At 46.5% G+C, this 102388-nt stretch overlaps 12 protein-coding genes, 3 non-coding genes and 1 pseudogene across 16 annotated transcripts in view; 4 read left to right on the top strand and 12 right to left on the bottom strand.

Annotated features, from left to right (window-relative positions):
- Window positions 1-419: 419 nt before the first annotated feature.
- On the bottom strand, window positions 420-3741 carry LOC139306313 (uncharacterized; annotated as a pseudogene).
- A 403-nt stretch (window positions 3742-4144) lies between these two features.
- Window positions 4145-10901, bottom strand: trappc14 (trafficking protein particle complex subunit 14). The gene is made up of 12 exons (XM_070930251.1): window positions 10476-10901; window positions 9264-9347; window positions 8775-8904; window positions 8500-8586; window positions 7968-8088; window positions 7605-7752; window positions 6867-6928; window positions 6181-6353; window positions 5760-5899; window positions 5115-5332; window positions 4485-4638; window positions 4145-4318 (listed from the first exon to the last, which is right to left on the bottom strand). Exons 1-12 carry the CDS (start codon window positions 10899-10901, stop codon window positions 4145-4147), a joined length of 1917 nt encoding a protein of 638 aa, XP_070786352.1.
- Window positions 10902-16453: 5552 nt separating this feature from the next.
- On the bottom strand, window positions 16454-23278 carry gal3st4 (galactose-3-O-sulfotransferase 4). Its single transcript, XM_070930145.1, has 4 exons — window positions 23256-23278; window positions 20660-20776; window positions 18114-18414; window positions 16454-17551 (listed from the first exon to the last, which is right to left on the bottom strand). Exons 1-4 carry the CDS (start codon window positions 23276-23278, stop codon window positions 16454-16456), a joined length of 1539 nt encoding a protein of 512 aa, XP_070786246.1.
- A 4417-nt stretch (window positions 23279-27695) lies between these two features.
- mpdu1b (mannose-P-dolichol utilization defect 1b) lies at window positions 27696-31352 on the bottom strand. Its single transcript, XM_070929859.1, has 7 exons — window positions 31226-31352; window positions 30900-30965; window positions 30464-30596; window positions 30228-30313; window positions 29992-30110; window positions 29642-29752; window positions 27696-29005 (listed from the first exon to the last, which is right to left on the bottom strand). The coding sequence occupies exons 1-7, from the start codon at window positions 31350-31352 to the stop codon at window positions 28871-28873; spliced, it is 777 nt and encodes a 258-aa protein (XP_070785960.1). The 3' UTR covers window positions 27696-28870.
- A 774-nt stretch (window positions 31353-32126) lies between these two features.
- Window positions 32127-37147, top strand: mblac1 (metallo-beta-lactamase domain containing 1). Of its 2 annotated transcripts, XR_011599397.1 has the most exons (3): window positions 32127-32569; window positions 34789-35130; window positions 36962-37147. XR_011599397.1 is itself a non-coding variant. In XM_070930056.1 (2 exons), exons 1-2 carry the CDS (start codon window positions 32144-32146, stop codon window positions 35026-35028), a joined length of 666 nt encoding a protein of 221 aa, XP_070786157.1. In that variant the 5' UTR covers window positions 32127-32143; the 3' UTR covers window positions 35029-35320. The 2 variants fall into 2 exon arrangements, 1 of the variants encoding a protein (XP_070786157.1); XM_070930056.1 differs by lacking the exon at window positions 36962-37147 and having other exon boundaries at window positions 34789-35320.
- A 1626-nt stretch (window positions 37148-38773) lies between these two features.
- tm4sf21b (transmembrane 4 L six family member 21b) lies at window positions 38774-48350 on the top strand. Its single transcript, XM_070930250.1, has 7 exons — window positions 38774-38965; window positions 39648-39713; window positions 39920-40071; window positions 40187-40434; window positions 42064-42188; window positions 42333-42479; window positions 48291-48350. Exons 1-7 carry the CDS (start codon window positions 38774-38776, stop codon window positions 48348-48350), a joined length of 990 nt encoding a protein of 329 aa, XP_070786351.1.
- On the bottom strand, window positions 41371-41442 carry trnaw-cca (transfer RNA tryptophan (anticodon CCA)). Its single transcript has one exon. It is a non-coding gene; the product is annotated as a tRNA-Trp (tRNA).
- Window positions 48351-49058: 708 nt separating the features above from the next.
- On the bottom strand, window positions 49059-52139 carry sox19b (SRY-box transcription factor 19b). The gene is made up of 2 exons (XM_070929663.1): window positions 51475-52139; window positions 49059-49320 (listed from the first exon to the last, which is right to left on the bottom strand). The coding sequence occupies exons 1-2, from the start codon at window positions 52137-52139 to the stop codon at window positions 49059-49061; spliced, it is 927 nt and encodes a 308-aa protein (XP_070785764.1).
- A 7390-nt stretch (window positions 52140-59529) lies between these two features.
- Window positions 59530-67546, bottom strand: LOC139305631 (eukaryotic initiation factor 4A-I). Its single transcript, XM_070929544.1, has 11 exons — window positions 67512-67546; window positions 66052-66094; window positions 65759-65891; window positions 65060-65199; window positions 64062-64230; window positions 63319-63428; window positions 62991-63134; window positions 62661-62798; window positions 61928-62017; window positions 61182-61261; window positions 59530-60570 (listed from the first exon to the last, which is right to left on the bottom strand). The coding sequence occupies exons 1-11, from the start codon at window positions 67532-67534 to the stop codon at window positions 60426-60428; spliced, it is 1215 nt and encodes a 404-aa protein (XP_070785645.1). The 5' UTR covers window positions 67535-67546; the 3' UTR covers window positions 59530-60425.
- LOC139306368 (small nucleolar RNA SNORD10) lies at window positions 63723-63861 on the bottom strand. The gene has a single exon (XR_011599453.1). It is a non-coding gene; the product is annotated as a small nucleolar RNA SNORD10 (small nucleolar RNA).
- Window positions 64385-64524, bottom strand: LOC139306367 (small nucleolar RNA SNORD10). The gene has a single exon (XR_011599452.1). It is a non-coding gene; the product is annotated as a small nucleolar RNA SNORD10 (small nucleolar RNA).
- Window positions 67547-72594: 5048 nt separating the features above from the next.
- Window positions 72595-80853, bottom strand: senp3b (SUMO specific peptidase 3b). The gene is made up of 11 exons (XM_070929862.1): window positions 80766-80853; window positions 78667-79383; window positions 78005-78118; window positions 77305-77416; window positions 76323-76470; window positions 75759-75806; window positions 75134-75211; window positions 74743-74880; window positions 74199-74282; window positions 73914-73964; window positions 72595-73156 (listed from the first exon to the last, which is right to left on the bottom strand). The coding sequence occupies exons 1-11, from the start codon at window positions 80851-80853 to the stop codon at window positions 73046-73048; spliced, it is 1689 nt and encodes a 562-aa protein (XP_070785963.1). The 3' UTR covers window positions 72595-73045.
- A 3390-nt stretch (window positions 80854-84243) lies between these two features.
- On the top strand, window positions 84244-87950 carry grpel1 (GrpE-like 1, mitochondrial). Its single transcript, XM_070929870.1, has 4 exons — window positions 84244-84350; window positions 85741-85888; window positions 86269-86350; window positions 86833-87950. Exons 1-4 carry the CDS (start codon window positions 84283-84285, stop codon window positions 87177-87179), a joined length of 645 nt encoding a protein of 214 aa, XP_070785971.1. The 5' UTR covers window positions 84244-84282; the 3' UTR covers window positions 87180-87950.
- Window positions 87951-91131: 3181 nt separating this feature from the next.
- tada2b (transcriptional adaptor 2B) lies at window positions 91132-93186 on the bottom strand. The gene is made up of 4 exons (XM_070930120.1): window positions 92917-93186; window positions 91865-92328; window positions 91491-91759; window positions 91132-91400 (listed from the first exon to the last, which is right to left on the bottom strand). Exons 1-4 carry the CDS (start codon window positions 93184-93186, stop codon window positions 91132-91134), a joined length of 1272 nt encoding a protein of 423 aa, XP_070786221.1.
- A 258-nt stretch (window positions 93187-93444) lies between these two features.
- cfap184 (cilia and flagella associated protein 184) lies at window positions 93445-95748 on the top strand. Its single transcript, XM_070930249.1, has 3 exons — window positions 93445-94122; window positions 94955-95302; window positions 95407-95748. Exons 1-3 carry the CDS (start codon window positions 93445-93447, stop codon window positions 95746-95748), a joined length of 1368 nt encoding a protein of 455 aa, XP_070786350.1.
- A 1862-nt stretch (window positions 95749-97610) lies between these two features.
- Window positions 97611-102388, bottom strand: part of tbc1d14 (TBC1 domain family, member 14) — an 18271-nt gene continuing 13493 nt past the window's right edge. The window contains exons 8-14 of the mRNA XM_070929557.1: window positions 101582-101662; window positions 101400-101488; window positions 101186-101257; window positions 100733-100861; window positions 100057-100166; window positions 99635-99893; window positions 97611-99521 (exon numbers count right to left, since the gene is read on the bottom strand). Coding sequence (XP_070785658.1) covers window positions 99462-99521; window positions 99635-99893; window positions 100057-100166; window positions 100733-100861; window positions 101186-101257; window positions 101400-101488; window positions 101582-101662 — 800 coding nt within the window. The 3' untranslated portion in view covers window positions 97611-99461. The remainder of the gene's footprint in view (window positions 99522-99634; window positions 99894-100056; window positions 100167-100732; window positions 100862-101185; window positions 101258-101399; window positions 101489-101581; window positions 101663-102388) is intronic.

Genomic DNA, 102388 nt, shown 5'->3' with positions numbered 1-102388 from the left:
ATTTATTAAAAATAAAAACACTCAAATATCACATGTACATAAGTATTCCCACCCTTTACTCAATACTTTGTTGAAGCACCTTTGGCAGCGATAACAGCCTCCAGTCTTCTTGGGTATGATGTTACAAGCTTGGTACATTTTCTTTGTACATCCTCTCAAGCTCAATGGAGGTTGGATGGGGAGCGTCGGTGCACGGCTATGTTCAGGTCTTTCGAGGGATGTTCAATCAGGTTCAAGTCCGGGCTCTGGCTGGGCCACTCAAGGACATTCAGAGACTTGTCCCGAAGACACTCCTTCGTCATCTTGGCTGTGTGCTTAGGGTCGTCGTCCTGTTGGAAGGTGAACCTTCGCCCCAGTCTGAGGTCCAGAGCGCTCTGGAGCAGGTTTTTCGTCAAGGATCTCTCTGTACTTCGCTGCATTCATCTTTCCCCTCGATCCTGACTGGTCTCCCAGTTCCTGCCGCTGAAAGACATCCCCACAGCATGATGCTGCCACCGCCATTGCTTCACTGTAGGGATGGTGTTGGCCAGGTGATGAGCGGTGCCTGGTTCCCTCCAGACATGACGCTTGGCATTCAGGCCAAAGAGTTCAGTCTTGGTTTCATCAGACCAGAGAGATTTTGTTTCTCATGGTCTGAGAGTCCTTTAGGTGCCTATTGGCAAACTCCAAGCGGGCTGTCATGTGCTTTGTACTGAGGAGTGGCTTCCGTCTGGCCACTCTACCATAAAGGCCTTCTGGAAGGTTCTCCCATCTCCACAGAGGAACGCTGGAGCTCTGTCAGAGTGATTATCAGGTTCTTGGTCACCTTCCTGACCAAGGCACTCCCCCCCCCCCCCCGATTGCTCATTTTGGCCGGGCGGCCAGCTCTAGGAACCCTGGTGGTTCGAAACTTCTTCCATTTACGAATGATGGAGACCACTGTGCTCTTTGGGACCTTCAGTGCTGCAGAAATGTTTCTGTACCCTTCCTTACCCAGATCTGTGCCTCAACACAATCCTGTCTCGGAGGTCTACAGACAATTCCTTTGACTTCATGGCTTGGTTCGTGCTCTGACATGCACTGTCAACTGTTGGACCTTATATCGACAGGTGTGTGCCTTTCCAAATCATGTCCAATCAATTGAATGTACCACAGGTGGACTCCAATCAAGTTGTACCAACATTTCAAGGATGATCAGTGGAAACAGGATGCACCTGAGCTCAATTTTGAGTTTCATAGCAAAGGCTGTGAATACTTAATATTTGAGTGTTTTATTTCTAATACATTTGCAAAATTGCCTTAAAAACATTTTTCACTTTGTCATTATGGGGTATTGTGTGTAGAAGTTTGAGAATAAAAAAAAAGAATTGAATCCATTTTGGAATAAGGCTGTAACATAACAAAATGTGGAAAAAGTGAAGCGGTATGAATACTTTCCGGATGCACCGTACACTGGACAAATTAACCTTGAGTTGTAAAGCGCTGGACATGTTTTCAAATCTAAATGATCATCTCTAGAATCGGATTTCTGATCAGTATCTTGGACATGATTATACTTGGTCTTGCTAAATCATAAGTACAACATTTGCCACTGCATTTTTTTTTTTTTTTTTTTTTTTTTGGCAAATGCCACAAATGGCAATAAGGTTAGGGGTGAGGTCCGTGATTAAATCACCGTGAGGATCTTTGCTAGCGGCTTTTTTTTGTCCAGGGAAAATGTGTTGAGCCAATGTAGTCATCTGCACCCTCCTGTCTCGGGGGCTTGTACACAGTACCAGGTAATGACTGCTCAAACTGACGGTACGGCTGGGTTTACCTTGATGAAACTCATTATAATCAAATGATACTGATCAGTGGAGAACAGGCTTTCATCTTCAGGAATCAGGAGGTCCTCCGATAAATGTGATAAATAAAATCCAGATTTTCAATAGACTAACAGATGAGCGAATATCAAACACAGACCAACACGTTACCAAGCAATACTTTATTTGTCAACAGGAGACCCCAAAACATACGTTACCACTGGGAAATCCAACAATAATCTTCCTCACACAGTGACTGCGACTTCTAACGTTCAGATACAGTTTGAACAGAGGCCCAACCAGACTCAATTCAAAAAACATCATATAAAGATCACATTTTGCCCAAATTGTAAGGCCTGTGTCCTGACAGTCATCATACATGTGAGTATGAGAGATGTCATGGGTCCATGATGTGTAGCTGCTTCAACACTGGGGGGGGGGGGGGGGGGGGGGGGGGTACAATGATGCAAACATACTGTATCTCAACAACCGTCTGGCTTTCCATTACGTTCCGTTTCATTCTCACCGCTCACACATGTCGCTACATTCAGGAACTTTTATAAAATACATTTCAAGTCTTGTGATTGGTTCGCTCGCTCCACGTGATTCACACAGTCATACGTCAAAATGCGTCCATTGAAATGTGAGGACCAAAGTAGGACCACTGAACCTTTGCCACCTCGGACGGCACCGATGCGTGAAATGTCACAAACAAATAAACTCCACCTGTGTCACTACAAGGCTAATAACCTGGAGAATATTTGAAACTGGCCGTGCTGGAGTGGGTGTGGATGAGGGGCCCGATTTGGAAAATCTAGTCCCCCCCCTGTCCATAATTCCTAACGGCTGGCCTGCCCTGTTTCCACTTCACACACACACACACACACAAGGTAATCTTCTGGACAATGAAATGAGGAGACCACACTGCTGCGCCGTGAGACCATTGAGTGTACGCGAGGGGGTCAAACAAAAGACAAAAAGACATCAGTTTGAAACACACGGAACTAGAAATGAACAACCCGACCATTAACAATAAATATACAGCATTAAGACAATTAGATTTAAATAAATCAGTAAAGAGTGTGGGGCTGGATCACACTCTTTTTCTTTCCAGTGGATGTCAGTCTGAGAGCGCAAACCACTTCCCACCGGGAAAGGTGCAAGACGGCAGCCCTTCAAGCGGCTGTCATCAAGTGTAAACCTACGTTTGTAGTCCAGTTTAAAAAAAAAAAAAAAATACACACATTAACAATTTACATTTTCCATTTTTGGAACCTTAAATCTATCTATCATTAGTAGAAGTAGAGACCGAGCTGTTTCAGATGCTGGGCGGTGAGACCCGAGCTGGTACATGTTAAAGGAGCAGCCTGACATTTTGGGAAATCCCTCTGTTTTCAGTCTTACCCAGAGTCAGATTTAGTAGCTCAATACATTTTACATCAAAAAAAAAAGAAAAAGAAAAAAAAGATCTGTGTGTTCAGCACAGAAACAGCTTAAGAACATGTTCAGCTTAGCTTAGCACGAACACTGAAAGCAAGGGGGGAAACTGCGAACCCAGCTCTGTCGAGGGAGAAGAAAAAAATACAGCCCTCCAATAACCCCAAAGCTGTCTGACTTATTGAACAGAGGGGTTTTTACTACGAAGCAAGTTCCACACAGCCAGCCTTCCATTGCGTGCATAGCTATAGCAGATATAACGGGTATCACATTACCAAAACCCGGCTGACTTTTTTTTTTTTTTTTTTTAAGAGGATACGGCCAAAAGCGTGCGCACAGCCAAACATTCCACGCATCCTTCGCCGCTCCCGGATTCAGACTTTTCCGCCAGATGTTGGAACCCGGCTGCAGGGATTTGCTCCCACTCAGACACAAGAGCATTAGCGAGGTGATTAAGGCCCGGCTCACATTCGGCGTTCCAGCTCATCCCGAAGGTGTCGGGCGGGGGTTGAAGACAGTCCATACAGCGTACAAGGTGGAAATCTCTCTATTTTCTCTTATCTGACTGTGGGGGTTTTTTTCGACTGCAAGCAAGCGCATTTCACAAAATGTGGGACCATTACTTCATGACAAGAAATACAAACTACTGGATCCATCCAGCTCCCAGGCCTGACACAAACAGGCAACCTGGGGTTCCCTGATGCCCTGAGCTGCCGTAAAAAAAAAAGAAAAAGAAAGTACAGTCAAGGAAGATCCCCCCCGCTCGTGAAATGTAACTTAGTAATAAGAAGGCAAATGGGATCAACCCGTCGAGTTAAACGAAATGAAGGCTTGAAGAAAAAAGATAAAAGTGGAATGATAAAAAACGTTGTTAATTTGAAGGAGCAGGGGTATCTCTCACCCAGAGGAATGATAAACCAGTGAAATCACGCTAACTGCTGTGGCTCTGCGTCACCCTCCTTCCGTCGCTCCGCCCCGGGCCCCGTTGACCGCAGCGCACCGCCTCTCTCCTCCGAGGACGGAGGCTCTGGCCGGACGGGCAGAGGGGGTCGAACGCTGATGTCTGAGTCTCCAGTAAGACCCTCCTCTCTCCAGGTCACCTGGACGGATGAGAAGGGAAACGGAGGGAAGATTGGCTTAACATGCTTGGCCCCCTGCACCCCTGACCCCACCTATACGTCACATTCACCTATACATATTCAATCACTGGGAGAGCTCGCAATACACTTTAAAAGTGTCGACGCTGTCCTCTCACCTGCCGTGTGCCTCTTGGATTGGTGCCAGCACTAACACCTTGCACTCTCTCTTGGCTATTTTGTCCAATGAAATGAGGGAGTGGTCAGGGGGCAGGTAGAGGGCTCTGCCCATTGAAGACTCTGCAGGAGGGGTGACGGCCTGACACTCCATCACACTGCCCGACCTGGAGCCAGAAGAGACACAGCGTCATGAGCATGATGTAATATTTGTGTCTCACATCATCTGCAATGTGGTTCACCTCGACTAAAAGCCAATGGGATTTTTCCGTCATGAAGACGTTAACGTCCGCGACAACCTCTGTAGTCTCATTTAGCCGCTTGTTAGCAACCGCCTTTTTTAAAGACGCATAAAAGCTTCAAAACTCACGAACCACAGACCTTATTTCAGGCATCGAACCAAAAACCCATTCAAGGAACCCATTGACTTCCAGACGAGGGAACCAGAAGTGTAAAAAATGGTGACTAATCTACCCTAGAAGAATTTCACGAATGTGGCTTTCAAAACAGAGATTTAGTGTCTCATCTCGGAGACTTATTTAATGAAGAAAGGATATCTGAGATGTCGACAGTGAACATTGGCCCTTCTTATACACTTTCCAGCCTTAACAGAGAGATATTGGAAGCAGCTGATCTTCCGTACCTGACGTGGTGTGACCTGGACGGGTGCCGGTGGGAAAAGCTCTGAGATCGGCCCGGTCTGTGTCTCCCCAACAGCTCTCTGGCTGCAGGGCTGGACAACGACGCCGACGATGCCGACGATGATGATGACTGGGAGTTCCTCAGAGGTGACCGAGGCTCCACGGGAGGAGTGGACACCGAGGCGGTAAACTGGAGCTTCAGCTTCATGTGCTGGCTCAACTACGGCGTGATCGCGGAGCAGGATAGGGATGGAGAGGGTGAAAGAGCACTTTGAGTATTACTGCATGCAGCAGTGTTCACTTTGACAACAATGGATAATGTGAAATCCAATTTGGGATGAATGGAAAAATGGGCTAATTACTATTTTAAGGCATCTGCATTATATCAGTGTAAGACATGTATATTCAAGATGTGCAGTATGTATGGAATTCATCACAAGTACTATACCAAATGTCATCTGCCTCTAAAAATCATTCGACCAAAGGAAAATATTACCTTAGATAACTTATAAGTAGATAAGTATGACATTCAGACCTTTTAGCATTTTGTTTAAAAAGGTATAATATGTAACATTTCCGCATTAAAAACTAGACCTGCTCTGGCTTTGTATGTGCTTCTCTAGACCAATCGCAATTGTCTTCGGTACCTCGAAAAGTCCAGTCTTAAGGATCTGGAAGGCCACTGTGAAGGAGAGAGTGGAGCCCTTCCTACACTGCCCCAGGTGGTTGAGGGGGGACTGGCACACCACTGCCCCAACCCTGGGGTCTTTCTGACCTCCACTATGAGCTGGGGAACAGATGGATGGATGGATGGATGAATGAACGGAGGTAGGGACCAGGAGGTAACAAGCACATGTAAGGAGAAAGAACGTGAAAGTTGATTAAGGTAGAAAACTGGATGGTTTGACTGAAGACATCGTACAGAGTGGCAGCTGAATGAGGCTTCCGTTCTTGTGCCTTTGGGCAAATCACCAATCACTCAGCGGGACGAAACGTAATGAACCGAATTGCCTTTGCGGAGTAATAAAGCAGGAAGTAGAAAGTGTGGTGGTGAAGCCCGCTACTCACCCTCAGAATTCCAGATCAGGCGGACAGCCAGGAAGTCCTGCAAGTTGTTCAGCAGGGTGTACTTTACCCAGAAGTGCTCCAGAGGCCTGATGGCCCGGGGACAGGAAGCCGTCATCACCAGCCGAGGACGATCCAAGCAGATGCTGGGCAACGAGTAACAACTGGAGATGTATCTGAGAGAAAGCATACTCGTATCTTATCTTGCTGACCTTTTTCAGACATTTGAACTTGTCGTAGCAGGAAAAGCGCTGGTGAAAGGATGGCTCAGTTCCCAGTAACTGTCCCAGTAAGCCATGACCACGAGCCAGCATGCGCGATACCAGGACTCTGGAACTAGCTTGCCTAAATGGAATGCGGCCGTTTTTAATGCCATCACTTAGACCTGCGCCTTTCCTGCTATGATATGTTCAGAATCATAAAAGCCACCGAGGGGGGGGGGCGCGATCGAGGCGTTCACCTTGACTTTCGGGGGAGCTGTCATGTCGTCCAAAGAACGCTGACCTCATGACAGACCATTATAACAGTTTAAAATGAGTCTATTTCCACTCCCCATATTCCATTACGTTCATGTATAATTCATCAAAATAAAAGTTACTGTCAAAATCAGAATTTTGGACACTGCGCAACAATAACCAGGTCTGCGAAATGGCTACATTCCAAATGTCGAACAGAGGAGGGACAGTTACCTTGTGAAAGGCAGTGTTGGAGTGTACCACTGTAACACAGCCACCAACGAGACCTCCAAACCCTACAGAAATAAACACAGGGAACTTATCAGGGCACGCGATTTCGTACAGAAGGGAGTGAGTTACAGACATACAATTGCGAATCCCCCACACGCCGAGAGTCAGCATTCACACTGAGGACACGCCACCTCAAATGCACAGGCATGTGTCCAAATGCTTGTTGGGGGTTTCCTTGTTGCATTGAGTTCATGTTTCATGAAGCCCCGTCCGTGCGTACAAATGCAAACGCGTCTTTGAATTGAGGCAACTACAGCAACTTCGAAGGCTGAGCACAAGAAATTGTGTTTTCGTTATTCGGCCTACTAACAGTTGCCTTCTTTAATATTTACTTAAGTGATTAGATAAGGTCCATGCATGCTGCAATGCCACTACTGCAAATATGTTTTGCATTTAAGCAGCAAAACTGAACACTCCCTATAATAATCCACTTGGCATGCCTGGAAAAAAATATATATGTATTGAGATTTTCCCAGAGGAAACGATACTGGGCCTTTTGGCTGGAAATGTATAAAAAAAATGTATTGACAGCTCCGATGCTGCTGCTGGAGTACGGCTCACTGTATAAACCCGCTCACCTGCTTGCTCACCACATCGGAAGATTTTAATAATGGATGAAGTTACCGCCGTTTTGTGCCACGCGTGTGAAGCGATAATATCGCCTTCATCGCGTCTTCTCACCTCACTGGAGTCTTCCTCCGCCTTGTCTTGCAGCTGCAGCTGGAACAGGAAGTTCTGTTCCTCCAGGGCGCTGAGCACGCTGGGTAAACGCGATGACTTGCTGTCTATGCGATAGAACGACGCCGTGGTGACCTCGGCTGACTGGTGGCTTTAGTGGAAAAGAAAAAAGTGAAGGAGGAGGCTGAAGAAGAGTGAAGAACACAAAGCATAGCTCCTGATCTGACCATGAATCAGCTGGGGGTCAGCGGAATGAGCTTCGTCCCAAAACCAAAGTCCAAATGGGAAGTCTATTTTCTTAATTTCTCCAATACCGATAGCAGAAGCGATTAGCGACACCACAGTCTTCGGTAGTCGTGTACTCACCAGACATTGTCGACAACGAGGACCGAGCCATCTGGCATCATTGGGAGGTAGGACGAGTTGTAGTTGGGAAGGATCCTCACATCTCTAACGCACACCTCCTCCTGAGAGCTGCAGTTCAACACTGAGGAGCGGAGGGGGGTGGGGGTTGATGAAGCATTAATGAGGCAGCATTTGTCACCCTCTCCTGGCAATGGGCTATAGGGAGATATTTTGACATGTGACAGCAGGAAAGCGCCGGGGTAAATAATAAAACGAACGGCGTTTGAATTCCATTTAGCTGCTTCAGTTTCAGGGTCCTGGTGTTGTACATGCTGGCCGGTGTGAGACAGACAGAACGGTCCGGTTTAGGGTCTGAGCGGACAACCTCCTTTCAAAGTACACCCACCGTATGTATATCTGAACATGGATTCTAGTCTGTAGCTAGCTTGGAGGGGATCTGGGGTTTTGGGGGGCCACTATAACAAATCAAGGAGTTGTTTCTGGATCTGTGTGTGTGTGTGTGTGTGTGTGTGTGTGTGAGCTGCTGGTCTACCTTTGAGGACAGTCAGGTGCTTTCCAGAGACGGTCATCTGCTGACACTGGACACTGGGAGGTGGAAGAACATTCAGAATGGTGCTAACTGGGAATGGAAACAAGACACAGACACGGCAATTAAGACCAGGCACTTTACGTCACGATAATCCATTGGGACTGGTTTTGTACGCCATTCCCCCGCAGCTCGGTGGTCCAAAAACCTCCAGGACTTTCAGGTCACAGGTTAAACTAAAGAGCTCAGGTCTGGCCTTGAGAGAAATGACGCGTGTGTACCCTGTGCCTTGAAGGTGCTCAGGTCCTGTCTGAAGGTGTGTGTCGGACTCCTGAGCATCAGAAGAGTCAGGTAGTCCTGTTCCCGCACCTCCACCTTCTCCTCCTCCTGCTTCCACACGGTCACTATGACCTGACGTCACAGAGGAGCAGACAAACGCACGACAGGGTCAAGTTCATGCATCTTTATTATCCCTGAGGGGCAACTTGTTGTTGTTTGCCAGCAGTAATCAGATAACCAGTTATTTAAGAGGCCAATTGCAGCAGGTCAGATCCCAGATTTCAGCCACTAACTTGGTGGGAACAGTGTTTTCCGTGACAATAAGACCCACGTTGTAATGAACCGGAATCAAGCTTTAAGGTAACCCCGTAGTACATTGAGTTAACCTACAGCTTGGCTACAGTTCCGCTGAATCAAAGGAACAGTGACCACAGTAGAAACAGAATGGTCGACAGATATATACTGTCATATTCAACCCAGGGGTTTCTGACCTTGGCTTTGAGCGTGTTGACTGGCAGCTTGTCCATAGAGACCGTGAGACAGAAGATAACCTGGTCATCCAACACCAGAGCAGACTGCAGGAGGACAAGCGGAGGACAAAATGTTAGAGATTAAAAAGGCAGAGGCAGTGAAATAAATGAGCATACAGATCATCAACAAGCAAGCCTACACTGGGGCTGCAATTCACAGTGACTGTCATTATTGGTTAATTAACCAGCTAACTTAAATTAAACGTTTAGTCCACAAAATGAAAAAACGCCCATCCATGTTTGCGAGAGCCCAAGGTGACGACAAATAATGCAGGGTAAACGTCCCCATTAAGTCCACCGAATCCGCTTTTCAGATACGTTTTATATATATATATATATATATATATATATATACACACACCGCTCCAATTTAAGTAAGAACACTTTAGTTAAAATGAAAGTCTAAGGTGTGTTTTTATTGTTTCATTTGTCAAAACATGTCAAAAGTCTGTCATGGGCTTACTGGGTACCCAACGTACCCTACAAGTTAAATAAAATACAGGCAGACCTCTCAACAGGTAGCGTGTGCTTCCGACTGCTAAAAAGATGGCGACGATTGACTGGTCGGAAGTGACCCATACATAGGTCACGGGTGATGCCTTCAAAAAGTGCAACCAGAGAGCGTTTGGCATTATTTGCCGGATAAACGACTGGATGATGTCAGCAGTGGAGCCGGTTTAAAGCCCCTGCAGATATGACTGCACCGTCAAGTCGGGACACGTCTCGAGCACAAGGCAGGCAGAGCAAACACTGCAGACGTTTGCAGAAGAATAAAGAGCACGGGTCAGCTAAATGTCCTCTAATACCTCTAATTTTGAATGTCCAAAAAAACAGTGCTTTCTGTTTACCCCCCTTTTTGTTCTGCCATGCCATGTATACACCATTAGTGGGGGGGGGGGGGGGTTGACTTACCAGAAGATAAAGGAAGTTTATCAGTGCTACTCAGTTCATGTTGATTTGACACACTGTACTTCATCATGCAGTCTGGCCCACATATTCTGGACCTGGATCAGGCATTCCTTCTCATGCTCCAAGTTTCATCTGCCAGCCAATGTGTTCAGTTGGTTTTATTCTGGCATGCACGTCATGTTGTGTTTAATCTGAGGTGGGACCACGTCATGCAACTGCTCAGTTAGGGGTGCTGGCACCCTTTTTTGGTCCAACCCTTCTTACCTTCACGGGCTCCCTCCCATACTGTCGCGCATCACTGGCCGACTGGTGGATGAGAAGCGGGCTGCACTCTCTGAAAGTCCGGTTGCTGTCCGGTCTCGCTCCCCGGTTGTCTGTGTTTCCGGACTCCTCTTCCTCGCCGCCGCTCTGGAGGTCTGGCTGGTCCCCGTCGGGTCTCTGCTGCGGGCTCTCGGCGACGCACACACTCGCCAGGGCGGACAGAGAACCCGCCAGGTCCCTCCAGGGTAAAACAGCCGCGCTGTCACGCCTCCCCGCCGCGTTCCGGGACCGCATGACCAGCAGGAACTGGACGGTCTCCCCGAAGTAGACGTGGTTTCGCCGCGGAAGAGTTGTGTACTCCGCCGGGTCTGACAGACTCGATATCGGAGCGGCAGGAAAATACATAAAATAGTCGCATTGTGATTCCATCATTTCAGCCGTAACGTAACTAGCATACCCAGCAGCAGTGTAAACAAACCGAGGCTAAAGCGCCACAGTCTTTGCGAGTAGGCTCCGATAAATAAAGGACCGTATGTCAAGAGACAAGCTAACTAAAACAGCCGAACATTTTCATTGTCGAGAACTGTGTAATTAAAGTCACGTTCTAGCGACTTCTGTCCATCTTCGCAACTTCACTTCACTTCCGCCGTCCGTTTGTTTGTATTGCTGCTGGCGAGCGACACAAACAACAGGACGGCGAGTCGATGCCCGACCACAGACCACGCGAATCGATCACCGCGCAGCAGAACAACAGAGCTCGTCTCCCGCATGTGTACAACGCATCGACAAATGCATGCGGTACAATGAGCTGCTTACGTAACTGAAACGACACAGTTCGAAAATAAAAGTTGAACACAAATACTGTGAACTCAGTGGAATTATGGTACTTTAGTAAAAGTAGTAATACTGCAACGTAAAAAATACTCTAGAAGTATTAATAATAACAAGTAAAAAGTATAGTCAGCTGAATGTACTTAAAATATTCATTGTCATTGTGAGCAATGGGCTGTTTTAAATATTATATATACTATGCATATTATAGCAGTAGATTATTATTATTATTATTATGTCTAGGTAGATTTTAATGTTGCAGCTGATCGGGGTGCAGCCATTTTTGCTTTTTTTATTTGGACAGTAGAGAGAGAGGCTGACACGTAGCAAAGGTGTGTGATCCCGGGCAACGTCACTCCCTGGCGCGGAAACAGCCCCCGAACAGGACCAGGCCCCCGGGAAAAGAGTGGTTTGTTCAGCTGAACACACAATAGGCGGCGCTCTACCCGGCCTAAAGGATGTTTCCACGAGGTGCTGCAAGACTGAGGCTCGGCTAATAATATGGCTCAATCATTAAGGATCCCATCCACCTTTTCTCCCAGTCGGGAAGAAGGCACCGGATACCACCAGACCAGCACTGGGAGTATCAGGCCACTGGGGTCCTAAATGGGGTCACCGTCTGTACCAAACTAAATGTGTTCCTATTCTATTTAACCCCTTTTTAATGCACAGATTGAAGGAAGCGGTGGGATTGCATTTTCCTGTGATAATACTTTACATGGTTACATGTGACAAATAAACTTGATTGATGTCATGTTGTTGATGCCATCAGCCAGCTGCTGAAAACTGAATGTCGATACCTCGCTGTACTTACTGCCACCTGACTCTCGAGGTCTGCCTCGCAAGAGCCGGCCACGACTCCCTGTTGACACTGGTGACCCTCAAGGGCCCCAGACTTGAAACTCTGCAGGATGATGATCCTAGGGACCAGCGGAGTACACAGGCAGGGTGTTCACCACCACCAGTTCTTATCCTTCCCGGCTGGCTGGCCAAGAGACACGCTGCACCCACGAATCACACCGGACTCAGGATGGAGATAGTTTAAGAAAATTGAGGTTTTATTCTGAAAGAATCAAGAAAAGGGACAGCTGGCCTTCAGTGGCTTCACTAATGTTCCGGATGTTACTGCCGACTGAAGAACGCAGCACAAGCCAACAGTTTATGTACCCACAGTTGCTCTCGTGCCTTTGACTCATATCGGGGGGGGGGGGGTACCTGTAAAGATACAAAATAAAGTACATATACAGTGTATAAAATAACACATAAGTACAAGTGAGTGGGCAAATGCACATAAACACCTTATATTCCACACACACACACACAAGTCACTGTCATGACGGATTCAGTAAGTGAAGCAAATTTCAAGTGTTTCAGATTGTAGTGAGATGTTTGCCCAGAAGGAGAATAAACACAGGCGTGTTCCTTCAGTTTTAAACCTTAGTTCATTCTTCATCACCCTTTCGACTCAACAATATCCTTTTTACCAGAGGAAACGGTGCAGGTAGCCATTCACGACAACAGTGGAGTACATCCAAGAAGGCAACCGCTGCAAAATGACACCATTCACACTGCACAGGGTTGAGAATGCTCTTTGTTCGGGACTATTAGCATCGATCGGTCTAATGTTAAATTAGGACGTTTTTAAAGGGCTCCGGCACACTACCAGCTGAACTACAACACTCTGTGGCTCCCCCCAAACTGTAACATCTGTCACCGTAAAGAGCGAACAGTGCCAAAATACAGAATAAACAATGCTGAATATTGGGATCAGCCATAGTGTAAGCAGGGTAATTCACTCTGAGCTGTATGTGTGTGTGTGTGTTATGAAAAAATGATACCCTCTTATTTTGGCTCATTTACAAGACTGTCACCCGTCCCAACTAGACCCCCCCTCGTTGTAAAATATGTATCTCTTCTCGAAAGACTCGACGGCACGGCTGTAAAAAATAAAAATAAAAAATGAGACCAGGGGGTGATTCATGCTTCATTGTCACAGGAAGTACTGTGCTGTGTTGTATTGACTGGCAGGAGTGAGCGAAAACCACAGCAGACGGATGTCTCACTTTGAAGCGCTCTGACTGTTCACACGCAGACCCGCTTTGCCCACAGCAGCTAGCGTGGGTTTCCTGTAGGGGGGGCGCAAGGCGCATGCGACGTCCTCGGTTTCGGTATGGCCCACACAATTCACGTCAAAATAGTCCACAGAGGGGATGCAACTCAGTGTGACTCGACGCTGCAATTCACCCGCCCCACGTTCATATCACATTTGCTTCTCAGCAAGTCATGTGTTCACAACCGTAACTTTATTCAATGGAATTACACTCAGTCTTGAACCTCGTGTTGCCACCGAGAAACAGAAACACAAACAGGGTCAGAGAGCTGTATAAGATAAGATAACGAAACAGGCACAGGGGCAACAAATCCACTCATAAATCTCCTTTTATGTGTCCCTGCATTGTTAGGCCCGTCATTCTGTTCATTCATTTGGGTATCACCAGTGAATGTGGTCGGACAACAAGTGATGCTGGTGCACCATTGGCTTCTATGAAAATGAATCTTTACTAAAAAAAAAAAAAAATCCCTTTAAAAAGCAGCTTTAAGCAAAGTGACTCCTGCAGTTAATCAGTTAAGTCGTAGTGTTCAAATGACAATGTGTCATTTCAAATGAAATGCCATATGTTATTGCTCCGTTGGTCTTTCGACAGTCAGCATATTTTCTTTTGCAATGCACAAACTTTTGTTTTGTCGTATACCTGATCACGTGTCACACTGACAATTACGTCAACAGATTATAGTGATAATAGCCGGCTAACTGTCAATAAGTTAGACCTTTGCTGGTCTGGGCTTAAGGACGTGTTAATTTTTTTTTTTGTCAATTTTAAACCACCAAAAACGTTCCATTTTTTTTTTTTTTTTTTTTTTGTGCCTTCATTTTTCAAAATAAATGACAAAAATGAACGTACCGTACCGTGACACTAAAACGAAGGTGCATACCGAACCGTGAACTTTGCCTGGTTCCCTGTGTGTGTGCTTTTTGGGCTCTCCTCCCACACCACATGGCAACGAGGCGGCAAACACAGACACTGGAGAAGGGATGCTCCCACTGCTCCCCACACACACTCCGGATGGGTCGCATTCACACCTCAAACCTCAACATGTTCTGTTCTGTAGTTTGTCGACAACAGCGTCTTTCGCTTTGCTTCGGGAACCACGTCCGGCCGATCTGCTCCCACACACGGGCTTTTTCCGTCTCTCTGTCTCCGTCTCTCCGGGCGCCTTTCTACGGCTCTGTGGACACAGGCCCTAATCCCGCATTCCAGAGATGGATCATTTATGTGAAACTGGCCTCCATTTGGGCGAACATTATGGACTACTGAGATACTGATACCCCAACATTTCAACCATGGTCTCACTTGTTACAGCAAGATATCACAGGCCATGACAATCATACATATATATATATATATACATATATATATATATATATATATATATATATGTGGCTATTTCTCAGCAATTCAGTTTTGTTGGTCGTCTGATTGGCTTTTATTTTTTAGTTGACACATTTTTATTTCTATTGTCATTGAAGGAATGGAATATGTGTTATTAGTGTTAGAACTGGAGTGAACTGGAGTGTATCTTTGTGCAGTCTGACTTGTCACGGTGCGCGGTCAACCAAACTAGTCTCCCCCCTGGGCACGAATAATCCAATCTGATATAATATCATTTAAACTGAAATGGGGTCAAATTTTCCGAGACACACCCAACAGCACCCCAAGTACCCGCCGACTCGAGAGTATCCCTCTATCCTGGGAGGAATTCTGGGAGTCGGGTACTATTGGAGCACTGCAAATGCAGGGGATGAATCTTTCAGATGCAGCTGCTTTGAAATGGATCTCCACGGGGATGTCTCTGCGTGTGTCAGACAGATGGATACATTCCATTTACTTCAGCAGATAGCGAAAGGAAGGATCGTGCCCAAATACTGACATTAACCAGCCTCCTGCAGCACGGGGCTCCGATTATTTTTTCCCCTCTTGCATTATTAAGAGCTCTTTACGAAGCTGCTCGGGTTAGTGGTTCCAGTTTACCTTAATTGTTTTGGGGCCATTGACAAGTGCCAGCCCGTACTGACTTCACCAACCATATCAGCAATGGGAAATTAGTGTCGTATCCATCCTCTGACCCCAGTTTGTGCTGCTCATGCACCAGCAACGCTTTAGAGCCACGGAGCTAAATGCGTGTTTTTCGGAAAAATAGCCGGCAACCTTTGAAAAAAAAACCTTGACAACATTTAGACTCTTCTAACCATCTGAATGGAAATCCGTCCACTGCACGACAGAATTTGTTTTTGTTTTTGTTTTTTCTCCACCAGTTTTCCAAGTTGCAGCTCTATTTCCCGAATCAAGTGGAAAGAAATGACATGCCCTGGCTCGTTTTGTACATTATATACAATGTGAGTGCATTATTGTGTGTGAAAAATATACAATAATTGAAAGGAACATCAATATGGACTAGTATGACTGACTGAAGTGTTTGTAAAAACGTGTTTGAAGAGTCTTTGAGGATTCTGGAAATACATACTTCTTACAAAACTGGGGGGGGGGGGGACTGTTTCTAAATGGCCAGTGGTTTCCAAAGATCACCAGGTACTTTATCTTTTAGAAAAACACATTCTTAGCTCAGTGACTCAATGCAATGGTAGCGCCTGAGAGGAAAAAAACTGGGGCGCTGTGTACCTTTATGTTGAGACCAAGGTCAACATCTAAGCTCTTAACAGTATGACTATAGCAGGGAATGAAACAGGCTTCTGTGTGTGCAGCCAAATGGCCTGCCAACACGTTCAGAGTGCTCCTCCTCATAAATAACTAAGTGCTCCTTTCACTTTCTATTGCAGCCAAACACACAACCCTCCCGCAAAACTCCCTCCTGCGGCCGCGAAAGCAGCCCAGGCGCCCACCAGGGTCAAGGGTCGAGTCCACGAGAAATGACACTAACTAAGAGAAAGGTTTTTAAGAAAACAAGCAAACGACCAAAAAAGTGGAAGTGCAAAGCTGGAGCTTTTTGTTTTCTCAAGTGTAAACCACACTCGGCTCAGTTTTCAGTTTCATCAGTCCGTCTATTCAAAGACCAAAGGTGGACTCATCTCACTATCTCAACCTTCCTTTTTCTTGCCCTTGTATCAAAGTCTGGTTGCTCTTCATTAAACGGCTTCCATCCCAGTCTCTCTCCCCCTCCTCCACCGTCCTCCCCCCAGCCCCACCCACCCCCAGCCTCTCTCCTGTCCTCTCTTGTCTTAAAAAAGAGCCACCGGCCGCTACCATCAGGCCCGGGCTCTGTTGCCCCGGCTGGGCTTTGACCGCGGGAGGCCGTGGGAACTGTTTAGCATCCAGCACATCTTTATACTGGATCTCGGGCCTGATCATCCTCAGACAGGCCGTCCTGGTGCTGTTGTCCAGCCCCGGCTGGATCTCGTAGCCAAGAATCTTCACTAATCCACTCTGGAACGGCCGGATGTTTTTGTCTCGGATCCGGTGCGCCTCCACAGGCTTCCCGCCGTCTCTGAGACAAACCCGGGCCAAATCTTCCCGCCGCATCCTCAGAAGAGATACTTCCTGCTCCATCTGAGCGTGACCAAACCTGTCTATTTTCTCCCAGAAGGTCCGGTTCAAGGCTTTGTATAAGTACCAGTCTAAGGCATTCCACTGCCGCAGTTTCTCCCGCTGTTCTTCCGTTAGCGACAGATTGGGCGGCGCCTTGGCTTGCGAACGTCCCCCTCTACCACCGACACCAGCCGCCGCCACGGCCTTGCCCACCCAGCTTCCACTTATCCCCCCGAGGCCGCTGGGCTTCTGCTGGCGAGCATTGAGGCTGAATGAGACCACGGCGTCCAGCGGCCAGCAGAGGGCGTGCCTCAGCAGGATCATGGACTGGTCGAAGTACTCAGATACCAGAATCAGCTTGAAGGCCCGGCGGATCAGGGCCTCGTAGCGCTGAGCCAGTGCCAGAGAGAAATTCGCATTGTGGTCCATGCCAAAGTCGAACCACAGCAGGTTGCGGGCGTAGTGGTTGTTGCGGAGTCGAGGGTCGTAGTATTTCCTAGGGTCGTCAGCAAAGTCGCCTAAGCCCTTGGCTTTCCGAAAGGCGGGCGCTACCTCTTTGTAGTAGGCGAAGGAGGACTCAGCCAGAGCGACCGGGTCCCTGATGATAGAGAAGTAGAACGTGTCTGCAGGCATCACCTTCTCTACCTACGACACAGAAGAGGAGAACTTGTAGTTACAATAATGCGCAGATAATGCGATGCAATTCAACTACAACAGTAGTATATTGTATTTTAATTGGTCCTTCCCCTGGAACATTCGGTTATAACAGTAATTCAAATCATGGGAAGTGCAAGATGTTATGATTGTTCTAATCATTATGAGTATACTTTCATCCATGCAAAAATCTACAAACTACTGAATACTCTGTTTTTCCAACAATTGTATTCTTAAACTCACTCAGTTAAAGAGTGACTTAACAAACCCTGAAAATCGCTGACCTCCGGTGGTTTCACTTCCCACTTTGCTGTGGTGATGCACAGGTGTACTCCAGGACCCTGTGACATCACTGCCACGACCACACCCAACCAAAGCCAGCCGTGTCAGCCTGCCTTTAATGCGCCGTACCATAACTGAATCCTAGGGATGCTACACAACCTTTTTTCTTGATTATTTCTTACAATGTATCCACATCCCTACAGAATATCTCATCATCATCATCATCCCCTATGTCATTCCACTTCCCCCTTTCCCCCTTTGAACAACTCACCTCCGGTTTATTAAATCTCATGTGATTGCCCATGATGTGGAACTCCACGGCCCTGGGACCCCGGTAACCTTTCACCCTGTGAGCATTGAAGGGCAGCGGGTAGCCCAGCTGGTAGCCCAACGGCAGGGCGAAGCGGAGGTCGCGCTCCTCTCCGAAGCGGTACAGCATGTTGAGCACGGTGCTGCTGGCCGTCTTGTGGGTCTTGAGAAACATGATGTGGGTGTGGGGCTGACAGGAGCCCAGAGAGGGGCCCTGAGCATCAGGGGACGAGAAGATGGAGCGAGTAGCTGGCTGGACGCTGCTGGAGGAAGGGAGCATTTTAACTTTAGATCACGTCGCAAACACCAGATCGCCAAACAGCAGACAGACACAGTTAGCAACTAGCTGGTGAACACAGTGGAGCATTTAGCAGCTGAAGAGCCAGACATGTCCCTCAGGAGTTGGTGGGGACCAAATTAGAGCTCAAAGAGAGTGATAATATGACCTTTGCAGCCCAAAAAAGGTCAACGAATGGAGCTTTAACTGAGAGAGAGTTTTTTTTCCGTTATGTTGACTTGCAGTGGCATTTTAAACTAACCCAAAAAGTGCTCTGGTTTTAGAGGCAGCTGCTTTAACCAACAACCCGAGAAAACAGAGGAAGTGCGACCTGAACAGGCCTTTGGACTGTGTCTTAGTCTGACTGCAGTAAGTCAGTACAAATGCCAAAAATGTTTTGTTCATACCGTACCTTGGGGGTGGGGGGGGGGGGGTGTTTACCATTAAAATTAAAATCCCAAACGTATTAAATGTGTCAGTGTTATATGTTATCTTAACAAAACGCAGCTAGAAGAAATCCAGGAACCGAATATGTCAACAAGACATTGAACCTGACCAAACATTTGAGGCCCACTTTCGATCCTTGACAGTTTTTCATACTTACTTTCCGTCTGTGTGTGTGTGTGTGTGTGTGAGAGATAAAGTGAGAGCGCACTTGAAGGGAGGCAGCAAGAAATGTGTGAATCAATAACAAGAAGTTGCGTCAGCAGCCTGACAACTTTTCCCTCACAGCTATGGAGACACTGAGAGCAGAGCACACTGAACCTGCAGAGGCTCGCCACTGCATACCTGAAAACAAGACTAACAATCTTGTTATACTGCTGATCGAGTTAGCCATTAAAACGAAGCCATCCAGTTTCTCTCCGCTCACTCAGGGCCGGGTTGCGGTATAGCAGCAGGCCCGGGCAAGGTAGCTCCTCCAGGGGGATCCCGAGGCGTTCCCAAGCCAGATAAGATGTTTAATCTCTCCGGCCGGTTCTGGGTCCCTCAGGATCTTCACTGTTCATCGTCTCTTTCAGTTGCTGAAGTATGACATTATGCTTTTGATGACAGCATTCGAGCTTCCCACCCTGAGCGTGGCGTGAGAGGGAAATGGCCGCCGTGTGAATGCGGCATATGCACGGCAATCTGAGCTAACGAGCTACCAGGACCCAGACCTTTCCAGGGTGCCTCTGGAATATTTGGACTTAAAAGGTTTTCAACAAGTCTCAAGCTACTTCACTGCCCCCCCCACACACACACACAGACCCTGTGACTGTGCCATTAACCTTCTTCCGGGGACATCGTCGCCTAAAGGGCGTGTGTAGTCACTCTCAGCACCCGAGACTGAGGCCACGACCTGGCCCACTGGCAGCTGGCATCATCCATCCCTCTGCCTGAGCTCCGGTCAGCCATAGAGACCGCCGAAATAGTTTTGAGTCAGGTGTTTTGTCTCCACGTTTTTTTCCCGGGGACGTTTCTGATCGGGGGGGAGGGGGCAAAGTTCACTTCTCGGTTCTGGAGGGAGTTCTGCTTGCTTATCAGTTCCTCCGTCAGCCTCTCCTCGGGTTTCCATCTCCAGGCCAATAGCCGGACTGAGCGCTTCGATTAGGAGATGGAAACAAGCCTCGCCTCCTCCTGGAGCAAGCAGCTGCTGTGGGTAGAGTATGCCCACAATTCCCTTTCCAGTTCCACCTCAGGTCTGATCCCCTTTTTAGTGTGCCCACAGGTATCAACCACCGTGTTCCCTGATCTTAAGAAAGAGGCCAGTGACCCATCTGTCCAGGCTTTCATCCGCCACTACCTGAAGGCCCACTCCGTCCTGTTTCGCACCCCTGCCAGCTATCAGAGGACCGCTAACTAGCAGCCCACCTCTGTTAAGCCATTGCTGCTTGTTTTCCTGCTTTTCCGGTCATTTCGGATACCTGCCATCCCCCACGTGCTCTGCAGTTGCCCTCAGTGTAGCTGCATTCCCAGTCGCCCAATTTCGCACCCCTTCTTGAGTCCACATCTCCACAGCAGTGTGCAGAACTGCTACAGAGGGTTTGCAAAACCGAACTCGACGCGATGGATTTGCGCAGATTTACCATTGTCCCCGAGAGAGGCAATTCCATAGATATGAATTGATTGAGCCACAAGAGTCGATGTGGCCAGGCTGCAGGGCTAACAACTGCAATGCAAAGGGTGAGAGTGAAGCTACAACTAAAGCTGAAATCAAATAAAAATGCAAGGAGTACGATGAGATCAGATACCTCTTGTTGAAGATGACCCCCAGCAGCTGGCCAGCAAACGCAATGGCCACGAAGAGCAGCAGCGCTTTCCACATCCAAACTGGACCCAACCGACCACACACCAGCCATCGCAACATCCTGGGAGGGAGGGAGGGAGGGAGGGAGGGAGGCAGATGCAGGGAGCAAAGAAGGGGATAGAGACCAGATACAAAGACAACGGTGGGTCAGAGAAAAGGTTAGAGAAGGGAGTGGAGAGAGGGACAGTAGAATGGGTGAGGTGAGAGGAGAATGAAGAAAGAGGGAGGGAGGGGGGGAGGGTGCGCGAAACAGAGTGGAATGGGGAGATGTATGGATGGCCAAACAAGATGTCACGTGATGAGAGAGGAGATAAAGACATGGGCAGAGCGTGGGAGAGAAAACGGTGGGGGGGGGGGGTGGTAGAGAGGCGGAAAGAGGAATAGAGAGAGAGGGAGAGATTTGGATGAGTCATAAAACAAACATGACTAAGGCATCATCATCATCATCATCATCATCACCACCACAGAGAGGAGAGCAGCCTGAAAACATCCAGCGACAAAAGGACCTGCCGCATTTCTCCGATAACGTATGTCAACGCTGATCCGCTAATAGCCGGGGGGGGGGGGGTCATTTCTTTAGTTTTGTTCAGGCTTAGCAATAAACCAATAAATCAGCAATAAATCAAAGGAGGGGGCGGCGTCTCGGAGGGCGACGTCACCCAGTGTAGTCATCCGGTGTAGTATAGCGGCAAAGGAGAATATAACTGACCAATCAGAGCCGAGTAAACATGCCCGCTAGCTTCAGACTTAAGATAGGCAAGGAAGAGACGGCCTGTGTGTGAACGGGGGTGTGTGTGGGGGGGGGGGTTAGGTCATTGTGGCCAATGCTGTAAATTCACAGGATCTTTTCGTATCAACATCATCGATTTATCAGGTATTTCATTCGCTGGAGTGTTGCGTAATAATTAGTGAAACACTGTTTGCGTCCGAAGTCGGAGACCCAGAGACGGGCAGGAAATTCAAATGCCTGATTCTTGCGAACAGTAACAGTGAGCAACGGCTCTCAGTGGCCCAGAAGAGGCAAGACAGCCGCGGCCACAGTTTTTTTTTGTTTTTGTTTTTGTTGTACATTTGCATACCACGGCGTCAACGTACAGTCCATGCAAATGCCGCCAGCGTGGTCACGCTCCGGCCCTGTTACACAATGAGAACAGCTACGCACGCATGGATGCAGCTGAAATGACCGAGCTCACCTCGCTCAACCGCAAACCTGCTCGACTTTGCATGGGAATCCATAGCACAGGCTGCTGCGGCACTAAAGCCATTTGTCAGTCATGAGGTTGATCAATAAAGTATTTCTGATTCTGCCTTCAGTTTCATGCTGCTGTGCGAATGCGAGCCCTGTTTGTTTTTATTGTTGGTCAGGCCAAGTCATTTTTGTTTTTTTCTCTTTCTTTTCTCGCATTTTATACCGAATCATCTAGAATAGTTACAAATAATAACAGCTGTCATTCCCAACAACGATTAATCGTATATAGTAATATATATAGTTAGTATAATCGATACATCGCTTCTGTCTGTTTTTGCACAAAAGAAGCAATTTGAAGGCGTCGCTTTGGGCTCTGTGACATTTTCTAGATTTAACGATGAATCGATTAATCGTGACAGGAATTGGCCTGTGCTGCTTAAACAGCAACAACAATACATAACAACAATATATTTCTCGACATGGGAGGGGGGGGGGGGGGGCATTCTCTGGTGTTGCTTTTAGTTAAAAAAAAAAAAAAATAATAATGATAATGGTAGTCTACTGATGCCCTAATTAGGTTCAACTATATACAGTACTACCCGGTGTTATGTAATAACGGGTGCAGTTACCGAGCAAATACAGACAATAAGTTTTGTGGGGGGGGGGGGGGGGGGGGGCAAACCAGAAGGGAACACGGGGTGACGTGTGATGTGATGTGATGTGACGGGGGGGGGGGGTGGAGATGACTCAAGGCGGCCGCAACACAACCGAACAGCGCCGGAGGGAGGCTGCCTGTGGATGCGTGCGTCCCACTGTGGCCCGTCAACCGCGACAGCCTCCCTCTGACCGGCACCGGCCGACGTTAAGCGCGCAGACGTATGGAAAGCAGAGGTGAAATTTACGTTACGTAACGATCGCAGGGTCCACAGTCGGTAGGTGGGGTGCTCTGTGTGCGTGTGTGTGTGTGTGTGTGTGTTTGTGTGTGTGAGAGAGAGAGAGAGAGAGCGGCCGATACGCACGGAGCACTCGGCGGCGGCCACCACCCCGCGGCCCCCGCCGCCGCAACACAAAGAAGCCCTCAGTTTACAGCGCAGCCTTCGCACGGACCCTGAAGGACAGGGCTGGGTCTCGCAGATTTAACAAATGCTGAAAGCCCCCACCCCTCTCTCTCTCTCTCTCCCCCTCTCTCCAGCCCTCCACCCACACCTTCTCCTCTTTCTCTGCAGGATAACAGCCCAGCGCCACCTTTTTTTGTCCACCCCAATCACTGCATCCCAGTCCCTGTAAAAAAAAAAAAAAAACCCCCTCCTCCTCCCACGCCGGCTCGGACGGCTAGCTAAGCTAACGTTACCTGGCTCTCCGTCTGAAAAGCATAGCTGAGTCCCCGGGCCGGTATCGGTGACGGTGTTATAGTGCTGCGGCTGCTGCGGCTGCTGCTGCTGCTGCTGCTGCTGCAGAGAGCCCGGAGCATCTCGAAGGCTTCGGCTTCTGCAGTCGGTCCGCCGGTCTGGGTACAGATCAGGCCATGGACCCGGAGCAGCGAGCCTGGATCTCAGTCGATAACTCCTTTGGTCCCGAACGAGTCTTTAACGGGAAAAAAAAAAAAATCCCCTTTCCGCGCACCGACAGCTCCGCCGCTCAGTCCGCAGACTGCCAAGACAGACAACGGGCTGAGACGGAGAGACACAGCACTACCGGAGGCTTTCAAAATAAAAGCCCCCTTTACGGACAGGCAGCAGGACAGTCCACCAAGAAGCAGCAGCCAGGGTTTTACAAACAGCCTACTGAGGACGGGAGTCCTCTCATAGAGCTCTCTGCAGTCTCTCTGTTTGTTAACTTGGATCTACATCTATTCACTTTCTGTAAATGTTGCCCCCCCCCCCCCCCCCCCCCCAGCATGAAGGCCTTCTTCATATGCTGCCAGAAAACAGATCACAGCAATCCAATGATGTCATATTTCACTCCAGAGAGCACATGTTGCTGTTGCTGCACCTCAGTAGGATTTTGAAGGCGGGACTTTTACTTGTTTTGGAATATTTCGACATTGCACTGGTACTTTTACTGCAGTAAAGGACATTCTGCCACCACTGGCTACGGGTCACTTTAAACCAGCCGCCACTGTGCCTGGCGCGCAGACATTTCATGGCCCTGGCGGAGTGTGGTGGGACAATAAAAACACAGCTAAATTAACCAGTCACATTTTTGCTTTGCAGACCAATACGGAAGTGAGACAACTTCCCACAGTCACACTAGATGCTCTGTCAGCTTTGTGGGTTGAATGTTCAGACAGTTAAAAAAGGGCTTCAGCTGTGAAACCACCAACAACTCACTGCTGCTCACAGAGCAGGGGCCCCTGCGAGCGCTATTCACTAAACACTCGCTGTTGAACGGTGTGAAGTGGTCAGTTCTGTTTACTCTACGTTGGGGCGTCTGCATTTGGCGTGATGTATTCCCACATGTGCAATCCAGATGATGGAATTTACGTCACCGGACCCTCACGGCTATGTGGACACAGTAAGTGTAATTGCAGTGTACATACATATATTTTATTTTTTCCAATACATTTACTTACTTCCTACATTGTTCTCAAAAATAAGCCCTCCAACACTGCTCCTTAAACCCCTTGTCCAGCCCGGTTGACCATTAACTGATTCAACAGCTTAAAGAGTGTGGGAGAATGTGCTGAAAGGCAGCAAGGCCTTCAAGGTCGAGTGGCTACATGCTGCACCGCCGGGGAAAAGGAGCACCAGAGTTTGCCTGGAATCATAGCCCCATGTGATTAAAAATGTTCTTTGGCCCGACCTTGACTTAAATTAGTAAGTCTCTAAATGTCCTTGAGTTGAGCATATATACGACGCCTGGACATGCCCAAAGTGGTTCTAAAAGTAAGGGCTCAGCTGGATATGTCCATGCGTTTCATGTGAAACATTTCACACAAATCGTTACTCATCAAGTGTTAGGATTAATGTCAAAAAGTTTGCGGAACAACGAGACGCGGAACGGGGATATATTCGGGATATTCTCCGCAGGTTCTTCACCCGCCACCTTCGTGCTCGCTTACTCCGGGATCTGAAGGATCAGATCTCCCGAAGGCGGTAAGGGAGACGATGGGCCGGGCTTCAGCTTCATTTAAAGCTGACATTTGTTTTGGCATCAATGGACATGAGAATAATCTGAGCAGGTCTTAGCCCCTCAGAGACACCTGACGGAAATCCCTCTCTGGAAGGCCTGAGTGGGCCCAGGCTGGCCTACTTCTTATACACCAATTAGTGAATTACAAGCTAGTATCCTCTTGAATGGAATTACAAGCAGCCCTCCCGGGAACAGGTCCTGGAGCTAAATGTAGGGTTCAGTTAGCTCTGGGACCTGGAAAACTATTTAATAAGTGACGGTGTTAAGGGAGGCAGACTTTTATAGGCCAGTTGCTGCTGTCCAGTTGGAGCCTTCAAGATAAGGACTAGATATCAAACTGCAATACTTGTTGAGTAAAGGCTGAACTGTCCTCCCACTGAGGCTGAGTGTTTCCCTGTGATGTCTCTTTTTATTCCCATCTCCTGGTATTATTCTCTCGTATTCACCAGATTATGTGGTAATAGTACAACAACAATAACGGAAGTACGCCATCTTTGAGTTGTAAATGTTTTCGGCATGTCCTCTTTATCACCTCGAACATATCCGACTGGCCATAAAGGAGCATTCGACCTAAACTTACAAAAAGGGGTCACCTTCTAGTATCTGAAGGTAAAATTGGGAGTGTGCTCCATCGCTATTACAGAGTTAAAAATCAACCAATGCAAAGTTAAATTAGCCCAACGTCTTAAGACACGGAAACCTAACCAGTAATGATGCATAGTCACTCTGTGTGCAGCAGGAGGCAGCTCTGGTTCTAAATTTAGAGATAAAGCCTCTAATTGGTTAACCGGTGCCTTTGTTAAGGAGCGCAGCACCAGCTGCTCCTTGCCAGCCTACCCTAGGTTTACGGTGAGGTGATGGACTATGAACCAGGAAGTCCAGTTTGAAGCCTTATCAGGTGTAGAGACACTTTTCAACTGGACCAAACGGTCATTTGAACCAAAGCAAACAGGAAGTGAAAAGCGGCCTCCTAATGTCTTGAATACCCACCAGCCGTGCGGCCACTTGCCTTCAAGGTCCACACAACACCTGTAAGTCTCATTAACGGTCACATTTGAAATGTCAACACACACAATATGTCCTGGTCCCTGGTTTGTAGAGTTCAAGTATGTGCTTAACTTGTGCGTTTCACTTTGATTGTACCTTATATGATTACACGTGACAAACAAACTTGACGGATTGACTCAAACAAGGTTCTTCCGAGCGACAAACCCAAGCAGGCTGATCCACCCTGGTACTCTCCTCCGGTAACCCGGTGCACTAGGTTTAACCTGGCCCAGTCAGGCCGGGTTAATGCTGCAAGGATCAGTCAAACAAGATTAACCAAATGCATGGGCAATAAGCCGACAAAGTGCCCGGTGCACTTGAGAACATATCTCTGGGTCTGCAGCAAAGACGGGCAGTGGCAATTAGGCATGAAGTGTTTAGAGAGAGAGACGACACATTCATTTCTAGGAATGCCTGAGTATTAACCGGGTGCCGATGAGGTTTTACAATTTACAGAGTAACAAGAGGACGTGGCACGCAAACAGCTGTGATACACCAGTCCCAGCCACAACTCTTATTTTGGCCTACACGGCGTGTCACTGCGACGGGCTAAATGGGTCGCTGTTGGCAGTCCGCAGCGAATGCGAGCCTGGCTGATGGATGAGGAGATGAAAATGAGGTTGGCATCTAATCCATTTTCCACAACAACACAATTGTGAGCTGTTTTCTTTACACTGAGCACTGGCCCCTGCAATAAGACGCCACTTCATGACAAAGACGTTTGAATTTCCTCACTCATTAGATTAATGCTTTATTGCTATTTATATATAAATAATATGTATTATTCATTAATATTTTTTGTATATATTTTACTTTTTTTTTTTTTATCATTTTCCTGTTAGATTCTCAATGTTTAGAGGACCTATATTTAATGTTGGACTCAGATTTATTCTTTTTAAAATGCCACAAACCCACTGTGTTCTATCTGAATTAAGCTTTTTGGATTTCAAAGTGCTCTTAAAAGGCCCTAGTTTTGCTTTTATGTTGAAGGGGCGCGGACAGAACGTCCGGTGTCTTTCGTGCGAGCGCCGCCGTGACGCGCGCGCGGACCGACCCCGGTTCCCTGCGTGGAACGGTTACCGTTTAAAAGTTGAAAACGTTTACGCGGACTCACCTCCCGTTTCAAATGCCGTCGACCGTGAGCCGCACGACGTCGTCAAAACAAACGAAGAGGAAAAGCAGGGGCAGCGGAGAGACTCCCGGAGCAGACGGCGGTTCAAGTGTCGAAACTCTCCCCCCCGGCTTGAGGTGCAACTCCCGGACTCAAAACCAAAACATCACGCCGACGTCCACGCAGGCGGAAAAAAAACACGACTTGTCCCCCGGCCCGTCTCTCAGCCTAGCGCGGGACCGGAGCGATCATCTTAAAACCTCCACGGTGGTTTCATCTATCCCTCCCCCCCCCCCCCCCCCCACCCCACCCCACCCCCTCTCCTCCAGGCTGGCTGCGCCTCCCTCTGTAAGCCTGCTGAGAGACGTTTGCCTCAGTCACATTCAAACAACTGAGAGCCTGTTGAGCTGTAACAGAGATGGGCTGGTGTGATGGAGGTCTGTCACATTATAATGGGAAGAGATACTTATATAAACACATAATATACAGCATTACCGCCGTGTTGGTTTAATGTGTATTATCGTATACATTTAAATATTTGACTCCATTCTCATTTCATGTTGAATTTAACTGACGAAAAAGGGGAAAAACGGCATTTCTTCATTTTAAAATATCCAAACCATATGAAATATATATATATATATATATGTTTACGACAAGCGAGCGTTGTTGAGAGTCACAGCGGGTTTAAGAGCCCATCAGGTAGTTCTAAAAAAGAAAAAAAAAGAAGCTGTCTTTGGGAACTCTCTCTAGGATAATTCACTGTGTCATGCGTTGCCTATGAATAAGATGTATTTCAGGGGCCCATCCACACAGACATAACTGATGAATTAATAAACCTATGCAGTATAATTGTATTTGCATTTAAATGATACAACACGCCTCCATTCACGTCTCCAATAGTAAAAGGTGACATGGAGACACTTCCCAGAGAGAGTACCAGGACTTTACAAGTAGGGGGACGCTCATCCACCCGCACAGTCCGTCTGAGTTATTGGACTCTTCAGGTTTTTGGAGGTTGTTCAGTTTGTCTAAAAACAAACTGCGAATGACGATGATGCAAAGCTACTCTAGCGGAGTCCCTGAATAAAAAAAAAAACAAAAAAACGTAGAGCTGGAAATGAGCAACATGTGGGACCTTTAAAGCTTTTGTTGATAAGAAAGATGTGTCAGCGCTACGTCATTCATTTCACTGCTCTGATTGGTTGTAGCTCTATCCAATTGCGTCCAGAGCCAGCGTGGAATTATGTTTATGTGAAATGATCAAACAACATACATCCAAGGTCAAAACTGTTTAAAAAAAAAAAAAAATTAAAAAAAAAGAAGTGTGAACACAGCTGACAATAACGAGGGAAAGTTGATCAAGAGGAATGTAATAACAGTGTACCGCACAGCGGGAGTCTGCACCCAGCAGACCTGCTCAGAGCCGGACACCACCAACAAAACCAGCTACCTGTCAATCATAAAGCCAGTGGGGGCCTACTTGGAGGGTCGCGTCAAAGTCAGTGTGTTTGTCCAGCAGATTGCGCGTCCCCCGCGCTTCCCAGCGGCTCTGCGCATGCATTTCCAAATGTGTTCTTTCAAGCTTTGACGACGCCTCATTGAGAGAGCGTCTGAAAGTTGGGACATGGAAGGAAACGTGGTTGCTCTACGACTGACGTTTAGCGACTGTCCTTTTACTCGCTCTTCTTTTTCTTCTTCTTCTTGCGCTCCGGGGAGCTGTTCCAGTAGTAAAGGACCTGCAGGGCGATGACGCCGTTGCACGTTGAGGAGATGACGTAGGTGAGGGCCATCAGTGAGTCTCCGGTTTCCTGTGAGAAGACGATACGGCTCAAACCAATGTACTCGTGTGACATGAACAAATATTATTATTTATACTGGCAAGAAATTAGGGAAAGAGTTTGAGTTCATAGTCTGGTAAATAAATGTCTAGAGCAACGACTTAAAGCTGCAGTATTACTGAATTATAATCTTGGTTGAAATAACTCTTTTTGACCATTGCATGTCGCCAACAATATCTAATTGAAGGGCTCCTTTAAAAAAGTGCGCCCCCTTTGTGTTTAGCCTTTAAAAAAAAACAAAAAAAAAACTGGACCAGGTCTGACTCAAACAACCAATCAGGGTTAGCTAGCACGCAACTGGCCAATCACATCCACTCTGCACAAACGAGGGCTTGAAATGGTCAAAATGAGTTATTTCAACCGAAATCATAATTCAGACAACTGGGGGGGGGGGGGGGGGGGGGGGGCGTGCAGGTTTTAAAAGCCAGTTATAAGAGCCAGATCTGTTCCCTGGTTGTTTGTTGATATTCTTCTTATATTGATTCTCTGCTCTGTGGTACAGTGGGAGGGTTCCTTTATTTATTATATATGTATATGTATACAGTAGCACTGAATCATATTATAGACAGACACACACACACACACACAGTCCTCTTATCCTCTTACCTGTAGTGAGGTGAAGATGCGGGCGAGGGATCCAAGAAACAGCAGGAAGACAGAGACAGCAGACAGCTGGCCAGTGTGCCCATTACGGAAGTTAGCGGCTGCCTGGATCAGCTGAGACAATCACACACACACACACACACACGGTCAGTCTCTAGTATGTTGTGTGCGTTTGCGCATGTGCATTAATAACTTTTGTTAGACCGGTTTTGAACTTCATTAAACTCTAATCTGACGCCAATGACACAGAAACAAAAATAAAGGTCTCAACAGTGATAAACGCAAGAAGACGCTAAATGCAAGCATTTGTATTATTGAGTACGTATTTAAAGACTTGTGTTGCCTCCGCCTACCCTGCCGATGATGACGGCTGGCATGTTGGAGGCCTGCATGGAGGTGACCACCGACATGGGAGTGACCGGAGACAGCAGGAGGACCAGCAGGCCAAAATACACCACCAGGAACAGGAGACCTGGGAGGGAACGTCAGACCAACAACGGATCTCTTTTAGACTCCACCACATCGGTCTCCATTTTTGTTTCCATCTGCTTTGATCACAAGTGATTGCCGATTGCGCACGCTTTCGTACCTCTGCTGCTTCTTCCTCCGTAGTGCTGAATGAGGAAGCCAATGGTGACCGTCTGCAGCATAAGGAACAGAGCCTCGCCCCAGGCACTGGGGTAACATTCAACACACGTTACACAATAGGTTACTCAATATGAAATAAAAAAGGCGAAGAACTTCATCAAAATCAACATACAGCGCGCTTAAGCAGTGCTCCAAGTACATTTTGACTTCCTAGAGTTGATTTGAATATGGCCCAACCTGAACGGGAACTTGTTGGCGATACTGTAGGCCATTGTTCCTGAGATGGCCAGCAGTTCCAGCAGCACAGACTTGAAGCTCAGCCCCTCAGCGCTCTTTGCTCCCATTAGCTTTAAGATCTGAGGCAGCTTCACTGCGAAGCAGGAGGAAGGAGAGTCAAAGCAAACAATGCGTGCATTTAAAAAGTGTACATTTCATACATACATACATACATAGCAGAGCTGTTTTATGTTGAATACGTTTTACATACGAATGCCAATACGACACCTGAGTATATCCTACTTTGAGAAATAGCAACATATTTTTAACACTTCCTGTCTTTGGTTTTTCGTTGACTAAACCTAGACTAAAACAATAATGACTAAAATTGGATTAAAACTAAATCAGGTGTCCAAATGAAGACAGCTATAAAAAGGGAAGCGGAGGTGAGCTTTACCCAGTACTGATCCCAGGATGATGCCGATCCCCAGGCCTTTGCTCAGCACAATCTTCAGACATGGTACTGGAACAAAATAACGTATATATATATATATATATATAAAACTCAGATTGGCTGGTTGTCATAGATCACATCTAAGTACACACACACACACACACACACACACACACACACACACACACACACCATCAGTCATCCTCTCTTTAAACCTAGACTCTGCATTAAACAAATGCAAACAAGGGCTTATTATCAACATGACGTTCCACGTTGAATGACACATATTTCTAAATACATAATTATTCTGATAAAAATGAGCGGCTTACCGTCCAAAAAGTTCATATTGAGAAAGAACTCGTCGTAACATGATTCGGGCATAAAATATGTCAACAAAAGCCCTTTCAGGGGGTCCATGAAAGATGCCCCTTTACCCGAGACGGCTCCTTCCGCCATTGTAGAGTTTAGAAGTGACGTTGCCGTTGAACGTGTAACACATAAAGAGCCCCGCCGGGTCACATGACATTACAAAGGTTCCTTCTCCTCCTCCTCCTCCTTCTTCTTCTTCTTCTTCTTCTTCTTCATCTTCTTCTTCTTCTCAACACTCTTATACACTTTAACGTGGTTACTTTTCGTAACTGCGTCATCATGTCCTGTCCTTCATGTACGCATTTCCTGCGTGGACATAGTGGAAGATGAGATGTTATAAACATAGACCATTTTAACGTATGCAAGGTGTATTTGAGTACCCTGAAAAGGGTTCTATAAATAAAATTTGTAAATAATAATAATAATAATAATAATAATAATAATACAATATAATATATATTATTCTGCCATTCCGCATAATGAGTACGTTGAGCAAATGGCAAATGGACAAGTCAAACTCTTTATTAAATTAGCAGAGCTAACTGCAGGGAATGCTTTGTTACTGTAGGCTGGTTATCACATCTTTGAAGACATAAATGATCATTTGCATAGATGGTCGGACTTAAACACCCCTCACCCCTGAGATGTGATGGATGACTGTTGGAAATATACAAATTTCAACTGTAAAACGGATGAAATGTAGGGATGTGGAAAGAAAGGACGTGTAGAAATGCAAATGAGTAGATGTGTTTTGTTTTTTTCTGTCTGTCATACACACTCCGATACAGTAGGTGGCAGTATGCACCTATTACGATGGTTTGAACTGAAGCAATGTTGTTGTCCAGCTCCCTTTGCTTTCCCCTGGGGACTGTGCCGACATGACGGGGACAGGCAGTGAAGTGATACTCGGCCGGTTTCAGACGGTCCCTCTGTCAGAGTCTCAGCTGGACCTCTCCGGTCAGCCGTACTCCGTGTCCGTCCTCAAAGTCGGATACTGTTTCCCTCAGACCGACGGGACGTTTAGAGCCGACGGGACCATCACCCTCGTAACGGGACCCAGGACTATTCTGGTGGACACCGGTGGCCCGTGGGATCGGGACTTCCTCCTAATGACGCTTAAAAAGAGGGGTCTGGAGCCGGGAGACATCAGCCTGGTCGTGGGGACTCACGGGCATTCAGACCACATAGGAAACCTGAGTCTTTTCCCTACAGCGGCGATGATTGTAGGATATGACATCAGTGAAGGGGACACGTACCGTCCCAACAAGCTGGCGGAGGGACATGCTTACCGTATTGATGAGCATGTGAGTGTCTGTAAATCCATTATTTGCCACATCCTCACAGCAAACGCTGAGGCTTTAAAGGCGGAAGTGCGCCGCCTTCAAAATAAGAGTCCCCCACTTGGTCCCTTTGCCAGCAGGTTGACAGCCTCATCTAATTGTGAAAGATTTATCAATCTCCGAATAAAATGATGAAGTTGAGTTGCCGTAAAGCATCTATTCTGTCTATTTTCAGGCTCCTCATTTACCGCTGTGGACAGTGTAAAGAGACAGTGGAGTGGCAATAGACATACAGTGCATCCGGAAAGTATTCACAGCGCTTCACTTTTTCCACATTTTGTTATGTTGCAGCCTTATACCAAAATGGATTAAATTCATTTTTTTCCTCAAAATCCTACACACAACACCCCATAATGACAACGTGAAAAAAGTTTATTTGAGATTTTTGCAAATTTATTAAAAATAAAAAACCTGAGAAATCACATGTACATAAGTATTCACAGCCTTTGCTCAATACTTTGTTGATGCACCTTTGGCAGCAATTACAGCCTCAAGTCTTTTTGAATATGATGCCACAAGCTTGGCACACCTATCTTTGGGCAGTTTCACCCATTCCTCTTTGCAGCACCTCTCAAGCTCCATCAGGTTGGATGGGAAGCGTCGGTGCACAGCCATTTTCAGATCTCTCCAGAGATGTTCAATCGGATTCAAGTCTGGGCTCTGGCTGGGCCACTCAAGGACATTCACAGAGTTGTCCTGAAGCCACTCCTTTGATATCTTGGCTGTGTGCTTAGGGTCGTTGTCCTGCTGAAAGATAAACCGTCGCCCCAGTCTGAGGTCAAGAGCGCTCTGGAGCAGGTTATCATCCAGGATGTCTCTGTACTTTGCTGCATTCATCTTTCCCTCTATCCTGACTAGTCTCCCAGTTCCTGCCGCTGAAAAACATCCCCACAGCATGATGCTGCCACCACCATGCTTCACTGTAGGGATGGTATTGGCCTGGTGATGAGCGGTGCCTGGTTTCCTCCAAACGTGACGCCTGGCATTCACACCAAAGAGTTCAATCTTTGTCTCATCAGACCAGAGAATTTTGTTTCTCATGGTCTGAGATTCCTTCAGGTGCCTTTTGGCAAACTCCAGGCGGGCTGCTATGTGCCTTTTACTAAGGAGTGGCTTCCGTCTGGCCACTCTACCATACAGGCCTGATTGGTGGATTGCTGCAGAGATGGTTGTCCTTCTGGAAGGTTCTCCTCTCTCCACAGAGGAACTCTGGAGCTCTGACAGAGTGACCATCGGGTTCTTGGTCACCTCCCTGACTAAGGCCCTTCTCCCCCGATTACTCAGTTTAGATGGCCGGCCAGCTCTAGGAAGAGTCCTGGTGGTACCGAACTTCTTCCACTTACGGATGATGGAGGCCACTGTGCTCATTGGGACCTTCAAAGCAGCAGAAATTTTTCTGTAACCTTCCCCAGATTTGTGCCTCGAGACAATCCTGTCTCGGAGGTCTACAGACAATTCCTTTGACTTCATGCTTGGTTTGTGCTCTGACATGCACTGTCAACTGTGGGACCTTATATAGACAGGTGTGTGCCTTTCCAAATCATGTCCAATCAACTGAATTTACCACAGGTGGACTCCAATTAAGCTGCAGAAACATCTCAAGGATGATCAGTGGAAACAGGATGCACCTGAGCTCAATTTTGAGCTTCATGGCAAAGGCTGTGAATACTTATGTACATGTGATGTCTTAGTTTTTTATTTTTAATAAATTTGCAAAAATTTCAAAAAAACTTTTTTCACATTGTCATTATGGGGTGTTGTGTGTAGAATTTTGAGGAAAAAAATTAATTTAATCCATTTTGGAATAAGGGTGTAACATAACAAAATGTGGAAAAAGTGAAGCGCCGTGAATACTTTCCGGATGCACTGTACATACCATCAAAAAAAAACTATACTTACAAAAACTGACCAGCAGGGGTCGTAGAAGTGCAATAATTATTTTACATTTTTCCAACAATTATCATCCACCTTTGGGGGGCCCCATCCAGCTTTAACTGGTGTTCCAGTGGTTGTATTTCTGCTTTCTAGGTCTGCAGTTTCCAGTTCCAGTTGTACAACAAGAATGATTTGGGGACTTGGATTATCTGAAAACAGCTGACAAAATGAGCACTACATAGAGGAGTCAGACTGTGTTTTTCCCTCAGGCTCCGGCAGCCGATAAAAATTCTTCTCTCTTCCCACAGGTGTCTGTGATTCCCAGCCCGGGCCACTCAGGACAAGACGTCAGCGTCCAGGTGAGGGGGACCTCGGCCGGCACGGTGCTCGTTGCAGGGGACTTATTCGAGCGCTGCTCGGATGAGGACAGCTGGCGGGATCTGAGCGTGAACGCCGCAGTCCAGGAGGTCAGTCGCCAGGAGGCGCTACGCACCGCTGACGTCATCATACCGGGACATGGACTCCCATTCAGAGTCCTCAGGAACTGAAGAGCCCTGGAGACGCTGATACCGGACGTGGCCCCCTCATGTGACAGACAAAAACAAGTTATACATTGTACTGAACCTACCTGTATTCAGGTCTATAACAAGGTGCGAAGCTCTTTGACTGTAGGTCAACACAATGCGCCATCATGAAAGTCTACAGGTTGTGTCTGCGTGTGTTTTGACAACGTGAGTGTATTCGCACTTTGCCACCAAAAATTCAAGAATGGATTGTCTCCCGCTCTCATTCTTTTTATTCTTTAGAAAGAATAGTAAATCAGGGGGGGTCATGCTATAAAAGTGGTCTAATAAACTCTGAACGGTGTTAGCTGAGGTCAGCTAACTGCATTAGCTCCATAACATCTCACAAATCCCCTTCAGCAGTAAAACCATGTAAAGACAGTTTGTCCATCAGACACTGCCCACAGAGTAACTGCACCTTTGAACTGCTGCTGTTTTTAGTGGTTTGAGTCATCCAGGACAGGAGTGTTGTCTCTCACGCTACACTTTCCATGGGCGTCGACACACACACACACACACACACACACACCTTAATGAGTCGATCGATCACGACCCAAAAAAAAAAAAACGATGGGGAAAAACCAGCAGGATTAGACCCAAACATCCAATCAGCAAAGGTCCTGTGAAAAGACGGCTGTCTTGCAGAGAGCTTGGCCCTCAGCCCTTCTGAGAGGTGGTTTGGAAACTGCTACTCGTCCTCTGAGACCACCACAGGACAGCCGTCTTTTGACTTATTGGAGTCTGGCGTTCTGTATTTAGCACATTCCGCACCGTCTGGCCAAGACTTGAAGCTGAGAAAGCCCCTCTTTGCTCAGAATAACAATCTGACTTCTGACACTTTGGCTGAGTTCGGGTTGCCGTGTTTCCCACCATCACAATGCTACTTAGCAAGCGACGATCTGCTGGGAACTTGAGGCACAGCCGTGGTTGTAACAGGTGAACACTGGCTGCAGTTCCTTTAGTTACTTGAACGAGCCTCCGACGAGCAGATCGAATCCACCTTAGTGTCACCTGAACGCACGCTTCGATGGGAGGGACACAACTCAAAGAAATCTGACCTTTTCATATAAAGGAGTTACGTTGGCCAGTGCCACAAATGTGCTTGAGTGTGATTGCTGACCAAAAAATAGTGCAGAATCCAAACATTTCTTCCTGGTTTTACATGTCATTTGTCAGTCCTTGTGTTTTTAAACGTTTCTGAATCCTCGAGCTTTCTGGTTATTTCCAGGTTCCAGGTTGCCCCTCCCCCCCTCCTTCTGTGCCAATGGTAATAAGGTGCTGCTGTATCACCTTGATATGATGCTGTCGTCATACAGTGGGGTGTGTCTCGTGTGTGTGTCAGAGTGGTAGTACCAGGCTCTAACGACCAGAGGAATGTTATGGACCTCATAAACTTGTCGCACTGTTATGTAATCCATCGCCGGCTGTCGTTCGGGGGGGAAACACTGAGTCTGGTCGAACGTCTATAAAAGGAACTTTGATTGGGACAGAAATAGATCATATCACAGGAAGGAAGCGGGTGTTCCCGTGTGTTTTAAATATTACCTTTGCAGGACGGAGGTTCAAGATGCAGGATGGTTCCAAGGAAAAGCTGGGTGTATATATATATATATATATATATATAGAGAGAGAGAGAGAATATTTGTAATAGATGCGTGATTAGTTTTATGCTACAGTGAAGATTGCACCTTCAATAAGTTAATAAACGACACTGAGGTTGTTGCATGTTAAAGTCTAAACTCCAGAGTCTGTTGATTATTAATTCATTTAATCTTTCATTGTGTGTAGAAGGTCGTTCACGACCTTGGAAATAGCAGTGTGACAAAAGTGATCTTGACTCAAGGCCCCGTTTTACGGAGCTTTCAGCTGCACGTGACGAAAAAAAAAAAAACACGTAACTGCGGGTTTTCGTTTGCAGGTTGGGCGCATGTGAGAGACGACGGCCTCTGGAGGCCAGATGCGGGTGCCCCCCCCTTGATCCGTCCGCGGCGTGTGACCTCTGACCTCTTCCGAGTCAGCGCTGCGAGCACAGCTTTGGCTGGGTAGGAGATGGGAATGTGGTTTAGTGCTCAGGATCACTGTGGACTCACGTCTATTGCCTGGATGTATATTGTAAACCCAAAGATAAAGGCAGGACTTCTAAACTGTACGCCTACGCTCTCCTCTCCTTATCCGTCTTGTCTGTGCTCATCATTATTAATCGTACTGCTCAGGGAATTTTGGTTCAACCTCACCTCTACAAAGATAAGACCGGGCAGCAGTGGAAACCATGACTCGGTGTGACCTGCTGATGCTGAGGGCTTGTTGGACTGGAGTTAGATTGATCCTTCAAACTTTATGGCTGTATTCATGTATATTACACACACACACACACACACACACACCGTATCCCTGATAGATGTTAGTTAGAGTCCATTTCCACACTCTCTACACATTTGAATAGTGCCATAATTCCCTGATAACATAATCAAATCATAAACACACACACACACACACACACACACACACACACACACACACACAGAGGTGTGTCTACAAACAGCAACTTTATCAGTGTTCTGTGGCTGTGCTCCGATAAAGGATGCTTCATGTTGAGGTTAAAGGCAAATAATTAATCTCCTGTAGGCCGCAGTAGAAGGAACATGGAGTCACGGAGGCCGAGGGTGCAGCTCCGACAGAGGGGGGGGTCTGCGGTGACGGCATATATACGGAGTGGCCATTAACGTAGTACAATAAAGTGACTATGTTGCTATCATTGCAGCGGGCACCCCTCACCCCCCTCCCTCTACTGTTAGGGTTAGGGTTACCACATCCACACACATCCACACACAAAGAGGAGGCCAGAGTATGGATTATTGATCATTAGCATCTCAAAGTGAATGATAGTGATGACTAATTAATGTTAAAACAAGTAACACGGTTTTTAAAAAATCCGACATATTCATAATCGCCCTGTTTTTCATCGGATCTTTGCAAAAAAAGTCATTTCGGCTTCACTTTATTTACCCACATTTGACCACCGGACGTGTTTTCTAGGTTTGCACTTACTGTACAGATGTCAGCTGTACCCTGCAGGTGCCAGAGCGGGAGCCTCGGGACTATTTTCTACGGAGAAACGTGCAGATCGCAGCACAAACGTGGGAAAACGGTGTTTAAAGAATCTTAAAAAAAAAATGTACTTTTCTATGTATATAGAGTATGGCCGATATTTCACTTTAAATGGGGCACATTTCTCTTCCGTTTTTTTAAAAAGAGACAACCAGAGGTCAGAGGTCACCAGAGGAATGTTTTTCTTTCTTTTTGGGTCGCGTTGGAGGGAATTCTCCTTGATTGTACGCTGCAAACAAGTGGCTTTTATGGCTTTCATGGAAACACACACACACACCCATGACATAAAGTCCTGGGTCGTAAGTGGGGAGATAATCAGCCTGGATGGGATGTCCTTATCTCCTGTAGCTCCACCTTTGTACCCTCCACCCTCTAAAAGCTCTAATATATATTTCTACCGTTGCCTCTTCTCTGACTTCTGCTGCGTGAAGCGTGACAGCTGACGATCCCACCCCACCCCCCCCGACCCCCTCAAGCGCTGTGAGGAGAGAAGCTTCGACTGGCAGCACCTGTAACCAGAGTCTGAATATCCTGGTTGGAGGAGGAGGAGTACTCGGGACCTTCTGACATCTCTCGTTTTGAACTTTCTGAACAGCGGCTTTCGCCTCCATCCGCGGGCGTCATGTGCACGGGAGCGTGTTCTAAGTTCGTTGCCATCCCCCTCTACGTCCTGGCCGTGGTGTCGGCCGTCTGCAACGTCATGCTCTTCTTCCCCGACTTCGACACCAAGTACGCCGTCTCAGACCAGGGAGGAGAGGAGCAGATCACTCAGGAGGTCAAATACATGGGGGGCCTGATAGGAGGAGGGATCATGGTGAGTACGGCTGATGAGATCACAGCTGGTTGGGATGAAGGTCCCCCGGGCCGGAATGGAATCGGGGACTCTGTATCACCAAGACGCTCCAAACATATATACACGGCATGTAACCGATGCTGGGCAGTCTCACACCAACGGGGGTTTAGATTAAAGGGGCACTGGCTTTGGAGAAGCCTCGTCACTTCTTGTGAAGATAACCCCCCCGCTGTAACATGAAGCGGTGCCTTCAGGGTCGTCTCAGCTTGGATTTGGAGACTACAAATTGAGGGCTGGATTTATGGGAATTGGAGGACCCGGTGTTTTTGGAGCATGACCCTTACTAGGGACTAAAAGTCAGGATATCTCAGCCCCTGCAGCACTGATTTTTGCCTCTGGCTAGCGGCCCGACTTTATGGGAAATGCAATGCTAAATTGCTGGAACACCTTTTTCAAAAACCAGTCCAGTCCACTCCAGTCCGGTCCGGTGCCATCACTAGCTCATATGAATCTTTGCAAGTAGCTGAGGACTGTGTCCGCGTGGTTTTGTCTAACTGAGCAAAGTAGGTGTTTGTCATGATTAAACCAATAGGACGGCAGGTAACAAGAACGATGTTAGCTTTACCCCGTTTCTGTTTCCCTCCCTACATTAAAAAGAAAAATCTCTCTCTCTCTCTGTGTGTGTGTGTGTGTCTGCTTTCAGGTCCTCATTCCCGCCATCCACATTCACCTGACCAGCGCGAACAACTGCTGCGCCAACCGCTGCGGGGTACGTGCAAATGTTTGGCCGCCCGTTTTGACGGCCCTAGTGGTTGATACATAAGTTTCACAGTGCCTGCGTTGACTTTCTCACTGCAGTGAAATACATGGAAGCCGGTGGCTCCTGCATGTTTTAAGTTAAAGTGTCGAAGACTTACAGCACTGACTCCGCTGTGTGTGTGTGTGTGTGTGTGTGTGTGTGTGTGTGTGCTCCAGATGTTTCTGTCCATTGGTTTTGCAGCAGCTGGTGTGGTGGGGGCCGTGTACAGTCTGAGCGTTGCCGCCCTGGGCCTCGCTAGGGGGCCAACGTGCCTCTGGAGCAACGCAAACAGCCCCATTCCACAATGGGGGACGCCCTTCGCCAACAGGTACAGGCCGTCTTCATGGACAGACGTCAGACATTTAGTATCTATATTTGTAGACAACTGTTTTTGGTTTTTTTTTGGTTTTTTTGCCTGCACTGCTCATTTTCATCCTTTCCAGTAACGCGAGCTACCTGGCTGACAAGGAAATGTGGAAGTGGTGTAAAGTTCCGGAGAACGTGGTCGAATTCAATGTGGGACTGTTCTCCACTCTGATGGTGGCAGCGTGCCTGGAGCTCGTCCTCTGTCTCATCCAGATGGTTAATGGGCTGTTCGGATGCATCTGCGGGAGCTGCTCCGACAAGAAGGTGAGGCCAGAGCAATACACTGAAAGGGGCCAGGCTCCGGGAGGCCGGGAGACGGCTGCGGGTGCGACTTTACATAATGGCGCCGACATAAACCACCCATGTGGGGCCTGACCGCGATCACAGGTATTCTCAGTGCGCGTAGATTAACCCCCGCCTCTCTGTCTTCCCTCAACAGTAAGCTGAACTACATGACATCACCGTGAAGACAGAACGGAGACCACCATCAGCTCTGTCATCCGTCATTGCTCATATCATCACCGTTATCATAATCTGCTGAGCCTCGAGGGTGAGGGGGCAACTGGGGTCCTAATTAATGCAGATTATCCACTGCTCAGCTCTGGTTTTCCTTTTGTGCCCCAAATCATCACCATCCTCATCATCATCATGCATTCTTCAATAGGAAAGACTGGGATTGCTATGGATGATGATTATTATGGATGGATATTACTTTCTTAACTATTTCACTGTCCTCAGATTACACCGATCTTAGGCCGTAGAGACTGACGTATGCTGCGTATCTTGTGTCTGTAAATTTTTTGTCGAAAAATATTTTGTAATAAAGCTTCAGCTCTGGTGCTGCAGAGCAAAAGATGCCAAAGATGTGCTAACAGCGGGTTTTAGGAAGAAGCTAATCCTGGATTAATGGAATCTAGTTGTCTTCTTGGGGTCCAGGCCATTGTCGTCATCATGCAGTCTATTTTTGAGGTTTAATGATTATAACGGATTCTTTAACAGCCTATTAAATGACCATTGAACAAACTATGTTGCATTGTTACAGATTGAACTGCTCAGCATTAGATTAAGTGGGTGAAATTTGCTCTGCCTCCACCGGCGACAACATTAAAATCATAAAACAAACCTGTGAGATAATATATATGATTTATATTTGATTCTGTCACTGTGTTATTGGGCATATATATATATATACTACATACTACATTTCTCCTTTATAATTTGAGTACTTCCTCCACCACTGGAAACATGAAAGAGAAAAGATTGACCCCGACGTGATTTGAACACGCAACCTTCTGATCTGGAGTCAGACGCGCTACCGTTGCGCCACGAGGTCGGCTGAAACTACACTGAAAACAATTACTTATATAAATGTGAGTACATGTCCGTTATTACCACGAACAGGTGCCTTACCTTTTCTGAATAATGTATATACCCTCTCGGCATTACATCACGGTAACATTGACGACCGCGTCACCTGTCATCACGGTAGACAATGTTGTAAACGTATTATCCGCTAGAGGGCGCTCTCTAACAAGCTATAATGTAAATATCAAACCACGGGCTGTAAGTCAGTCACATCGGTGTCATCGACGTTAAAAACGTATACAGTGAATCACACACACACACACGTGTAAGTCCACGTCCTTAATCAGTCAAACTAGCTGACTAACTTTTACTCAATGGGAGACGCCAGAGCGTGCACCACCTCCGCACCACCCTGTGTCACCTGCACATGAGATTGCTGCTCGCTGACTTCAGTTCAGCGTTTATCCTTGACTTCCTGACGGGGGTCAGGGTGGGCAGACACACCCCTCTTCCACCCCTCATCCCTAACACCCCGGGGCAGCGTTTTATAACCCCCTGGCTTGTACCCCCTGTGTACACACACACACACACACACACAACAGCATCATCAAGTTTGCTGACGACACAGCCGTGGTGGGCCTGATCACAGATGACAGTGACCAGGCCCACCTGAAGGAGGTAGGGGACCCGACCCGCCGGTGTCAGGACAGCAACCTCCTCCCTGAACGTCAGCAAGGCCAAGGAGCTAAGAAGCAAGACTGCAAGCAAGAAGACGTACGACTGGCCCCAATAAACATGGCTGATCGTGCAGCGGCCTTACTTGCAATACATTAAAAACTAGTAAAACTATTTGGTAGACAACGTGGACGCAGGGGGGGTTGCGTTACTTTCTGTTTAACAACCCCTCTCTTCGTTCAGAGTTCAGCTCAGTTCCCGAAGGAGGGACTGAGGAGGTGGCGGCTGCCTGAGGCCGACAGCGTCACCCCGCGTAACAAGAAAAGGAAGGTTGAAACCGCTTTCGGTGAGAGAGACGAGACGAAGGACAACGTGGACAGAAACCGCCCTGCAACAAGCTGCTGCTTGCATCCAGCAACGACACCAGCACGGCCTTTAGTGGGACTGCAGCAAATCTTCTCCGCGGTGTCTGTTTCTGAAAGACGTCCCCCCCCCGTTGTTCAAACTAAAATACAAAACATCCCAAATAAAGTCTCAACCTGCGTGGTGGATGAGCGGATCCGCTCTTGTCCTGAAACGACGCAACTTTTTTTTAAAAAGTACTCAAACTAAGAGTTCCTGTTGTTTGGCTGTTGAGGGACTTAATCGCACCTGCAATCTTGTTCTGTGTGTGGGCTGCTCATATCAGAGGCATCAATGAGTCAAAGGGGTGGGGGTGGGGTGGGGTTGGGGGGGGGGGCTCCTTTCATCTGCTCACGAGGCTACGTCACTGTGTGCGCTGTTCACACGAATTGGGATACCTTGCATTGAAGCTAGCAGCACAGAGGTGGATACAACTGACCTCACGCTACTAGCCTGACCGCTAGCAACTCCAATTTGGGACCACACTTCCCGTAAACCCCCGTTGCCGCGAAGCCCTCAATGGTCAGGAGCCATCGCATCTTAAAGGGGCACTGCGCTCCCGAGAATGCAGGGTTTGCTGTGGGCCCTGGAGTCTCCCCCACCCTCTGCACACGCACACAGTGCATCCAACCTCCTCGCCTCATTGGAGTTGCCCGTCAGTCAGTCAGCAGACACTTCCCTCTAGTATCTAGTCATCCCAAGGTGTGTTATCTCTCCCGCTGACTACTTGAGCAACTTCTCTAATGGAGGAGGACGTGACTCCTGTTGATAATTATCCTCCCTTATCGCCGACATAGCTCCCCCTTTTTCAGCGGCACCCTGGCGTTGCGTGCCAACAGCTGCACGGCGCGACGCTGTGACTCACAAACGCGGTAGATCTCGTGACATTCGTTACAACTGAAGCGGCGGGCTGCCAAAAAAACACAAAACAAAACAAAAAAAAGCAGCCACACCCACCTATTCACCTGCGTGCCAGCAACAGGAGGAGGAGGAGGAGGAGGAGGAGGAGGGTGTGCACGCTCGCCTAACTAGCCGTCTGCAACATCACCTGTTCCAACAGCCAATTCATGCGGCCTCTAGTTTGGCGCACTGTTGGATTACTGAGACGTTTCAAATTGACTTACAGTTGTTTTTATTATTTCATATTACTTTGATTTTTTTTTTTACTAATGCACCAATGACAATGTGGATGAAGACCGAAGTGGATGCGGCTATCGCTCGGCATTATGGTATCGCACAGAAAGGGGTGGAGGGCCCGTAGCATCAATAAGTCCCTCGTGGCGGGAGTTTATGTGAGGACATGGAAGGATAAAGAGGATAAAATGCAGATTTGGGAGAGTTAGCGGCGATTCGATTGGGTCCTCTGAGCTTAATTTTGACTTTTTTTTGTTTTTTTTACGATTCTGACCTCCTCTGCCTCTGCTGTTCACGTGTATACATGTGTGAATGTGTGTGTGTGTGTGTGTGTGTGTGTGGATGCAGATAAGAGTTTTGTCCGGGCTCCTGGAGGAATGCGGCAGGTGCTATACATTAAAAATCCAGGCAGCGTTTCCATGACTGCTTTTGAAGTAGGAGGTTTCCTGCCGAACTCATTCCTGTCTTTTTTTTTTGTGTTGATGTAATTCCTAATTCCTCCTCTTACTTGTTGGAATGCTCATTGAAGAAAGAGACAACGGCGGCCCGTGAATGAGAGCCTTGACCTGCCAGTGAGCGAGCATAAATTAACTGCGCAGGAGAAGGAGCTGGGATTGGAATCCCGGTCGTGGCCAAAAAAAAAAAATAAATAAATAAATACAAATTGAAGGGAGGTTTGTGACCAAATTGCGTGTCGCGCAAAGTAAAATGCCAATTCGGGAGGTGGAAACCCCTGTTGGTTATACCACCACCTGATTCTCACGCATACGCTCACACTCACAGAGGCTGACCACAGCTCTTTTGTAGGGACTTTTAAGTCACTCTCGGTAGAGCCATGGCAACCACTTGTTGAAGCCTCACTGCTTGTTGCTAAGTGATGGGATGTATTGGACCAGAAAATCCTTTCACTGACACTCCCTCCACCCCCATTTCCACCCACTCCTCTCCCTAACCCCATCCCTACCCACCACACGCCGCAGCCAAAACAGCCCACATACAGTATATAACTTCTGCTAGTTACACGGCAAGAAATGTCCCATTGGTACTTTTTAATTTGACCGATACACCCCCAACGCAGGTTCAAATGTGCTGTTATGACTTTTTTATCATTTAATAAAGCTACCCCCGTGCTTCCGTACTTTCTCAGAATGCTTTACGGCAGCAGTATTATATATGAACGTACCCGTGGGTCTTCCTTTCTTTCGACCAGAGAGAGAGTTTCTGAAGTTAGACTTGTGTTCCATCGATAAATAAACTTTTTTTGAAGAGCCCTGCTTTGTGTCTACGTGGTTCCACGAGTGCTCGGGAGAGTTCCGAAAGGTTCCTAATGAAGTTCCAGGGATCCCTGAGGAGGGCTCAGGAAGTTCCCGAGGGGGGGTTTCCTGTAGACCTGTAGTCTTTTACTGTGGTTAACATCACCAGAAAGCTCTCCATACACAATTGACCATTGCAGCCACAGACAAGTTTCACAATTAAATGCCACATTAACTCAAATGTATCATCACCACCACCTATGAAATGTAATCACACTCAGATGTAGTTTGAGATTGGTTGGTTTTCGCCCCCCCCACCCTCCTGCATCTGTTCTCCTCCTCCTGTTGATCCCGCTGCCCTCATATTTCTCCCTCTGCCCCCCCCCCCCCCCCCCCCTCCCATCCCCTCCCCTCAGTGACCGATTAGCCAGTGCGGGATTCTCTCCCATTTCCATGAGAAAGGCGACGGTCGGTGAAAGGGTTAAGCCTGAGGACGAAGCCCCAAAAAGCAGCCCTAATTTTCTGCACGGCGGGGGAGTGGGGGGAAGCGGGGAGAGGGAACAAAGACGCCCGGGGGAGGAGCGGAGACTCCGGCTTTACTATATGCACCTGCGGCCTGAAAGGCCTCGGACAATGAGCCTCCGACACGGCCAATTACGAACGGGCCATCCACCCGCTTTCTCTGTGGAGGGACATGGGGGAGGATGGAGGGGTGATGGGTGGGGGGGGCGGGTGAAAAGGAGGAGGAGGAGGAGGAGGAGGAGGGGAGCGGGGAAAGTGAATTTTTTTTTTTTTTTTTTTAAAGAGGGTAAAGATAAGAAAGTAAATAATCGAGCTTTAAATCATTCCAGGCACTATACACTGCCGCCCCCACTCACCCTCGCCCATCACATCTTCCCACCCTGGCAAACACACTCATGTTCCCCCGCTAATGTTCACTTTTGTCCGGGGCTTTATTCTGCGCGGCCCGGGGACGCTGTGAAAGTGGGGAGGAGGTTTTTTTGATCGCTGCCATGCCACTCTCTCTTTCCTCTAATGGCTTGGAGGGAATGAGGTCATGTTGGAAGCAACAGCTGAGAAACACCAAAACTCATCTGGAGACTCTCACATGGCCCCGGCTCCTCCAACCCTGTGTGCTGGGAAGGGAAATATCTCATCATAATAAGCCCAAACGTAGAATAACTGGTGGCGATAATGTCAGAAAAGACATATTTATATATGTAATATGATCACAACTGGGATGCAACACAGTGTGTGTGTGTATGCGGAGAAGTATGGAAGTTCTTGAAGGACGATATTAAAAACAAACGGCCGGGCCTGTCGCAGGTTTGGTGTTCGCTGTGGCGGGTTTAAACGATAGAAGTCTGGCTTTTTGACTACATATTTGACTTTCGCGTCACGTGGAAATTGACGCAAACGGAAGGTGGGGAAAACACATTTAAATATCTGAAACTACTGCGGCACGCGTACAAAAACACCGGCGTGGTCCTCTAAAGCAGTGTTAGCACTAGCCAACGACTGCTAAGCTCTTGATTGGGCGATATATATATATATATATATATATATATATAATGCAATATCCAATACGACAGCTCAGCCATAAAGATGCTACCTTTCACCTTTAACTGGGTTTTTATTAGAGTTGTTTCCGATATATTCAGCATGTATGTGAACGGACTGGACCAGACAACTCTCAATATAATGCATACATAACGTCCAGTACCACCAAAAGACAACACGCAGTCGAAGGAACACCCGATTTCACGCCCTCAGCTGATGAAAACCATGCGATACGGTTGAAAGCTCCAGAAAAAGCTAGTGGACGTCGAGCTGGGATTTTTTTTTTTTTTTTTTTTTGGCAAATTAACTGCAGAAGCTTTTGGAAAGGTCGGGATTGAACTGAATGTACTTCTGTTCGTCACGCATTTCCATCATATGCAACACTCTTCAGCTAAAACGCACACAGACAACATGGAACAGCATTCACGACAAAAACAAAAAGTTTGAAAAATTTGTACTTTTTATTAATATTGTTATGAATGCCATAACAAATATTTTTTGAATCCAAAAAAAAAAAAAAAAAAAAAAAGGGAATCAAGACTCTTACTATAAGAGCCTAAAAATGTATACATTATTTACACAAATGCTACATACAGTGACTCATATGGCAGCATTTACACACACGCAATAATTCATTCTAAAAAAATACAGATACAAGTCAGTAGAAAAGTTAAGTTTCCAAATACTTGGGTAGCAATGTAAACATTCATGCAATACTTTAATAGAAATGCTCTCTGAAAAATAAGGCATCAGTTTCCAGTGCATGTTTAGTTAGTAACAGAATGCTTCAAAGTTAAGAACTGTCTGAATAATCTACCACATTCAATTTTCAGCTTTTGTAGGTTGAAAAAAAAAAAAAAAAAAAAAAAGAAAAAGTTCCCTTTAGGTCCACAGTAGCACTAGTAACCAGACAGCAGGCTAAACAGAAAAATAGAAGGATTACAGTACAGTCAGTTTGAGAGAACCAGGATTAAAAACAATGGGTTTTTTTTTTATTATTGTATAGTGTGATAGAATTATTACAGTTATAGGAAAAGGTTTAGTTTAGAGACAAGATGGAGGGTTTTGGAGATTTAATCTGAAACTGATACATTCTCTTTACTGGTGGTAAAAAAAAAAAAAAAAAAAAAAAAACACAACTGACAGGTCATTAAAATAAAAACACACATGCCTGGAAGGCCTTCTGTCAGTCCAGTTTACTTGGTGGAATACATAACTTGCAAATCTTAAATCTGCCGTTTGGATAAAAACAAACTCGACTGAAATGTGGCATTTCATATCAAGTTTCATTCACTTAAGTGAGAAGAAAAGAACCCCCAAACAATGTAACTCTTGCCTAGAGCAAAGTGACAAAGAATACACAGAGCGACTCAGGATGCTGCCTGAACACATCTGAACATTTACATGAAACAAAAAGGTCAAATCTAAAAACTAAATTATAGTAAATAAAACTCACACAGGCAGCAAAAACAAAAAAAAAAAAAAACCCATACAAGACAGCGTCGCACCACTTCTCAGACTCTGTGAATCCAGTGATCAGGTGCCACCGGGGAACACTAGACCTTTTGAATGCAGAACCGGCCTGGTTCCGCATCCCCAACACCACGTATCATAGACGCCCGTGTATTCTGGTCGTTTCCTGTGGATGCAGTGCCGATTGTCCAACAGGTGCTTCCCCCCCCCTCCCCCGTCATCCAACAGGATTTCATCAGTTAAAAACAAAATATATTTTAAAAAAAATACAAGTACTAAACCAAAGCCAAGGCACAAAGAGTTAAATTTTAAAAAAAGGAACAAGCTCCGTCGTTCAAGTTGTGCATTTTTATCCCAGCTGTTATCTCCCGCTCCGCAGCAACAGATAACCAGCAGCCCGGGCCGCGTCAGCTCGGGTGATTGGTCCATCCCCGGCTGAGAAGATGGCGGTCCGTGGGGGCCAGGTTGCCGGGCCACTTGTTTTCCGTGCTGTGGTTGTAGATGGTCCAACGGTGGAAGACTAAATCCACTAGCTGGACCGGCCCCCTGGCATTGACTGGGTATGGTGCTAAGTGTCAAAGGGGTGCCAGGGTCACATGTGTTTTATGGTGGTGGAGTCTTTTGAACTTGTTATGGATCATTTCTAAAAAATATAAAAGACAAAATAACATTTTCTAATATGTACACAATAAACAGACGTTGCCCCCGCCCCCCCACCCCCGTCTTCACTGCTGTCCTTCGTGGAGAGACTGCTTGAGGGTGGTGGGCAGGGAGGAGTCTCAGCTCTGTACGTGTGTGTGTGTGTGTGTGTGTGTGTGTGTGTGTGTGTGTGGGGCATTTATCTGAACTGGTGTGGCACAAAAGAGGTAGAAAAAAAAAAAAAAAAAGCTTTTCAGTGATATAAAAATGGAGTCGTCACTTGTGTCTTTCTGTATTTGCAGGCACATATGCAACTGGGACACCGTATGATGCGTGCGGGGGGGGGGGGGTCCTTAACATCTTGTGTCTCTAAAAGTCCCCCACACCTGACTTCATCTCCTGTCCAGCCAGCTGTACGTTGTGAGCATTTCTGGTCCTCCCACTCAGTTCACACCCTCCGCCTCTGCCACCCCCACCCCCCCCTGCCCACATGATTCCCACTTCAGTCCTAGATGTGTGTGAGTGGGACGGTGCCGGTGAGGTAGTGCTGCTGGACACTGGCGTAGCCCCTCTGTGCTGTCGTGGGGTCACCGGCGTCCCCTCCTGGTCCGGGAATGTACATGCTGATCATGTCCCTGAGGTCCCCTTGCAAAGGCCCCCGGTGGTGGTTGGGCGTCCCAGTCGGAGGCGAGTGGGACACTGGTTCTGCTTTCACCATGGACATGGTGACGGGGCTTGGCTGCTGGGGACTGCTGCTGTATGACATGGGGCTGTGGATGGAGGGGGGGGGGGCGACAAGTTAGACACCATATGAGAGTTTCAAATACAAATACATGCACCTGGTTAATGGAAGAAATCATGCAAAGGCAGACCATACATGCAGATGTGGGTGTCAACCACCCCCACCCCCCCCCCCCCCAATTCCATCCGGCCTGATTCAAGTCGGACCAATCACAACCGTTTATCCAATATGGGGCGGGTTTAAGCTCCGATTTCCGTAAAACCACCAAGATGGCCGCCTCCGATGAGGAACGCTCTCAATCTATCACGTCGGCATTAAACTGGACGGCGGTTCACGTTACGTACGAATAACAATAAGTGTTGGCTTCTAAACTCATGTCATGCCAAACGTCTGGTGTCTTCTGTCGTGTAAAAAAAAAAAAAAAAAAATCGATCACGAGCGGACGGCGCCGAGTGCGTCGCTTCACGCCTGGCGTTTTGAATGCGTCTCGAGTGGCCACTTGGGATCGGAGCTCACTTCCACTCTATATGCAAATGAAACGCATACATCATTTCCGTTTGCACAGACTCCCTTCCCCCCCCCCCCGGGGCAAAGGACCGGCTAACTAACAGCAGCTAACTAAAAGCTGTGTGTCCATCAGGAAACTCGCGGGTACTACATCCATGAGAATCTGTTTTGCCTGATGTTGGGACGACTTCTTCTTCTTCTTCTTCTTCTTCTTCTTTCTCACTTTAATGAGCAAATCACAGCGTACTTCCGCTTACGCAGAGGACGTCAAGCCGAGTGGGCGGTCCTTCAACCTGGCCCGGTGCGCACCGCTAAAAGAACGCGGCCACATGCGGCTCAGACCCCCTCCGATCGTGGTCGGGTGGGCTCTCAACGCGTCCTCGAAAGCGTCTCGGGTGCACTCGCACCACTTGTGATGGGATCGCCCAGGACGCGTGCTGATACCAGGTGTGTTCTAGTACAACGGAAAATTTAAAAGCAATGAAACTGTTCAAAAAAAAAAAAAAAAAAAAAATACCAGCCATTTTCTTTCTTTGCCACATGACCCCAAACTTTTGACAATCTTGCTCGTCCTTTAAAACTTTCTGACCCTATTGTCTGGGACCCAGTGGGGGAACAAGCTTGACTCTTTTCAACATCTAAAAACTGACGACGGGCATCAGAAACATCCTCCAGGGAAGCTTTAAGCGATTCACCTGCCGGAGGAAAACATTTACTCTCGCATTTTAACACCGCAGTTGGGTCATCAGTCCAAAATGAGCAGATACTGGAATAACATTCCTTCCATCCTCACACCGGGACGTTTATCAGAGTGTTCAGTCTTTGTAGTTGGGGGGGATGGGGTGGGGTGGGGGGGGGCTTGAGACCTGTGGCAGGAGGCAAAAGATCCAGAAATGCGACTGGGGGGGACAATGGCTGAGCGGGGATAGGGGAGGGCGGGTAGTGGACCACACACAGAGCAGTCCTGCCTGCCGTCGAGTCATACTGATCAACATTCCAGGCAGGACCCAGCCCAGAGGCCAGCGCCGCGCATAACAAGTAGGCAACAGACTGAAGCCTGTTGTTTCAGCGTATGCAGAGTCCCTCTGTGGTGACTGAATGCACTTCATCCAAAACATTTCTACCAAATTAAAGCATCAAGTTTTCTTTTACCCACCCCCCAACCCCCCCAACCCCCCCCCAAGTGCTCTCTAACAAGTCAGTTTGACATCAGATTGAGAATCTGAGTAGTTGGAAGGGGTTGTGCTTCGGACCATCAAGTCACAGACTTGTAATAAAAAATAGAGACAAGTGTAGTTGGTTTTAGGAAAGTAGTGAGGGGGGGGGGGTGTATTTCCAGAATAAAAGCTTTATCTAAATAAAAAATATAAAAATGCATAATTTAAAAACGCTTTGATGTGAATGAACTTGTTCATGGGGAGGGGGGGGGGGCATATTTGATGATAAATGATTGTAAATCAGGCTTATTTTCACTTCCCTTTCTCCACTAAGTAGCATGATTTAAAAAAAAACAAAAAAAAAAAAAAAGGGGGGGGGGCGGGCAAACTGTTTTAAAGTCCCTGGGACTTACTATGCAAAGTTAAAGTTGTACAGGTGGACGCCATTGCTGGGGAAGGACACACACACACACACACACACACACTCTAACTCTCCGGGAGCTCCCAGACGGACTCACCTGTACGAGTTGGCTCCGTTCATGTACGTCTGCGCCGCCGTCATGGCAGGTGGGTACTGGAGCGCTGACAGGTCGTACCGGTGTAGCTGCTGCGTGTAGCCGAGCGCCTCGCCCTGCATGCCGGCGTACCCTCCGGTGGGGCCCCAGCCGTAGCTCTCCATCCTCGGACTCCCGCCTTGGCCTTGCGCCGCCGCCGCCGCCAGCAGGTTGCCGGCTGACAGCGGGTACTTGCCCACCTGAGTGTCCTTTTTGAGCAGGGGCTTTGTCTTGCGGCGTGGCTTGTACTTGTAGTCGGGGTACTCCTTCATGTGGACCGCCCGGAGCCGCTTGGCCTCGTCGATGAAGGGCCGCTTCTCGGCGTCGGTCAGGAGTTTCCACTCCGCTCCCAGCCGCTTGCTGATCTCGGAGTTGTGCATCTTGGGGTTCTCTTGGGCCATCTTGCGCCTCTGGCCCCTGGACCACACCATGAACGCGTTCATGGGCCGCTTGACTTTATCCATGGGGTCGCCTCCGGGTGGGCACGCCGTCTTGGAGCCCGGGTGAGAGTTGCCGTTGCTGCCCATGTTGCCGGTCATGTTGCCGGTGATCGGTGACATTCCCTGGGAGGCCTGGTGAGACGGGGGCTGCCCGCTCGGCTTCAGCTCGTGTTCCATCATGCTGTACATGTTCGGACGGAGTTGTCTGAAAGAGTTGCGGCGAGTTACGGGAGCGGCTGGAGTCGCTTTTTGGTCGCGTCCGCCCGGCGATGCGTGACCAGGGGTTTGGCCCTTTGCAGGTTTAACTGGGAGCGCCGGGTGATCCGAATCAACTAATTACTCACGGCGCGCCCCGGGACGAGCAGCTCGTCTTCAGATGAGACCGACGGTGGCAGTCATTACTTTGACACCGAAAGGCGCCGGGGATGTTCAGATGTCAGCAGCTGCCGCGGAAGAGCCCGAGAAAAGCCCACTTGTTGTCAGGCGGCCAGCTCACACACTGAACCCGACCGCCCGCTCACTCCGAAAGTTGCCCCTGTTCTCGAGCAGCCAGCCGGGCGCGGACCAATGGGAGAGCGAGGAGAGAGAGAGGGGGGGGGGGGGGGGGGGGGGTAGGGGCTCCGGTCCGTGCGCGCGTATTTGCAAGTGAAAGGGCTCCGGTGGTGCGCGAGACACTTGTTGCGGACGGAGGTGGGGAGGACTGCAGATTGCAGGGGGGGGGGTGGGGGGGGGCAAGTCTCCGTAATCAATTATGATCAACTATATCGATCAGAGGGAGTGAAAGTCACTCCTCAGAACCCCCACCCCCCAAGAACCACCACAAACTGCATACAGTCAAGTAAATCGCCAAAATTAACGGCAGAAAACCATCAACGATTATTATTTTTTCGGGAAGTCATTGAACGCATCCCACATCTTTTGGGTTTTCCCTAAATCTTAATTAGACTTAAAACCACAGAGGGGGCCATTGTAAAAACCATCAACTGATAAATCAAGAAATAAAAGTTTAAACTTATAACCCCCCCCGCACATATTTGTAGTGGCAAAGAAGGGTTTTTTTTTTTACTTTTTGGGCCTTTTTTGTTTTGGAGTGAATACATTGAGGTGTTTCTTTTTAGAGGTTCAGTAAGTGTTCCACTGAGGAACCTGTTATGGTCATGCCCCCCAATCCCCCCCCCCCCCCCCTGCCTCCCTTCCTCTCCTTGCAGTTCTCAGGCATTTAGTTCGGTCTTGTTGCTGTGGCTGCGTTCAAATGAAAGCAAAAGCTGTGAAGTACGGCGTCATCATCATCATCATGTGGGCCGAGGCTTGAGCTTCCAGCTTCTCTGAGGCAGAGGCAGAGGAAAAACAGCAAGTTACCACCAATGTTTTCTTTATGCCATCCTGTATCTAGTAGACCACCGCAAAAAACACTTACAGGTGTCTCAAAAACCAGATTGACCCCCTTCTTGAGGGCCCCGGGGGGGGGTTGTTTTTGTTCAACAGCGGTGCACGTGTCCGGTCGTGTTCGCAGCGTGGAGCGCAGACTACAAATGGCAATCGTACGTTTGCCTAAAGGGGGACGCAGGACCCAGCCAGCTTATCGCAAAAAAAACGAATAAGTCACATTAACCTGCAGCTTCTGGGGACCCCGCGCAGGGGTCATGGGGCCCCCGGGCCAGAGTTGCCCACTTTGCCTGTTTGGTAATCGAAGTTGCTGAACTTTCAGGGCAAATCAAATAGATGGAAGTTAAGGATGGAATGAACTCAATAAAGTCATCTTGTATGACGGTCAGGTTGCACTCTCTGTGTCCGCCTGTCGTGTTTTATAATGTCGTCTTGTCTTTCGCGCCGCCTCAGGGCTGGTTTAGGCTTGATGCGAGGGGGTCCTGCAGATACCTGTAGTCCAGCATCAGGCTACACTACAGGCGCCAGGTCCTGCCTCCACTGTTTTCCCTGTCTCCTTCCGATCAAGGCCAAGAAACTTCACTGACTGATGCGTGAACGTGTGTGTCCGTGAGCACGTGAGTGATGATGGACGGGCAGCGGTGGAGAACTTGGCGTCACGCAGGTGTTGGTGTGTTTCCCCAAGTCAGTTGGAGAGTGTGTTACGTAGATGTGTGTGTGTGTGTGTGTGTGTGTGTGCTGCAGGTGTGTGTTTGTGACCGTGTGTTTGTGACTAATTGGGAATTGTGAGGCTCCAGTCTCCCGTTTCCTTCGCCATGACAACCCTGTGTGGAATCCCTTCCAGACCTTGCCCTCCTCCTCCTCCTCGTCCTCCTCCTCCTCTCTGCTCCTCTGGCTTTTCCTCCTTCAAAAAAAAAAAAAAAAAAAAAAGAAAAAAAAAGAAATCCACCACGCACTCACACTCGCGAGCTTTCCTTCATCTTGTCGGTGTCAACTTCTGTGGCTTCAGACGGAGCGGAGTGGCTTCCCTCCTTCCTTCCCCGTCACCGCAGAGCATTGCGTGTCGGTGCCGGGAGAGGTGAAGCGAAGACGGCGGCCAACTGGTCCTCCATTAAAGTCCCACTTATTAACAAAATGTGGGGTTTGGTTAACACTCCTCTTTTGGATTCAAAGCCTGCGTCAGGGTCAGATTTCCTTCGGTCCGGCTCTTTTTTGGCTCGTGAGCTATTTTCCAACGAATGAAAGCAAAGTTTTATCCTATTGAATATATATATATATATGGCGGTAAACGGTGTGTGTTCTCCCATTTTTGTGGCACACACTGCCAGTGTGTGTGTGGGGGGGGTCAGCCTCGATGTGGGTGTGTGTGTGCGTGCTCCGCCTACTCTCTCGGCGGTATCACCTGTGGCAGGCAGATCTGTGTGAGAAACGTTAGACCTTACTGGGTCAGAAACTGCCGGACGCTAACTCGCAGATGTTGGGCAATTTGCAATAATTAGCATTAAAATGAGCACAATCGCCCTATATTGACTATATTTCAGCAACTGCTTGGCCAGTGCGGACAACACTGGAGTGGCCGTGGGGGGGTTAAATGAGGGTGCTGAATCAATCCAAAATGGCCTTTTGAGCGAGAAGTGGCCACGTTTCAACTCGCCGGGGGGAAGTTTTAGACGGACGCCGAATCCGAAATGACAAATTGTACACTTCTAATTCACAGACTCTGAGATAACAAAGGCAAGTACCAAACTAGAACAATATGGCTAAAAAAAAAAAAAATAGAGAGAGAGAGGCCAGATCTTTTGCAAGTGTGAGTATTGGACTCAACGTTCATCAGGTGGACACAAACACGTCTCCCGGATGTATGAGCGCACGTTTGTCACACATCAGCTTCACGAACCGTGACAGGCTTGTGGCCGCACATCCGTCTGCTTCTCACTGAATGCGGCTCGGGCCTAATTATGCCATATCTACCGCTGACTCAAAACGTGGACTCGGGCCCGGCATGTCAGCGCGGCGAGTCACGTGACTTATTTTTTTTTCCGCGTTAAAGAGCTCTGACAATGACATTTCCATTATGGCTTCTCGTTCACAATGCCCACAAAGTAATGAGAGGATTCAAATGTTATGGAACTCACTGAGGTAAAAAAAAACCAAAAAAAAAAAAACCCAGCTTGATGGAAAGGAGGGAAAATCTGAATGAACAGAAATTAAGTGGGATGAAATCAAGAAGTAAGGAGGGCAGCGGAGTGGGGGTGGGGTGTAGATTATAGGGTGAGAAAGAGGCAGTGAAGACGGGGCAAATGAAAGCCACAAAATGAAGGAAGAAAGGGAGACCGAGATGGAGAGGGAGAACAAGAGAGGAGGAGGGACGAAAGGATGAAGGGATGGATGATGAAGGGGTGGGGTGTAAGAGTTCGGTGCAGGGGGGTGGTTTTGGGTGACAGGCCTCATTGAATAGACCTCTTTTCTCCCCTCTGCTGGCTTCTCTTCTCATGCAAAACAGGCCCGTTCAGCCTCCCAGCCATCCGTCACACAACAGAAAGACCATGGCAGGCCCTTTACGAGCCCCACACTAGCATAATCCACCCCCCCCCCCCCACCCCATCCCACACAGCACCATCTCTCAACCCCACAATCCAGCACCCAACAGGGGGTGGAGTGGTAACAGGAGTGTGCATGTGTGTTGGGCAGTTGGGGGATGGGCATGGGGTATCTTCGCCGCAGAGAAAGTGCCTTTGGAAGAAGGGCCACCTAGGCTGAGAGCAGGACAACAACAAGAAGAAAAAAAAAAAAGCAGAGAGACGTAACATGTTTTGAGGCTGGATGGACGTCATATGGATGGGACACCGGGTAGGTTAGGAGGGGTTAACCTGTCCGGGATGTGGTGTGTGTGTGTGTGTGTGTGTGTGTGCATGTGAGAACCAGGTTTAGGTATTTAATTGTGATGGTTAAAGTAGGGCTTAGGCTAGCTCCAGCTGGGAGAGGTGGGCGAGCGGCGAGTTCGCTACGTTCCACAAGGCCTCTTAGCTTTTTTTTAGTCTAATAAATAAAAATACAAAAACCCCAATCATATGGGCACAAGCAAAACAGCCGTTTAATCTAATAAATATCAATCTGGTGGGTTCTCCACTTCCCTTTCATTGTCGCTGGGCCTTCGCCTCGTCAAACCTGACATACAGGTGTACTCCAGCCCTGTCGGGTGTGGTTACAGGTGCGGCAGAGACCTGGTATTAACACGCGTCCTTGGTGTGAGCCGATCACAAGTGGACAGCTTTAAGCACACGTGACCTGGGCCGCGGCGACCGCCGGCAAGCTACAGTTAGCGGTTACTTTAGCAACAAGTAAACAGGAAACTCTGCAAATCGCAGAGCAGCCGGAGGACATCAGGGGGAAAAGCAGTATTTGTCAGAATAATAACCCCCACCCTCCCGCCCCCCCAAGCTATACGACCCCTCATGTTAGAATTTGTGGGATGGGCTACAAAAAAAACATAAATGAACGATTCAATCACTTCAACAGAATTCATGAACTGTGAATCAATCTGGGACGTCACGTAGGGAACAACTTCTGCCCGATCTCTAATGAGGGAAGTTCATTTTCCCCACCAACACTTATCCCGTCAGCTGGGGGGGGGGGGGGTCGAACATCATCCGTCCTTATCCGTCGAGGCCTGGACAGCTGAGCCGTTGAACCCCACCTACTTGTTGAATCCCGCGTCAGCGGCTCCTTTTGAGTACTAGAATCCCATTCGTCTCAAATGAAATGGACCGGCCTCGCAAATAAACCCCCCCCCCCAAAACTGATGGTGTATTTGGATGCTCAAAGGTTTCCACGGAGATGTCCACAAATGGCAACAGAGTCTCAATATGAATGGAAAGGTGGGGTAAAGCAATGACATTTCACTTCAACACGTGACGGACATCTCGAACAAACATGAACAACAACAAGGCTGAGAGACGGCAACATGGTGGAGCTTCAGACTCCACATGGTGGAGCTTCAGACTCCACATGGTGGGCCACCTGAACGTGAACTCCTTCACATTCTACACAATACATCTTTACTTATCTGACGTAAGAAAGGAGAGTCCAGAGCCTACGTGTTTATGATGTTATGACTTTAAAATGCTCTCGTGATGCGCTTCCTGGTTGTGAGCCTGCATGTTTGACGGGAGGGGGGAGGGGGGAGTCACCTCACAGGCCTGCCATCGTGAAGACAGAACAATGTCTCCCTCTAATGGAGGGACAGTGTTATTTATATTTATCAAGCCTCAGAGCGGGAGGTCAGCCCTAACCGGCCAAAGCTTGGTCCAACTTTTAGGGAGTATTACGGAGCCTTAAATACTACAAGAGCTCATCGTTGTTTGGCAATTGATGGATCCGCATTTTGCAAATGCTAAAAGGCCTCAGCTGTACAACCGCCTGCAGACTTTAAGTGTGCTTCCTGGTTGAGATCCCGCACATTCGGCGGGAGGGACATTTTTACATGACAAGTCCCTCTAACGGAGGCTTTTTGGCTGTTAGTGGAATATTTAGTCAGGCAGTAGTTTAGATTACAGTCTTAAACCATGCTCATCAACTAAGAGCCTTATTCTATAGCCTGCTTTTCTTATTCTATATAAAATATACAAATCCATTATAAAAGGCTCAAGCTGATGGCTCCAGTTTTATGGGTTTTTATAAAAAAAAAAAAAAAAATTCCTGCTTTTGTGCGATGCCAAGCTCTCATCTTTTGTATCCTTTATGCAACATCCGTATGATCGGATGACCCCGAGCTGTGTAGATGAGACACCTTCAGTATTTGACCAACAAACTGCTTTTGTTTCCCTTCAATTCTTTTTTTTTTTTCCTTCTTCTTTCTCCTGTATTTGCACAGACAGTGAACTGTCTAAATAATCACACGCGACTGAATGGACATGACACCGACATACAATTAAATGTTTATTGCGGAAAAAGACAACCGGAATGACATGCTTAGATTGTTCTAAATAAAGTCCAGGCTGGAGATGCAGCCGGAAATGGCAGATCACTCAAGAATCACGAGATAAATAATATAAAAAATAAAAAAGGGGGGGGGGGGGCATTCAAGCTGTTTTATGGTTCTTTCAGGCCTCGAGTTTACAAAGGATCACTTGTTTTGACCGAATGAAGCCACAAAAAAAAAATAAAGGAGGTCAAATGCTTTACATAGTACACCTCCGTGGGTAGTTGTCTGTCAACACCAGGAGTTGGCGCAAACTGCGACGCACGCGGAGGTGTCGAGAGCCGCCCGGCAGCCAATCACAGGCAGCCTTGCAGCACAGGTTTGCGTGTCGGTCCAGTAGAACCGGGGCTTTCAGCTGTCAACTTTGCACGCGGCGCGTATCCGTTTACATTCTAGCCTCTCCGCGCAGGATCTGGCCCGCAAGGGCTTTCATGCTATTCAACAATGCAGAGGCCCGTTTACACTGTTAAAAAAAAAAGGAGAAACTTTTATTTTTTTTTTATTAATTTTTTTTTTTTAAGACCATTAAAATAAATACTATACAGAATCCAATGTAGAAAACGTGATACACTGTTTCTGTCTCAAAAAGGTTAACAATTCCTTAAATTCATTTTAAAAAATAGCACTGACTATACACCCCAAAACACGACCAGACACCAAACCCCATGATGACAGGCATTTTAATGAGGGGCTTACAGTAGAGAAGAGATTTTTTTTCTTTTTTTTTTGAGAGGGGAAGGGGGAGGGGGGGGGTCCTCTATATACTTAATCTTCTGTAGTTTGGTCCTTTAATGTCTGACGGCTCCTGCATCCCAACAATTTGGCGACGTAGGCTACAAAATGTCACTACCACCTTATCCAAAAAAAAAAAAAAAAAAATCAAAAAAAAAATCCAATGTGTCATTTAAACATAAAATCTAAATGAACAATAATGTCAAAGAGTTAGAGATCGGGTGAGGGAAGGAGAAGGAAAAAAAATAAAAAATAAAAAAAATCCAACCAGGTTGTCATTGTCGAGAGGCAAAGTCTCCACAGAACTCACCGTTGTTCTTTTATTTTGCCTCCAGACATCTGTGGCCACCAGTCAGTCAGTCTTCAACTGAACGCTACTGCACGGATGACTGTACAAGTCAAGCAGTATGTACATTAGCAATAAAAATAATATATATATATGAAACAGCAGTAAAAAGGATCAAAGCGGTAAACAACTCATTCATGATGGATTTTACTATACAGGTCTTTTTATTGAATATGCCCTGTGTACTCTAGACCCCCAAAAAACCTCTGTTCTTAACATGATCATGGATGTGTGTTAAAGGCTGTTTTAAGAACACTGAAGGTTGTTTAAATACTGATCTGGTCAAATGCAGCACTTTTTCCCCCTCCCGTTTCATTTAGACCGCTGTTGTGTTTTCAGAGTCCAAAGTGAACTTGCCAATCGGCTCATCCAGCGGGGTCACGGGCAACGCAGTGCCCCCCCCCCCCCCCCCCCCCCTGTGACGCTGGGCAGGTGCAAATCACAGCCGCATTTCACAAAAGCGCCAATCGCCGTGGCGTTAGCGTTGAGCGCGTTTATCAATTGAGCCAAGCTGTTAATCTAAATGGTACGCTTTCCTAACAGTCAGAGCTAAAATCCTTTTCTTTTTTTATCATTAATCAACTTTATTTTTTAAATCTTTTTTTTGTGGGTTTTTTTTTTTAAATGTGCTTTTGGAAACGCAGTTATGCTTTGCACTTGTGGGACAGTTACAAATGCACTCATTTTATGTTAAAAGTCCTCAGTTTCGCAAAACATCAATGTGGAAAGGTTCAAATTAATGCTTTAAATTTTAGGAGGGGTGGGATTAGATGCTGGAATAATTTAGGTGCCGATATGGGGGGGTTATGGAATATGGCAAGCAGATGAGGCAGGTCAGTAACTCATCCTTCAAAGAAAACCAAAAAAAAAAAAAAAAATTACAAAAAGGTTATGAAGGACTAATGGCTGCATTCCCCCTTCCCTTAGAATGTAGAGGGTAAAGTCACGGTGGAATTTAGCAAAAGGAAGAAACAAGGTTTGACTTCTAAAATAAGCGGGGTGGGTGTGGATGAAGGGCGTGTGAATTCTTCTAGATAAGATCGGCCACATTCATGGGCATCTCCTCGACGGTGGTGTTGTAGAACGTCTCAATGTCCCTCAGGGTTCGCTTGTCATCCTCGGTCACCATGTTGATGGCTACTCCCTTTCTCCCGAAACGGCCACCCCGACCAATCCTGGCAGGAGACAAATTCAAAATCGAGATTTAAATTGATTCAGCGTCACCGAGATAAGAGTACCTGGCAGCAATACAGGACGGGAGATAGAAGATCTATGGGTTTTAGGTTCACGTCAGCCAACCAGTTCCACAGCGGGAGCCGTCGCCTATATATTATGGGCTAGATTGTCATGCAAGATTGAGCGATCTCGGTAACGTGATTTGGGCGTCAGGACGTGACGCGAGAGCGACAGATAGTGGTAAAAACTTCACCCAGCCCTGCAGCATTATAAACACACAATTAGCTGCATTAAGTGTTCGGTCTCCTATAGAACTTCTTTCTTCTTCTATAAAAAAAAAAAAATAAATAGTTTCTAAGTTGCAATTATGTTGACATGCACACTATTTAAGAAGTTGGAAAATAGTAATTATGCGACATGAAAAACAAAAAAACCTGTCCTGTGACATCATGATGGGGAATAGGGATTTGGAAACGCTTCAGAATTTGGCTCGTTAAAGAATAAAAAGTCCTCCAATGTAGTTCCTTACTTTGTTTTATGAAACAGTAATTCAAATTGCTCAAGCCAATTTGTAATCCGATACTTGGCACCCCCCTTAGTGGCGTTTTACCTGTGGATGTAGTTTTCCCTATTGGTCGGCAGGTCATAGTTGATGACTAGGGACACCTGCTGGACATCAATACCTCTGGCCTGAGGAGGAACAGAATGGTCATTAGTTGCATAGCATTTGTATCCATATGGCACAAAAAGGAGGACATGGCCGAGGTCAAGCGCCAGCTTTCTGCTTCAGGTCATCCACCAAACACACCATGAAGAAATGGTCATCTGTCGGTGACGTCAATGCATTGTAGACGGGGTTATTTTGTCCTGATTCTTGATAGGTTTACTGAAGCATTAAAGCAGCGCTTGAACCTGTCATTCTAGTTCAGAATGACTTTTACAGCCATGTCCAACTTTAAACACCGCTGTCTAATAGATGGGAGTTAAAAAGACAAACCAAACATAAAATCCAAAACATGTGGGAGGTCAAGACTGAATGTAATCCGCCAATTAGTTGTGAGTCAAGGACTTAGACCGTGCCACAGTGGAGGGCAGATAGGCTTCTGTACCAAGGAACATTCAGTCCTTCACCAACACTGCAGATGGGAGGAGAGGGAACCTTGGACTGCACATAGTCTTAAAAAGGCAAACCTGACATGCGTTTGTCCTGGTTTACATACAAGAAGCTAGTGTGTGCTACATCGTTAAGTAGTGGCAGAGCTGAATCAGTCTGTACATGTATGCCGTGCACGTCAGCTCAAAAATCAGCTCTCAGCTAGACCAGGGATGGACAGTGTAGAAGGCTGTTGTACATACCAGCAGGTCAGTGGTAATGAGGACTCGACTGGAGCCAGAGCGGAATTCCCTCATGATCAGGTCTCGCTCTTTCTGGTCCATGTCACCGTGCTTAAGAAAAAAAGAAGAAATGAGGCATGGTTGGATGATACAAGGGGAGACAAAGCCAAACTGAAAAACACACACCCAGAATTGTCTGATCTAAACACACAATAGTGTCACAAATGCATCCAAATTACAATTTAAAATGGAGGCATCAGAAAGTTAAAACTACATTTCCAGCTTAACAGAAGTTTAAAATGGAATGCATCCTTGGTAAATGGAGAATTAGAACAATTAGCACTTTAAGAAATCCTTTGTATAAATCAATTAACTCCAAAACACTTTGTCTACAATTTCTTCATATTGCAAAGAAAGGACTGAAGTCTCTAGGACCAGGACTGAGTGTAATCCGCCAATTAGTTGTGAGCCAAGGACTTAGACCGTGCCACAGTGGAGGGCAGATAGGCTTCTGTACCAAGGAACATTCAGTCCTTCACCATCACTGCAGATGGGAGGAGAGGGAACCTTGGACCTCACATAGTAGTCTTTAAGGCAAACCCAACATGTCAGACAGTCTGGGCAGCATGGGTGCGTAGTACAATAACACACTTGTAGTGGATCTGTTTGTGAGCAGAGATGTAAAAAACAAGAGTACAACAAAAAGCTCTTCCGCTCAGTTTTTGTAGAAGTGACGACGAGTAGAGGCTCTTACCAGAGCAGAGACAGTGAAGTCTCTGGCATGCATCTTCTCAGTCAGCCAGTCCACTTTCCTCCTCGTGTTGATGAAGATGACTGCTTGTGTGATGGTCAGGGTTTCATACAGGTCACACAGCGTGTCCAGCTTCCACTCCTGAGGACCACCAACAGTTTAGAACACACAGCCAGCTCAAGTGAGCTTCGTTTCTGTACACAGCATGTTCCAAGATCTGGATCAATTACACTATATTGCACTATACAGAGAAGCTACACTCATAGATCTAGGTCTCCAACTTGTCTGGTTTGCTGACTAAAAAGGCCACAGCATTGGGAAACGTTTCTGCACCTCTTTCTCCACGTTGATGTAGAATTGGCGGATGCCCTCAAGGGTCAGCTCCTCCTTCTTCACCAGGATTCGGACAGGTTCACGCATGAACTTCTTTGTGACCTCCAACACATCAGCTGGCATGGTGGCCGACAGTAGGACAACCTAAAAAAAAAAAAAAAAAGTCCTATACATTATGGAGGCATTTTTCCTTCCCTCACTATAGTGTGATGAATGTGACACAACACAAGCAACCTTATTACAGTTGTGTCTCATGCCCCAATTGGCAGAACGGGGATATTTAGACTAATTTCGAAGATACTGGGGGTGGAGGTAGAATGGCTCTTACCTGTGTGCTGCTTGACAGTTTCAAGAAGATCTCATAGATCTGGTCCTTGAACCCTCGACTAAGCATCTCGTCAGCCTCGTCCAGCACAAACATTTTTATGTGCTTAGAAGCTGAAAAAGATTAAAGAAAAATTAATATAGATCAGAAAACCTGCACTTGTCCCATCACAAGTGTAGTAATAGCTGGAATTGGAGATCATAAAAAAAAAGGGGGCGATCTATTGAATTCTGCAGCTTCAGAGAGACAAGGACTCTCCCAGGGTGCTGAAGCTGTGGCCTGGGGGGGTAACGGAGCCTCCTCACACATACCTAGTTGCCTTTATGGAAGTCTTTGAGTAGGCATGCTTTCTCTAGAACACCGTCAACACTAGCGAACGCCTCCCTTTCAGAAACGTGACGGGTGCTGTACTCAGAAGTAGTGATTTATGATCATGTCTCTGGACCCCCGCTGTGCCGAGACTCGAGCCAGCAAAACGCCAACCAGAGCGACAACACAGAAGGGGTTTACAGAGTCAGCTGACACGCATGGGTTTCATCATCATACAGCAGCACACTCATCTCTTGTGGCGTGACAAACTTGTCAGGAAAAAAAAAAAGGAGGGGGGGGGTTGATCTTCCATAAAGACTCTTCCAAGATTCCATATTGCCAGTTGATTGAAAGAAAACAGTTTCAATAATAAAAAAAAAAAAAAAAAACTGTCGACTGCTCATAATTTGGCACGATTAGTTCACGTGATGACTTACAGAGGTTTCTGCGACTCAACATGTCGAAGACGCGGCCGGGGGTTCCCACCACAATGTGTGGGGATTCAGCCTGCAGCTTCTGGACTTCACTGCGAATGCTGGTCCCTCCGATACAGGCATAGCAACTGGCTCCCATGTAGTCACCCAGGGCCAGCACCACCTTCTGGATCTAAAAAAACAAAAACACAAAGTGAAGACACATTTGTTGATTCGTGTTTTAGGCAATTAAAAAAAAAAAAAACTGTCAAAGACATGTCATTGGCTAAATATTTGATTTTGATAGACTATCACAACTACTCCCTTTCAGAAGTATGATGGGTGCTGTATTCAGTAGTAGTGATTTATGATCATGTCTCTGGACCCCCGCTGTGCCGAGGACTCAAGCTAGCAGGACGCCAACCAGAGCGACAACACAGCAGGGGTTTACAGAGTCAGTTGACACGCATGGGTTTCATCATTATACAGCAGCGCTTTCTGATTGTGGCTACCATCATGCATCAGTGTTCAGGGGTGCAACGGTACACAAAAGTCACAGTTCCGTTCATTCACTGGTTAATCCTGAGGTGGGGTAATCAATTTGATCGAAGCAAAGACTGAAAGCCAACTTGACCCTGACCGGGTTAGTCTGAGGGCATGTTCCTATGGCAAACCAGCCAGGCTTAACTGTAAATATAAAAGCATGCTTAATTAAGTATGGCCTAAGTAAATCAGGCTCTTTCAGGCAAGTGTTTGTACAAGACAGTTACGCTGTGTGCTGTTGGTGCAATCTTGTAATTCAGCATCAAGACCGTTTAATATAGTCACTGCACAGTCTGAAGCGAGTAGCAGAAAGGAACATCTGTATAAAAAACAGCAGGTTAACGTGGCTTTAGGTAACTGTACATTTGTAAGCGTTGTGCTCAATTTACCAAAGACTGGTCATGAATCTATGGAGACACTAGACCTCCAAATGTACAGTTTCAGTGACAGTTTTACATACTGTTCGACAGTGACCCTACCTGCTGAGCCAGCTCCCTGGTGGGGGCCAGGACCAGAGCCTGGGTGTCTTTCAGCTCCACATCAATCTGCTGGAGGATGGAAATGGCAAAGGTGGCAGTCTTCCCAGTGCCAGACTGGGCCTGAGCAATCACATCGTAACCTGAGAGAAAAAAAACATGTAACACACAAAACAGAGTCAGAACTACTGTAGTGTAGCCAGAGAGCACATCAACACTGCAGCACAGTCATGATAGTCTAATTCAAGGTTCAAGTCAATAGAGTAGATTAATTGAATAGAAAAAGATCTTCCATCCTTTAGTATCTAAGGATTGTAAGCACACGAAAAAAGAGCCGGAAGACCACGGACCCAAATAATCTGGGGTATGCAAGTGGATCACAATAGGTGTGTTTGGACCAGAGGAACTTTCCCCCCCCATAGTTTTAACAGTTGGAGGACCCCGCCCCTTTTTATTGGGTTTGCACTGCAATAAGTATGAACAACCATAGTTCTTAGAACATCGTAGTGTACTTTGATCGGTTGAACTCAAGGCAATGCAGCATTGGCAACCACCATCTTTTAAAACTTGTGCAACAAAAAAAGAATAAGCATGAACCACAAGCACATGATAAGTTAAAATACTGGAGGTCCTTGGACATGTATGCATAATCTACACACAAAAGTTAGAGATGTCTTTAGTGAAAGAGTACACCTCACTTACCCTTGATACAAGGGACAATGGCTCTCTGCTGGATTGCGGAAGGCTTCTCAAAACCATAGGCATAAATTCCTCTGAGCAGAGTCTCGCGCAGGCTCATCTCATCAAAACTGTCCACGATCTGATTCCAGTTGCTCTGTTGGGGGCAAGATAGACAAGTGGCAACAAGGCAAAACAAATTTAAAAGACACGCCTTGATATGAAAGTAGTATGCGATCACGGCTTAGGCCACACAACTAGGTGGATGTGTGGTGGTGGTTTTTATTATCTTATCATTACTGCCACAGTTGACTCACCTCAATGATCCCATCTGGCTCCATGCCCTCTGGGCCATTGTCTCTGTGAATGACAAGACAACGAGTTACTAGTATCATTCATTGTGATCTCACTTCTTCTGCGCCACAGCAGAACAAATTAAATAAACAGTTGGATGGATGAATAAAAATAAACAAATAAAAAAAAACACCACAGCTTAGATGAATATTCTCCCTAATCCAATTCTGCGTCTCCGGCACGACGCATGTCTTGCTAATCTTTTCAGTTCCTCGTCATATAAAATGTGTTATTTCACGTCATGGGCTACCTCAAACTCCATTTTCTGGCGTACTACGTTGAAACTTTAAAGAAATCAAACACATTTGTCGTTTTATCCCTGCGCTTGAATGCAGGCGTCTTTTCAGGAGTCCGCCATTTTTACTAACGTTACATACATTCAAGATGGTCGTTTCCCCCAGTCGGGGCTGAAAAGTCGGAAGCTAGTCGACGGGAATAACGGCCACAGCTAGCCGGGTCGATTTTAGTCCGCTAGTGTTAAATAAACGATGTATTTTTCGCCTCTCCGTGAGCTTATTGCGAATAATGGGTTTTAAGACGTGGTCCTAATGCAAAATGTGCGATAGTACGAATAAAGAAAAAGCTCGGCTGGCTGCGGTCCCGGCCCGCTACAGCTACTGCCAACAGGCCCTGTTCGTCTTTGTGGCCCTTTATTAGACTCGCCATGTCAGCGAAAGCCATTAACGAATGCGTACGCCGACATAAACCGGGTATTTGTTTCACGAAGGTAGCACATACTTTGACGTACAGCAATGTTGGGAGGGGGAGGGGGGAGGAAAAGGTTCCAACATCAGTTCACGGCCTACCGTCGCGCTACCGGCATTGTCTAAGCCGCCGCTTGACACTACCACGACCATGTGCGCCGGTCGTAGAAAAAGACAAAATCCCTTTAAATGTACACCAACGCTACCAACTCCGAGCTTTCCTCCGCCGTGAGAAAACCCGGGAATTCCGCATTCCCAATATACCCGTAGATTTAACATTAGGCTTAGCTTGACATAAGCCTTTACCACGCGTATTCACGTGCTACCCCAAGGCTCCGGTTGCCATTTACATTGCTTCAGTTACGTTCGGGACCAACAGCAATCAGCCATCATTCGTGCCACTGCCAACAGAAACAAACGCCTAGACTACACATTTAGAAAGCTATGTGCGAACGTTGAGTTTTGAACGCCGAATTCACCGTATTGGTTTATTTAATGTGAAGACCGGTCCCGTTAGCTGGAGGCAGGCTATCGGCAGGCTAACGGCAGGCTAACGGCAGGCCTGAGCGGTAAGTCGAGCACAGAAAACACCATGATGCGTCGGTCAATGTCTACATCCCGACGAGTCAGTCATATCGAAAATAAACATATCGACGTAAGGAAGTATATCAACGTCTGACACATAAAATACCCATACGACCATAAACACTTTTCCTCACCTATTATCATATTCAGCCGACATTATTCCAAAGAAAGAAACTGCGGCAGAAATGTCTTATATACGTTGACAACACACAAAGAGGCTTTCTCATTGCAACAGATCGCCGTCATTTACCAGTAATCCCGCCCATAGAGACTTGTGATTGGCCGCTTTGTACGTCATATAACAGTAGGTGGGCCATACCGTCTGTAGTAGTGTACGATTGTTTGACCGTTGGTATGCCAGTGGGGTGGAGTTTACGTTCTATACGCAAAACTGTTTGAGAGGTAACCAAGCTCCTTTCACCCGGGCTACCCCGGGGAACACGTTTACAGCTCCCCCATTCTCAGCTCAGCCATTTGCCAACGTGGAAAAAAAAGGCCGAACCCTCGGGTACGTTCTTTCTTCTGAGCCATATTTCCTTGCCATCTTTCGTGTAGTAAGTCGAAACGCGGAACAATACAGCAGCGACACATCTCACACGCAGTGATGTAATCTGCGTGAAACTATGGATGAGTCACACTGTAGTCACCTGTTGCATATCTATAACTAAATTCACAAGGGGAGCTTGGAATGTGGGTGTGAGGTACTTAATGGAGCACCCCCTCCCTCTGAATGTCAGGCATCGATATCTGACAGGGTTATACTAATGTTCAATACATTTTGGCCAGCAACGAAGAAGCACCAAGGTTCACTTTCCAAACCTAACAGTATTTTCTGTTAATGTTATTTTCCCAACATGTAGTTCTGCATGCTGCTTCAAAGCCCTCTCTTCACTGCCAGAACTAATACACACTTTTTTTATTAGAATCAGAATCAGAATCAGAAACTGTTTATTGCCAAGTAACATACATTACAAGGAATTTGCTGTGGTCTGAAGGTGCTATTGTTTTGATAACAAATAAGTAGAATATAAAAGCTAAAATAAGAATAAGAATAAAAAAAAAAAAAAAAAAAAAAAAAAAAAAAAAAAAAAAAAATTAGATAAGATAAATAACAACAGTGCAGTGACCAGAATAAAGTAAAGTGTCCAGATAAAGTGTCCAGTAGGGGGTGGGTGCGTTAATGTAACGCAGTGGGGACAGGGGTGATGTACGTTAATATAACGTATAGCTTGTGTTTGTGTTCTGGGGGGGGGGTCAGTGAGAGTTTGTCAGGTTGACTGCAGAGGGGAAGAAACTGTTTTTGTGGCGGGAGGTTTTGGTCCTGATGGACCGCAGCCTCCTGCCAGAGGGGAGGGGGTCGAACAGATGGTGTCCGGGGTGGGAGGGGTCGGCAGCGATCTTCCCTGCTCTCCTCAGGGTCCTGGAGGAGTACAGGTCCTGAAGAGATGGAAGGTTGCAGCCGATCACGCTCTCTGCAGAGCGGATGATACGCTGCAGTCTGCGTCTGTCCTTGGTGGAGGCAGCAGCGTACCAGACGGTGATGGAGGAGGTGAGGATGGACTCTATGATGGCAGTGTAGAAGTGAACCAGCATTTTTTGTGGCAGGTTAAACTTCCTCAGCTGCCTCAGGAAGTACATCCTCTGTTGGGCTTTCTTGATGACGGAGCTGATGTTCAGCTCCCACCGGAGGTCCTGGCTGATGATGGAGCCCAGGAAACGGAAGGACTCCACAGTGTCCACTGCAGAGTCACACAGGGTGATGGGGGCGGGTGGGGCTGCGCTCTTCCTGAAGTCAACAACCATCTCCACTGTCTTTGAAGCGTTAAGCTCCAGGTTGTTGCTGTTGCACCAGGTCACCAGATGGTCAATCTCCCACCTGTAGGCAGACTCATCCTCTCCAGAGATGAGTCCGATGAGGGTGGTGTCGTCCGCGAACTTCAGGAGCTTGACAGACTGGTGACTGGAGGTGCAGCTGTTGGTGTAGAGGGAGAAGAGTAGAGGAGAAAGAACGCAGCCTTGGGGGGAGCCGGTGCTGATCGTCCGCGAGTCAGAGACGTGTTTCCCCAGCTTCACGTGCTGCTTCCTGTCAGACAGGAAATCTGTGATCCACCTGCAGGTGGGGTCAGGCACGTTGAGCTGGGAGAGCTTGTCCTGAAGAAGAGCCGGGACGATCGTGTTGAAGGCAGAGCTGAAGTCCACAAACAGGATCCTGGCATAGGATCCTGCGGAGTCCAGGTGCTGGAGGATGTAGTGTAGAGCCAGGTTGACGGCGTCGTCTACAGACCTGTTGGCTCTGTAGGCGAACTGCAGGGGGTCCAGCAGAGAGTCTGTGATGGATTTGAGGTGGGACAAAACCAGGCGTTCAAATGATTTTTTGACCACAGAGGTCAGGGCGACGGGTCTGTAGTCATTTAATCCAGTGGGCCCTGGTTTTTTGGGGACAGGGATGATGGTGGAGGCCTTGAAGCAGGCTGGCACGTGGCATGTCTCCAGTGAGGTGTTGAAGATGTCCGTGAACACCGGAGACAGCTGATCGGCGCAGCGCTTCAGGCAGGATGGAGAGATGGAGTCTGGTCCAGCAGCTTTACGCGGGTTTTGTCTCTTGAAGAGCCTGTTCACATCTCTTTCAAGGACAGACAGAGGTGTTGATGCTGGAGGAGTGGGGGGCGCTGTGGGGGGCAGCTGTGGTGGTAGGAGGTGTGAGAGTTCAGCCCCAGGTGTGATGAGGGGGTTGGGGCTGTTGGGCTGGAGCTGGTGGGTGATGGTGTGGGGGATGGTGTCAGGACTGTCCCATTGTCTTTCAAAACGACAGTAGAAGTCGTTGAGGCTGTTGGCGAGGCGTCGGTCGTTAGCAGAGTTGGGGGCTCTTGGCTTGTAGTTGGTGATCTGCCTGAGCCCCCTCCACACAGAAGCAGAGTCGTTGGAGGAGAACTGGTTTTGTAGTCTCTCTGAGTACAGTCGTTTAGCTTCCCTCACCGCCTTGCTAAACTTGTACTTGGCTTCCTTAAACTCCGCTCTGTTGCCACTCTTAAACGCCTCTTCCTTTTCCAACCTCAGCTGTCGCAGTCTTGCTGTGAACCAGGGTTTGTCGTTGTTGTAACTCACCCTGGTCCGAGTTGGTACACAGCAGTCCTCACAGAAGCTGATATATGAAGTCACAGCCTCTGTGTACTCATCCAGACTGTTGGTAGCAGTCCTGAAAACATCCCAGTCAGTACAGTCCAAACACGCCTTCAGGTCCTCTGCAGCTTCACTAGTCCACTTCTTCGAAGTTCTCACAACAGGCTTAGAAAGTTTTAATTTCTGCCTGTATGTGGGAATCAGGTGGACCATGTCGTGGTCAGAGTGTCCCAGTGCAGCGCGGGTGACGGCGTGAAAAGCGTTACTGACTGTGGTGTAACAGTGATCCAGAGTGTTCCCCTCCCTGGTGGGGCATTTAATAAACTGTTTGTATTTGGGGAGTTCATGTCTGAGATTACCTTTGTTAAAGTCACCGAGGACAATAACTAAGGAGTCCGGGTTGGTCCGCTCCGTTTCCAGTATCTGATCGGCGAGTGCTTAATTAATCAGTTTGCTGGACTAAGACTAGTCAAATTGAAATATATGAAGCCTATAAAATACCCAGCATTATTAAGGGTAGAATGTAACCCCCCCCCCCCCTAATTTTATTTTCATTCCTGACAAATAAACGTGATTGATTGAGTGTAGATGCCACCTGCAGCTCCATTCATCACTGTGGCTCTGGATAACATGAGGCTGCTGTGTCCCTCTCTGAAAGACCATTGACTTGAACTCATTTGAATTGTATTGTATTTTTTTTTTTTGTTCATCCTGAGACAAAGTGTGTCCTGTGTTCACCACCACCACCACCCTGAAAAAAGTGAAGTAACTTGTAACCACAGCTGTCAGGTTAAATGTAGTGAGTAAAAAAAGTGCATTATTTCCATGTCAAGGAAGTGGAGTAGAAGTATTAAGTACAAGTATCCTAATTGCGTACTTGAGTAAATGTACTCTGTTACATCCCGCCACTGGGGCTGTCGGCATACCCAGCTAATGCCCGTGCAGTAGCGCTGATAAAATGCACACTCACTTGTTTGCCATGTATTTTTATTTTTAGCAACCATAATGCATTGTAGAAGATATATAAAACTGTCAACTCTGTTGCATCAACTCCTGTTTGAAAAAAAAAAAAAACAAAAAAAAAAGGAACAAAAATAAAATAAATCAAAAACACAGCTATCAACAAAGTTGTCTTTCGTTATAAAAAGAAGAGGAGGGTACTGTAACTCCATTATGGACATACTGGATCTATTTGTAGCAGTCATGTTCCTCACCAAAATGACTCTCAAACCTTCACAGAAATGCTAACCAGAGAGGATCTCTTTTATACTTGCTCCGAAAGAAAATGACAGAAATTAGTAGTCCTCCTTTTAACACCGTTTGTTTAAAGCAATAAGCATATCAACACATTTACTGACGAGAGATAAAACACAGAAAAAAGATTAATGCAATGTAAAGATAACCCCTTATTTGGGCCAATATGTCATTCTGGCTTGTTTGGGCTGTGATCCACAGACGGAAATCCAGTCTCCCACATGAAGATGTTCTATTTGTATGACTGGGGAGAGCGACGGAGGCAGAGGAAGTTGTTTTGTTTTGTTTTTTAAACGGCAAAGGGGTAAATATGTGGTGTTCCAAGGATGTTGCGTACATTTCTGATTTCCCCATCCGAAAGCTGCACTAGACTGGCGTTTTCTGAGCCTCAGCGGCGCATTTTAAAAGCTCCATTTTCTTGAAATTCATCTCAACATCTTGTGGGAAATTGTTCAACAAAATATATTACACATTGGAAATGTCACGCCACACTACGCTACAGCAGGAAACATTACCTGCTGACTAGATAGCACCGCCAACATAACATTGGCTGTAGCGTGGGGAGTGTATTTTTTACGTTGGGTGTTTTTTTTTTTTTTCCTAGTTGTTCAAAAGATGCAAGGAGTTTCATACTTTTGACATTTGGAATGGAACACAACATCCTGTATGGACTGGATGGATGGAAGGCATGGAAATCCACTGGTACTGATTAACCATAAGCTTACACAGACTGGTTCAAATCATTTTTGCCATCCAACCACGCTACCTCTGCAAACCCGACTACTGATTTCACATAAGACGCCTGGACACTGACTGTGGCCCAACCCCCCCCCCCCCCTCCCCCCTTCCGCCCTGGACCGGATTATTTAAATATCTTCTTCATGCTCCCAGTTCAGACTGAAAGACACAAGTGGACCACGATGGGTTGGAAGATTAGCACATTCCCGAAACGAAAGCTAGTCTTGGCCTCTGTCAACCGCGAAGGAATAACGACGACATGGAAATTAAATGAGAGTTTGAAAAAAAAGGATGGAGAGAGGGAAGCAGAGAGAGACAAAACAAAGCCAAACAACGACATCACCTACAATAGAAGAAGTACTTTCTCTGGATGTTGGCAAAGAAAAATAAAGTTTTTGAAAAGTTTCTCTCTCTCTCTCTCTTTTTTTTTTTTTTTTTTCTTCCAGTCAATCGTTTGCTCCCCTTGTCCTCTTCTTGCTATATCATTGTCCCTCCATATTGTTTGGGTCAGTGGTGGGTGCAGGTGGAGATGGCGGGCTGGGGCGGGGGTGATGGGTCACAGGGTGAGCTTGCAGTGACACAGTTCTTTGTACATTTGCCTCCTCAGCCGGGGCATATCCTGCTGGCCAAAGCTGAATGGCTGCCCTAGGGCCAGACACTTGCAGTACTGTAGAATGGTGGGGGGGGGGGTGAGGAGGGGAAAAAAAAAAAGTTATTGGTCTGCAGGAAGAACGGATTCACGACAACATCTCATGCAACACAAGCCAGCAGGTGTGTGTGTGTGTGTGTGTGTGTTCCTACGGAGCAGAGCGAGCAGTTACTGGAGTACGGCCGGCAGATATAAACAAGACAAAACACTGAGCGCGGTGGAAACATGGCGGCCCTTTTTTGAGGAAGTAGGCTGTCCGTTCAGCCTACTTCCCCAAATAGGCAAACACACCACATGAGGCAAGTGCTGTGTAGTCTTTTTAAGGTTCCCACAATGGACGGACACATGGGAGATGGGAAATGAGATCGCATACAGGCCTGAATCAAGATTGAGATATTAATACGATTAATAAGAGTGTTGCAGGGATGATGTATTTTTGGAGGCCAACCCGGGCAGTTGGCGTCGCCCTGGTTCCCTCGACAAAAGGCCAGTGGGATTTTTGGATTATTGCACAAAATAAGATCTGTGGCAAACAAAAGTTAAAAAGATAATCTTCACTAATGGAGGCCTTATTTCAGGCATCTAACCAAAAACCCCATTCAGAGAACCCACTGACCTCCAGACGAGGGGAACCGGAAGTGTCAAAATGCGGACTCGTTTCCGGGTTTTAGGACTCTAACCGTTGCGCAGGCCTTACGCGACACTCATTTGAATGGAAAACCACATTTGTCTTGCACACGGGGGGGGGGGGGGGCTAAGACGATGAGAAACTCACCTGTAGCACGAAAGCCCCGCAGTCGCTGTCGTTGTTTTGGCGACCCACATTCTGCAACATATAACCCACAATGCATTAGCGACACGCAGTGAGATCGTTGACATGCCTAGCACAGCCACAGCGATGTATGACTTGCTGCTGCTGATGGGTGGGGTTCGCAAATGGGTGGGGTTAGCAAGATGTCTAATTTAATTCTTTAGAGGGCTTTGTGAGACGGGTAACCTGATTCTGTGTCAAAGTCAAGAAAACAAACAAACAAACAAACAAAAAAAAAAAGCACCTCACCATTTTGAAAAAGCCTTTCCATCCCGTCAAAAAGTCTTGCTGGTCTTTTTTGATGGCCTCCGCTTGCAGATACTTAAAAATGTGCTGGAAACGACAAACACAAAGAGTCAAACACACACGAAATAATGGATAAATGATGAATACATTTTTGTATTGAATTACTCGGCTGAGGTTAAGATGGGAATGGTTTCCACGTCTCGTTCGAAAACTCGGTGGAGACATCCCATCGCCGTGTCCTGAACGTACACACCAAGTTTCGGGAACTTTAAGTGTGCAATTATTGAAATGCTGCACGCTTTATGATAATGAAACAAGTGGGTTTGGTCTCAATCCTTCTTTTAAAAAAAAAAAATCTAAAACTGGCTGAAGTGACTTTCCTTGGTTCGTGAAGCCTGGAAAAGTTTGAATCCACCGCTTGCAGCTATGTTTCTTTTATCTTTACTGTGCCAAAAAGTTAAAATGACTACAAATAAAAGAAAAAAAGAAAAGTTCCAAAAGATAATCTACTAGTGTAGCAGGGACTGGTGATGTTGTCCAGTCCTACCTTTGGGCAGCGTCTGTTCAGAGTCCGCTGAGAGTCAAAGTAAGTGATGGCTCGACGCGGAATGTCGACACTGACCAGCGACCAGTGGACCTCCAGGTGAATGGGGATCAACAACAGATCCTTCTGAAAGATGTCAACCTGGTGGGAGGAAAGTGTGGCGAGAGGAGAGGACAAAGTAGTAAAAGGAGAGACAACGGATGTAAATAACAGTTTGTTATGCTATAATTATACTGGAGTCAGCATGTGAATGCAGATATCTGTAGGCAGGGGACAAGATCAGTATAGGAAAATGAAGGAAAAAAAAAAAACTAGCACTACCTTAACTTGACTCGAAAAATCAGGGCAACAACTCAAATGTTTAAAGAGTGGGAAGGTTCTGGCACCCGCTTACATTTTTCGTCCACCGTTTGACTCCTTCATAGCCTTTCGTCCTTAGCTTATCATAAAAGAAGCTGTTGAAAAAGTGAACCTGAGGAGGAGAACAGAGGAAGGTCGGAGGTTAGGGTGGGTGTCATCGTCAGGGACTCTCGCACGGCTAATCAACGTCTAATAGCAGGGTCCAAAACTAACCTTGTGGTCTATCTGCCAATGGCTGGTAAGCTGAATTTTTATATATATATGTATAATTATTTATTTTTTTTGTATTGAGCAGCTGCAGCAAACGCTGCAGCTCATTGTATTGGCGTCGCTGTCGAGCTGTTGCAAGCCAACCCCCCCCCCCCCATCTTTGACGCGCGTTTGTGCTTTAAAAAGAAAAACAATGGGGTCAAGCCCCCAGAAATGCTGGATCGGCATTCCCAACGCAAAAACGAATTCTTTAGACAAACCCCTGCACCCTAAATCTCTGAAACCAGACAACCCCAGTTTGTAATGTGGGCTCCCTCTTACGAATGTGACGCCCCGAGGCCAAGCTGGGATAACCGCTGACATTATGCAACCATTTCCACGTGATGAGCTCCGTGTGGAAAATCGGCCCCTTTAATATGCCATTAGCGGTTCGTTTTTGATTTCCTTACCTTCTCTGGCACAGAGTCCATCACCAGGTCGCCGTACATGTTCATAACCTGAAGAAAACGACGACAAAGAAAGACGCCACACGTAAAGACACGTCTTTCTGTGAACTCAGGGAGCAGTGATTACAAAAGGTGGTATTTAACCCCTTTAGTCAATTTACTGGTTCAAAAAATCATCTGCCATCTGAATCAGAATCAGAATCAGAAATACTTTATTGAAAGTAGCATAATTTAGAGGTAAAAGTATGTACAAAATATAAAAATAAGAAATAGAAAATAAAAAATATACACATTTACAGTATTTAAGTGAAAAATAAGTAAAGAAAATCTACAATCACAATGTATATGTATGTATGTATATATATATATATATATATATATATATGTATGTATTGCACTGTTGTGTATGACTATATATGTATTGCACTGAAACACTGAAAAAATCTGAGACTCAGAGTTAACTGGTAACTGCTGGACCACCAGGGGAGGGCAAAAATTCAACTGACAACATGAATAATAGAAAAATAAAAAAAGTTTGTTCCATCTGCGCTTGTTGCGATGTTGTACCTGGTCGTTGAGCCAGTTCTGCCCGTACAGGGTGCCCAGGTCGTCCATGGTCAGAACGTGGCGCTTGTAGTTGACTCTGAATGTTTTAGCCAGGGCGGACCCCGACGAACGCTGGAAGGACTGTATTAGGTGCTGGACCACCGCTTTCCTAATGAGCAGCAAAGCAAACAGTGTTACATCGGGAATTGACTCACATACTGTCACTTCAGTCGACTATAATCGGGTTTAGTCTCCTGCTCCAGCTTTCTCCGTTTTTTTATTCAATATTAACCACTGGTATCATTAAACGATGCTGTGACGGGTAGTTTTTCCAGATCAAAGTCTCTCATAACGGACGTAAAAACAAGAAAATAGCGAAAAACTGCAACCCCATACTGGATAAGTGGGTATTAGAATAACCAGACATCACTTCAGGAAAGACTGAAGGAGGTAATAGATGCCTTCATCCGAGGCTAGAGCATCGAGACACTTAGGTGGACGGTTGAGAATAAAACACGTATTTTTGAGCTCTGCGGTGAGAACAAAATAATAGACTTTACTTCAATAAACCGTTTCACTTGGAGCGTTTCACTTCCTGTTTAAAACTGCTGGTAAGATTGCAAAAGCAAAAGGAAAGGCAGATTAGAAATGGGCCTGTAATTGTTTCGTTCTGGGATCTAGGTCGGATTTATTTATTCATTCTTTACCATTGAAGTCTTGAAAGCTATGGGGAAGATTTCCTCCAAATAACTCAATTGATAATCTGGTTATCAGGCATACTGTGACAGTTTGGGCTCAGTTTCTCTCTCTCTCTCAAGTCCTTTTCTATCCAACCAGCTCATCCAACCTTCTTCATTTAATTCTGCACTTCAAGAATGGCACAAAAAGGGGTATCAAGTGTTTTAAAGATATTTTTTTTGGTTAAACGCCACATAACCACACACACACACACACACACACACACACACACAGAGAGAAGAAGTGACCACACACTGGGACTGACCTGTGTGGCTGCGAGAAGCTCTCGTTGAAGATGTCCTGGAGCTTCTCCACTATGTCATCCACGTGGATGGGGATCAAACTGCCGTACTGCTGTAGAGACTCTTCAAGAATACCTCCAGATGGAAGAAAGTCATAAAAAAAAAGGCGTCACAATTAAACCGCGAGCCGCACAACAAGCCGGACACGCGTGCTACGGTGTCCATTAAAGAAGATCGACTCTTTCACATTTTGACATTTTTTGATATTTTCTGGATCCAACTCAAGCTTCTAGTGTGGACAAACGGCCAAAAGGGAAATCTATCTTGCAGCTTTAAGAAAACCTTTTCCAATCTGCACCCTACACCAACAGTCCAAAACCCAAAAGACTCTTCATGTACTGACATAAACGACAAAAAAAAAAAAAAAAAAAAAGCAGCAAATCCTCACATTTATGAAGCTGGAGCCGGCAAATGTTTGACATTTAAGCTTGAACGAATAGTAGTTGCAGCTCTACTGCATCCCAATAAATTAATTTGAAAACAAGCAAACAAATGGGACCAAAAACAGCCATAGGTAATTAACCCTGAAATACCAAAACGGCAATATCAGAGTGACAAAGACACTTGCTAATGTGGACAAAACCCTGTTGGACAAATTTAAAGCTTTACATTGATCTGACCGGCGGCGAACACGCGCCAACAGCCTCAGTCTCTGATCCATACCAGTCACGCAGCTCATGTGTTCCTCGGTAAGGGCCAGCTCCACTGGTTTGACCTCCACTTCCCGTCTCCCTCTGTCCTCCTGCTTGTCTGGAGAGCACCCATTTATCTGCTTATCTGCCGAGAGAAAAAGAAAGACATTTTTATTTTAATTTTTTTGACGCTGGAATAAATTAGTCGTGCTGCTGCCTTTGAGCCCTTTGTGTAAAGCTCGCAAATCCGCTACGATGAGACGATTTTAATGTTTCCACGTCAGTTAGCGGACGAAACATGTACTGGTTCAGGTCATGTGACTGCTTAAGCCGTAGGACACGCAGTCTTCGCGCTGTCCGCCTCAAAGCACCAAGAGAGCCCTTCAACTGTCACTCGCTCTCGTGGTATCTTCGCTCTGAACTGTCAAAATGGGCCAAAATGCCCACTAGTCACACGAAAAAGCTAATGAGGAGGTGGGGAAGAAGCTTACATTGAGGTTTCCTATTGGCTCAAGATAAAAAATAAAAAATAAAAAGCCAACCAATCAGGACTCAGGATATTGTAGTTTGGTCTAACATGTTACTGGTTTTTTGCCTTGTCTTTTTAAAAAAAAAAAAAAACATAGAAGTGTGCAATTTTCAATATATTCTGTCCTCCTTTACTTTACGAGTAAATGTAGTGTATGCCAGTACCTCTCTCAGACTCCGTGAACCTTTCATCGTTGCCGCCATCCTCTCCATCGGTGTATGGGGATTGCTGGTACCTTTTTATCTTCTTCTGCTTGCCGTACAGGTTGTACCTTTGCCCTCTCCGGCTCCACCGGTGCCCTTGGAAGCATGCCCACTGGGCCCGCTGGCGCCAGCTCTTCCAGTGCTGGGTGAGCCGAAATCCAAGGCCTCCGTGGGATCGCAGGCGCTGCCAGCGCGTGAGCCTCCTCAGGGCCCTGTACCTGCTGAGGTGGGTCCTGAACAAGTCCCCTGCTTCAGCCTGGGAGACAGAATCCTCTACAGTGACATCACCACCTTCTTCTGCCTTCTGTTGTGGTCCATAATGTTGATGTTGTTGTGAATGAGGGTACTGGGTGGACTGGGAGGGAAAGTCTGGGATCTCCCACTCCACCTCTGCCTGGTATCCTTCCTCTTCCACCTCCTCCTCCTCCTCATCATCTTCGTCTTCTTCTTCTTCCTCCTCTTCCTCCTTGTTATCCCAACCCTTGCCCTCAAACTCATCCTCTTCCTCCCCATCCAGATTATTTTCTTCTTCCTCGTCACCTATCGCCTCATCCTCCTCCTCCTCGTCTACATACTCGCCTGTCCACACCTTCTCTTTCTGGCCCAGTCTGAGGTGCATGGTGCTGGGTACACTGTGGCCTGACACTGGGACTATGAGATGGTCTCCAGGAATGCCACCTAAACACAAATATGAGCAGTGATTAATTATCAGCTGTGTTCAACGCGCGTACTGTGTTCAGTTAAAGCTGGAGTGCAGGAGTTTTACATATAAATGGACGCCCGTTACATTCAAGCAGTTTCCAAGAAAACGTCACACAATGCTAATTAACCCCATCACCTCCAGGTAAACCTCTCTGTATTTCACATTATACAGAGTTTTTAAATCTGGCGTCTGTGGCCACATTCCCGCGCTGGTGCACCAGCAGTCATGCATCTTACAACCATCAACCAGCAGTGGTTGGTTTGCCAGAGCTGAATGGGGGGGGGGGGGGGGGGGGCGACCGCAGCAACGGAGTGGGCTGTCGCCACGGCTACAGCAGAGCCATGTAGAGACGGAGTCGCATCAAGGGAGTTCAACATGCTTGATCGTCACGTAGACTTCAGATAGTTCCAGGACGTGTTCTTGGTGGGCAATTAGTAGATACAATACATCCATGGTGAATACAGAGAGCACACGGCTCTCTCTCTCTCTACATGGCTCGGGGCAACGGAAAAACCTGTAGGCATACCCCAGAAAGGGGAGGCAAAAGATCCGCACTCCAGCTTTAAGATACAAATGAACAGACCGTTGGACTTTGACTTCAGAGCAGAGGCTTCATAGATAAAATGCAAACAGAAAATCATCATAATTTAAAAACTGCTAGTAGGAAGTGTTTGCCTTATTTGCTTGTAAAAACAACTTAATAAATCGAATAAATCAATTATCAAAATAATTGTGATTACTATTCTGTCGACGGACTAAACGATTCAATACGATCCGGTATTTCAGTTCCACTTTAGTTACTTTAAAATTCTGAAAGCTAAACCTAATTAGACTTGACAGGATTCAGATCCAACAAGCTGAATCGGTTCGATATGATAAAACTGTATCAAACCCTCATAATGATAATATTCCCTGTAATCATTAACTGTGTGGCATTACTCGCTATTTACAATCTGAATTTTCTAACACTCGTTCCAGTTAAGATAACTTGAAGAATTAATAAAGACATAAGCAGCGAGCGCCTCACAAATTCACTTCACCTGCGCAACTGAACTGATCGTAGTGGTTCACCGATTTCGTGGTGATAAATGATGGTGTGACTGGACCCGTACGCCTTGCCTTCTGGCAAACTGTTCTCACTAAGGTGGGTTCCTATAACTTCATCACAGGATGTACTTACTGCCAACACACTCGCTTGGAAGAGGACTGAAACGCATATTTAGGGATTGCTTGTACAAACAGCGGAACTAAAGAAGTAAATGCTGCCAAAATGTTTCGTGTGATATAATAACAAGATGTAATAATACACGCCTAAGTAGAATGTAAACAGATTATTAACCAGAAGTGAAATGCCTACCTCCTCCTGTGTCGTCCTGCCCCACAGCAGTCAGACCCAGGTCTCCCTGCCAGCGGTTCTGAGCCAGGCTACCGCCACTGTCTCGCATTATCCACGGACAACCCACGGCCTGCGCCAGCTCGTCACCTAGAAACAACAAACACAGGCTACAGTGGGGGGGTGTAGCCACACAGGCGGCTCATGCGGCAGGTTTAAGGAATCTAATTTTGTTGCGAGCTTGGAAATTGGTCAGCGGTGCCGCTAAGTACCTGCTTTCTGTCACAGTAAGGTCAGCCAGGAGGTCGGCCAGCGTTGAGTGAAAACCACCTCAGGAGGTCAGAAATACAGAAAATATGTAAATGCAGCTCGCTAGTTATCTCGAGTGAGAGAGAGCATCACTTCGGACGCAGCTGCTCTTGCAGCGCTCCACTTTCACCTTTGCAATTTATAAGGTTTTGTTGAGCCACATGTCTTGTCCACTATGTGTGTCATCACATTTCTGTGCCATGACATGCCATCGCATCCCTAATGTAACGAGACATCATCTCATAAAACATAAAAGGTGAGGTGAAAATCATTTAAATTCAGCTGCCGTTTGGGGAGCTACTATCCAAGGTGCATCAGTGTATGTATCCCAGGTGAGGGAGTGTGAAACGAAGCCCTGACAATGTAATGTTTTCGCCCCATCTCTGACCTCAGCATTCCAAACATTACTACGTGATTCAGTCACACAGTAATCCCAATACAAATCAGGGGAAAATGTGAAAAATCATACATTACCCATTATCCAGCAGTGGATTGCATCTTGAAATGTATTTTGTAATGTGAAAGATGTCTACAACCCAGTTTGCCAATGTTTTAATTCAAAATATCCATAGAAATATCCTATATACCACAGGCAGTAAAAATGACCTATGGCCCACCGGCGGAACATTGATTTGTGTTCATTCACAAAACCATGTGGTTGCTTTAATGGGAATTGAAGCCTCCATGTCTAACTAGCTAATGAGACTGGAGTTCAAGCGTTTAGCAAGCACCCCGCTTGATTTCTCCAGTATTCATCCCAAAAAAAAACAAAAAAAAACAAAAACAAACAACAACAACAAAAAACACGTTTCAGTCCTTTCACATGCAGAAAAAGAACTGCTGTGTTAACACCGGGATTCTGTTACCATGTGCACCTGGTCGGAGAGCGGATATGTACTTTAGCTTGCTAGCTACACTGGAGTGGATTTACTGTAACGTTACCGACACACAGCTACAAGAATTCCTGAACAACTGGGTGACTTAGCATTCATAATAGTAAATGATTCGATGCGGCCTGTATCCTGTGCAGGAGATGTTCTTTGGGAAAAGCGGCTCTATGATGGGATGAATTCTTTCCGGTGCAGGAAATAGTCCTAACCAAGGCTAGCTTGTGCGCGTTGAGCGCTAGCAGCATCACCGTCATAGTTTCACCGCTTAAACCTAAATATAAAATCACACTAATTGCAAAGCTTGTTTTGTTAATAACTATGGAAAGTTGAAGCCGCTGCATCACCATTAAGAACAACCTGAAATAACCAAAATTCTTCAACAATCCGTTGTCTACCCGTGCTAACATTTTAGGTTAGCTGGTTAGCCATGTTGTTTTTAGCTAGCTAACGTTAAGCGTTAGGTATGGAGATATCATGTTAGCAACAACAAAATAAAACGTCCGGCTTACTGCATTCCTTACACAGCTAGCTAGGTGTTGCAATTGTGTGCTTACCGTTAACCTGCAGATTTAAATTACTGTGTCCAGCTGCTTCCGACTGAAAGTTGGGCGTTAATTTTGTATGAGAATCGAACTAAAACAATTGCTAATTGGTGTTGAACCTCATTCAATGAAGTCAGGTGTGTAGCAGCCAGATGTCTCCTTGCGAACTTTGATTTATTTAAGGTCTTCCGATTCAGAGATAAACGCAAATACTTAACAGAAAAGGTGAATTACAGTCAACGATTTAATGTGAAATCGACAGGAAGAATCTATTTCGATTTTAAAAGGTCTGGGCGAAGGATGCGCTGAGCCGGATCACTGCAGATTTTTCGCTCTCATGTCAACTATGAGTCCGTCGCGCAGCTATGGCGTCATACAGAGTGCGTTTTTTTTTTTAAGGATAGCTTTTCATTTTTGACCCCCAACTTCAATCTGTAGCATGGATGTATTATGATCCATAGAGAATAGGCGACCACGTGATGGGGCATTGCATTCTGGGTAGTTGTCGCCATTATTTAGGATACAGCTATTTGTTTACATTAATTTTTTCCTACAGCCAGTGTGCCAAGTACGGGGGCCTCAGGGAGTCTTGGACCCCCTAATTGACACCTAGGATCCCCTGAAGATGTCAAAATCATTTTTTTGTCTCAAAATTAAGCTAGTTATCTACTATCTATCTGTATTCTAAAATGTATTTTCATACAATATTGAAAGGCGAGGAAAAACACAGAAAATGCGACTGAAAGTGAACAGGTTGAACAGCTGATGTAGTTTATATTGGTGCTGCAGCTGCTGGTGTAGATATTGCTCCAGTTGTAATTCTGCAAAATATATAGTTAATATAGGTGAAATATTACATTCAAGCATACTCAAGCAATTCAATACATACAAGCTGTGACAGCTGTGTGTACTATTACACACAGTGTAGAAAACAAATACGGGAGGCAGGGAATGAATAAAATAAGAAAACACAAAAAACAATGTGCAGCATTTCCTGAAATGTTGTGTTTTGGGAAATGTTGTGGCTGATGATACTATGTATGTTTAATGGATGCTTCACAGGTTTCAGTCACCATTGATTATGGCATTTTCTGGTGAAAAGTTGAAACTTGGAGGCCTCAAATTTGTTTTACTTTGCAGCTACAATGTTGAAAAAGTAGTTGTCAAATTTTCCCAAACAAATGCTCCTTTCCAGTTAATTTTTGCCAGCTAAAAAGGTTTTTTTCCATGGAATTTTGAACTTTTAGACAAGTATGGTATTGCTATTCATACAAAAAAACATCTCGTTAATTTTTGAAAATGAATTTAAACAATACATTACATCAATCCTATATTCTAAAAATAGGAAAGCTATTGAAACCTTGACTTTATGTACCCTGTATAACAAATTTGTATCAGCTGACTAATGATTTCTGTCAGTGTTATGATCCCCTGGCATTGTCTGTTTATGTATCTTCTGTATGTTCACCAAGCTGTTTGTAAATAAAAAGTTAAAATAATACTTATAGTGGTATTAAAATGAATGTCTTCCAGTCCATATTCCTTCACCATTACCTTTTAATCTACTATACTCCCAGCGTTGTCCTTGGTCACATGTGTAACTTTCACCTTTAACTTCAGCTCAACCAAACTATAACTCGTCGTCAAACTCTCATCTGAATCTGATTGGCCAACTGGGAGAGGTGTTCTTCGTACTGACTCGTGATTGGCTCAAACCGCACGATGCTGCCTACAGAGTTATGTGTCCCGCTTGCATGTGTTACAAGGAGGTTTTACCTGCACAGTAGTTCACAGTGGAAAATGGCGAGCTGGTGTGTACGAACAGTGAGGCAGAGCTACTCACTCGTAGCGTCGCCTGCGCTAATAAGGTAACATACTTAAATATCGATTTTGTTTACTGAAATGTGCCCGTTACAGCAAAGCTAGGCTTGGTTTGGCAGGGGGTGAGCTGCTGTCAGCTCAGGGAACGCCATAGTAGTAGCCAGCTAGCAACGTTAGCTTTCGTAACCGACCGTGGTCCTTCATTTTCATCTTCATGTGAAAAATACAGACATAAACAGTCTATCGAGATGTGTGTGTTGGAGATAACCTGGCATAAATGCAAGCCTAACCAGCGTTTTAGTGAGTGTGTGTCATTGTTAGCATGTCATTGGTTAGAAACAGGATGATGACATAACGTGTCTCAACGCTAGCCTAATTAAATAATGAAGAGAGGGATGTAGTTTAGTATGCTAAGCTAACATTCAGGCTGTTTTTTATGTGGATTTTGACTTTGGATGTATTCTCAAATAATTAATTTTTAAGTGTGTTTTATAATGCGTGTAATGCCGTTAGTATGTCCTTGAATGGATCGAATACTTAACCAAACCCCATTCATAATTCTGCTTATTTGACGTGTCCTTTATCGTTAACGAACGTGTACTCTTTCTGTATAAAGTTTCACATGATATTAAATGAATAAGATGTGTGAGTGGAGTTTGGCGTCATGTCTCCACACTACTCTATTGGCGAGAGAGATGATGACATATGGTGAAATAGGCTGTTCTACTATTTGAGTGATTTTAATAAAATACGACTTGTTTTTAGGCTATATACTGTATATAAGCAGGTATTTATTTTTGAATGACACATAGGGTAGTTACACAACATTTTTAGTAAGTACTACTGGCAATAGTGTTAATTAAGCTGTCTGATACCATCAATTAGCAGGTCTGGACAAAGAACCAAAATACCCTGACTTCTGGAGAAGAAGTAAAATAATATGTACATCCCCCACAAGTGTTGAGATCTGGTAACTGTCAATACCATAACATATGGTTCACATCAATCAAGAAAAAATAAATGCCACAAATGTCAGTTATGCTCCATCCAAGACTCTGACTCTGTTGCTAATTCCTGAACAACTGCAGCTTGTGCTGGTTTATACAGGACAGGAACAACAGACTAACATGCAGATGTGAATGCACATTGTAGCGGGGCTCAAGCACTTTGACCATATACTCCTATTCTGTATTCTCTATGGGTACGGTCGCATATCTGCAGCAATAAACGCTCCTGTAGCTTTAGTTATTGCTTTGGCACGGCCCGAATCTGCAGTGAGAAATGTATGACTTTAATAAGAGCACATGTAAGCCTGGAGGCAAATCAGTTGATTCAGGGTCTGAATATTACTCCAAACATAATTAAGTCAGGCAAGTGAGCGGGCAGCCCCCAACCCATGACAAACAACTTATTATTATGTGTGTCCTTCCCAACCAGAGCATCTCCACGATTGCTATGCACAGCCACCCAGCAGAAGAATGGCCACAGGTCAGAGGAGGAGGCTGAAAAGCCAGAGCAGGGTGCAGCAGAGAAGGTCCTGATGGAGGAGAAGACCCAGCTGGAGGAGCAGGTCAAGGACATGACAGTAAGTCAGAGTTGGCGCAGACAGGGTCACTTCCAGTTTAGTGTGTTTAGCATATTCTACAACTACTAGGCCATTAACTAAGAATTTTCCCTCAATAACCTCCTAATTACTGCTTATTAATAGTAAGTAAGGAAGTTGTTGTACATGAATTACAATCTTAATATGCTTTGCCCAGTATGGGCCTTTTTATAAGGTGGTAGTACCACAAGAATAGTCATTCTCCCTTCAGATAAGATGATCTAAGTGCGGTGTAGTATTTTAAAAACCCCTGGTGTCCAGTGAAAAGGACAGGAGTAATACATTTTTACTTAACCTTTGCATGTAAGGGGAAAGCATTAGATTTGTTAAAATGTGTGTGCTGTTTCCTCCATGTTTTCCAGGAAAAGTACAAGCGGGCCTTAGCGGACACAGAGAACCTCAGGAGGAGGAGTCAGAAGATGATAGAAGACGCTAAATTATACGGTAAAGACTTCCACTTTTTAACAGGGTCCACCCCCCCAACATGGGCTTTGCCATGGATAAATCCTGCTGGAAATAATATCTGTGTTCTAGATCAGTGGTTCGCAACCTGATCTATTCATTTGGAATGAAACACACCGTTGCTCAGTTCAACACACTCAGGGCTTGTGCTGCTACAGCCTTACGTGGTCTGGTATGACCAGTAGCTTATGTTGGCTAATGTTAGCAAACTTGTTGTCTAACTCAGCGGTTCCGGTGGTTGTGTATATACACTGATGCCCCCCACCCACATAAACAGGGGGAAAAGTAGTCTACTTCTTTTAAAATATATTTATGTATATTTCATTACATTTGCTGCATAAAAAACAAAACGGCACAGAACAATTAACTGTACAATGAAGCTAAATGGTGACCTTAATATCTATCTGATCTAAAGTCAGATTTAAAGGATGCTGAAAAACATTCTAACTTCCTTCCGTCACCAGGGATCCAGGGCTTCTGTAAGGACCTGCTGGAGGTGGCTGACATCTTGGAGAAGGCCACAGAGAGCGTGCCCAAGGAGGAGGTGACGAGCCAGAACCCTCACCTGAAGAACCTGTACGACGGCCTGGTGATGACCGAGGTCCAGATTCAGAAGGTGTTCACCAAGCACGGCCTGGTCAAGCTCAACCCAGACGGCCAGAAGTTCGACCCCTATGAGCACGAGGCCCTCTTCCACGCCCCCGTGGAGGGCAAGGAGCCCGGTACCGTCGCAGTAGTAACCAAAGTGGGCTACAAGCTTCACAGCCGCACGCTCAGGCCAGCGTTGGTGGGTGTAGCTAAGGCCCCATAGAAATGATACCACAACTATGACAAAGTGGGATTTGTTTGTTGCCTGGGCGAAGGATGATCACATGGTATTGCAGACTGGTGAAGGCACCCTTCCACCCTTTTCCCACAAACCCGTCCTCGCACTGCCCCCCACCTTAAGGTGCCTCACAGAGACGGGGACCCAACTGGAACTGAACTTTGTATCTGGACGATATCCACCAGTTTTTAACCGATACATAACACAGGACAGTCTCACCAGCTCACAGGCAGAGGCTTTCATGTCTCCTCCCACAGCCATAAAGCTTAACTGGAAGAGAAGCAGGTGAAATATGATGTTTCACAAGCGGTCATAAACCCCTCTAACTGTGAGATTCCTTTTGGGTGATCTATGATGTAAAATATATATCTACAAAATTAGTTGTTCTGATTCTGAACTGCTGGTATTAATCATGTTGAACTTGACTCCTCAGTTGTCTTTTCTTGTTTGTGAGGTTTAAATTCACTCTGTTAATAAAGCAAGGAACAGTACTTGAGGATCTAAAGAAAGCTTGAGACGTTATTTTGTACTGAGGTGGACGTCCCAAAGCCTTTACAGTAAAAAAACAAAACAAAAAACACCCCTTATTCATTTGGATGTGATCAGGCTCCGGTAAGGCCAGACATTGTGAAGTCCCCATGCCAGTAGTGCTGGACGCTGATGTAACCGCTTCATCTGTAAACAATTAGAAAACTGATGTGCGTGGACCTTAGTCCAAACTGTCACAGCCTCAGAATAAACTGACCAACTTTGAAAGGCGTGTTTGTCTTATTGCGTTAGGAATAAAGGAATGATATCATGAAACATGGCCCAATAACTGATTTTTGTTGTAGGTTTTCAAATTGCTATTTTAACCTCTTCCATTTCTTACTTTCTTAAATTCTGATGTGTTTTTTTTCTTCCACTGAATGAAAACATTGTAACCAGTGTAACCTCATTACCAGGCTGCTCTCGTGTACCGCTTGGGCCGCAGTTGCAGCTCGAGTAACAAGCCCTCTCTTTGTCGAACTAATTGACCACAAAAGCTGACCATTTTGTGTTTTGATAAGGTGAGTTTTCCCTTTTCAAGTTCACAAGCGCCGCAGATTTTTGAAGAGGAAACAGGACTATTTCGAATTATAAAGTATTTTGCACTTTTAATACACCCATACCTTGTCATGTGAAACAACAAACCAACAGGACAACAGAAAAACAGGCCGACAGTATCAGACCGGTAACGGGATTGAAGACAGCTCAACAGCATGCTATCGCTACACCCAAAGCTTCAGAAAATGCTTCTTCTTTGTAATCCAAAATATTTTCTTTTTTTTTTTTTATTACAAAAGCTATAAAAAATTACATGACACAAAATACTGTACATTTCACAGGTCAGTAATTATTGGTTCTCCCCCCCCCCCCCCCCCAATTTATCTTACAAAATTATTTACATTTGGTGACATAAAGTAAGCAGAATCCCCCTTACACTGAGATTTAGAGAGACACGCCATTTTGGAACAATGTGGAACACTTAAGTCGCACGTGCAGAGTGACGCCAACGGTCAAACTCTGGGGGGAAAAAAAAGAAAATCACAATCTGTCTATCGAATTAACAAAAATGTGACATTCAAGCGACGGAGACCCATCAGTTCTAGGTTATCGCCATTTGGTCTATAGGCTGGAAATGAGCGATGCCTTTCTAGAGCATTCTTGTTCAGATGGCATTTTGGCCTTTTCGAGCCGACCTCAGACCTGAAAAATGCTTGTTATTTCCTATTTTACGATATCAGTAGGATGCTCCCACTTAACCCTCAGCTTCAACATAAAATGTCTGGCCTGTTGCTCAACCAGCATCCTCACTAAAGCCACTACAGTTGACTAATGCATCTAACTCCAATCGGAACATGTGAAGGGGTTCACACGCAGCGGCTATCTATGCACTGAAGGGGCTAAATTATCACTAACGCCCTGAGTCAAGTAACAAAACACAAGCTGAATTTGCTTAGATGACGGGGTTCTCATTATTAAAAGATCAGGCTGGTAATATTAAACATGTTCTTATTGTCAACAAATCCAATGAAAAGAAAAGGTTTCCAACAACTTCTTCTTCTGCTCTGTCCGTAGGTTCCTATGGAAGACGTACATCTAGAAGAATGGGTCATGTGTAGCTATTATATATATATATATTTTTTTTTTTTTTAAAAGGCTCTTTTAAGTTCCTGGTCACTGTAGTTTTTAACCAAACGTTACTAAGCAGGAAAAAGTGCATTTGTTGGGGACTATTTTCAGCCGCGGATTAACCCACATATGATGCTCTAGCACCTTACGGCAGCAGGATGGTCTGAATGTTTTGATAGGATTTGTTGACAATAAGAGACATGTAGAATATCACCAGTTATCTTTTAAAAATCAGGCTAGTGTTTGACTACAATGGTACGTGGGTTTGGAGCACCGCGCTGATGAAATGTAAGACTGACTTTGACCATGGCGGAACGAGGAACACCCTCCACAGTCGACCCACGATCTGCAATGAAGAGGAGGCCATTCCTCTTCGATGAAAAAAAAATAGGGACAAGGCTCTACTTTTAAAGGCAATGCCCTCCGCTACAGAACCAGTGCCACTCATGACATAAAAAAAACCACTTGAGTTGCAGTAAAGTGGAAAAGAATATGAATCAAGCACATATTGCACATTGGTAACATACATAACCATGTGGGCTGGTGTTGAGTTCGGTGTCGGGACTGTGGAAACTCGAAACGCATTCAATTTAAGTGTAAAAGATGAGAGGTGTAATATTAGCCTGCCTTGCATGCACACTTGGTGAGTTGTATATTAGCATTTGAGTGTCATTGGTTAATGCCCGTACACATTCGGCTGTACCTGTACTGTTCCATGTGGACCGTAGAGCACTGGATGTTTCTGTAAAACTACAGGGCTTTTAGGCCAAATTCACAAGGCAGAGCTCCAAAAAGAAGAATTTCTCCTCCCTACGTCAATTAGAGCGTGCGTCGATGCTTATATGGATATTACAAAGGCCCTGACAACGTGCGAGTAATGGGATCCGATATGAACTCACTCTTTTTGGTACTACTTGACTAGTTTTGGTTGTTTCGCGTGGGAGATATCGGCCTTACTTCTCACTGGTTTGAAGTGGGCGGGGCTCTGCTGGAATGATGTCACGTACTTCTGGACCCCGATCAGGATTTGGCAACATTTGTCAATCAATGGTGGGTTGGCTTGTTTGATCAGATTTGATGGGACAGTGACCACACCACACCACACCACACAGTCCTGATGAAGCAGATTAGCGAGTTTTTTTCTCTCTTAATAAATAATACCTAAAGATGTTTCTTTTAAACTTGGATTATTGCTTATTTAGCATATGCATACGTAATGTTACGGAGAAATAAGCGGTCTGGCTGATTTCTCAGTCTAGCGCTATGTCAGCTTTTATGTTTCGGACTCTGAGCCAGTCCAGAGAAAGCCAGAAGACGGTTGAACCCTGCTGCTTTCTTCTTGCTGCTTTCCCTTGTAGGCCGTAAGAGGGAAACAAAATAGGTCAGAGAATCGAGAGTTCACTTGTGTTGCATGCCAGTTTCCAGGAAATGAAGGTTTTTCTCCACAGACATCTTCAACGAACCTGCTGCAGTAACAACAAAATATCTCTGCAACTGTGTGATACTGTTTAGCATTGTAGTTGTCATCATGTCGCAACAATATCGATACAAAGTACTTGTTTTTCACCCCTGTGCCTTTCCAAATGTAAAAATATAGGCTTATTTTTGTTCCTGACCCCAGGTAAGAAAATATACTATTTTCCAGTGGGTCATCTTATTTCTTTGCAATGTACATATTCACAAGGTCACCTTTGGAAAATGGTGAAAGCCAGTAGTTTTACCTGCCTGTCTACGGAGCTATCGGCCATCATCAACTTTCAACTTCTTGACCAAAAATGGATCGCTAAGAGGCGTCCCGGGATATCCAGCCACTTTCTGTGAGAAAGGTGAGAATGCGCTTCTTGAGGACCTTGTCCAGGTAGCTGGGCAGCCGGCTCTTGGCCGGGATGCCTTGCCGTTTCTGCAGGTGATCTTTGATGATGATGGTTTTGACGGTCAGGTAGCGCGCGGGGCTGAGGTTCAGAGAGTTGCACAGCACCTTCTCCCTGTCCGACAGCAGCTCAAAGCCGGTCAGATTCTCGATGGCGGCAAACTCGCCGTCTTTGCTCTCTTCTTTGATCCCACCTCCAACCCCCAGCCCTCCAGCAATGCCCCCTACCCCTCCAGCTCCACCCCCAAGTCCCATACCGGAGCCAAGCCCGCCGCTGCCCCGTTTGGAGGTCACCAAACTTTTGTTCTCTTTGCGTTTCTCCCGTTTGTGTCGTGCCGCTTCATATTCAGCGGACTCTTCCAGGCGGGTGATGCCATTGCGGCGGTAGCGCTGCAACTCGCGCACCTTGGCCCTCAGCACACGCTCTTTGTGCATGTTCTCAAAAAAGTCTTCAAATTCCCGATGGGCCATGAACTGGCAGAGCCCCCGCAGCCTGACCCGCTGCTCCTTCTCTTCCTTGGTGATCTTTCTTTTGGGTGTACTTGGAACGGGACCCGATCCCGCTGCTGTCATGGAACCTGATCCAACGGTGCCACCGCCAGCTCCAGCCCCGCCCACACCACCAGCAGTGCCTGTGACTCCCAGCGCCCCCGGTTTGTCCTTGTCTTTCTTGTCTCGGCCCAGGAACGCGGGCACCAGGTTGTAGTCTCGGGCGATGTTCTTGCGCCGCTGCCGCTCGCGGAGCTTGCGCACGTACATGTCCACGTGGGCACGTTTCATTTCAATTTCCACATCCTCGTCGTCATAGTTCACGGACAGCCCGCTGATGAGCTTCTCCGCATCCTGGTCGTACTCGATCTCATAGTCGTCGCGGAGCGGCATGTAGCCCAGCTGCTGCTGCTCGGCCAGGCTGATATCCAGTGGAGGGAGAGGGGTGGTGAGGCTGGGCGACAGGGGCCCCCCGCTTGGGCAGGTGTGGTCGGTCACGCGGTTGGGAATGCTGTCGGGGATGCAGGCCTTGCCCAGGTTTCCGTGGATGTACATGGTGACATAGTGTTCCATGACTTCATGAGGAGTCCGGGATGCTCCGACGTGAGTGGCCATGTCCTCCTGGAAGACGACACGGATTGTTACTAATGAGCATACAACAGGATGCTGTTCATAATGTTATTGACTGGACTACAAACCAAAATAGAGCACACCAAGGGGGGGGGGGGGGTTAAACTACATAAACTAGACTAAAAAAAATACAGTTTTAATACGGCTTACATTAGTCTTAAGCATATTACAGGTCATTATTACACACTGCATACATTTAGAGTATAGCCTAAGTTTAAGCTTACTTCCTAGTAAAGTCTAACTTGACTTGGGGAGTTAGCTGCTGTAACGACGCATCTTCCCATGTATTAGGCTGGTAACTGTCTGCCTGTCTAAAAAACACTAGTTTACTCTGCTACTACTCGTAAGCTCTTATTCTTAATGTGACATACTATAGACGTCGTGTCGCGCCTTTAATACAAAATGGAACGCTGTATAAAAGTAACCGTGGGACTGTCACAAAGGTCATTAGCGTGACCCTAGCAGGGTCGCTGCCAGCTAGCTTCGACGCGTTACGCTTTCCGAGTGCTTTCAGCTAAACTCTTGTGTGGTGGAATTGTACAGATACGTGAACGTTGAGCAACTTAAAAAGTGATGTACCCAGTTTCCAAAGCCATACTGCTCGATAGCATCGAGGAGCGACTGCTCTTCCCTGCTGGTCCATCCTCCCTCTGCCTCGGGACCCCAGAGAGAGAACCGACCGCCGTCGACCTGCTGGTAGCCGTGCCATCTTCGGTGGTTACCGATTTCTGCGCCCGCCGAGAAGCACTCCGGGCACAGCTCGATGTCGGGGCAGTCGGTGCAGCGGAGCCGCAGGTTTGTAACGTCTGCGAGGCAGTTCACGCAGTACTTCTTCCCCAGGTCGGCCATGTTGCCTGGCTCCTGCTTCTTGTTGTTGGAGGCAGAATTGCGCGCCTGCGCACCTCGAGCCTCGCAGCGCAACAAACTCACATCCTGCTTGTTAATATTAATGAGTGGGAGTGCAGGCGCCTCTGATTGGATCCCGATTCCAGTTTCCAGGACAACCGAAACAAAACGAACAGTTTCATTGACTAGAAAAGTGCACGAGCCCTATAGATATATAGACAAATTGAATAATACTGTTTGGTATTATTTATCTATCGGAAAATGGAGGCGAAGACTGACACAGAGAGGGTGATGTCAGCAGACTGCTCCAATGAGGAGGACAAGTCTCCTGTCAGCGTTAATGAAAATGAAAAAGAAGGTGTCCCAGCTGAGGTGGCTGCATCAGATCATGATGAAGAAAACTCTGAGAGCGTGAAATCCCCCGAGGAGGCCCCAGTTGAAGAAGCAGCCCCCTCTGAGCCAGAAGAGAGCAGCAGAGCTGAGCCTCCTGGTGTGGACAGCATTGCCACAATGGAAGACTTGGATGTAAAGATGCATGAATTCAATGCACAGCCAGTGCCCTACGGGGAGAGAGCTGTCGAGATGAACTGCGATGATGACAGCGGGCCTTCCAGACTCCCGGAATCCACTGCTGCTGCAGCTGCTGCTGGTGCAGAAGACACCAGCTATGAAGAGCACATGGAGGAGCTGCGCCAGGAGAGGGATGAAGCCAGCCGACACAGCAGCCAGCTGCAGACGAAGCTGGCAGAGCATTTCCGCAAGAAGGCCGGGGGCGACGGCCAGCGGGAGAGGGAGGTGTTGGGGTCAGAGCGGCTGCAGGAGTATGAGAGGCACTTTACCCTCCTGGCTGACCTGAAGCAGCAGCTCGCCGCCGACTCCGAGACCGCCCAGCAGCAGGCCGAGGAGCTGAGGTTACTGTCCCGGGACAAGCTGGACGAGGTTGGTCTCATTGTCAGGGGCCCCTGCAGGTTTTCTACATAGCTCAAAGTAATTTGATAATTCCCTAAAAATGTTGCAAAAGAAGCAAATAGCTGAAGTGATATTATATTATGCACTGATCATAAGCAGGTTTTGATTGGGTAGTGAAGTTCTCACTGGCAAAGCGGCACCAAGTACACTCAAAAAAGCCACTATCCATACTGAAAAGAAATGCCGAACCCTCGAGTGTGCCGTTGATGGACTCCATTGTAGCACAATGCAATGGATAAAGGAGACGGAGGCAGCACTCGCAGTTGCAGTTGCACAAGTGTCTCAGAGCATGAACAATGGCGTCCCACATGAACCACTCTTTGCCCAAGTGAGGGAGTTTCTGTATTTCTGATGATGATGACGACACACATTTCTGTGCACCAAGAAAGTTGTCGCGCTTAGCAACATTTGAATCTAAACCGAGTGACAGTCGTGACAGTCAGGGGGCTTTACGTGGTCTCCTGTCTCTCCAGCAAAAAGGGACTACAAGGGGTCTACACATGCTGTGAGCTGGGTGGATGTGACTCGCATACTGAACCACTATGCAAACAGGGGAATTCTGTAGGAACAAAGAACTTGCAAAATACAACTAAAATGGAATCTGGAAATAAATGTGAAATTCAAAACCATGTCAAAGTAAGTACAACTGAAACATTTAGCAAGTAGTTGAAAGACTTGGCTCCTTGCATGCATTTTCACATGACATCCAAAAAAAAAAGGCTACAGGTGCCCAGCAAGTGTTGATTGTGTGTGTTGTGGCGTACTGGTCAGTGGGCAAAACTGTCTCATCTTCACCTCCCAGGTGGAAAACGAGTGGCGAGCATTGGTCGCACTGAAGCAGGGTTTTTTCGTGGCGGTGCTAAGCCGCCGCCTGGGTAAACAGGCTGCTCAGGCCAAAGTGGAGTCGACCCTGGCGGCAGAGCAGCTTCGGCAGGACGAGCTGATGGAGCTGCGCCTCGAGCACATCAAGCTGAGGGTCAAGACTCGCAGGCTGGAGGCAGAGCTCCGTGACGGGGAGGAGCACACCAGGGACCCCCTGAAGGTCCAGTTTGAGCAGCTGCAGGCTGCGCGGCTGGAGCTGAAGAAACATGCCGAGAAGCAACACGAGGAATCGTTGAAGATGCAAAAAAAGATCAGCGGCAGCTTGGAGGTAAGTTAAAAGGTCCCGCAGGTGCAGGCTGCATCAAAGTCATTTCTGTAGATATGCTATTCAGTTCAGAGTCAGTGTTGCGTTTTTTTTTTCGCCTCTATCAGCTCCTGTCGAACGTAAAGGAGAAGCTGTTCTGGAGCCAGATGGAGGTCCAGGCCAAACGAGAGCAGCTGGCCAAGGTGGAGGCCGTGGTGGCCAGGAAGAGGGACTTCCTCACCAGGATTAAGCAGGCACGCAACGGCCTGCAGAGAGACAACCTGAGGTTGAAGGAGAGTCGTGGACTGCTGGGGAACAGGGTCCTGCTGCAGGACTTCGAGGACACTGTGGATGACTTCGGCCGCCTGGAAGAAGAGCTGGACAATCTGAAAGGGGTCGCCTTCAGCTGTGGCAGATGGAAGAAGCAGCCGGGGACAGACTCAACGGGGAGCAATCAGGAAGGGAAATGAGCATCAGGCCTCATAATTTGCAGTTTTATCCCGTCGAGTGTGTAACCAAAAGACACTTCTCAGACAAGTCACGGCGGGTCATGTAGTCTGATCCTGGCATTATTGTAAAATCTATGAAGTTGAGGTCTTTGTAATGAGCCTACAATACAATCTTGATTTGAGATTTAGCTTGGCATAAATAATGGAGGCAGGTAGGAAATATCAACCGGAATGGATCAGCCCCTCCGTAAATGTGGTTAAAAGTAGGGTAGCTACGTGCGAGATGCAGTCACAAAACCTTACAGGTGTGTAGTTGAGATCAAAAAGGCGCCGGAAGTAGGGACCCAAGTCGTGTGTCACTGTATCCCAGTTTCAATCACTCCCATCCACTGCGTGTTGACCCTGCATGGACGGTTAGGCATATGGAATGAGGTTTCTGCCTCTTAAAAGGAATTTATTCCTTGCCACTGTCACCAAGTGCTCGCTCATGGTGGGAACTGTTGGGTCTCTGTAAATAATACTGTATAAGAGTCCGGTCTGGACAGGTTGAGGGTAAGAATAAAATCAGTAACACGTCATTTCCCATGAAATGTGAACAGACACACCGAGCAGCTCCTGGTTGAATATGTACAGCTCTTTATTTTAATAAAACCATTGTTTATGTACATTTCAAGTGAGATACAGCTGCATGGTGACCCTCTGCTGTCCCCATGTGTGTCTATCAGTCCTCTACAGTACACAGGTCTCTTGAGGAAAAATTAAAAAAAAAAAAAAAAAAGAAAGACAAAGACAATGCAAAACAAACAGAACCCAAGAAATTACTTCTATCAAATCAAATAAATCATCCTTCATTCCTCAGACGTTCGATTTCTCCCCCAGATTCTCCAATTACGGTCAGCTCAGTTCATCGGATTTCCCCATCCACACGAACCGGTATGGTCATGAAAACGAAACCCTCAACCGGTCATTCAGATATTCCGTCCGTAAAACTTCTAAAAGGACGTTTTTAAACAGTGTTCCCCCTCTATCCTGCTCTCCGTCAACAGGTTCCTTTAAAAGGTTTAAGGTTTTAGAAAAGGTTGTAGCAGATCAACTGCAAGCTTTTACACATGGAAACAATATTTTTGAGAAATTCCAATCCGGTTTTAGAAAACAAAAACATAGTACTGAAACTCTTCTTAAGGTCTTCAATGACTTATTGCCGTCAGCTTATGTTGGCCATGAATCCATGCTGGGTCCAACCCTCTTTTCTATTCACATGCTCCCTCTTGGCCACCTGAAACGCAGATATAATTTCGGTTTCCATTTTTACGCAGACGATGCTCAGCTCTACCTAAGCTGTGACCCAGCGAACAATCCTTTCACTGGCTACTGGTTGCTTTTAGAATTGAGTGTAAGATTTTCCCGATCACTTACAAAGCCCTGAGAGGCCATATATAAATAAAGTTTATTATTATTATATTTTCTTCAAATTTCGTTTGATTGAATTTTGTTTTTGACCATCATACTGGACACTGGGAGGGTGAATTCATACACAGGCCAGCCTTTAATGTAACAACTTGTAACTAATAGATCTCATACAAGAAATGCCACTCAACCACAAATACACGTAAAACACACACACACACACACTAACACTTCAGCATGAAACACACACACACTTGTCAGCTGATCACTACTTAAGCACAAAAAACAAGAAAGAAAATCAAGGATGGGAAAAGCGTCAACCCGTTTAAACCTGCGAGTGATGACTGATGATACACAACTCAAAAGGCTTCCATGAATGTGCAAAAAGCTTTATTGCAGTCCTGTGGTCGTGTCACCACACACTGGGGGAGTGCATGTGTGTGTGTGTGTGTGTGGGGGGGGGGGGGGGGGGGGGGGGTCGTTCAAGACGGGTTCGTGAAGAGTGATCAGAATGATCCGACCGACACGATAAATTACAATTTTCAAGGCGCTTCCAGTTTTTTGTTTTTTTTTTAAACCCAGAGCATGTGTGTGTGTGTGTGTACATCAGCTGTGGTCCAGTCTAGTCTCGACTCAGTGGGGACAAGAGATAACATTGACGTCACTAATATCACAGGGCACAAAAAAAAAAAAAAAAAAAAAAGAAGGAATCAGTAGCACAACACGTCGGATGGAGCAGCTTCACGACCTGTGGCGGGACAGTTACTGTGTTCGCACGGAGAAATGCCATCATCGCCAGCTAAACTCTTCACGGGCATCAACAGCCAATGAGATGCCTGCACTTCTCAACTTTTATTTCATTTGACGTCATTTAATTTAAAAGACACTTAACAAAGAAATGCTGGGAGTGAAACCTCCCACTCTCATGGTCAGGAAGGACACGTTAACCACAGTGTGAACGTGGCATCGGGGAGGGAGGGGTGGGGGGGGTGGCTGACACACACACTGACGGCCTCAGAGAAACAGCCTGATAGATGAGGCCCAGGTGACCACATGCACAGATGTTGTGCATGACAGGAAATAACACAAACTAGGCGACTGGTGAATCTGTAACCTCCCATTACAGTAGAGTCTCACGCTCACGCTTGTGTGTGTGTTGATTTCTCTGCGTCGGGCTCCGACTTACAATCACTTCATTTGACCGGAACAAGTCCTGTTTATGTCCTGTTGTCCTTTTGATAAATATTAAATACGACAGACGCACTCACACCAATCAAAGAAATCAAAACACTTAACAAGCTGAAATGCACCTGAAACATATTTAGGGCATGGGAAGTCCATGTCTGACACTGTATGTTGTGTGTGTGTGTGTGTGTGTGTGTGTGTGTGTCCTAACAGCGACACATTACCTCATTATGAACTCCAGTTTCATTGACATAAATCCATACAACACATTTTACAGGCAGCTTATGACCTCTTTTTTTTTTTTTTTTAAAGAGGGTTAGAACATTTCATTAAATGTAACAATGCGGGCGCTCTCGGAGACGCCGGATTCGTCTGTGTGCATCTTCATGTATTTCAACTCACAAAACTCTCTTCCAGAGCCGACTTCGTGGAACGGTTCAGGGAAACAAATCTGCACCGACCGAAAAAACAACAAACAAAACACAAAACACGCAAGTGAAAAGCGCACTGAGGTCAAAAGACAAAAGTCAAACCCAGGGAATGACTTAAGTTTGCAGGAACAAAACGGATCGAAACACAGAGAGACGCTAGCTGAGGTTCCACTTGACATATTTCAACAAACATTCACCGATCTGACTCCAGAGATGTCATTTCAGGACATCACTATGACTTTCCCTGACTAATATGTTTTTAGGGACTGGGGAGTCGTACGTAGACTTTTGTTATTGCCATAAAACATTGCCTGTGGAACTGAAACTAGAAAGAGTGTTGACAGGTGGAGGGTTTGAGTAGTAACTCTGTGGTTTCCTCTGGTCTGTGGAGACCTGAATCGGCCTCGTAGGTATGTGTGAGAGTGAGTGCGATACATTCGTCGGCCTCTGCCAGCTACACTTTTCCAGTCCACTGCTGGGCTTCTGAGCAGAGGAGGGGTGGTGGGAGATAAATAAGGCCTCGTATTCCTTTTCACACCCCCTCCCTAGTCTCTGAAAGACCCCCTCCGGGATCCTGGTTCCAGTTAGAGGAGAGGTTCATCACAGCGGCTACAACCAGAGATGTCCTGCTGAAGTCGAGCAAAAAGGTCTTTCTCACGAGTCCAGTTTTTCCGGCGGAGTCCGTCAGTGTGTGGTGGTTTTCCTCTAATCTTAGCTCAGCGCTTCAGCTCGGCTGCCTCGCTCCTGATCTTTCTGTAATGCCTGCAGCACCTGAGGAGATGGATGGAGGTAGAGTTAAAAGCACATTTTAAAGAAGCCAATAAACCAAAAAAAAAAAAAAAAAACTAAAAACGCTGTATGAATGAAGCTGGAAACACCCTAACCTGTGCCCACTTCCTGTTGCGACTGGTCATGTGAATAGAGGCGATGTGCTGGAAGAGCTGCTCGGGGGGGATGAGGTCAGGCAGGCGGGTCAGGAACTGAGCCATGTGGATGAAGTCCATGCAGGTCAGGACGTCCTGGTACAGACGCAGCAGGCCCATCGCCGTGCGGAACAAGAACTCCTCGCCGTCCCGGCAGAACACGTCCCACACCCGACACGCCAGGTCCAGCGGCAGCGACTTACTGTACAGAGTGAAGATCCTGGGAGGGACGGGGGCGGAGGCGCCATATATAGTTAGTACTGCAGCTGTGACATAATGGCAAGTCGCTCAAAGAGGTCAGATTTCCTTTTCGGGTTTTAACATTGTAGTTTAGGAGGAAACAACACAGAACAGACATAAAAAAAAAAAGTAAAGAGGCTCACCAGTCGATTAAATAAATATCAGGGGTCAAGTTGTTTTTCTTGAAATGTGCAAAGAGCTTTGGTAAGTTTTCTTCAAAGAACACTTCAAATGCCGAAAAGTAAGTCAACATCTGTGGAGAGAGGAGAGGGCGGTCTTATTGAGTACCACACACACACACAAACCACATTGCGTTCAACAAGCAGAGCAGCGAGTCATCTGTAGAAATGGTCCAGTGATTTCTGTGGTGTCCAAAATAATAATCCAGCATTTGCTTGTTTCCTTAGGTCACTTAGTCTTAAACTGAATGGTCTTTGGGTTTTGGACGCGTCGGTTGGAACCGAACGTGACATCTGAAGACATCGCCTCGGGCTTTGGGGAAATTGTGGCGGCCACTTTTCCACCACTATCTGACATTTTAGAAAAACCGAAACGAGAAAAGAATCGACGATCATGAAAACAACCATTAGCTGCAGCCCTGAAGCTGCAACGCTTGACGAGAGGCTTCGCTCTGTCTGAATTCGGGGGAAATGTTGCTATGGTGATGTCGCATGCTTTACAAAGAAAGGATTAAAATATATTCAGTGAAATCAGGTGAACAAGTGCAGGTAAACAAATCGGATCTAGCATCTAATCAAGCTGTGACGGTGGAAATCTGTCAGTACGTGTGTGTGTGTGTGTGCGTGCACGTGTACTGACAAGGCTGTGGTCGACTCTGAAGAAGGCCATCTGACAGGGCTTGTTGAGCAGGTTGGCAAAAGCTATAAAGGCATCGGCTGTGTCCAGGTTCAGGATTAGCACTGCTGCGATGAACGACATTCCCTGCACCTAAGCACGCACACAGAAGAAGAAAATAACTATTAGAACACTGTTAACTAGGTCGTACTGCGAGCTTTTGTTTTATGTGTTTATAGTGCATGACAACAGGTGAACACCTGCATGCTCCATTATCTGAAATAATAATAACGCGTCTCTGTGCCTCTTTATATATCTGTTTTGTGTCAATATCAAATGAAAGGGAGGCTTCACGACTGGTTTCTTAAAGGCACAGTAGACAAAGTGGGTATACAAAGAGTAAAAAGTATCACAACAGTACGTAATGCTGTGTGTTTTGTGTGTGTGTGTGTGTGTGTGTGTGAGTGTGTGTCTTACGTAGCCAACGTCTGGCCGGTAACAAGTGTATGCTCCCAGAATGCTGTGCAGCACATCATGATATGGTCCACCCTGTTGAACAAAGAAATAATGAAGACAAACTGAACTAAAAGGGCACAAACTACACTAATACAGCACACAGGTCAGTTTTTTTTTTTTTTGTACAATTCAAAACATTAGTGTTGCGTCGGGTGGCTGAGCTTCTCTCACTGACCTGCTGGAAGATGCACAGGTGAGGGAAGGTTCTTGAGATGTCCAGCTTGATCAGCTCCAGGCTCGACTCCCGATCTGACGAACCAGCATCTGGAGGACGCGGCAAAACAGAGATTCACACTGATGAGTTAATGTGGCCAACATTACAGGAGACGGCCAGAGAACGCTCCGCTCCGTCTCTACCTGCAGTTTCGGTCTCTGAGGCGGGCGCTGACGTGGTCCTCCACTTCTCTTTCGCCCGGGCCAGGCAGATGTTGTACAGCTCTGCGGGGACACACAACAGCAGCACAGTACAAGTCAATATGAGACAAAGTGAGGAGGACAGAGGCTTAAGACACCCCGACACGTTCTCAGTGTAAATACTTTTCATTAGCACTAGAAGTAGTAGTAGTAGGCTGCAGTACAGTAGCAGTACTGTAAGTACTCGAAGTGGCAAACCTAGCAATAGCAACAATGCAAGTAGTAGCATCAGCAGCAGTATTAACACAACTTTACTTAAAGAGGGAATGCTGTCACTGAGAGGACCAACAACTCTGAAGGACACAGAGTGTGTGTGTGTGTGTGTGTGTGTGCGCAGAGTGGTAATATACAGGGCTGTGCTCCGAGTAGCGCAAAGCAGAGTGGTTAGCTCAGCAGTCAGTGACAGAGAGCAAGTGCTTATCTGCAAGTAGCCTTGAGGGTGCTGAGCAATTTGAAGTTGGCGTGTGTGTGTGTGTGTGTGTGTGTGTGTGTGTGTGTGTGTGTGTGCGCGCAATCGCCATCCAGACTTGAGAACTCATTGAAATGCGGCTCGTTCCCTCTTGTACTGGGGGGGAAAAAATCATTGGACCATGCTCCTTCTTAATGGACTTCCTCTTTTATCCATCTCACTGCCACTTATTCAATTACAAAAATAATGACGGAAATTGCTACATGCGTGCGTGTGGACTGTTCCATCCCACTGAATGAACCCTGGGCAGTCTCTGATATGAAAAAAAAAAAAAAAAACTG

Source organism: Enoplosus armatus, chromosome 23 (genome assembly GCF_043641665.1).
Source record: "Enoplosus armatus isolate fEnoArm2 chromosome 23, fEnoArm2.hap1, whole genome shotgun sequence".
Classification (NCBI taxonomy): domain Eukaryota; kingdom Metazoa; phylum Chordata; class Actinopteri; order Centrarchiformes; family Enoplosidae; genus Enoplosus; species Enoplosus armatus.
Note: the sequence above shows the minus strand (reverse complement) of the source record. Positions and strands in the feature narration are given on the sequence as shown.

Bases quoted from the DNA above. Each gene is read 5' to 3' on its own strand.
- trappc14 (XM_070930251.1), bottom strand. From the start codon at position 10,901: ATGGAATCACAATGCGACTATTTTATGTATTTTCCTGCCGCTCCGATA. The intron at 6,929-7,604 runs GTGAGAAGACGC...TTATTTCTGTAG, and splicing joins CGGAGGAAGACTCCAGTGAG to GGTTTGGAGGTCTCGTTGGT. The intron at 4,639-5,114 runs GTACGGAAGATC...TTCTGGCTCCAG, and splicing joins TCCAGGTCACACCACGTCAG to GTCGGGCAGTGTGATGGAGT.
- gal3st4 (XM_070930145.1), bottom strand. From the start codon at position 23,278: ATGCTTTTCAGACGGAGAGCCAG. The intron at 20,777-23,255 runs GTAACGTTAGCT...CCTCCCTCCCAG, and splicing joins CTTTTCAGACGGAGAGCCAG to GATGTTGCGATGGCTGGTGT. The intron at 18,415-20,659 runs GTATCTGATCTC...CCCTTCCTCCAG, and splicing joins GGGGTCATCTTCAACAAGAG to CAGCGTCCAGCCAGCTACTC.
- mpdu1b (XM_070929859.1), bottom strand. From the start codon at position 31,352: ATGGCGGAAGGAGCCGTCTCGGGTAAAGGGGCATCTTTCATGGACCCC. The intron at 30,314-30,463 runs GTTGGGCCATAT...ATGTTACCCCAG, and splicing joins GCCAACAAGTTCCCGTTCAG to TGCCTGGGGCGAGGCTCTGT. The intron at 29,753-29,991 runs GTAGGCGGAGGC...TGATTGTCTCAG, and splicing joins CAGCCGTCATCATCGGCAGG to CTGATCCAGGCAGCCGCTAA.
- mblac1 (XM_070930056.1), top strand. From the start codon at position 32,144: ATGACGGGGACAGGCAGTGAAGTGATACTCGGCCGGTTTCAGACGGTC. The intron at 32,570-34,788 runs GTGAGTGTCTGT...CTCTTCCCACAG, and splicing joins CTTACCGTATTGATGAGCAT to GTGTCTGTGATTCCCAGCCC.
- tm4sf21b (XM_070930250.1), top strand. From the start codon at position 38,774: ATGTGCACGGGAGCGTGTTCTAAGTTCGTTGCCATCCCCCTCTACGTC. The intron at 39,714-39,919 runs GTACGTGCAAAT...TGTGTGCTCCAG, and splicing joins GCTGCGCCAACCGCTGCGGG to ATGTTTCTGTCCATTGGTTT. The intron at 40,435-42,063 runs GTGCGACTTTAC...GCCTGATCACAG, and splicing joins AGGCCGGGAGACGGCTGCGG to ATGACAGTGACCAGGCCCAC.
- sox19b (XM_070929663.1), bottom strand. From the start codon at position 52,139: ATGTACAGCATGATGGAACACGAGCTGAAGCCGAGCGGGCAGCCCCCG. The intron at 49,321-51,474 runs GTGAGTCCGTCT...CTCCATCCACAG, and splicing joins AACGGAGCCAACTCGTACAG to CCCCATGTCATACAGCAGCA.
- LOC139305631 (XM_070929544.1), bottom strand. From the start codon at position 67,534: ATGTCGGCTGAATATGATAATAG. The intron at 65,892-66,051 runs GTGAGTCAACTG...TGCCCCCAACAG, and splicing joins AGCCAGATGGGATCATTGAG to AGCAACTGGAATCAGATCGT. The intron at 64,231-65,059 runs GTAGGGTCACTG...TTGTTTTTTTAG, and splicing joins CCAGGGAGCTGGCTCAGCAG to ATCCAGAAGGTGGTGCTGGC.
- senp3b (XM_070929862.1), bottom strand. From the start codon at position 80,853: ATGCGAGACAGTGGCGGTAGCCTGGCTCAGAACCGCTGGCAGGGAGAC. The intron at 74,881-75,133 runs GTAAGCGGGTGC...TCCTCCCACCAG, and splicing joins TCAAACGGTGGACGAAAAAT to GTTGACATCTTTCAGAAGGA. The intron at 73,157-73,913 runs GTGAGTTTCTCA...ACCATTCTACAG, and splicing joins GCGGGGCTTTCGTGCTACAG to TACTGCAAGTGTCTGGCCCT.
- grpel1 (XM_070929870.1), top strand. From the start codon at position 84,283: ATGGCGAGCTGGTGTGTACGAACAGTGAGGCAGAGCTACTCACTCGTA. The intron at 84,351-85,740 runs GTAACATACTTA...CTTCCCAACCAG, and splicing joins GCGTCGCCTGCGCTAATAAG to AGCATCTCCACGATTGCTAT. The intron at 86,351-86,832 runs GTAAAGACTTCC...TTCCGTCACCAG, and splicing joins AGAAGACGCTAAATTATACG to GGATCCAGGGCTTCTGTAAG.
- tada2b (XM_070930120.1), bottom strand. From the start codon at position 93,186: ATGGCCGACCTGGGGAAGAAGTACTGCGTGAACTGCCTCGCAGACGTT. The intron at 91,760-91,864 runs GCTGGGAGTCAC...TCCCGTTCCAAG, and splicing joins GACAAGGACAAACCGGGGGC to TACACCCAAAAGAAAGATCA. The intron at 91,401-91,490 runs GCGGGCTTGGCT...GTGGGATCAAAG, and splicing joins GACCTCCAAACGGGGCAGCG to AAGAGAGCAAAGACGGCGAG.
- cfap184 (XM_070930249.1), top strand. From the start codon at position 93,445: ATGGAGGCGAAGACTGACACAGAGAGGGTGATGTCAGCAGACTGCTCC. The intron at 94,123-94,954 runs GTTGGTCTCATT...TTCACCTCCCAG, and splicing joins CCCGGGACAAGCTGGACGAG to GTGGAAAACGAGTGGCGAGC. The intron at 95,303-95,406 runs GTAAGTTAAAAG...CGCCTCTATCAG, and splicing joins AGATCAGCGGCAGCTTGGAG to CTCCTGTCGAACGTAAAGGA.